This window comes from Miniopterus natalensis, chromosome 8, assembly GCF_054644295.1.
Source record: "Miniopterus natalensis isolate mMinNat1 chromosome 8, mMinNat1.hap1, whole genome shotgun sequence".
NCBI classification, from domain to species: domain Eukaryota; kingdom Metazoa; phylum Chordata; class Mammalia; order Chiroptera; family Miniopteridae; genus Miniopterus; species Miniopterus natalensis.
The window spans coordinates 6,594,507-6,716,105 of NC_142088.1; the positions used below are offsets into that span (position 1 = coordinate 6,594,507).

Sequence of the window (121,599 nt, forward strand, 5' to 3'; positions counted from 1 at the left end):
ATACATATTAAGAAGGAACAAATCTATCGGCTGAGTTTTTATTCAGTATTTAATTTAAAACAATAATATATGCACATGGTACAAAATACACAAGAACATAGAGAGAAAATAGTGTTCTACCAGATCTATCCTACGACCACTCAGGTCCCCACAGGCAACCTCTATTATCAATTTCTGTGCATCATTCTAGATGAGATACTCTTCCGAGACTTGTGTGGATGTGAAGCACAGTAAAAGCTTAAAATTAGAAATAACACTGAAAAGATGAATCTCAAAAGGATTATAGTCTTGGGACATAACAAACCGAAGTTCACAATAATAAACAAGGAACACAAATTGCTGGAACATTCTCTCTCTGAAGTGTGCTATTCTCCACACTCCATTTACTGCATTTCAGTCTTATTATCTTTCCACTAGGGCATCCCAGGGGTCTCGACATTCCATCCTATAGCAACATCTCACCTTACAAGAGCCTCTGAGTTTGTCAGGTGTCACAGGCTTAGATCATAAAGGTGGACATGGAAAAGACAACTTCTGGAAAAAGCCAAATTACTCCTGTAGCCAATCTGAGCTACTTAAATTAAAAGAGTAAGTGGAACTTTTCTACAAAGATTTAAAACACTGAACTGTCCCCCAATTACTAGGTTTCTGCTTAAGTAAAATAAATCACAATCTAATTTTCCCCCCTCCCTCATTAGACTATGTCATTTTTAAAAGATATTTTGGCAATAAATAAAATAAACCTCTCATGTGGAGTTAAGATATTAATCCTAGAAGTTTTCTCACTTAGAATCTACTAGGTAACCAGTACTGATATTCTAAGACTAAGGACACAAAATTCCTCTCAGAATCACAGATGATCTTAGATTACTTTCTAGGCCCAGTAGTTCCCAAATATCAGTAATTTACCAACTTCATGGCTTTACCCACATTACACAGTACATTTGCTCTTAGTTACACTTATTTTTTCTTTAATTCAACTTTTAAAAATCTTAAATAAATGTCCTTTAAAAGGAAATTTTACATCACTACCTTAAACCATGGTTTAAATGCACATAACAAAAACTATTACAAAAACCCTCAATTATACACCACCTAGAGTCAAGTCAGTTATGTCCCCCCCATGGAAAGTGTCCTAATTTTGGGACACGATGCTTCAAGTTTGACTTTCTCATTTTCTGTATCAGAACACTGGGATCCAGAGAAAAAGCCTGGCTCCAGAGTGACAGAAACAACTTGCGTCAAACTGATTGTGGTTGCAAAGATTTATATAATTCCCCAATTACAAAAAAAAAAAAAAAAAAAGTCTGGTTCTCCAGCACCCATTGTGTGGATCTAGTTCAAGGTTTTTATCTAGGCCACCTGTTTCCGTTCTCTTTCCAAGTAACTATACTTAAAAAAAGAATGTGTGTTTTAGAAAGTCAGGGTGTAGCAACCCAGGATTAATTTTAGCTTAAGAAAAGTCACTGAAAACTTGGAAAATATAAACTATCGAGTTTTAAAGTGTGGTTATGAATCCACAGAAAACAAGTCTGACCACCAGGAGGGAGGACGGGGCAGCCCAACTTCGTAATCTCAAAACGAGGCAGCCCTATCAGCCCTATCGCGCAGGAAGGAACAGAACACAGCTTCCTTCTCGAAGACAGAGCAAAGCCAACTCGCAAGCGTTTGAAACAAAAAAGACAGCAGCATCCCCCCAAACACACGCACACAATTTAACTACATGGAAAAAGACTAAGTACAACTAAACGGTTATCATTCTTCCCAAACCCATTTTCCTACGGGATTTTTCCTTGGGGATCTCCTTCGCTAGCGAAACGGCCACGCGAAGGGAGAGAAAACACCCAAGGTCTCGGAGCTCAAAGCCCCCCCGCAGGTGAGAGGCCTGGATACAACAGGTTCTGCACCTGGGAACAGACGGCAAGGGCCCGGGCTTCTCCTCCCGTCTGGGATGAAGGCGCCGCGCTTCGGAGACGGTGCTCCTGCGGGGAGAAGGCGCCCGGCCCGCGCCGCGGCGGGCTCGGCCCGCAGACCCAGGTGCGGGGCGCGGCGGCCCCGGGCCCGGGCCCGCTCCCGCTCGGGGTCCCGCTCCGGCGAGGGAATCGACCCGAGGCGCGTCCCCGGCCCCCACCCCTGCGAGCAGGGATGGTGCTCACGACCGGGGCCGACCCGCGCCCCTCGCGGCTGCCCCGGCTTCCAACAAGGCCTTTCGCTTCCAACTCGTAGCCTCCACGGGGTAAAAACAAAAACAGAACCACCACGAAACTACGTCTCAGGACGGCAGGTGTCTCGTTCAAGGTCATACTCCGGCGGCGGCCAGGGCCCGGGCCCGCGGAGCGGGAGGGCGACCGGCAGAGCGCCGCGGCCAGCCCAGGGCACCCCCGGTTCCCACGCCCCGCAAACCATTTTCCAGACGGAGAAAGCGCAGATGTGGCGACCAGGAGGCGGCGAGCGGGGAGGCGGGGAGGTCAGCGCCGGCGTCGGCAGGACAGCTCCCCGCAGGGCCGGAGCGGGCGGCGGGGGAAGGTCGGGGCGGCGGCGAGAGGCCCGGGGGTCACCAGGGAGCAGCCGCAGGATCTCGGCCTCGGCGCCGGGCCGCGGGCCGGGAAGACGTCGGTACTCACCCCTGGGCCCGCTGGAGGGTCCCCGGCCAGGGCCGCCGCCCGCCGGCTCCCGGGGCTCGGGTGGGCGCTCTGGAGCCGTTGGCCGAGCGCACGGAGGCGCCCGGGCGAAACACCGGCCGAGCGGCCCGCTGCGGGCCGGAGCGACGAGAACGGCCGGGCTGGGCCCTCCGGGGACCCGTAGCGGGGGCGGGGCCGCGGGCACGTGACGCGGGCGGCGCCGGGCGACGCACGCTCGGGATCCCTTCCGGGGCACCGACCCCGGGCGGCGGCCTTTCGGGGGGCGCGCTCGGCTGGCGCCCGTGCTGTTTGGGGGTGTGGTCCTGGAGGCCCAGTGTTTGCAGGGAGCCGCTCGGCGGCCGGGTAAAGGGGGCTTCTCGGGGCTGCGCGCGTCAGACTCCGCTGTGGGGCCGGGGAGCCTGCCCGCGTCGCCGGCTCTGCAGGTGGTTTTCTTCCCGGGTTAAACTCGCTGGGGTGTCGTCGGTTGATGAAATTACACGGGTTTCAGGGGTACGGGCCTGGGCCTTGCACGCCCGTGACCCCTCCTTCCGCTCAGCGCCGCCCCGACCGTTGAGCGCCGTGAGCCCGAGGCCGCCTCAGGCTCCGTCCGGCCGCCGCCCGTCTGCGCAGCGCCCCGGCTCCGACGGGCTCCCCGACCCCTCGGGAGGCCGCCCCGGGGACGCCTCCGCCGGCCGCAGCCCTGCTCGTTCCGCTCCCCGAGCCCTCTGCGGATCTACCCACCGGGCTCCCCGCGGGAAGCACCCGCACCTCGCCCGCCGACGGCGGGACGGACGGGAGCCGAAGGGCGGGAGGCTGCGGGCACCCGGCTCCGCCAGCCGCCCGCAGAGGCCGCCACCCCCGGGCGCAGCGGTGCCGAGGACGCGGCCGGGGAGTCGGAGGCCGTCCCGGCAGAGCGCGGCTCCGTGAGGGCGGGCTCGTTTCGGGTCGATTGGACGCTCCCAGCCTGAGTGGTTGGTTGGTTGGTTGGTTGGTTTTGGGGGATGGAGACCAAGCAGGGTGAGCCATCCGCGACCAGCATCTTCAGCAGTGAGGTCCCGCCGTTCCCACCAGCACCCTCCCCTTTCCGTGACTCGCGGTTGAGTGTCGGCTCCTGCCCCTCCCCCAGGAAAAGCAAACTCGGCCCCCCTTTCAGAGCCTTTTCCCAGAACCCCGACGACGCTTAATCTTCCCGAACCATTTGATTCTGTTAGAGAGACAGGCTTTGGTATGTGAGGGCATCCGACTCCGGTGGTAGAATCTCAGAAACAAAACAAACAAAAGCGCGCTTTTCTCTTTCCTGCCTGGAGACTGTCCCCGGGGTGTTTTGAGGGCTTCCTGCCGGGCCTTCTCCCCATCCCCAGGCCTTCTCCCCATCCCCGGGCCTTCTCCCCATCCCCCGGGCCTCACCCCATCCCCGGGCCTTCTCCCCATCCCCGGGCCTTCTCCCCATCCCCCGGGCCTCACCCCGGGCCTTCTCCCCATCCCCGGGCCTTCTCCCATCCCCCCGGGCCTTCTCCCCATCCCCGGGCCTTCTCCCCATCCCCCGGGCCTTCTCCCCATCCCCAGGACTTCTCCCCATCCCCGGGCCTTCTCCCATCCCCCCGGGCCTTCTCCCCATCCCCGGGCCTTCTCCCCATCCCCCGGGCCTTCTCCCCATCCCCAGGACTTCTCCCATCCCCCCGGGCCTTCTCCCCATCCCCGGGCCTTCTCCCCATCCCCCGGGCCTCACCCAGGGCCTTCTCCCCATCCCCGGGCCTTCTCCCCATCCCCCGGGCCTCACCCCGGGACTTCTCCCCATCCCCGGGCCTTCTCCCCATCCCCGGGCCTTCTCCCCATCCCCAGGACTTCTCCCCATCCCCCGGGCCTCACCCCGGGACTTCTCCCCATCCCCGGGCCTTCTCCCCATCCCCCGGGCCTCACCCCGGGCCTTCTCCCCATCCCCGGGCCTTCTCCCATCCCCCCGGGCCTTCTCCCCATCCCCGGGCCTTCTCCCCAACCCCCCGGGCCTCACCCCGGGCCTTCTCCCCATCCCCGGGCCTTCTCCCCATCCCCCGGGCCTCACCCCGGGCCTTCTCCCATCCCCCCGGGCCTTCTCCCCATCCCCCCGGGCCTCACCCCGGGACTTCTCCCATCCCCCCCGGGCCTCCTGCCGGGCCTTCTCCCCATCCCCCGGGCAGGTAATACCAAGGTTATATTTTTAGTCACCAAGGTTCAAACTTCCAAAGTGACCTTTCACTGTCCCCCAAGTCCCCCTTCTTTCAAGGCCCCCACCTCAGTGTCCGCTGTCCCCTTGCTCTGTACCTTCTGCTTCTACAGCTACGCTACTGGCCTGTTCCCCTTTTGACTGGACTCCCCATTTTTAATCGTTTTCTTTCTCTCCTTCTTCCTAGACATTGGGTCCACAGAGAACTTTTTTTGTTGTTTTTAACAAATTGTGGTATGAAATATATACAACATGTCCATAATAAAATAAAGTGTCCATCAATTGCGGATTCATTGACTTCTGTAGTAAATCTGTGCAAATAATGATTAGTTCTTGTCTCTGGATATGAAAACGTGTCCACAGTGTGCTAATTCTATAGTCTATTGTTTTTACAGTTAATATATTTTTAAAATTAAAAAAGTAAATTTATTTCCATTGTGAAAAAATAAGACCAGATATAATTTTTTCAATTTTATTATTAGGTAACACAATAAAATTATATTTTAGCTATAATTACAGAAATATTAGTATATTACAATATTGTAATTTTGTCAAGATATATAAAATAATCAATATATTTTAAATATATTTTATTTGGTTATAGAGTAAGTATTACGTTTAGTAGTAGTAAGTTACATTTGATACATAGAAAAATCTTTGTAAGTTAAATTAGCAATAAAATTCAAATTTAGTATTATTGTAATACTTTTATAAATAAGTTACTTAATAATATGTATCTTGCAAAAAGAGAGACCTCTGAGCACACTGTGAAATTCCAAAGTGGAAGCCCCACATTTAAAAGAAGTTATTTACATTTTATCTGCAAAGTTAAATCTTCATAACTTTATAAACTACTCATAGATTATAAAGCTACTACTCTGGGAAGTAATGTACATGAGCTGTGTTTTAATGCTCAGCCTTAGAAGTATGACTGAGCAGCTTTTCATATGGCTTCATTGGAATTTAGCATCACTTGTCTTCCTCAGAAGTTAAACACTGATGAGAGGGCAGGAGACTAGGGGACAAGCAGAGGCCAGTCATTTGGCATTAGCACCAATCTAGGGCTTTTCCTTCGTAGTGTTTGACAACCTCAAGTTCATTTGTGATTTTGGACTTGAAAGGCACAGGTGGAACAGTTGTAGCCAGCTATTCCCGGTAACTGCCTGTAGAATTGTCCTTTGGGCGGTTTGTCTAGAGCAGTTTTTCTCAACCTTTAGCGTGCATTGGAAATTGCCTTAGCCCCACAGCTTCTGATTCTGGAGGTCTGGGGTTGGCCCTAGAATTTGCATTTGTGACAAGTTCCCAGATGCTGCTGGCCCAGGGACCACACTTTGAGAACCAGTGATCTGGAGAGGGTTTGTGGAGATCCGTCAGGCCTCTGTGCCATTACAGTACAATTGGGACAGTAGGATATTTTTGGAGCAAAAAGTCTTAGTATTAGGTGAGTCTAAATAAGTAATCTGAGTAGAAAGCGCTTCTTCGTGTAAATGTAAAAATGGCTTGACAGCAGTCACACAAGCAATGGAGGGTGCGGACCGTGTGTCCTCTGGGGCCACATCTTCACTTCCAAAGCAACTGAGATCAAAGCAATAAAACCCGAATTTAAATATCAGCACCACCAACTCCACCTAGGTGGATCAAGAAACTTCTTCAGAGCTTTTTCTTAGGATGCCTGACTTCTGAGACTCAGCAAATAGTAATACCATCAAGTGTAAATGGTTTTTAATGTTTTGCAGATCTTTGTTTGCATAACATTGTCCAGACCTTGGCTTCTGCCATGCCGAGGAAAAGCTAGCCTAGAGGAAGCTAGAAGTCCTGGGCTCTCCCTGGGCATAGGTTTTATTTCTAAACCTTTATTGAGGTTTGCTGAATTATCATGAAATATTAGGACAGAGGTAAACTCAGATATGTAGGATTCCTAATAGAAACAGTAAGTTACCTTTCCCGGGATATTAGATGAGAAACAAATCTCTTTTTTTTTCCTCTTAGTGTTTCTATAATTTAGCACTGTGCCTGAGTATGGCTTGAAGTAACCTTGGGAATGTATCAGCACACTGAAAAGCAAATTTTAAGACTCAGCTGCCAAGCCATACAAATTGTACATCAAGATTTTTACACAATAAACTTTCCCAATATAGTTTGAAAGAATATAAAAAACGTATTTTTACCAAAGAAGAATTAGAGAAGTAATAAGGGAATCTCTAATTATTCAAGTTAAATAGAATATTTAGAGCAAAGGAAAAATATGCCGAGCCCAATTAGCCAACAAATGCCTTACGTTCTTTCATGGGTTACTGAACTACTCTATTATATGCACCAACATTTACAGGGGTGGGGATAAAGCACACATCTAAATAAGTCGTTCTCTTGTTATTTGTGTGGGTGTACTGGTACCAGAAAAGCTAAAATTAGACACATTTCAGTGTAAGTATAAAAATATTCTATGAAAATTAATTCACTAAGGGTAAAAATCGTACCTACTTGGAACAAACAGGCCATATTCCTGCAGTGAAATGAATTCACTGGACAAACAAAAACACTTAAAGAATACAAAACAAAACCATACAATGTTTCCAAGGCTATCGTGATTCCATTCAGGGAACCTCCCTTTTGGCTTTAGTGCTGGGGATGCTTAAAAGTCCTAGACAGTCGCTGCACCTCAGTTGAACTCCGGTTCCCTCAAGCCTTAGGTCAGTTTACAGACCTGAAAGTCCGGCTGCATCAGCGATGCCTCAGACTCCACTCACCCCATCTCCTCTACTGAGAAGCCAGAGCCTTAGGAAGTAGGAGGTGGGGGATCTAAAGCTGACACGGCCCCCCTGAGTCTCAGGCGCTGGGGTCGAAGGGGGGCGAATCTTGGGGATTTAGTGGACCAAACAGGTCTGTACTTGTAGCATCGAACTTTGTACCAAGCGTCACAGAGTGATACTGTTCGGTCAGAGAAAAACACTTAAGCAGATGCATGCTCTGCACCATTACTGGGTTACTTAGGACGAAAATGAACAGTCCTGTTTGCTTTGCTTTCCTCAGCTTCTTTTCTTCATGCACACCCGGCAGCGACTTATTATCTGCTCTAACTCCCCAGCTTTCACAGTTGATGGAATAGGTTTTCTGAAAAAATAAAAATAAAAAATACCATCAATTTGTAGAAAAAAGGGAATGCTTACTGGGTTTGAGCTTTATTAATGCACATTGTAGCTCATCGAAACTTGATTAAAGGAGGTGTATTTCTGAAAAGGTATATATGTTGATATTTTATGATTTTAGTCATATTTCGGTAGCACTAAGGAAACATACAGATCATCTTTTTGTAATGAAAACTACCCCTATTTTTTAAAATAGTCTGTCTTAAAAGTCTTCCAATACAATAAATTGAGATTAGCAGGTTGTTTAATGGTTTCATTCAATAATTTACTATAAATTTATATCTACATATGAAATACACCTAGTGACGCCTCTGCTGGCGCGGTTGGTCCTTACGAGCTGGAAGTGCCGAGCTAAACAGGGTTTTATTGGCCTTCAAGGTTTCTAAAATATGAGCGTATCAACACACAGGCAACGAAGACCCACCAGCGGCAGCCTTTCAACCGCTCTGCAGCTGAGTCATAGGTTCAACTTGGCTTTGAGTAATTACCTGAACATTGTCTTTGGGTTTAGGGAGGCCAACCAGAAACTGTAGGAATTCGAGTAGTAGTTGCAGGTTCCTCTTCCGTGACATTCTATGAACGGGCTGGCTCGGAATTCCTCCAGGCAGGATCCGGGGGATGCCAGGGCTTGCCCGGCGCCCTCAGAGCCTGCGCTTGTGAACTAGCACAATAAAAATAGCTGAATGAGAATTCTGTGCATGGTGGCGATAGAAGGAAAAAAGAAAGAAAAAAAATTCATGAATTAAACTTCTTAGGCTTCTTAGCCCAGATGTGCTAACACCCCAGTTACTTTCCAAGTTGAGCTGCAGTCATCGCAAAGAAAATAAAGGCCGTCTTCTGCGTGGAATGCTCTTTTTCCCCACGTGTGACTTGCCGTTCGGGGATCTGCCTAAATAATAAAACTTCCAAAGGCTCTCTTTGACCCCACCCGTCACAGCCGCCCCCTTTACGCTGCCTTATGTCCTTCACAGTACCATTCACCATCTGCACTCATTCCTGCTGTTACTGTGCCTTCTCGATTATTGCCTCCCTTCCCCACCGGGGCAGAAGCTCCACGAGAGCAGGAGCTCTGGCTCGCTGCTGGGGTCCTTAGCGCCTGGGCCATTCCTGGCACATGGCAGGTGTTCAATAAGTACGTACAGAATTGACGACTGCAGGAATGGGCATCTGTGAGTGAAGGGGGGAGCAGTGTCTGAAATGGTGCTATACAGGGTAAGAGCCACCACTGCCTACGTGTGCGCCGCCCTGACCCACAGATGGCCGGTTCACAGGCTTCTTCGCTTAGCTCTTACATCCGGGGAATGTTTCTTCAAAAGGCTGTTTCTCTTAGCGCCCATCTTCATGGGAATGTCAAAGGAAACAGTATAAGGCGTGAAGATTTTGGAGCAGACAGATCTGGGTGCACATCCTAGACTTACCCCTTACCAGTTGTGAGACCGTGGGGAAATCACTCTTTTTTTTTTTTTTTTTTTTTGGCAAATCCGTAGATGATAGAAACCACCCTTGCAGGGTTTCCATAGGGTTAGGGAGGGTATATATAAAATATGTGCCACATGAAAAAAACAGACATTTTATTACCTATATTGTAGCTGCTATTCTGGAGCCTTATGTTAGCTCTAAATGTTTTATTTAGAATTTGCTGGTAATCTCCCGAGAAGTCCATTTTTTCAAATGCTCCGTTATTTACCCAAAACGGCTTATTGCTTTTAAAAAAGAGAGTATATTTTCAGATTTTCAAGCAAATGTTTGTGACATAGTGCATGTACTGATGACAGGCCCATCGTTTGGGGGGCGTTCAGGGTTCCACAGGCAGTCTTTACTATGAATTTGCTGTTTGTTTTTCCTTACCATGACGAAAGAAAATCCGGTCCAAAGGGAAATCCAGCCCTGGGGACACGCGGGAATGTCGGTGGTTTGGCTGTGCACGGCTATGGCAATCGCAGGGCCTTCGCAGACGCTGCATCTGCAACGTGAAACCGAGGACGCGGTGGCATCGCCACGCTCTGCGCTGTGATGTGCTGCCCGCGGTTCACCCGGTCCCCTCGCAGAGCTAAGGGATCGGGCTTTACCTGCTAACGTAAGGCTCCAGGGCCCTGCCGGTAAGTGGAGCCATGTCCGCGGGCATCGGAGCCGGTGTGGACAGCCAGTACGAATAATCATTCCGAGATGCGAAATTACATACATCGCCGACGTTACAGACTAAGAACGGCATCGTGGTAAATCGCTGCAGGCAGCTCCCAAGAGTTCCTAATAACACATCAGACGGGGATCACTCTCAGCAAGATAAAGTTATTTTGAATAGTGTTGCTCGGTAGAGGCTAATTAAAACATAACCTGTGTCGAGAACTGCAGAAAGAACACAAAAGAGTCATCGGCAAAACGTGCTCTGGGCGTTTTAGTGACGCTAGAAATCACAGACCCCAACGGGCAGACCCCCCTCCCCTGGCCCCTGCTTCTTCCTGCAGCACGTTCCGGTCAGTCTCGAGCTTGAGGGCTGGCAGGGGTCAGTTGGAAGCATGCTTTTGCTCAAAGTATTCCAGCTCTTGATACGTATATAATAGCTGATAGCCGGATAAAGCTTTAGAAAAGATGTCACTTTTAAGATGAAAAGCAGATAGGTGATTTAATTGAAAAATGTTTTTGTTGAACAGGACACGCTTTCTTGCCTTCAAGGGCAAGGCTCCTGGCTCCGAGCCTAAGATGGCAGAGTAGGGAGATCCTGAGCTCCCCTCCCCTCATGGACACCAAAGCTACAACTTCACACAGAACAGCCTCTCTGAGGATGACCTGGAGACTAGCAGAACAGATTTTCTACAACTACGGATATAAAGGAAAAGCCACATTGAAGCAGATAGGAGGGGCGGAGACCAAGTCTAGTCGGGATCCACCCTGTCCCCCACTCCCCATGCGGTGACCCGCAAGTGGGAGGGACATCATAGCCGCAGACAGAGGTCACCCCCGGAGAGCGAGGGATCCGAGCCCCGGCCTGGGGGCCCTGCATCAGGAAGAGGAGCCCCCATAAAACCAGCAGGGCTTATGCCTGGGGGAGCCCGAGGCCTGTAGGAAACCCAGGCTGCGCTCTGAGTCCCGGCACAGACGCAGCAGTTTGAAAAGCGCCTGGGTCGTATGTGAAGGTGATACGTCGACTAATTTTAGGGTGTGTGCTGGGGGGACAGGTCTGTTGGCACTTCCTCCTCTGTCAGAGGTGCTAGCAGGTGCCATTCCCCCCTTTCTTTAACCGAGCTGGTCTGACACTGGCAGGTGCCATTTCTGACAGGCCATTAATCTTGCTGACACTGTTCACCCCACCCTGGCGTTCCCGAGGACCCACCCAGGCTACACCCCTCCAAAGCGGCTCCCGCAGGCCCTGCCACGCCCAGGGGGCAGCCTCAGTCAGCACCCGCACGCAGCTGGAGAGTGGGCTTTTCGTGGCGGTCACTTTGTAAGGTGGATAGATGAAATCTCACTGTTATACCCCTGAAACTAATGATATTGAATGTCCTTTGATACTTTAATTACAAAGATCTTCATGTTTCAGAATAAAAATTAGGCTTGAGGCCAATGTTTTGTTTACTCTCTTAGAAAAGTACTGTAAGATACCAAGGTCCTTCCAAGAGAAGTACCCCAGACCATAAAAGTACAATCTGTATTTGGGACAGAGCGAGTGGGGACTGGGACTGTGACATTACCCAGGTCTTGTCCGTGAGCTTGTTCATTTCCTTGCACAAAAAGAAGAGAAAACCCGCTGTAGAGCGGCTCTGTTCCCTCCGGACACGGAGGAACTGCTGTGGTCTGACTATGCCGGGTGAAAATAAAGCCTCTCATCGCTGTCCTGTCCGCAGGTGGTCCGACGTCACCAGGTTTCCCCTTCACACCTGGGAGTCCATCAAATCCAGGTGGCCCTTGGAGAAACACATTGCACACGCTGTGACACAAACAGCCTCACGCCTGTTGTTCCAAAGGGCTGATTTAAATGCCCGTGTATGCCTGCTGAGCCCCAAATACAGAAAGGAGTCACAAGGGACAGTGGCTTATAAAATGTCCAAACAATATTATTAAATGCTGACTAAGGGCACACAGTGCCTGTTATAGGTATAAATGTATATCTTACGATGGATTTTTTGAGATCAGGTCTTTATTTGGTATTTCCCGGTGGCCTAGCACAGGGGTCTGCCTCTGGTAGGCCCTATGCACATATTTTATGCACAGATCAATGTACCCTACAGTGCAGGGAGCAAGAAATCAAATATCTATCATTTGAAAATCTATCCAGGGAGACATAAATTACACAGGCTTTCACAGCTTCAATGAACATGGAAAACACTGACGGTTCCTCTCAAAGGGGCAACCGTCAAGAATGTTTGGATCAATTAGTAAGGCAAATAAAAATAGAAGACTGTTTTTCTGTGATAAGAGTTTATATGAGTTAAAAAGCCAAAGTGCTTTTTTACTTTGTATTTCCTCTGCACTTGGAGCAGACTCATTAACACACATCCGTCACGACCCTTTTTCATCAGATATCCCGTTTATGGTACTGCCGGAGGCTGACCACCCCCCTCACCCCCACCCATTTCACTGCCACTGCGCCCTGACCCCCACCCTGGCCTGACTTGGGTGATGGTTCTTCATAGTTCTGAGGACAGGCAGAGACTTGGATATTTTGCCTATCGAGGCAAGGGAGGCGTTCTTCCCCTTAACCAACCATGCCACGCGGTCAGGCAGTGCCCGAGCTTAGTCCCAGTTATAAGTCAATACTTTTCATGAGGATTTGGAAAAGCCCCAGTATTATTATTATTATTTTTTAGTCTCCCCACCTATTCCTATCTTCTGGGTCCATGGCTCATTCTTTGAAATTAAAAATAGGCCACATCTAAATTCTTCCAAGTCGTCTTGCAAAGTCAGATTGCCATGTTTTAAATATATCAGACAGGGAAGGCATCTTCAGGGTCCCTAGTATGTGCCCACTTTCACGGAGGGCTACACCGGGCTCCAAGCAGAAGACCCCTTCAGGTCTCCGCACGGGAACTGAGAAGTGAGTAGCTAAGTGTGACGGAAGCCCAGGTGAGTGACTATGCAAATAAGCGTGATCCACGGGTAGTCTGCATTTCCAAGGGAGGCCAGGCGCTCAGGTTAGACCAACGCTGTTTCACTCTGAGATCTCCTTCTCATTCTTCTGAGGCCTTGGATAGCATTAGGACTATGTCTACTTACTAATTCTCAATATAGCACCTTTGCTCTCACTGCAGTCCCGTTCAGAAACACTGACTTGGTCAGTAACGTTTTTTAATTAATAGAATTATTAGTAAGACTTTTTTTTTTTTTACCACTTTGAAAAACTTTCACTCATGACAATACTAAATTATACATTATTATGAAATTAACATAATATTAACATTATATTTGAATTTTTAAAGATTCAAATCTCTGGACTTCGTAGTTTTATTATAGTAGATCTGGGCATATATCAGTAAGTTGGGAAATCACAGAAGTTTATGTTAACAGAGTCACCAATTCTAAAAAATAAGGTTGGGACATCTAGGTAGTTTCTAGGAGGTGCTTTCGAAAGTTCTGCAGAAGGTAGATTTGGATCCAGATGAACATATAGCTTATGTTCAGACTAAATATTTAAGAGGCTTTTTTCTCCAAGATACACAGGAATTGTTGGGTTGTAGTCAAGAATGACACCGTTAAAACACGGCTTTCCTACATATGGATATGGAGTTGCTCTCTATTTATGTCAAGACAATATTCTCTACTGTTACCACTCCTATAAGTAGATATTATTAACTAAGTACTCCTATAAATTAAAAACAGCACTGGCCTTTCTGAAAACAGAATCAGTGCTCCATGAGGTATAATTGTCCGCAGGCTAAAAATTGGGAGCACATCTGCCCAGTGAAGAGGTAGAAAGAAATGAGGCCTAGATTATCGCGGTAGCCACATATTCAAGCGAGACTCCTCCGTCTACTGAAACAGCGCTGGGGGGGGTGGGGCAAGCCAGCCGCTCACCTTGCCCTCCTTTAGAGCCCTTGTTGCCTTTTTCTCCAGGTGGTCCCGGCGTTCCTGGTTTTCCATCCTTGCCTGGCTTTCCTCTTGGCCCACAGGGTCCTACGCAAAAAAACACCAATAAAAACAAACCAAAAAGAGTCAGCGTCGTATTGAATAGTTCATATAGGATAAAAGGTAGGGCTGTCCCCTATCCCAGTTTTCCTGGGACCTCCCCAGTTTCAGCAATGAAATTTCTGCCAACTGAGCAGACTCTAAGCCTTGTGCAAACTGGGACAGTTGGTCATCCAAGTTGTTACACCCTAGTCCCCAGGGAAAAAGCCCCTTGAAAATGAACTACAAGTGTATGAAATACAGCATTTTACAATTGTGCTGCCATTTTGGTTTATGCTGTTCCAGAACTCACTATGCCCTTGTATTGATCAAAGTAATATGCCATCTCCCGGGTGATTCAAGCCAACTTAGAGCATAATTCCATTCAGAAGACTTACAATATGCTAAACCTGTATAAAGGGGTTAGTTCAATTTCCATACACTAATATTTTGAAAAGCTTTCATAAGATTAAGCATCCATTTGTATTTACTACTTTTCCAAGTGCTGTACAAAGTTAGAAAAGTATCAATACCCAGAAGTCAGATGTATTCAGGCAATCAATTAGAAATAGAGCTCTAAGATTAACGGTTGTCAGAGAAGACAGATATAATACTTTTACCTTAATGAAAAAAACCCTAAGTGCCCTTAAGTGTATTTGCTCAAATTTATACTATGCACGGCAGCTTTCGATAGATTCAAGGTCTCGTATTTGCTGGTCACGAGTAAAATGAGCTCAGTTCTGAAACTGATTGTAAAGAAACACTATAATGTGTAACATTTCCTGTGAAATATCTTTTGCTGGTTCCACCACTTCCTCATGATCCAAGTCAATGCTGCCAGTCCCGCACCTAGGATTCCCGGTGGCCCCGGTGGCCCAGGTTCTCCTTGCATCCCTGGCTCTCCCACTCGGCCGGGTGGCCCTGGGCTTCCTGGAAGGGAGATGATCTGCACTGTGCCAGGGTCTCCAGGTGGACCTGTTGACACGAACATAAGAAGATGACGGCTTTACTGATGAGCTAGCCTTTCCTCATGGAGGGCAATACTAAGGAGATAATATTTACCTGGGGGTCCTTTTGGCCCAGCTTTCCCTGGAGGTCCAATTGAGCCCGGAAATCCTGGATTACCCTTCTCTCCTTAAAAACAAGGCCGGGGGGGGGGGGGGGGGGGCGGGGGATGTGATTCTACTGAGAACAATAGGTCTCCTAGCTCTTCAGGTTGGTGATCGACTAAGGATAGAGGCTGGAAGTTATGACAAGGTTATACGCTCTGTGACAGCCGACAGCAATGATATTCACATGGGTTTTGGCATTTCATTTGGACCCAACCAGTCATGTTTAATATCTGTTGAAAATACATTCTAGAAGTAAGCATTAAGATTTTGTACTTTAGCATTGAAGGGGGAGAGTTTCTAAGAGTCCGCTATTTAAGTTCAGAAACCAATTCAATGTAATATTTAAGGTAAAGTATGAAGTGACATTGAAATCTATTCTAGCACTTCCTGGTAAATTATATTGGTTGTTGTAGTTATCTATTTTCTCAGCTTATTACTGGGGGTTTACTAAGATTCCAGAGTTAATTATGTTAGGAACTCTCAGGAGTATATAGAATATCTGTTTCGATAGAAACTGTCAAAGTGGTAAGATTTCTCTCCCAGTCTTTGACATGAATTAACGGTACCAAACCAAGAACCATTGATTTGGATAAATACTTTCATAAAAATCTTGACATGATGTAGATATTACACCTGGTTACTTAGAAAAGCTTTAATACTAACTATGAAATTCGTAGAAGAAATACAATAAAACAATTAGCAAAGGTTAACTGGCAACTGCACTATGAAGTATCCACTTGATACCAGAACTTGAGGGCGGTGTTAATATTTACTTATATACGCCAGAAGAAGCCTAAATATTTTTCCCTTTGAGAACTAAAAATTTCTAAATAAAAAAGTGCAAACTTCTTAGTGCCCGTTGCTAGATGGTCTTATTCTGAAATCTGAGAGTAACTGAACGTTTCATGGAACATACTTTAAGAGAACTGGATTTTATGAATCTCCCCTCTCAATACCTCTAAATATCTCACCAGAATGTTTCTTTCTTTAACAGTTTCTGTTTAGTTTTCCTATAGTTTCCACCTTTAAGGCATAGCTTTAATTGTTAAGTCCCCAGGGCTGGCTGCTGGTGGAATCTTCCTTCTTCTCTAGCACGGAGGGCTTATTTGTACCAACCCTAACTGTCTGGGGTGACCCTGGGAGTTCAGTAAACATGTGTGAGCCCTAAAATGTGAATCTCAGTCATTGTATTTGCGTCCAAAGGGCAGCACACAAAAACATTACCTTTCATGCCTGGAAATCCTGGGAATCCAGGGTGGCCTCTGGGCCCCGGCAGACCTGGAATACCTGGGCCTCCCTATATTTCAAATAAAAGTGGGAGCAGAACCACAGACAAATTTTAAAAATCACCACATTCACTGCAATTTTTTTTTTAAAGCAAACAGGATATAATATGTTGGGTAAGAGTGAGCTGAAGTTAAGAGGCATCATTTTAACCTTCCAATCCAGCGTTTCACCTCCTATAACTCCTCTGCCACCTAGACCTCATCTTAGGACTATCATTTTCAATAAAAAAGAAATAAAAAGTAACCTTAAGCCCAAAAGCAAACATAACTCCCGATACTTAAGAACGTTGTGTGAATATTGGATATAACCTTATAGGGAGAGCAAGCGCCAGATTGCCAGGATAAAATTCGTATTTGTCATTCTTGCAAAAATAAACTGTTGAATTGCAGCGCCACCATCCTTCTAACTAAGCCAGCTGAGCTATAATTACTCCTGGTCAGAGTGGTAGAAGAGGTAAAGCGTCCAGGGATGGGATCATGAGGGGTGGTCGGGGCAAGGAGGCAATGATGGGACTGGAGGGGACGCTCCCTCGGTATGAAGCTCACACGAACTGCTCCTGCAGCCAGGAGATGCCCAAGCAAAGGCATAGGCGGAGAGGGGAGGGGTAGGGCTTCCGAAAAGAGCCATATGTCAGAATGTATGTTAAATCTACTCTTACAGCATCCATGTGAATTGAGACAGGATGTTGCTACTGGAAAACAATGAACATGAAAAATGCCCAGAACAAGACTGCCCCTTGAGCCAGCTGTCGTTGGAGCAAGAAGACCAAACGAAGAAGGGGTCCTATCGCTTGGATAAGACGGTGTGAGGTTAAAAGAAGGAGAGAGAGCAAGTAGACCATCCGATCCAGGGCTCCCAGGCTTCTGAGGTCTGGCAGAGGTAACCAGGGAGGAGGCCTGGTGCCCAGCCAGCCCTCGGGTAGGGAGGGAGCTCTTCCATGCAAGGAGAGAGCTGGCGAAGGCACTCCGCCAGCTTAGACATCCGTTGAGAAGAATTCCCTTTCGAGTGCCAACGTAGAAGCCGAGACCTCGGAGCCCCCAGGAGATTTAAGAGCGATCACATTTCTAAACCAGACTTTCCACAGCCCAGTGTCCCTGGGAGAACTTTGATGTGATCACAGGGTCAGTGTTTGCCGCTTTCAAAGAATCGCGGAGAACATGAGAGATACCTAAGGCTGGAGAAGGGGAGATATCTAATTCTCCAAATAAAAAATTAAAAAAAAGGTTTCAAAAGGGTAGATTTTGGAAACCAAATACCAAGAGATCTTAAGAGAGCAACATGATTCCTGACCCAGAACTCCGATGCCCTCATCGGCTTCCAAGAATGCGATGTAAACAGAGGAATCAGAGAGCTGGGAAGATGCCGAGGCGCCGAGCGAGGGGCTGAGCTGGGAGAGATCAGTAGACCCGGAGCGTGAGCCTAACTGAACAAGATGACATCTAAGAAAGATAAAAGGGAAAGTCCCGCACTTAAGTCTCAAGTAAACAACAGACAGGGTAAGAGAACTTAGTAGCAGCTCCCGAGGAAAAGGCACATGGGCTTTCATTGACCGTAAGCTCAGTGGGCCCACACGATGGTGTCCTGGGGGCCGAGCAGCCCGCGTGGATTTTAGGTGGGATTATAAAGTGGCGATGTCAGGATAGTGAGGCTCCCCTTCTCCAGGCTCTCCACAGACCCCTGAGTTCTCACTCCTGGGTGCTTTTTGTCCAGGGTCTGCATTTCTAAGAGAGATATTGACAACCTAGGACATATTCAGAATAGAGTCAGGGTTGGTTGATGAAAGGTTAAATTGAATTTGGAAGAACACACAGGTATTTATTGGTGGAGAAAATATAGGGGTGGGCAAAAGTAGGTTTACAGAGTTTATTCTTGCGTCACTATTAATTAATTAGTTAGAGTATTTATTATTATTATTAACCTACTTTTGCTCACTCCTGTATTTGGAAGGGAATGGGAGGTATTTACAAACACTGGAAAGTATGTCATGGGGAGAGAATAGATAGACCTTTAGGGGACAGAGCACATAATTTCGAAAGCATTTTAGCAGAGAAAAATTATGTTGTCTTCTAGAATGATCCCAAGCTCCTAGGTGTTTTTTGAAGTTTCCATCACTGGAATTGCTTAAAATCAAAACAAGGAAAGGTCAGGAATGACACAAAGAAGGGTCCCACGTGGGCCACACTTTTAGAGGCCTCTTAGAGGCCAAATCCGTCCAACGCTTACGACTCTGATTCTTTGGACCTCTGGGCTCTGTCGTCTCTCGAGTGCTCGGCACAGAAGCACCACAGATGGGAAACTTTTATTGCCTCTTGTATGTGGGATCCTGGCAATCGATTTGGAAGAATATAAGAAGTCAGAATGATTTCCCACACTTACCGGAGGACCCGGTGGCCCGGGGTCTCCCACGGTTCCAGGTGGGCCTCTTGGGCCCGGCTCGCCAATAGATCCCTTGTCTCCCTTTATGCCTCTGACGTGACTCCCTGGCGGTCCGGGGGGACCAGGCTCACCTGAATTCACAAAGAGCCCGTCAGTGCTGCTCGTCAGGGAGCTTGGCGGGTCAGTGATTCTTTGAAGGAAGTGCAAACCCTGCACCAGACCGTTACCCAGAGCAGTCTCCCCTTTGGGAGTATGATGGGTGTGTGGCCAAGACAGAAGAAGACACCACCAGTGAGGCGCCTGGTGCAGGGTGAGAACCGTTTCTCCTCGACGAAGGTCTGTGCGAGCAGGACCGCGCCTGGCCCGGTACCTGACACAGAGCAGGAGCTCGTGGGTGGGCGGGTGCATCTCTCTCTATTAGGCTGATTAATTTGGCATTTACTAATCTGTCAGACAGGCCAGTCGGCCTCAACAATACCAACAGCTTTCGTGCGCTCTGTCTGGGAACCGGTGGGTGGGGGGAGACGGGGAAGACCGGAGGGCAAAGAAGCAACGAGGGCACACGAGGGGGAGGGCGAAAGCTCCTGATGTTAAACATCGTTTTCATTCTTTTAACGTATTTAAAAGTAGACCCTCTACCTGGGTCTCCTCTTGAGCCTGGTGGACCTCGGTTTCCTTTCTGGCCGTGGATGACTGCACCAGGGAAGCCTGGTGGCCCTGGGAATCCTGCCACTCCAGGGGGTCCTCGCGGCCCAACGTCGCCCACCATCCCTTTCCTGCCAGGGAAGCCGGGCAAGCCTGGGGCTCCTCTGTCTCCTTTTGCTCCTGCAAACAGAGAGGTTTTATAAGTTTTCCTAATGCCCCTACACTGGGAGTTAGAGTGTGTGGTTATCTCTAATAACGTAGACACTTTGCTTAAACATGTTAAGATTCACTATACATATATGATGCTGGTAAAAGAAATGTAGGTTTCGACTCAGTTCTGCCTCCGATTAGCCATTCGATCTTGACAGACCACTTCACCTTAACATTCTTATTTTGAAAATGAAGGTAGGACCTGACCTAGCTCAGTTCTTTAAGGATCCAGTGAGATAATAAATGGAAAAGCGAGATGGAAAAGCATGTGCCAGGTCTAACGCGCTGGTCTGACTCAGCAGAGCGCGCAAAGCTAAGCTTCCCGGCAATGACATGTGCATTCGAGGGGTCGCCCGGCTCAATCCAGACAAAGGGACAGCAAGGCTGTAATCCTGGCCCTGTCCTCTGGCTACTTCTCCCCCACATGGCAAGCCCTCCTCCGCGAGGCATGATGCGGCAGGAGGTTTGGATTCACCAAAGAAGACCCCCCACCACCCAAGGTCGCAACTGAAGAGAGAGATTTTTAATCGCAGAGAACCTTCAAGAACTTGTAATTTGACATTCGCGAAGGGAAGATGTTGTAGGAATGGAAAATAAACCTCCTCCTCTCTCCCATCTTTGTATGATTCTAGAAACAGCAAGTGGCAGGAAAGCAGGAGAGAGATCTGATGGAGACAAGGGGTGGGACCGGCTGGTGGCACAGGGGGAGGCCGGGAAGTTATGCGAGGGCAAGACCCAGAGAGCCGGTGGAAGTAAAATGGGCGGATGGCGGCTCTCTAGCCCTTCGTCTATCATGGTCTTTAGCTCTTCCATGCCCACAATTTATCTTTTAAGGTGTTTAGATGACTTCAGCTCACTCTGCGCTGTGAAATGCTGTATTTGCCCAACGGTCTGGCGATGGTCTGAGGCGCCAAGATGCTGTCTTGGGTTGTATACTCCAAGTCCTTTCAAATTCCTCCTTGTTTTACAATATGGTTTCTTTTTTAAGATTTGAGAGAATAAACTAATGAAAAGGATTCATACCTTCCAAGTCTCAACGAGCTCTTCTCCGTATTTAGTTATCCTGGAGGGACTGGAGGCGCATAATCATTTACTTAGAGAATTAGGCTATTTGTTATTTTTTGAGGCTTTTTTAAAATTTAAAGTGTGATCATCTTATATCAAATGTTATTTCCAATTAAATGCTAAGGATTTCCAAACAGTTAAACTGGGAACTTAGCCCAGGAAAATGAACAGAAATTCTCCTTTGGGCCATAATTCTAAAACTTGACTGGGAACTTGACTGGGAAAGCCTTTGTGTTCGTGTTCGTGGGGGAGGGTGTGAGAGACGTGGGGACATCAAGCTCCACCAAAAGGACTATCACACTATTCAGAAACAAACAGAAAAGGACAGCTTTTGTCTATGTTCACAGCTGAGCTGGTAGCAAGAGCAAGTTCCTGCCCCTCTGAATTTCTCAGAGCATCACGCTACTTCTTGCTGGTTCTTGTGAGTAGGATTTAGGCTAATCTTTGCTAATGAAATAGTGCTATCCACAGGCCCTATGGCTGAGAAGGGTCAATAAAAGGCACAAATAAGCTAATATTTCTTCTGGCAGGTTTCTCTACAAAATGAAAAAAGTCAAGCTGCTTATCTCATGAAACACTGGCACGAGGAAGTCAGAACGGCAGCCTGTCCGACAAAAACGCCTGTGTGCTTTGAACGACATGCTCAGTAAAATGTCAGGTCCGGGATGTTAAGAGAATTTACAAGCAGGAGCGTGAACCACAGGCTGGCTCTGGGGGTTAGAACCAGGCCTATGAAGATAACATAGTGGGCGTGACGACCACACCTCAGCAGAGCAGAGAGAGGTGTTCAGTGAGAAGCCACCCATCCCCACCTTCATCCTTTGAGGAAGTGACGGGTGCATTTAAGCCACAGCAACAACAGAGCAAATATATAAGAAGTCATTTTATTTTTAAAGACTTTCAGAGCAGGAAATCCCCAAATTGGATCAGTTTCTAATTCATTCACTTTGTTGTGATGATAATAATTAAGCGTTTTTATCTGAATACGAACAGTATAAATACCCTGTGTTACCACTGGTGCTTCTTTAATTCCATATGTTAAGTTTATTTTATATTTCAAGCACATAATGTTAGACTCTGTCCTTGACCATATCAAATCACCAGGGTCAGGAAGGAAGAACTGCTTACCTTGAGCACCGGGTTTCCCTTTTGGCCCTGGATGTGCCCCCAGAAAACCTGAAGGAGGTAATTTTGGCATATTAATATTTTATATGTGGTTAATTTTATTATACAGATATAATTTATTCTGCTTGGTCAGTTTCCCTTTGACAAGAAAAGGAATTTTAATTATCACACACCCAGAACACAATAAAGGCCATCCGTTCTGCCAGAGAAAAATCTCTAGAGCAGTGAAAAGTTACTAATTAATTATTAATTACTAATTATTTCATGCAAAATAAAACTAGTGAATCTAAGACAGTGAGCAAATCGTACCTGCTTCTCCCTTTTCTCCTGGGGGACCAGGAATCCCATCACATCCTTGGTCACCTCGCATACCCATGGGTCCAGGATTTCCTGGGAGTCCTGGAGGGCCTGGGGAAAAAATGCCATTCAAAGAGAGGCCTTCCTTCTGATCAATGGCCTCATGTGCCAGATGTAAGTAATTCTGGTACAGGTGTTTATTTTTCAGAACCGTGGTTATGTGAAGCTAACTTCACAAGGAACACTGTGAACAGACTGATACGATCACGAGGATGACCACTTGGGAATGGCTAGGTTGGCAGGTCTCTGAATTAGGTGTAAATACCGATGCATTTCTGCCTGAGGATGAGTAACTGGAAGCTGCCTTCTAAAGAGCGGTTGTGGCTCAGGGATACAGCTGAAGGGGGAGTTCAAACTCGGGGGAGACTACTTCCCTCAGGAAAGGGCAATAGACAAAGGAGAGAAAGGAAACCTGGAGGGCCTTTTGTTCCTGGGAATCCAGGGAAGCCTTTCATTCCTCTCAACCCCATTTCACCGTCAGGACCTGGCCTTCCTATGAATGGAGAGAGAGGGAAAGGAAAAAACACACCAAGAGATAAATGGTTACAATTGGCTGAAATGGTCGGTTGTCAGTCACCTGTGCTCGCGCTGGTGTTCAGTCACCTCAGGCTGTTGTGTTGGGTGCTATTTCCCTAGAGAGGCACAGCAAAGTGTGGAGTCACTTTCAAAGCTGTGCATACAGCAAGCATGTGGCCCACTTGATATCTGATTTATTGCTTTGCTTGGGGATTAGCAGCAAATCCAAGGGACCTTTTAGTGTTGAAAAGATAATTTAAAATAGTATCATTAGGTAAGACCTGAAGCTGCAACCCAGTCGCTTAGCAGTTGTTTTCAGTAAAGCAAAACAAAGTCTGAAACCTGAATTATAAGCAAAAAAGAAAGAAAGCCAAAATTCGACCTTGAGACATGCCAGAAAAAAATAAAATCACAACAGTGTTATGGGTTGAATTCAGTTGTTGCTAATTTATACGTTGGAGTCCTGACCCTCAGTACTTTAGAATATTAGTGTACTTGGAGGTAAGGTCATTAAAGAAGCAATTAAGTTAGATGAGGTCATTGGAGTGGGCTGTACTCCAATATGACTGGTGTCCTTATAAGAACAGGATATGTGGGCACAGGCACAGAGGACCGACGCAGGGGGAAGGTGGCCCTCTGTAAGTCAAGGAGAAAGGCCTCAGAAGGATTCAACCCTGCTGATACCTTGATCTCAGACTTCTAGCCTCCAGAATTGTGAGGAAATAAATTTCTGTCTTGTGTTTTTGTTACGGAAGCCTTAGAAGACTAATACAACCATCATAAGGTTGGGTAATGGACTAACATTTCATGTCTTTAGGTTGGACAACTTGAGGCAGCACCTCAGAAGTTTTGTTTACAGGAGCAGCTTTTTAGATCCTCAGTTCACCAAACTGGCTGATCAGTAAATAAGGCTCCTCCTGATTAAATTTGCTGTTTCTTAGTGTCTCAGAATTTGAAGATGAAAGTTGAATAAAAGCAATTATAGTACAAAAGCCTAAATTGCTTTCTGTCCACAGAGGCGATTCTAGGAGGTGAGAGCCATGCTAGGTGTCATGCCTCCAGCTCTGAGTTGTGAAGACGATGCTCACCTGGGTGGCCGGGACTTCCAGGATGTCCAGGGGCTCCGTCAGGCCCAGCAGGCCCTGAATATCCAGGTGGCCCAGGTGGCCCTCTTTCTCCTTTCTTTCCCATGACACCTGGCAATCCTGGTTCTCCCTTAAATTCAGTCAAACACCTTTAAAATTCTCATATAAGCAGGGTATGTTATCAGAATTAAGTAGAAACTATGTTTGTTTGCATTTATTTAATTATGATTATCATTTTTATTTAGCTGGTTAGGTGGCAATTCATAGTGAGTGTGTGCTAGGTGCCAACTCTGTAGAAGGTGCTGGGAACAGGACTGCTACATGTTTTGTGGGGCCCAGCCCAAAATGAATTGTATTCATTTTACATTCAGTTTTAGAAGATTAGCAGACTTCTTGGTGTCCCACAGACTTTAGGGATGCACGTGGAATCCAATGTTAAAACCCCTGCTTATGGAAATTTCTATTAATCATTCTCTATTGATCTAGCTCTGGCTTTTATTGTACATATACACAGGAAGGTTGGAAGGAAATAACCCTAAAAAAACCAGCTGAGCCCCATGGAAACATTTGGTTATTACTTGGTACAACACGCTAGCAAGGGCTTTGAAAATGCAACCTCTAGTTAATAGCACAAGCAAGGAGAACATTGAGACAAAATAAATTTCTGTAATTTCATTCTGTAATGGAATGAAAACAATTAAAGTTCTGAAATAATTAAGATAAATGTACGTATCTTAGGATTTTATTTGCTTTTTGATGATGCTTTAAAGTTATTTTATTTTATATCTTTTATCATAGTTTAATAAATCAAGTTTGTTTGATTACAAGGTTTGGAAATTTATTTTTTTAAGTCTGTGTGGGATGAATCCATAGCAGAGACTGGCTACTTTGTATCACAGGAAAAACAAACACTGCCCTGTCAGATTGCGTGAGCCTCTGATCACTGCCTCCTTCTGGCAGCACACTTAAATTGCAGGGACAATGATGAGAGTTTCTTGGGAGTTGAAACTGGTGGGAATAAATTAAGAAGTAGACAGCTCCTCAGTTGTGAAGATAGGATTAAAAAAAACACACAACTAACTAAAAATACAATAATATTTAAAATTTTCTCCGCCTACATTGAATCCATATACTAGTTGGTATTTAAAAGACTCACTCCGAAATGCAAATACTTCAGTGGCCTGTATACCTTAGGTCCTGGTGGTCCTGGCCTTGTACCTTCTGAATAACCTGGCTCTCCCTTATCTCCTTGGAGACCATCAATACCTGGGAGGCCTGGTCTTCCAGGGAGACCTGGGAGTCCCACAGTTCCCCTCTTTCCTTTGGATCCTGAAATTAGAAAAGAAATCAGATAAAGTAGGTAAACACAGGGATCTTGTAGTGCCCTTTCCACAAACCACCTTTCTTTTAGGAAGTTGACTCTTCAGTATCACTAATGTATCAGGTAGTCCTAATGGATGACTTTTACACAATATAAATATTTACTTTTTTCTCACTGGTGTTCTAGTTGCACATAGTACATTTGTTTGAAATAAACCTAGTTGTTTTACACCAACTTTCTAAGATGTGGAAAGTTAGAACAAATAATACAAGAAATCTAGAATTGGGACTCATAATGAGCTTGTTAGCTCTTAACAGGATCTTACACATTACCTGGCATCCCCATGTTCCCCATGCTTCCTGGCACTCCACTGGGGCCTGGTTCTCCAGGATGCCCATTGCTTCCAGGATCTCCTCTGGGGCCTTGAGAGCAAATAAACAGTCATACACCCTGCATAGTTTCTGGACACAGGTGCTCAGTAAATATTTGTTGCTTGTATGAATGCATGTGTCCAGAGCAGTCAGGCCAGCTAGCTAGCTGCCTTTTGCTTTCATATAAGGAGAAGGCTGAGGACCCAGAAATGTAAAATTAGATAAAGTTAGAATTAGTAGGCCTGGATTTTGAACACCAAGATCATCCTAGGACCAAGGCCAGCAGGAAAGAGTGGGCCCCCTGTGACCAGATAGAAATAAATTTCTGTACTGAAATTTTATTGCCATGTAATATACTTTGTTATTGATAGGATCACAGAGAATAAGGGGTTACTTTAATTGTTTAAAAATTACTTTGCCAACTCAATAACCTGTTTAAAATAGAAAGAGGCAAATTTGAAAACCTCTAAAAAGCATTATCTGATTTTCTTCTATGATTATAATATTGTGGTAAAGTTTACAATACATATTAACAGTTTCAAAATAAATTTTTTAGTACAAACATGAAACTTTGTGTATGTTAATATTTTTAGTTAATACAGGCTGACTACACACACCTTCATTTTGGTTTAATTTAGAAGCAGATTTCTGTGGGAAGACTACTGGAGTGGAATTTGTATTCATACCAGTAAGTCTAGAAACACATTTTTGTTCCATTTAGATCTAGGAAAACTTAAAACCTGTTATTTCCATTAGCAAATCCGCTATACCTGGTGGTCCTGGTGGCCCAGGTGGCCCTTTGAGTCCATCTAAACCCGGTAACCCTGGAATGCCTCTGTTTCCTTTCTCACCCGGCCGTCCTGCAAACCCTAAAGTTAAAACAATGTATTAAAAATACAGGTTAGAATCCTATCAGAATTATCTACATCTTAATTAAAATGGATGAAATATTATAATAGGATATTTGTTAAGAGAATGGGCAGGTGGGGACATATATCTTTTTAAAAAGGGGATTAATTGAGAAAATGTATAAAGCATTAGCACTGTGGCTGGCATGAGTTAGCTCTCAAAGAAACTAGCAAGTATCATAATGTTAACACTTCAGACAGACATTATAAGAATTAATGGCCTAAATATGGTTTCGTTTTGTTTTATCTTAGTAATGCCAGAAGACCATATTTTTGTCTAGATGATCCCATTCTCAGTCCATTTATTATAACTGTGGCGTATTAAGTAACCAGCGTATGACAGGTATTATTCTCAGTTCATGATCTTATTTAACCTGCAGGCAATCTCAGTCTGTCCTGGAGCCTTTCTGGATAGAGTGTAGAGATGAGGAAACTGGCCCTAAGAAGTCAATGGACTAAGCGAGAGTCACACCGCCATCAGGGGTAGTGTTGGGATCTGAGCCCCGCTCTGCAGGCTGGAGAGCTCCTACACTTCCACAGCACCATCCTGCTTTTGTAAAACATGGCTTTGATCACACTATTTTCCTGATCAAAAATATTCCGAATTGTCTTTTCATACATGCACCTAAGTCCCCCGCGCAGACTCCTTCAGGAGAGGACCACAGCCGTGCTTATCTGCACCCTCGCTATCTCATCCATTTGCGGAGGGTGTCTTTGAGTCAGAAATTAAGATAAAAGTGGGTTGTATTTAAGTTAGGGAGGCCTCGATGGCATGATCTTTCTCTTGTTCCACCTCTGCTCCTTGGTTTTGCATTTGAAAGGCCAGAAGAGAACACAGAGGACATTTTTTCATGCACATTGAACTCTGGGTGAGTAAAAGAGTTTTGTTAGAACCATGGAAATGGCACGTGTCCCTCTGCACCTTACAAAAGGAATTCTTTAATTACAGATTAGTATCCATTGTGAATTCATGATGTTAGAGCCAACCTTTAGCTTATGCAGGAGCTGATATGCTAGTCATACTCTTTTCAAAATGTTCCCAATACTTCTGAGATTATCTAGAATAACCCATTGACTTGGTGTCCATGTAGACAGTTTATGAGGACTGGGCCTTTGTGGCAGTATTTTTTTTTTTTCACACCTTGGCTTAGATCAGTTCTAGGAGATTTTTATAAAATTCATGTTACTTTCTAATTCATTGCAAAAAATGTAGTGCAATCTTCTGTTTGCCTCCAGGATGAAACTATGTCTTTGACACCAGATTACATAGTGACTACCCAAAAGGGCTTTACATCCTTTTTGGAAAAAACACCTTTCTATAAATTGATTTTTCTAATGATTATCCTTTTTTTTTTTTTTAAGTTGGCAAATTAGTTAGAATCAGTCATGTTCCAGACCCTGTGACGTCCTTCCTAATCCTGGGAAAGGCCACTAGTCTTTGTAGTGTACAGCACCCTGTGCAGGATTCATTAGCAAATCTTTACTTAGATTATACATCCTTATGTGCTACGCATAAAAATATTTGTTGAATACAATCTCACGTCTCAAAATATGTTACAAATTACTCAAAACTTAATTCAGTTTTGAGACTGAAAACACATATTTCTTTATTTTTCCCTGCTATGGAAGTTGGATCTGCAAATATAGCATTTTACTGAGAAATTCTCTGTTTTTCTAAAATTACTTGGGATTAAAATTGGTCAAGGAGACTATAAGGCAGGCTTTCTTAAAATTTGGTTTTACATTGGCTATATTGATCATATAGCAAAAACTGTCACAGAAAGTGCTCAGATAACTTGAAATAATTTGATTGTGTTTAAATTTTAGCCTAATAGCTACAGCTAACAATCAGCAACATTCTAAAGCATTAATTTTCAATTAAACACACTGTGGGGTTTTTTGTGTGTTTTTTTTAGTAATTAGTCTCCAAAGGATTTTGAGAGTGAGAAGCAGTTTTTGGATGCAATGAGAAAAATTGATCCTGATAGTTGATGGAATACAGTGGAATTTGGGATGGAGGTTTCTGTTTCTGCCAGGGAAGGTTTTATGTGGCACTTCCTAAGGGTTCAGTTTTCACCTTACTTAGCAAATAGGGGTTTTGAGGCTTATGATTTAAAAATTGACTAGTGAAAATTTAAAAGCGTCAGACCAAAATGCAGAATTGACTTAGAAATAAAAAGTTATGCATTTAAGAAGCAACCTATTATGGTGCAAGGCACATGAGACCCAGTTCTAATGCAGGCTTGAGCCACCAACTGGCTGCGGAACTGTGGACAGGACATTAAACACTGCCCCTCACTGTCCTCAGGGCCTGGATAATTCTTAGTCTCAGAATCAGCTCTGATGTTCTGGTTCCAAATGTAAGGCAGTCCATACCTTTGAGGCCTGGTTCTCCTTTGTCCCCCGGTGAGTGGGATATTTGAGAAGGCCCGGGGGAGCCTTTAGCTCCTTCTTCCCCTTTGGCTCCTGGGGGTCCTCTCTCACCCTTTGCTCCCGGAATTCCAAAGCTACCTGTAAGACAGGAGTAACCACAGCAGCTCCTTAATTCTCAAGTAGTTCATACAGATTCAAAAGTTAACAGTGCTTACCATAAAAACAAATAAGCCCAAACACTTAACAGTGCTGAGGCCTTCATAAATAGTTTCCCAAAACAGCCTGCAGGGGAAAAACATGATCCCATTCAAAGGGGAAAAGGTAACACAGGAAACAGCAAAATCAAATACATGGTTCTCTCAGACCTATTTTCCCCTCAAAGAACAAAATATAACTTATTTTGCTGTTCTTTCCTCCCTCACTTACCTTTCTGTCCTGGGGAGCCTGGGGTCCCAGGAGGCCCTGGAAGGCCAATGCTGCCAGGAAAGCCCATCATCCCAATTGTTCCTCTTTCCCCTGTAGAAACAAGTAACACAAAGCAGCACACACGTAGAATGAGAAAGCAAATACCCCATAAAATAAAATATATTTAGAAGGAATGTTTTCTGTAGATAGGAAAATAACCCTATTTGTCTAGGAGTCTCTGTTACGTCATGTGCATGAAAGTCATTGTAACAGACCACATTTGTGGGTAAGAATAGAATATGTTTAGGTTTTGGATCATTTCTCCTCCCATGACCAGTAAATTTCTGTTATATCCCCTTATTTTATTTCCTTCATAGCTGTTGTCTAGAGTTGAACTCGTAACGAATGTATTTGTGACTGTCTCTCCCCCTGTTGGAGGTGGCCTCTTGTCCACTGATGTGTCGCTAGGGCCGGGGACAGTGCTGGCGCATGGCAATAGCTCAGTCATATGAATGACAGAACACTGTGCAGATTAAGTTGTTAATCTGGGTTCTTCTCTGGAGGAAAGGTCAATGATGTCCTATGCCTCGAGAATATTGGAATATTCTTCCCAAATGTATAAACTTTCAAAATAGTGATGAAATAAAGTAAATTATAAGGGAATGCTATGGATAACTATATGCCAGCAAATTAGATAACCCAGAGAAAATGGACAAAGTCCTAGAGAGAAGCAGATTACCAAAACTGACTCAAGAGGAAACAGAATATCTGACTAGACCCATAACAAATGAAGAAATTAATTAGTAATTTAAAAAATTCCCCAAAGAAAAGCCTAGAACCAGATGACTTCACTGGCAAGTTCTACCAAATGTTTAAAAAATATTCGTTCTTCACAAACTCTCCTAGAAAACACAAGAGGAGGGGACACTTCCTCTCTTGTTCTATAAGACCAGCATTCCCCTGATACCAAAGCCAGGCAGAAACATCATTAGCAAAGAAAAAGACCAGTTTCCCTTATAAATATAGACGTAAACATTCTCAACAAAATACTAGCAAATATGTTTTAGTAGTAACATATAAAAGGGATCACACAGCAAAAATAGTCATAGCTTAGGCAACTGGGAAAGGTGATCATCCCACCACCACCATTTCCTTGCCCTCCAGCCCCTTAACAAATAATTCAGAAGGAAAAACGTACACTGACTGAAAGAGAAGTACAGAGATGAAAGCCTATGCCTATGCCCAGTTTATACAACCACCTTAAAAGGAACAGGCGAAAGAAAATGGTAGAAGAAAAATAAAAGCACAGATTCGTGGCTTCTTTCTACCGAGATGGCGCTGTGCCCACCTCCTCCCACAACTACATCAAAATTACAACTATACTGCAGAACAACCATCACTCAGAACTGCCTGACATCTAGCTGAACAGAAGTCCTACAACTAAGGATATGAAGAAGAAGCCACATCGAGACTGGTAGGAGGGGAGGAGACACAGAACAGGCTGGTCCCACACCCACACGTGGTGGCTAAAAATCAGGAGGGCTACCTTGGCTGCAGAGGTCCCCCCCGAGGAGCTAGGGGTCCCAGCCCCCACCAGGCCCCCCAGCCCCACACTAGGCCTCCCAGCCCAGAGGTCCAGTGCTGGGAAGAGAAGTCCCCATAACTTCTGGCTGTAAAAACCAGGGAGGATTGTGGCTGAGTGAGACGGAGGGTTGCAGGAGTCCCGGGTAGTCCTCTCACAGGGCCCACACATGGGGTTACTTGGACTCCCTCCCTGTGGGCTCCAGTGCTGAGGGAGCAGCTCAACAGGCGCCCAGGACATACGCAGAACAACTAAATTGCCTGGCTTCAGGGTGGGGGCTGGAGGGGTAGCTTTCTCACAGAAAGTACAGGATAGGGAATACAGCCAATAATATCATAATAACTATGTATGGTGTAACATGGGTTTTAGATTTATCGGGGTGATCACGTCATAAGATATATAAGTATCTAATCACTATGTGGTACACCTGAAACTAATACATATTATATTATATGTCAACTGTAATTGAAAAGTAAAAATAAATAAATAAAAGCACAAGAAAATACCTGGTGGCCCTAAAGATCCTGGATTTCCTGGATATCCTTTTTGACCAGGTGGTCCCATCTCGCCTTGATGACCTGGTATTCCTGGGGGTCCAGGTTCTCCAGGAAGTCCTGGCCTATCCAAGCCCGGAACCCCTGGGTCTCCCTTTAGTCCTGTTTCACCTTTTTTGCCTATATATGAATGAATGAATGAAATTAAGGAATAAACATGCAAGTGCTTCCCCCATCAACTCCAGAAATATTTCATGGCTGCAAATATTTAGCTTTGTGTTTTGGGGCTAAATAAACCACACACTTATCGGACTGATTAATTGATTGATTGGTTGGTTTATGTCCCCTCCTATAAAAATTTTAAGATCCCTTCTGGCTTTAGCATTGTCTGTTTCAATGACTCATGAAGTAATAAAATGTAGAATTAAGATCTATTTTCTAGTCCTGCAGGCAAATCCTGGGACTGCACTTAAGGACTGTGCCTCAGTCTTGAACTTGCAGAACACGTTCAGTGCCACTCCCCTTGAGTGAGTCCTCACTGCAACAAATCCATGACAACAAGGTTTATGTTTCATACCATTTCCCGCTGAGGAGTGGTCAGGACTTGCTGCTGGACAGTCCCCAAGTTAAACAGCAAAGCGCAGAGCAGGAGTCCCATGTCACTTGCCCATCTAGTGACTGGTTTTTTAAGGTCCTCCTCTTACCTTGGTGTCCTTTCAATCCATTTAAGCCTGGAAGTCCTTGGGGTCCCCTGGGACCCTCCATGCATCTTCCTGGGAGTCCTTTTTGTCCAGGTGGTCCAGGCCGCCCTGGATCCCCTGCAAAAAGAGTCCAAGTATATATTCAAGGGCCAAAACCCAAGGTCCTAGTATTGCTATCCCAATCATTCCCCTGTAACTCGCCCCCCTCCACTAACATGGACCAATAATTAATACCATTAATATGTCCTATATAGAGAACACTCATTAAGAAGGAAGGAAGAAGGAAAGAAGGAACAAAAAGTAGAACAACAATGTTGAATGAAAAATAATTAGGCCCCGTAGATTCTATTTATTCATCTAGAACTTAGAGACTTTTTCACCCCTACAGCACCTACACATTCAATTTGCTGCATTTTAGCTGAGCTCAGTGGAGAAAAGTAATCGCGCTTGCTATAGTACCTCGTGGTCCATCAAGCCCTCCAGTTCCTGGAATTCCAGGGTGACCTGGAAATCCAGGGAGTCCAACTTCTCCCTTTTCCCCAGAATCGCCTCTTTCTCCTGGGAAGCCTGGTGCTCCTGGTTCTCCAGGCATGGCTAGTCCGGGTTCTCCCTATAACACAGAAATTACATTAGTTTTATGATGTAATGTTTCTAAACCCTTATTAACTACTGGCTGGTCTTCGGGGCTATTTACTTGAAAATAACATCATTATGGAGGTTCTAAGTCCCTTTTTTCGCAGTCATCACCATTTCATCAACTCTCCTTTCTCAACTCTAGTTGCTGACTTTTCTATAAAATTATGTTATAATTCATTAGAGTCTCCGCTTTTTCAGAATACTGTGGGATTTTCCATAAACAGTCTAGATGTCTCTGCTCCTGAGTTTTTCTCGTAGCCATCCATGTTTCTTTCTAGAGTCCTCCCATTTTAGATATTATGAGTGTTTCTGAAGATTAAGGGAGAAATAGAAAAGCAAACCTGTCCTCTAACACCTTTCATTTTCCTTTCTAAAAGGGAGGGATGGTTCAAGAAACTTAAAAAAATTCACCATCTTGCCCAGCCAGGCATGGCTCAGCAGTTGAGCATTGACCTAGGATCCAGGAGATCGGGGTTCGATTCCCGGTCAGGGCACAAGCCCAGGTTGCGGCCTGCAGCCGATCAATGACTCTCTCATTATTGATGTTTCTGTCTCTCTCTCTCTCCCTCTTCCTTCCTCTCTCTGAAGTCAATAAAGATATATTTAAAAAAAAAATTCACCATCTTTATCATCTACCAGTATATTGACCATTTCTGCACACCAGCATCCTGACTGGCAGGAACATCCTAACTGATTAACTGTAATTGCTCCTTCTGTTCCCCATTTCAATCTGAATTTTAATTCTCAAAGACCTTGGCTCCTGGGTGGCCTGGATCTCCAGGTAACCCTGGCTTTCCCATTTCTCCAGGAAAACCTGGTGGTCCTTTAGGTCCTGGAAAACCTCGGTCTCCTACAGGGAAAAAAGTAATAAAGGTTGTACAATTAGTCTATGAGAAAGCCAACGGCTAAATTAGCAATTAAAAAATTCATTTCCAAATCAGATTACATTGGTTCCCAATTTTTAAAATTATCTTCTCCATTTTTGTTGTTTAGCACCACTACAATGTTGATTCAGTTTGTTTGTTTTTAAACCACTGACCTTGGTTGACCATTTGGCCAACTTTAAAAAAAAAGCATATTTTACATTCAGTGTACAACCGAATACACATTTACATGTGTGTGTATATATATTTTTACAAGCATGATACAGATCAAGATATAAAGCATTTCCAGTATCTGGCTAGCCTTTCTCACCATGGGTTGCTCAAGAAAATTATTTCCTAATGCCCTATAGCAGCCGCCGAATGTAGTGCGTTAACTCCTCTCTCGCATTTAGGATGGGAGAACTGAGAAGGAAGTCACACACTTCATTTTTTCTGTTCTGTGGTTCAGAAGAGGAAACCCTGGGGGATCACAGCTGCCTTCAGAGAGCTCCTCCGTGCCCCTCATTTTTAATTAACAGTTAGTTCATGGGATTCAGTAGGCTCAACAGGGAAATTCTGACCCTCCACTTTCCGGGAGCTCTTAGGCTATTCTAGTGCCCACAGTTTAGAGTCTCCTTCCAGAAGGTGACTGTAGGGGACACAGCGAGGATGCAATTTTCTTAGTGTAGGGTCCAAGAAGGATTAGGCAACAACATGGGCCAGGCTGGGTTACTCCAGAGATCACTGGCAAGAAACTCAAGAATGTACAGTCCAACCCATTCTTTGACCACATGAAAAGTCTGATTATGATTTTCATTTCAAATACTCATAAATCGAGATCAGTGCTCCCATGTTTGGGCAGAACCGATGTGTGATAAACACTGATGATACATTAACTTAAGAGGTGAAGCATCAAAACAGGATTAAACTTCGACAAACACTTTAAATAATATTGAAACAAACATGAAATTATTATAAAATCTGGAGTGTATGGAATGGCCCAGTGACTGAGGTTACTCATGTGTCGCCTGGGCAGGACTTGGGTGCACTTGTCAGTGGGTTATTTTTCAAGGTCTCGGCATCTGCATTTCTTTGGAAAGTTTCCCCTTTGATGGGAAACAACATTTTTTTTTTCTAAAAGTAAATAACTTCTGTAGTTTACTATGGAGTGTACAGGGAAATCAGCTCTGTGTGATTTAATGGTTCTTTTTTATTATAAAAGGAATGTTTAAAGTAGGCATCTCTTCAGAAGTAAAGAACGAATCCCTCATAATTGCACCATCAAGGAGACTCACTTTGGTAAATTCCCTTCTAGTTTTTTTATATGCATTTTTTAAAAAATGACTGAGACGAGATTGTATAAATCAATGTGAATTCTGGCTTTTTTCCTAAGGTTATTGCACGATATTTTTTCCCACTTAAGATTGAGGGAAAACATCATTTTATAGAATCTTATGGATATTTCCTATGTTAGTCATTACATATATTTATAGTTTATAAATATCCACAGTGAAACTTATGTTTAAATTTTTTTTAACTTACCTTTAGGTCCAGGAGGCCCAGGGAATCCAATTCCTGGACTTCCTGGGTCACCGTCAGGCCCAGGAATACCTGGATCACATTTTCCTGGGGGTCCAGGGAAACCTTGAAAACACACACACATCCACATCAGCAACTTTCCTTTATTTTGCCTTAAAACTGAATGTCTGTTTCTATGTCACCCCAGACGTTCTGGAAATTAAGAAATTATTTTACCATAACCCCGACTCCCTCCCCATTCCTATCCAATGGAACTGCAAATAATTTTGAAAATATAATTTAACTCCTAAAAAGACATTTTCTAGATATCTTGAACTATACGTCTCCCTCCATGCACGCAAAATCAAGTTTTAGGTCATATTGGCCAAAGAGTTAAGTTTCCAGTGGAAAAGCTGTGGGAACTATAGTGACCACTGGCAACATCCCTGGCTCCTCCATCCAAATCCATGAAGATTGTTCTGCTCGTGAATTCCTCTTAAGTAACTATATCAATTCCCTTTCGGAATCAGAAGCACCAATGGGAATAATCTGAATAACTTCTGAGGACAGCAGGAAATCCCCTGTCTGTTGGCTTGTCATCTGACAACAGTGGCCTGTGCTCTCTGCTCTCTTTGGGGGCCAATGAATATATTTTTTCCTTAAGGTGGGGACAGTGTTTTTCCAGGAAAGGTAGGGTGCCACCTGATGCCAGGCACCAGACTTAGCATAGGGGATACTCACCAGGCGGACCTCGGGGGCCAGCGTGCCCTGGAGCCCCTGGAGGTCCTGGGGGCCCTGGGACTGGTGTTGAAATACTGAACTCTCCCCTAGGACCTTAAGAAAATTTATGATCATGAGAACAGTGTGCATATTGAAGCTTTTCTTGGTTCAGAGGGAAAATACAACCTATGATATGATAATAAAGGGTTTACAGGCGTATTCCAAGGAATATGAAAAATAGTCTCTGCTTACATAGAGGTCAAAACTGGCTTAAAGATGACTTAGTCCACAGAAACTTTCTTAGTCATTTGACAAATATTTATAAGCATCTATTATTGTCTAAGTCTTGTTTTAATCAATAGCCCAACATGCTGGTCTTTTGGAAGAGAGCCTATTCTAAAAAGAATTGATAACATGAATTCTGCTTAAATACTGGGGAATACTGGTAGGATACTTATATTGGGGAACTAGTTTTCACAGGAAGGAAGTACAGTATATTGCACAAACCACAAAGTGGGGCTGATCTGGGCTTGAGTCTTGGCCTTGCTCTCTGTAAGGTCTATTTCTTAACCTCTCTGATGAGTTCCTCTTGTGTCATTGTGGAAATAATGCTACCCAGTTGGTAAAGTCTTGAGATAATGTTCTGACCACAATGGCGAATATGAAAAACATGTTAGTGATTAGTATTGTCCAAATATTTATATTTTAGCTGAACTGCTCAGTAACAGGAAAAAATAGAGTTTTCGCTAATATTAGTCCTATATGTCCTTTCCCATTGTCTATGAGTTGACAAATTCTACTTATTAGTAACAAGTTCCTATACATCCACTGGTCTTGAGGCAGTTTCACTGACCCTAGGAACCATCAACCTCACTCCACAGGAAAACAGTACTGGAAAGAAAACTAACCAACCGGCTTCTCCAGGTGGTCCAGGGGCTCCAGGAACTCCTTGGGTGCCCTTTGGACCAGGCTCTCCCTGCGGTCCATAGCCTGGTGGTCCAGCTGGTCCTGGGGGTCCTGGGGACCCAGGGATGCCAGGATCCCCTGGAGGACCTCGGTCCCCCTTCTCCCCGCTGAGGGCCTGTGACAATAGGAATAGGTTTGGATAGTGCTTCGTCCCAGTATTTCCTTACACAGGTTAATACGACCGTGAATGTGAATGCCGCAGTCCTGGAGAGGTCTTGAATTAAAGAGCAGTTGGCATTTGAAGGGAATCATTACTAACATGGCATTGCATTAACTTGGAACTCTGAGTCCCACCTGAGGTTCCGACAGTGGGATGTCCCCATGTGCTAACAGCCCCTCAAACCTAGCTCACGTTGGCCGGCGGCCCAAATGGAAGCAACAGTCACGTTAATGGTACATTTCTAAAATCCAACCAGTACGGCCTAAAACCTTTATTTGTTTGGTTTTCACCAGGTATTTCCATTACAAAGGAGCTATTCCATTAATTTTTTTCTTATAAAATGTCTTTAAAAATATTTTATAGGTTGTAACATTGACCGTAGATTGTATGTTTTAAAGAAGCTGATACCAACCGGTTCGCCTTTAGGTCCTGGTAATCCTTTCATTCCGGGGATCCCAGGAACTCCATCCAGGCCGCTTCTTCCAGGCAGCCCTCTGGGCCCCGGTTCCCCCGGGGCACCCACCTCACCCTCTGGATGAGCTGCTTCGCCTTTTTCTCCTTTCTGTCCTGGATCACCCTGAGCTCCTGGGAATCCCTAGGGTGGGATAGAAATGAGACTGCTTTCCTTTTGGGTAGAGTTGTTTTTGTGTCAATCTCAAAAGAAAAAATGTCAACAAGAACTTTTCACTTTTAATGGAACATGTAATTTTTAGATATTTCTTTGGCCCACAAATATAATTTTAATCTTTTTGGGGTTTTTTGTTTGTAGCTAGACAGTACAATGCAATGCAATATATACTATATTATAATTCAATATGATATAATAATCATCATAGTTCAGATTATGTTAAAATATTGGTAAATTTTAACATGCCTCTCTGGATAATTTGATTTAAATATATTTATCCACATATAACTTTCACTATGATAATAAAAATTTAAATTTTTAACAATTTTATTGAGGTATAATTTACATACCATAAAATATATCCTTTGTAAGAACACAATTCAATGATTTTAAAAATAAATGTAGACATTTATGCTACAATCACTACAATCCAGTGTTAAAATATTTTTATCACTCCTCCAAATACCCTCAAGCCCATTTGCAGTCCATTCCTGCTCCCAACCTCAGCCCCAGGCAACCACTGGTCTGCTTTCTGTCTCAGACCCCGTTTTAAATGATTACAAATTCACTTACTGATTTGTTTACACGCCATTAATTAATTAATTAATTAATTAATTCATTCATTCATTCATTCATTCATTCATTCACACCTATCTGTTAAGTTCCTGTGCTTTGCCTGGCACCAAACTGATAACCTGTGTGTGGTGCAACTCTATTTCCACCCAGAGTGCTCCATCTTCCAAATCAAAATTAAAGCTTTAAAACCATGAAATCTTACTGGGAATCCTGGGTGACCCACACTTCCTGGGGACCCTGGGCTTCCTTTCATGCCAGCTGCCCCTTGTCCTCCTGCAAAGCAGTGAATTGGTAAATATTCATGAACACCAATCCTGAGGGTAAGGCAGTGTGCTAATAAAATGAGGTGTTTTCTTCTGAACAAAGAAAAACAATTTCTAGCTTAAAACATGCAAAAAGAGAATGGGAGTAAATCATGAGAATAAGAGAAAATGTAGAAAAACACGAAGTCAAAGATTTTGGCTTCCTACAATTCCTGTCTTAATAGTTTTAAAGAGACACATTTTTTATGATGATAAAAGTAATATCTGCTTATTGTAAAAAAAATTGAACAGAAGTAAGAGAATGAATATCACCCATAAATTTACCACCAGAAGACGGTATTTGCTAAAATTTTCATGTATATGACTCATAAAATTTTATATCCATAAATGCATAGGACTTACACACATAAATAAATGTAGCTGTATAGCTTCACTTTCAATGGGTGCACAGTGGCCTGTTCTGTGGGTGGACCATCATTTATTCAGCTAAGTGCTGTTTTGAGACATTTAGACTCTTTTTTTAACTTTAGCTGTTGTAAACAATGCTATGATAAATATCTGTGGATATTTAGCTCTCCGAATTTATCCAATTATTTTCTTTACAGTAAATTCCTAAAAGTTGAACTGCAGGACCAATGGGCTCAGACTTTTCTGAGCTTTGGATATCTGCTGCCAAGTTGCAAGTTGCTGTACAATTTTATACTTCCCGTAGGGATTTAAGTATCTCTGTAGAGATGATTTCTTTAGAGAACCTTTTGAATAAATCTCAGGTCAGTTTATTAATAAGTGTTTATTCAGATTTTATTTTTTGCAAGATCTGAGCCAAGATATATTTTTGGACGGCAACCCAAATGGTTTTACTGCTTCTATATATTCTTTGAGTGGTACTGGTCATGTGCCAATGTAGAAAAACCAAGGAAAACACAACAGTGTGAGCAGTTGGTCAGCAACAGTGGGCTGCCCACCTGCATGCCAGCCTTGGGCCAGAGGTCACTCGGGGAATGCAGGGAAATAATGATTGCTTTCCTTTCATTTTTTCCCTCCCTCTCTTCTTCCCTCCCTCCCTTTTAGTTTTTGTTTTAATAGGACATTGCCCCAGAGGCTTGGGCACTGAACAGTGGCTGTCTGAGGAACAGTCCCCACCCTGCCCTTGGCCCCTCCTTCCCACTCAGGCCTGTCTCAGGGAGCCAGAGGGCAGCGATTACCAAGTAACCAAGGCGTTTGCAAAGAAGCGGGTGGTATTCGAGAGTGACAACAGGTCCCCGATTGAATGCGTGTCCTCTACCGGCTGCCGACGGTGTCCACAGCTGCCACCGTTAGCCTGTGTTCTTTGGGCTGAGCACCAGCCTCCTCAAAGAGCCCTCGCCATCAAAAATGTCTCCTGGGTGGTGGTAACATATAATCACTCCCTTACGTATGTTGGCAGGTAGCCCCTGGCATTAGCTCGCCTTAAGGGGCGGCCCCGATGCAGCAACGAAGGGGTGCAGTGTAGAGGGAAAGGCAGGCCTCCGGAGGAGGTTGGCTGGACTGGAGTGCAGGCTCCTAGCACTTATTAGCCAGGTCACCTTATGGCTCAGCTTTGTCCCTGTCAAATGGGTTATGATGGCCCTTCCCTCTAGGGTTGATGAGAGGAACACAGTGTGGTGGCGCCTAACACACCCAGACACCTAAAACGGTGGCTGGAACGCAGGCCAAGGACACCGCGACCTGAGCTCTTACTGCTCAATGAGACAGAATTTGATGAGAGTGTCTAAGGTGCTAATGGTGGGACCAAGAGCTTCCGTGGTACCACGTGAGAAGCCCTGGGTGGCCAGGGGAGTGGAAAAAGGGGCAGAGGAACCCAACTAATAAACAGAGACGACTTTTTCAACTTCAAGGCGTTGTCCACGGCCAGCAGAGCGGTGACAGCCTGGCGCAGCAGTGCTGGGTGGAGAGTCCTGGTTTGGCAGAGGTTGGCCAATAAAGTGGCATATGCTTTATTTAGTCCCCAGAATCCTGGCCTCTGGAATATTTTCTCTCTTCAAAAATTGATGGTTAATGTTTTTAAAATAAACATGAGGTTTTTAGATCAAAATCCTAATTTCTTTCTTTTTATGAAAAATTGGAAGACTTATTAACAAATCAACAGTAGGCTGGAGTTGAGTGCCTGCTGGCCCCTTTCAGTGTCCCCTCCAGTTTACCGCAGGTCCCACCACTCTAGGGTCCCCTGCCCTGAGGCCAAGGCGTTCAATTAGTCCTTACGTAACATCATTGACAGGTCCTTGGGACTGCAGTGAATGATGTAGGCTATTTGATAAAAATTTTACCATAGATATAAACAAAAGTTAAGTTCCTACAGCATCTCATCAGTGTTATAATGAAACAACATTGAATGAAATGGCATTATTTGAGGACCTGCTGTACTTTTTATTGCACTTGCATCCTTAAGAAGAACATGAAATTGTGCATATACCCTTAATGCTATCAAAAGTAGGGATATGAAGAAATGGACTAAGAAGGGTGGTGTCTTTCAATAACAAAATAGGAAAGAGCTTATTTGTTTATGGAAGAAAAAGCAGCGTGCTTAGCAGGGCTGCCTCACTCCTCCAAGCACCTGCTGGTCTCCTGGAGGATTCGGAGTTTACGAGTCCTGGATAACGCAAGAGTCTGCTAGAGTTTAGCAACTAAAATGGAACAGGGGAAAATGCCAGCTTTTACGTGATTTTGTCTTACTTCATATTAACAGAGTATATTTTTGAAAATCTCCCTCGGAGTTCATGTAAACTACATCACTACATCCAGTAGACCGAGACCCTTTTCCATCACCCAGGGAGCCGACCCTTTCGTACTTGCAAACACTTGTCTGCGAATTATCTGTACCTGGGATTCCTTTTACGCCATCGAATCCCGGCAGTCCTGGGAGGCCCGGGGGCCCTGGCACACAAGGACAGTCTGTGCACACGAGGCCTGGCTCCCCTGCAATGAGAGGATGCTTGTGTTACTCATACACCCACACCAAGTCTGCAGAAAAGACAGATAGTTTCCGGCTGCACAATTATTTCTTACAGTGAAAGTTTTTCCGTGTAGTGAAAATCATGTAGGACATTTCTCATATTAATAAAAAAATTTTCATCAATTATATCTGCTTCCTTTATGCATCTGAGCTCTCAGGTGTTCTTAGAAACTCCTGAGTTCAGAGTAAAATAGCTTCTATTTCAGTGTTTTTCTCTTTGAGTGCAACATAAAACTCACATTCTAGGAACAGCCAAAGGTCCACCTCATGGATGCTAAACAAATGAATGATTACAGATAAATGAATACTCTTAGCTAATTCTTTTGGAAAAGAAGCCAACTCTGACTGCCTGCTGTTTGGATCATTGTGGCCTCAGGGAGAAAATGACAGTGACAGTGATAACGATAGTGATGGGCATGGCACTGATCGAACCAACCTTTGAGCCCATCGACACCTGGGATTCCTGGAGGCCCCGTGTGGCCTGGACGGCCACTTTCTCCAGGTGGACCTTTGCGAAAAACGATGCCACCTACAAAAGGACAACACCAAAGCTAGTTTTTAAGAAGTTCTTTAGCACACCTTTGACCCGTGAGAAATAGGAGCCGGTGGATCTCTTCTTGCCTCTTTCTCCCCTGGGACAGATTATCCTGAGACAAAGTTACACAGCTTCTTGGAAGACAGTCTCTTGGGGCTGAACAAGCAGTTGCCCTTGGCCTAGGCCAACTTGATAATCGCCACTCCTTCCCTGCCCCAGGACTCTTGTCCCTGCCTCCCACTCTGCCGTCTGTGGGATCAGGTAAGGCTTTGCTGCGTTTGCACAGTAGTCAGCCACCATAGTTGCTTTCACAGGTAGCGGAGAAAATGAAACACCGGTGGAAAGACAACTCCTGAGATCCGCACAGGCTGATGGCCAAGCTCCAAGTGAGGCCCACTGCCTCTGATCTGCACACACCTGTCACTGGGTAGTGTACACAACATAGGCCCTTTCGGCATCTTTACCTGGTGGTCCTGGAGGTCCTGGCGGCCCTGGAGAGCCTGGTGAACCAGGACAACCCGGGGCCCCGGGAGGCCCCACTGCATTCTTTCCTGGGGGTCCTCGCTCCCCTTTACTTCCTTTCACGCCTGGTGGTCCAGGGGGTCCTCTGAGGCCAGGCCTCGATGGCCCTTGGAGAAAAATAATCATTTTATTATATTTTAAATTTTTCCCCAATTCATATATGATTATTCTTCAGTTGCAAAATGTGATGTATTCTGATTTATAAAAGTTGCGCCATCAAAAGACAGTGAAGCATACAAAATAAAAAGAGGATCTCTTCCTTTCTTCATCTGTGACCTTGTTAAATTTCAGAGTACAGCAGAGCTCAGAACTCTTCATGCCCCCGAGATAATTTATGTCACTTATTACGAGAGACTGAAACAGAGTTTGGGGTGCCCGGGGGACCTTTTACTAAAAAGGACTTGGTGAGAAATTCTTCAGTATATGCTAATTTGTAGATTTTTAAATTAGAGGCTATAAGATGCCTACTTTGTAGTGTCCCAAAGAAGAGATAAAGTTGGACTTTATTCCTGCCAACTGTCTTAGATAGAGAAGCGTGTGGTGGGGGAGAAGCCAGGCCCAGGGAACAAAGCCCATTTCATCTGACTCTCCTAAGACAGTAAGGAAAGCAGTTTAACTGTTAAGAAGAGAGACCTCACCACCAAGGGGCTGAGAAACCAGCAAGGGTAGCACCCGATTATTTCTGATTATGAGCAGGAGGATTCGGGCAGAAGGGTAAATGCCTCCGGTGGACACCGTTCCGGAGCTTTGTAATTTTCACCGCCGGCTTCTTGAAGGAGCCTGCTTATTACTGAGGGCCTGGCAGGGACGAAGGAGTCTTCCGTAACCTTCTACAGACCTCTACAATGTCCTTTTGCCCCATTGTAACTTCAAGAGACACCCACTGTTTACAGCTTGATGTCTATTTTTTCATTCATACGCAAGTACCCGTAATATTTATCCATTCACCTATTTTTACGACGTACGTCTGCAATCTGCTTAATTATAATCCATTTTCCAAAGGACGAAATAGTTTAAATATACAACATGGTGTAAGGAAAAATAACGGATGGCAAGGATTCTCAGATGCTTGCCAGTTTTTCTGTTTCCTCCCTTTACACGAAGACACGTGCCAAGGTTACAGTTATAACCACGGCCCTTGGTTCTGCACCCTTGGCTCCACCCTTCCTTCTCAAGGGGCAGCCACGCTGACGACCCCGGGTGCTTCTGCTCCGTAGACAGTATGCGGTAAACCTTAAAAGGTCACATAAAAAGCATTATCTACGAATTCTTCCGCAGCCTGAACACTGTCCTTCTGAACCGCCCTGACGACCGTCACAGGCCGGTTTTCTTCCCCTGCGCCTCCCGAGCTGCCAGGCCGCTGCTCACACGCCCAGCTGCTCTTACGCTCGGTTAAAACCGCTGAGGAGCGAGAAGGAGCATTTCTGTAAAGCTCTGCGTCAGTTCTCACTCCCTTTTCCACAAGCAAGAATTTGCAGACAAATTAATGACAGATTTGTCTAATGTAAATAATGCAAACTTGCTCAGAGCCGTGTATTTTACTCTTCAATGGCATTTCTGTTGACGCCCCGAGAAACATGTACTTACCAGGCTTTCCAGGGCCTCCGGGGGGTCCGCTGGGACCTAGGAATACAGAACAGTGATTAATTGCTTTCAGAGAAATAAATTCTCCCCTCTCCCCATTTTTGAAATCTTGGATGACAATATAATAGTAATTAATAATAAATACTGTTCATTCTTTTCTCCACGCTCATATAGATAAATATCAGAAAACTTTACTTATTTAGACAAACGGCCGAGAAGAAACTAACCTCAGAAGTCATTTTCAAATAATTGGACACGAACTCACTAAAAACCTGCTCTGTGTTTGTACTTTGCTGGGATGGTTCGGATACAAGAAACTCAAACAGGGAAGTGGTCAGGGATCCGCAGTTCGTAGGGGTGCCCCACCTCAGGCTGCTCCTGGCTCTAACGCGGCCTGAAAACAAAAGTCTGGATCTATGTCTATATGCGTACGCCCGTTTATTTAACTACACTGGGAATTCTTCCTCCAAGCAAAATTCTCCTTTGAAATCTTGTTTAAGTCCGTAATTGGCTCTCAGTCCACTTGGACTAATCTGAGGCGCTTTCAGATTCTGCTAGGGCCCAGTGGTCTCTTCCTGACAGTTAAACCAGAATCACAGGGTGGGACCCTGATGTGGCAGCCAGGGATGAGCGAGCTCATGGCCTAGACCTTTCCAATCTATCAAACGGGGTAGAATATGCCCAGCCGGGCATGGCTCGGAGATTAAGCATCGAACTAGGATCCAGGAGATCGCGGTTCAATTCCCGGTTAGGGCACATGCCCGGGTTGCAGGCTGGATGCCCAGTTGGGGGCATGCAGGAGGCAATGACTCTCTCATCAGTGGTGATTCTCTCTCTCTCCCCCTCTCCCTTCCTCTCCCTGAAATCAATAAAGATATATATATATATTATTATTTTTTTTTAAAGGGTAGAATACAATAAGTGTGTCTTTAATTCATTGTGCTAGGAGCCAGGGAACCGGGTTGCAGTCACCCCTTGGCACTATTTGTGTGGATTTGCCCAAATTCCAGCTATTCAGGTCTCCATTTTCATATCTGTAACCCCTCCAGCCAGCCAGGTCTCCATTTTCACATCTGTAATCCCACTGAAATTACAGATTTCTTCACACTCCCTTATCCTGCCCTCGGACGTGTTAGTGTCTGCTTGCCAGACTTGATCTCCATGATTTTCAGCATAAAGATTATTTAATTACTTTCCATGGTATTTTCATACAAACCTTTCACATGAAATTTTCAAGTGATGAAAATAGGAAATTTCATGTGAGGTTTTGTATGAAAATTAGGAGACATCAAAAAATACCACCACTGTGAAAATGAGGAGCCCCCCCCCCTCAAGTCCTAGGTCGGTCGGCAGAAATTGACTCTCACCCTGCGGGCCACGCGCTCCTTTGGGCCCCGGTGGGCCTGGGATTCCCTCATCGCCCTTTACCTCGTACGCATCGTAATATTCTGGCTTTAAGGGAAAAGAAACGAAGAAAGAGAAAGAATAGCTATTTATGGACATTCACCAAATGCAATTACTTTAATTTCTTTTTTTGGCCAAAATGATACTTTCCTTATTTTCTTTAACTCAGAGGCGCATGTCTTGGTGGAAATACAGTAGTCGTGCATATAGGATGGATACATTTAAAGATAAAAGTCGATGTTTCTGGTACGGCATCACATATTTTATGGGCTTTCAGTGAGAAATACAGTTTATGGTGTGACTCAGCTCACACACATTTATATATACACACACAGACAGGCAGGCAGGGCCATGTACGTGTGACTATGTACACGGAAACGAAAGCTTCACAGAATGGTGACTTGCCTTAGGACATATGATCAACTCTGCTATTTTTTTATTCTGTTCTATTTCACGTTTTAAAAAAGCTTGTTCTTCAATGCATTGAATTTATTTTAGAGGTGCTAGGACCTACACATCAAAAGATACTCTACTGACTGTTTCCTTAAATTTCAGGACACCACTGACCTACAGCAACCGAGGGCTGCTGTTTCTCACATGTCTGTGGACCCACGTCTGGTCTCTGCAACCATCTGCTTCCTAAGCAGAACTGTCTCGGAAGTTAGTAGATGCTCAGGGTTATAGATTGTTGAGCACAAAAAACAAACAGTGAGCTAAGAGTGCTTCGACTTGCCCTAAAGTGCAACTGGAAAAGCAGATTTCACTTAGAACTCAACGCATTTATCTTGAGGAGAAGGAGATGAAAATATAATAGTTTTTTTTTTTAAAAAAAACCTCTGTTTTGTTTTTTTCATATTTTGCATGGGGCTAATTCTTGGCTGACTTGTTTAAAGATGAGGTAATCAGGGTTTTGTGGTTAAGCAATAAGTATAAAATCACGGAAATGAATTCATAATAATAACAATAATAATAATGTAATGATGGCCTTCATGACATCGGCAACAGCCTTTATGCACCTGCCGAGTGCTGGCTAAGAGCTTTTGGAAAATAGCCCAGGCCGTCTTCCCGGCGACTCCGTAACAGTGTTTTGGGCCCGTTTGCACTTGTATCACTTGCTTACAGGGTAAAGATGCAGGTGTCCAGGGCCCTCCTCCAGTTACTGAGTTAAATTACTTGGCCTGAGGGGTGTGGGGGTACACTTGTAACAGGACATACGCCCTTCCCCATGACTATCTTACGACCACAGACTGTCTGTCAAACCTACACAATCAAGACGTGGCGGCCCTGCTCGGCACACTGTGAGCGTGCGAGGACAGCTGACTTTTCAGATAGGAGAGGAACAGACACCGGGACTCAGAGCCGGGGCCCCTTTTATTTCTCTCCTTAAGCTGCAGAGTCACAGCACGTAGACTGTGGCCGCCCTGCAGCCAGGGGCTGACAGCCATCACATGCATGTCCTCGCTGCAGAGGGAGATGGCTGCTGAGATGGAGCTCGGGCTGGGCACTGGTGTTCGCTGGCCCTGCATTAATCCCATGGTTGAGCTTCTGTTGCCTGAAGGTGCAGTTGGGAAAACCAGCTGGATGGGGTGGAGCTGGCTCCCTCACCCCTGGGTGGCCGCTATCCTCCTACTCTACTCAGGGCGCAGGATCCCCTTGGGCCAGGTCTGATTAGGCAAAGGTTTCCTTCCCCTCCACAGCCCAGGATGGGCATGACTAGTGCATTCCAAAGACCAAAGAGGGCCAAGGAGAAATATCTGTCCATGTCAAATGAACAAATAATGACAAGAGCTATTTTTGCCCTGGTTTAATAAAAAGGTAACTACTATAATCTCCATCATAACCCTTAACGAGAGACCCTGATTCAAAACGTCCTTGATATTTTGAAGGACTTCATCAAACGTGACACTGACATTGTCTTTAATTACACTTACTGGACCACGAAATCCTGGAGGGCCAATGTCCCCTTTCCATCCCTATGGTGAAAGACAGTTACAAATTATGAGTACATTTGTCACAAGTATTTACGTTTTTGGTATACTTAAAAAGCAAAATGCACAGCTAAACAATAAATCAATGCTAAAAGTAATGTTATTTCTATGTAATGCACAAACCAAGTTATAGTGAGAGAGACGTTGACTTTAGATTATTTTCCTGGGGGGGCCGTATCTGGGTCAAAATCCTATGAACAAGGTCCTGAAGAGGCGGTTGCTGTTCTGGTGGCTCTCCAGGCATCTTCCATGCCCCTACCTTCAAAGGATGTCCACATGCACTGCACACTCCCGGGCTCTCACCCAGATTAGAGGACAGGACCACCAGGTTACAGGTTGTATGTGGTCCTCTGAGTCCCAGCTGTACCCAACCCCCTTTCTTATCTACTGAAGGGGGCATTTCAGAATTCTACAGGAAGTGGTATTATTATAGGATAAACCTTGAATTTGCACATATGCCTACATATGAAAATTACTTGAGTATGTCTGTAACATGTTGTCAGAAAGAAGCAACGTGGACTACACGTAACAGCTTATTGATGACGGTCTTTCAGTGTATAGTGACCCAGCTTGAGACTCATAGGGCCACCCAGCCTATGCTTGACCTCCAGTGACACAAAACTTCCTACAATCGCAGGCCTTCACCAACTCCTTCCTCGTGGGGGCTGAAACATCACCGGTCCTGAGTCAGCCAGTTTCTGCTACATAGAACAGGTTTAATATCTTTCCCACTAGACAGCCCCTCAAGGGTTTAAGTAAAGTTGCCACATCTCTCGTTTCTTCTCAAATATACTATTTTAATGAACTCTGATTGCAACTTCTTGTACCTACTTCCAGGGTGTCGGGGGAAAGAGTAGGCAAAACCCAACCAGTTGAAAAAGGCTGAGGACAGAACAGGGCAGGAGGAAGGGGATATCCCTACCTTAATGCCATCTTCGCCCCTTAGCCCAGGGAAGCCCCTGATGCCTTTCGCTCCCTAAAGAACAGAGCGAAGAGAATGGATCAGAAGACACACGAACCAATTTCTTCCTTGGAAGCAGAACAGTTTGAACTTATTAAAAAACAAACAAACAAAAAAATCCTGCTCAGTTGATCTCTCTTCACAGTGAAAAACTATGATTCTCAAATATAATTTTTAGAAACTGCACACTGCTTTTGGTTAGTTTATAACTACTCAGTGACTCTCAAAACATGCTTCTGCGTCTAATAGGACTGACATTTTCACTATACCAACAGGTGAACCATGCCTTTACCTGAGTGCCAGGGAACCCAGGGGCCCCGTCTTTTCCAGATTTCCCCTAAAACAAAAACAAAACAAAAACATGTAACCTAATAAATATGGACAACTTTAATAAACATGGGCAGCTTAAATGATGTCATCATCTCCTCTCGACCTTGGGCAAGGAAGCCCAACTGAGGCTTCCCACCCATTATAAGAAAGACACCAATTATTAATCACAGAACATGCAAAGATCTCCTCTTGCAGGGAAGGCAGAGCCAGTGGGGATGGAGAGTCAGGGAGGGGCAGAGGAACAGAGAGGATATTAAGAGCTAAGCTTAAGCTGATATGGTCCATCCAAGTTTGGAAGGAAAATCAAGGAAGCACTGGGCCGAGAAGTGGACAAGAAAACCCAAGAACAGGAAGGTTTCACAGTCCACTCATTTATTTGAAATGTTCGCGATTCCATGACCTCTAGATGGGCCTGTGTTTAAATATATGTATAACAAGTGTGTTGCAGTGTCCACACAGGCAGGGCTTCTGGATGAACTATTACGGTATTTACTTTCCATGATAAAATTTAAAATCATGTTGGTTGAATATTTTTTCTCAGAAGAATATACTTTCCCAATATATAATTTTTAGAGTTTTAAAACAATACATGGGTTTAAATCTTTCCAAAATAGAGCTGGGTGGGAGAGAAGGCCCCTGTTGCTCTGTCTTCCCCACATCTCACTTCCCATCCCAGCGCGTCCCTTTGGGGAGTTGTCCTCCCCTCTCTGTGTGGTTTTGATGGGGCTGCCAGTCACGGGAGCTCCCTGCCCCACTGGCCTGGCCGATCAAGGTACCTTTTCCTCTTGGACACAGGCACTTTTCCAGAGTGAAACACATGGCTCAAGCTGAGCTGATCATAGTGATTCTGTGGGATTTTATATATGGACACAGGGAGACACACTCTCTCTCCTCGGATGCTGTGAACCTGAGCTTGTCTGTTGCTACATCTCAGCTTTCTCCCCCCATCACCCCTACATGGAAGATGCTTGGGCAAAGGACAGAATGAAGCCAACACACAGACAGGGGCAGAAGAGAAATGGAGAGAGAGGCCTGCCCATTTTGTTCCAGGCTCTGAAGGCCACGAAGCCTGTTTTAGCCTTGAACTTATCGCATACCTGAACAAATAAATTCCACTTCCCAAACATCTAAAAAAAGCTAAGCTAGTTTGGGTTGGCCGTCTGATATTGGCCACCTAAGGAGTCCTAAATGCTGCCCAATATAGGTGGAATAAGACACTGAATTTCCCGGTTTACCTGTGGGCCAGGCTCTCCAGGGGCACCTTTTTCTGATCCATAAGAGTCTCCAGGTGGTCCCTGCATTAATGAGACTTCTGTCAAGTTTTACGAATTATTAATTTTTGACTTACATTGATTTTTATTCTGATTGTTCTAATTTTTCCTTCTGATTATTCTGCTCTATTTAAAAATGTTGAAATGATGGGTCATCTAGAAGGGAAATCTTATTTATGAGTATTAATTCATTAAAAACCAGATGCTAAAAAAGCAGATGCTGAAGATGAATTCTAAGAGGGGTGACATTAGGTGCATGTGAAACAGTGTGAGGATTTCAGCTAGAAGTGGCCATAAAATAATTCTAGTGTGTTCATGACCTCTGCGGTAAATACTGTTGATCTTTAGCTCATCTTAAGATCTGAAGGTAGATCACACATCAAAATGCTCACTAAGCTTTTACTTTGTGTTTCAAAGGAACAGCATGACTCTAAGTGACTTACTGAGGGTCCAGGAGGTCCGGCTTGACCCATGGCACCCTTGTCTCCTTTCTCCCCCTTGAGGTCCTGCCACAAAAACAATGGAAGGTCGTTACAAACAGATCAAAGGAGATCCCACCAAATGTACTTGGAAAGTCCTCTATCTGTTCCATACACTGGATTTACAGACTGCTTATTTACCTCCCATCAACACGGTACCTTATCACTTCTCACATTTTGAATTTGCTACCTGTGAACTCACTGAAACAATATGTTACCTTCAAGAATCTTGGAAGTTGCTTGCTTCAGATTTCACACTTTCTGGTTCATGAGTCGAAAATAGGGAAGCAAGGGTTGGGGGCTGGGCGTGGGCGACAGAACTTATAAAAAGGTAGGGGAAATGGGAAGACACAGCCCTAATAATAAAACTGGGGAGTCACTGCCCAGCCGGCGTGGCTCAGCGGCTGAGCATCGACCTGGGATCCAGGAGACTGAGGTTCGATTCCCGGTCAGGGCACAGGCCCGGGCTGCGGGCTCGATCCCCAGTCAGGGGCGTGCAGGAGGCAGCCGATCAATGACTCTCATCATTGATGTTTCTATCTCTCTCCCTCTCTCTTCCTCTCTCTGAAATCAATAAAAATTATTTAAAAACCAACAATAAAAACTGGGGAGTTACCGTTTTGTTATCTGGGCCGATCTGCGTCACAATAACAGTTCCCGGTAGTCCAGGGGGTCCTGTTAATCCTTTCATACCCTAGAGATAAATACACTCAAGAATTAAAAACTAAACGGCACCTTTACTATACTCGAGAGACCTACTTTCCCCCTTTAGTGCTTATGTAAGAAAATAGAGCAAATGAAAGTTTGGGATGCAGCGAATGCATTCATTTCAGCGTGACTCACTGGACAAAATGTACAGGCTAATTGCTATGAACTTCAAATATCTTGTCCACAAATAAACCACAGTATTCAAATTACCTGCTCTCCTTTCTGTCCAACCATGTTATCACCCATGTGACCCTGTAAGAAATACAAAACCAAGTTATTTCTTAAAAAGGAATGAGAATAAATTGTCTAAACCTTTTAAAGTTTCAATATTAGTAATGAACATTTATATTTTAATCTACCCCTCCTCCTCCGGCTCACAATTGCTATTTCATTTCATCCTGGAATAACAGTCTTTTTAAAAAAAAATTAAGTATAGTTGATATAGAATATTATATGTTTTAGGTGTACAACATAGTGGTTCTACAGTTACATACTTTACAAAGCAATGACCGCAATAAGCCTAGAACCGTCTGGCACCATATAAAACACTTATGTTACCGACTCCGTTCCCTGTGCTGTACCTTGTATCCCTGTATCCTACCTATTTTCCAACGGGCAGTTTGTACCTCATATTCCCCTTTACGGTCTTCACCCCCGCCCGCCCCTCTGGCAGGCATCAGTTTGTTCTCTGTGTCTATGAGTCTGTTTTCGCTTTGTTTTGTTAGTTCATTTGTTTTGTTTGTTAGATTCTGCATAGACGTGAAATCATACAGCATTTGTCTTTCTCTGTCTGACTTATTTCACACCGCATGAAACCCTCCAGGTCCATTCGTGTTGTTGCAAATGAAAAGATTCCACTCTTTTTTACTGGTGAATAATATTCCACTTCCCATTTTCTCTCTTCTTTATCCACTTACCTATCCGGGGACCCCAAGCTGCTTCCATACCTTGGCTATTGTAAATAAGGCTGCAGTGAACCAGGGGTGCATGTATTTTTTGATTTAGTATTTTTGTTCTCTTTGGATAAGTGCCCAGAGCTGGAACTGCTGAATCACAAGGTAGTTCTATTTTTTATTTTTTGAGGAACCTCCACTGTGCTTTCCACAGTGGCTGCACCAATTTACAATCCCGTCAACAGTGTACAAGAGTCCCCCCGTCCACATCCTTACCAACACTTATTTGTTGATTTTTTTTTTTTTTATAACAGCCATTCTGACAGGCATGGGGTGATAATTTGCTGGGATTTTTATTTTCATTTCCCTGATGATTAGTGATATCGAGCATCTTTTCCTATGTCTGTTTCCCATCTGCACTAATTTCCTGGTGGGGTTCGGCCTGGCTTGACATTTTCTTACACTAATGAGGATCAGAATATTCCCCCCTGAAATATACCACTTTGGCACAGGATTATTTTGAGTTGAAGGCAATTTAAGAATAGCAAATGCAGAAAGAGTCCTCTCCCCTCCCCTCCTGCCTAAAGACTATAAACTTCCCTTTGTGAGGGTGTCACCTCTTCCCTCTCTGGTACCAAGTAGAGGAGACAACTCTTATCAGTGGAGACAGCACTGACTTAACAAACCTGCCTAAACAAACCTTACTGAAATAACCCTCAGCTTCTATTAGTTTCTCCCATCTATTTACTTTCCCACAATTTCCCGCCCTTAGAAGCTCATACCCCTTTCCTTCCCTCCATCATTTCTCTACAAATTTATCGCCCTTCATTAAAATGCTACACAAGCTCTTTGGAATTTTCATTTCTGTGAGGCCACTATATGCATGTGAAATAACCCTTTTTCTCTTGTTAATCTGTCTTTGTCAGTTTAATTTGCAGGGCCCCAGTCACTGAACCCGACAGAGTAGAGGAAAAACATTTTTCTTCCCCGACACCAACAATTGGCCTTTTTCATAGAAACACATGCAGTACCCCGCTTAAGGGCGCATGAATAGCCATCTTTTATTTTCTGGCATAAGATCAGGTTGGTTTCAGAAATCAGCCCACTATAAAAATGTATGGGGCAAATGTTGGGTGATCAGGAGGATGAGCAGAAATGAGAACCCTATGGACTAGCAGTCCTTGCCCTTTGTCTGATAAGGAGCCCCTCGTGACTGAAGTAAGACTGCGGATCAGGGGTCATGTAGCTGAAGTGCAGGGAGAGGAGAGGTAAGAGGTACAGAGGTGCCAGCCACGCTCCCCTCCCTGCTGGGAACCCTTGTGAGCTCCCAAGACGAGCCCGGTAGTGACCTATGTGTGGATTCAGACCGGGTTTGGCTTTTACATTGATTAGGATGTTCTGGCTGATATGACATGAGAACTGTAATTTACCTTAAGTCCTGGAGGCCCCATGGCTCCTGGCAAGCCCTAAAAAAGTCCACAAATTACAATGACAGCAGGAATGCACCAAGCCAGAAAACTGTTTAAAAGTTTCAGCTATAACTATTTCATTAGCTTATGGTATCTCCATCAATGATGGCTTTGTACTCACAAAGAATCCCGGAGGGCCGGGTGGGCCGACAGGTCCGGGGAAACCGGGAAGGCCTGGCAAACCCTTTAAAGTAAGAGAAGGGTAAGGGTAAATGGACTTCTCACTGAAGAGCAATGTCCACTTGTCAAGTGCATGAAAATCTTTTAATAAGACCTGAGGAGCATCACGCCTTCCATTTATGGCTGCAGTTTAAGTAAAGCCCAGTTATCTACTATCATGCAAATGTTACAGCAGAGCTGGTACTTGACATTACAGTTTTCAATTGTGTTCCATGTATGATACAAGCCTACCCTTGAGTTTAACAAACACAAAGTAAGTGGAAGCTAACTCTTCCCGAGAGATTCCACCTTAGACGTGGGAAAGCTCAGGACACTGAGGCTGAAGAAGAGATGGAAAGACACGTGTCCAAGTCATCTTTTTACATCCGTTTCATGTCATTTCTTATCATAAGGTAAAGGTTTTGGAGTGAAACGAGGTGCATCGGTAAATAGAAGAAAAACGGATGCATATTAAAAATATTCTTAGGAAAGTGAGAAAGAGATATAGGGGGGAGAGAGAGGACACACACACGCACGCACACACACACACACAACGGAGAGACAGAGACAGACAGAGAAGAGAGCGGGGGGCGGGACCGAGGGTGGCAGGGCTGTTCCCTGAAGTGCTTGTACCTGGAGTCCTGGAGCCCCCGGCAGCCCGGGGTCCCCTTTGCCATCCAGGTCTATGTCTTCTCCTTCAGCAGGAGCCCCCTTGAAAACGAAGTTCATGGAACACAATCAGTGTTACAGCTTCAAACCCCCTTCGCGTGCTTATTCAAGGTCATGTCGCCTCGAGGGTAAAAGTGCTTCCAGTGTGAGCGAGAAAGTGGCCACATCATACACCCGACAGGGTCAGGGGGCCACGCGGTGACCTGACGAGCTCGGTGACCACAGGGCACCACAGGGATGGTCTGCTCACAAATTCCGAACGGGGCAGGTCACGGTGCGGAGTCACCTCCCAGGCCCACAGCTTCCTTGGCAAAGGTCAGTCTTTACCTTAAGCGGGCCCCGTCCCCTGTCCCTATGCATCTAAGGTAATATACCTGTGAAATGTCAGAGTCATTTTTTTTCTGGACCCCCGAAGGCACAACTGCTGGCACCAGGGCACGAGGCCCCAGAACCCCTCAATGTTATCCCCACATACCATCTCTGTGCCATGGATATTAACTGCCCCGTACCCACCAATGTGAAAGAAGTATGTGTCTCTGTTTTGCTTTTCATTCAGTCCTAGAGACTCCTTTGCTTTGCTTTCTCCCACCCCTGATCTACCACCGATGGGTTTCACGGGCCCTCCTTATGTCTCCCGCTTTGATTCTAAATCCATGAAAGGAACTGCAAAGCTGCCTTCTCTGCAGCATTTTCTCAATCCTTCGAGAGCTTGCCCTGGGCATGTCCTCAAAATTTTTGCTCAAATAAACTCTCACAAAACTTTTCTAGAGGTTTGGATGTTCTTCTGTTGATACCAGAATATATACTTAGAGAAATGGTTTAGGATTATATATTTATCCCGTTTTGAAGAATTCAGAGCATTTTCATATATATTTTTTTTTAATTAAGAATTTACTGTGGAAGGACGGAAGCAAGACATGGGGTGATACAGCATTTCCCAAGATGCCAGCCTTGGTGGTAATTCCTCGTCTGGAGGGTGGGGCCCTGGCCGGGCGCCAGTTCTTTTCTCCTCGACTCTATTTCCTCAAAGGCTGGAACAAAACTTGTATTTTTAAAGGCATACGTATGACAGAGATAGAAGAAGTTGTTTAACAGAAATAAACATCATGTCCCAATTATTATGGATTCTGGGTTAATGACGAAACCTCATTTGTAATTTTTCATATCTCATTATTTCATAGATGTCCCTTTCATATGTCCAACGAGAGGTTTTCGATCACAACACGCCACAAACGACTTACCTTTTCTCCTTTTAAACCAGCGGCACCCTAGGAGAGGAAGTGGCATGTTAACCACGGGCCACAGTCAGACAGACGACGTCCGCCGGTCCTACCCCGCGCCCGGGTCACTGTCATCGCACTGTCCTCCCGGAACCTGCCCCCCCGCAGGACAGCCCCGTCCCTTCTCCACGTCACCTGCACCCTCCCTGCTCTGGACACCTCCCGCCCGTTCTTCAGTCCACACCTGCACCGCCTCTCTGCATCATGGAAGTGTCCCTGGCTAGGGCCCCCCGCGGCTCAAGCCAGCGACATGACGTCAGTCCCCGTCTTACTGGACGGCTCAGCAGCACCGGCAGCCGCCTGCCGCTGGCCTCTGCGGAAACGCCGGCCGTCCCCTACCGCCAGGGCCACTCCTCCTTGGCCTAGACGGTCGGGCGGGGGCCCTTCCAGTCCCGGGCCTGAGCCCCTCCTCCACACCGTCCCTCCTCGGGTCACCCCTCCCCGTCCGTCCTCTGCCTAGGGCAGCTCCACCCTGCGCCTTTAAAGCAAGCGGAGTCTCCAAGTGCAAACCTGAGCTCATCAGTCACCGGTTCACTCAGTCCCCGGCCGGCAGCTTAGTGTTTACTAAGAGCGACCCAGGCATCCCCATGATGCCATTCTGGAGTAAACTACTTACATTTTATTTTATGTTTTTGATGGGGCTTTAGAAATGCAAACCTACCGGAGCCCCTGGGTAGCCTGGTGTCCCTGGGAATCCTGGAAACCCTCGCTCACCCTGGAAGAAAGAACGCACAAAGCTTGTCATTCTTCTTAGTTGTTCTAAAACAGCCTGTGAGCTATCTTCCCGCTTTCTCTCTTCCAGCCCCGGAGTGGGAAATCCAGACAAAGCAACCTAAATTCCCTACGGCCACTAAGTCAGGAGGCTGAAGGCCAGAAAACCATTATGTGGATTAGAATCTACTGTTTCTCAAATTGTGCATAAATGGCAAAAGTCTAATTGCGCCGAGAACTTTTAAATTGCTGTTTCCGTGAAACATCAGCGATTGGTTCTCTCTCGGCCACCACTCCGGGGCACAGGAAACAAAGGGGGCAAATGAAATCGAAAAGCTCAGCCTTCTCCAAAGGCATATTTGGCATGCCAAGCTCGAGTTTCCGTTTTAGATACGCGCACAACCTCAGATGAAAACACCAAGTAATCTTCCTGTGGGAAAACATGAGAGAGCTTCCTCAAAAGACAATCAGAAACCGAGGTGCAGGAAGGAAGAAAACGGGCAGGTTCCTGGTTCGAACACCACATTTCTGCCCTGAAGACGCGTACCGTCGGTTCTGGCTGAAAGAATGTCTCGGGGAAAGTGGAACCCATCTCATTGCTACTTCATCTCCACGGACACCTTCAGCAAAACACTTACTGGTCATCCCCTGGTGAGAGTACATACCTTAGAACCATTGCAGCCTGGTAAACCAGCAAGACCCAAAGGGCCGGGGTGGCCTGGGCGGCCCTGGAAACAGAGCAAGTTTCAAAAAGGAGACAAACCAACCAGGCCCTGGGGCCAGGCGGAAAGAGTGAGGAAACCAAGGGGAGGGAAAAGAGGGGCTAATTTAGATAGTTATTTAAATATAAATGGTTATTGAAATAATTAAGTTGTAAATGTAGTCATTTTAGAAAATAATTTAAACAAAAACCATAGCAACTAAAATGGGTTAATTAAAACAATGAGTTATCAAGTGAGATACAGATAATTTAAGTAAAACAAAAGGCCTTTCTATATAACATGAAATCCTTTAACATGCTGGGGGAAAGGTAAAAAGTGAATGTGCGCAGAGGGAACCGCTTTATGATTATATGTTATTAAACAGTATTTCTATTCTATTCTCCTATCCTATCCTAATCTATTCTATTCTTTCACTCTACTCTATTCTAGTTTTTCAGGAAATACAGTTTCATTTGAATGACCTACCAATCCACTAACATATTGTGCTAGTCTACTGTGCCATTTTCATCATGTCGCGAATCCATCAATACCTATTTCTTTGTGCTATTGATTTAGCATCTTTATTAAAATGAATTTACTATTTATTTTTTCAGTTACACGTTTTTCCCCCCATTACTTACTGGAAGTCCAGGAGGACCTGAAAATCCTGGTAATCCAGTTATTCCCTAAAGGCATAGAAGAAGGAAAGAGTGGCAAGAAAAAAAACCTTTAAAATATTCAACTTAGAAACAAAAAATTATTTACCATTCCCAAAACCCCATCCTGCAACTATAATTGGGAACAGCTAAAAACTCTTTGAAACACACAAAAAAGTTTTGACAAACTTTGTAAATCTTACATTTATGTTGATTTTAAAAAGACGTGATTAAGATTGTTTTAGGCCTTTTGGGGTGGACTTCAAAGGTATAATTTGATTATAGCACAGTGCTCCATCTTCCACGAACACCAATACGTGCACTTGTACACATTGGTGTGATCCCCGCCCTATCCCGACACAGAACATCACTCCAGATGGTTCCCTGGTGCCTTTTCCATCAGTTGATACCAACCCCACAGAGTCACCACTATTTTGACTCCTACCATTATAGGTTAATTTTACCTGTTCTTGAACTTTGTTTAAAAAAATAATTCATCAAACAGGATGGATGGATTGGACTACTAACCCTTACACCTTTGGGACCAGTGAGTCCTGGAAGTCCTGGAGAACCCTAGATCCAAGTGGAAAACAAAAGTAAACACCAAGAAAATCATTTGACACCAAAAAAAAAAAACATAAATAAAAGGTCCCAGTTTTATTGACACGCCAAACAGTTTTGCTTTTGTGATTATTTCACTATTAACATGGTTCAGTTACCTGCTAGTTTCATTGGAGCTCAAATATTTATCAGTAAGGGCAAAGGAAGTTTCATTCAAACCCTTGCTACTCAAAGTAAGGGTGTAACATTCGCATCATCTGGAAGCTGGTCAGAAAAGCAGAATCTCAGGACCCCCACTTCCCAGACCTAAGGATTCAGAATCTACATTCCAACAAGATGCACTGATGATTCCTGTTCCCACTAATGTCTGAAAAGTTCTGCTGTAAAACTCCCCCTGTAGCCAGACAGCTGTGAGGGTCTGATTGATACGAGTGAGTGACAGTTCCGATGCTGGCTGAGCAGGGCAGCCAATAATTCTGTGCGTAAGAAACACTTTACTAACAACCTGTACCTCACTTGCACAGATAAATACACAGCGGAGTAAGGACTGCCCGAGCCAGAGATACACTTTCTTTGGGCACACAATGAACACAGTTTTGAGGCCCTGTTTCTCAGAGGGTAATAACCTCAAATGGATACTATTGAACTGGGCCATTGGGGGGGGGGGGGGTTCCATTTCCAAAAGCTGTTTTCATCATTTCTGATAGTTTCAGTATTTTTGGTTATTCCAGAAAAGGGTTGTTCCAGAGCCTTCTGAGATTGGACTGTCAAGGTGGAAGTTGGCCTTTCCTGGCTGAGGTGAAGTTTCTGGATGCAGGACCATGTCCCCTTCTCTGTAGGATGCTACCTGTGTTTGCACAAGAGGGGCTGGCAAGTTTTACTTCCCCAGTGTAAATATCCTCGTGCAAAAAAAATATTTAAAAGTAAGATAGGAAATTTATAAATTTGAAAAATCTTTTGGTCAGGTTTTGCATTCTTTGTCTGCCATGGATCAAATGATCTTGTGTGGCCACATCTGCAAGCTGCGCTTTAAAATATGAATTCCATACCTATATGGTCCTATTAACCAATGTCACCCCAATAAATTTAATTTAAAAAATAAAATAAAATATGAACTCCCTGGCAACGTGGCTCATGGGTTTTCTGGGTTAGCTTTATGGAATTCCTACACATCCTTGAACTTGGCACATGAGATCACAGCTTTTATTTAAATTTATTGATGGCATCGCTAAAGAAATGCTGAAGGGAACAAGTGGAGTGGGCTGCAGAGAACAAAACAACCAAACAGAAAGGAAGGCGCTGGCATTCGGCTGATCTGATGCACATGCCTGAGGGGGCAAAGTCATGCTAACAGCGAGACGGGAGCTCGCGCCCGGGCGGGAGGCCCCGGCATGTGTCCAGAATCCAAATGATTTCTCCAAAATGGGGATCACAAGAAGGAGAAATGGAGACAGATTATTTTATTTTTGTATCACAGACTTCAGGATAAAAATTCGTGACGAGTGTGAAGGGCGGTAGGCTCTGGTCAGAACCTTAGGGTCCCCGATGTCTAAGGGATCAGCTGAGAAGGAGGAACCCAAGAAAGACAGGCAGGGCAGGAACCAAGAAGAGAGCCAGAAAAAGAAGGATTCCAGGAGCCAAGACTGGGTTTCAAGAAGAGCGTGGTCCCCTCCGAGGTCTCTGGATCAAAGCAGAGGGCCCTGCTCGGGTCAGACAAAGACGCAAAAGTATGTATGGGCCCTGGCCACTTGGAGGTCCAGGTGGGCTCTGCAGGAGTGCTGTCGGGAGAGAGGGGGCGGAGGGCAACTGTCCACCTGCCGAGGAGTGACTGGGAGAGGAGCTATAGCCAGCAGAGTTGGGTATTTTTTAAAGAAGTCTGACAGAGAAAGGAAAGGATGGCAATCCTTTGGTTACAGGGCCCGAAAGGCCTAGAGGAAGTTTTATATTAATATGGGGAAACAGTGGCTATGCTTAAGGACTGAAAGGAAAGTTAGAACTCCCAAGACAAAGGAGATGCCTCTAGGAGCAAGGCGATGCTTGCCCTCCCGCTGAGCAGGATGCGGGGGGTGGGGTGGGGTGGGGGTGGGGGTGGGGGGGATTGGTCCTGAGCAGCAGGGAAGAGAACTCCCCCTTCCGAGGGAGAGAGAAGGTGGGGCCGCAGGTGGAGAAGCCGAGGGGGTTGGGAAGGAGGAAGCTGAGAGGGGACGTGAGGATGACAGTGGTCATCGCTGACGGGCTCGGCCTAGGATGCAGCCGTGAGGCCCAGCCGGGCTTCGCCAGGCGCCCTGCACTCGGCTAAGATGTGGGTTTCTCTCTCTGTGCCCCGCAGCCCAGGGGAAGCACAAACAAGGGCAGGGGGACCGAGGGTTCCTCAGCCCCGCAGGCTGACGTACCTTGGGTCCCTGTGGTCCAGGCAAGCCTTCAGGGCCCGGGAATCCCTTCTGGCCAGGAGAACCTGGGGGTCCAGGAAGCCCTTTCTCCCCCTGTCAAAACCAAAACAAGATGAGAAAGACACACGCAGAACAGAAACTCCTCAACAACATACACAGCCTTAACCATGGTTTTTTTTCTTTATGACTTGATCGCCTTTTGCATATTTTCCCCCTTAGATTAAACAAAATTGGCCCTGAGCTGTGAGTGTGTCAGTGACTGGAAAGCTGCCAGCAGGTAGCATTTGCCCACAGGATTAGAGGTGCTGGCCTTGGTCTGTAAGGACTTTCCCCCAAATGGCAGAGCTAACAGAGCAGGGAGAGGCAGGAAGAAATCGAGACGGCAGGGGAAGCCCAGTTAGAAAGAGCGAGGTCAGTGGAGTGTTTTTTGGGAGGTGAAGGTGAGGGTGAGGCACAGGAATGTGTCTGGGAGGGAGCATGACTGCCCTGTAGCTTGACAAGAACAACATGCAGGCTTAGTAATTCAATCTGATATTTGTGTAGGAGATGCAGAAGAGATATCAAGGGTGGCAAAGTATCCAGTGTGAGCTAAATAGTTTTTTTAGAAAGTCAGATGATAATTATGGGAAAGCCCCTAGGAATGAGTGGGTGAAAGTAATTTAGGCCCAAAGTGTGAGACATAGTTCTCTGCCAATAAAGGCCACCAGTTGATTTGGGCAATTTAGTTATACAATTAGCAAATTAAATTTTAAAAGAGAGATCAAGCCAGCATACACACACCCAATAAAAAGAGAAATAAAAGAATTTGCTGGACTGCTCTCAGTACTCAAGTACCTTCACACATCTTACAATAGCATCTTGCACATAGTAGGGACTCAACAGTGCTTCTCGAATGCGAGAATGAGTCACAGCTTTCCAACACGGATCTGAATATACTATATGAATAGCTTCTGGAAAAAATCCTAAATCAAACTGCACATGAATTTTAGAATAATTTAAAATAAATATAATAACAGCTATCATAGTCAGCATATCAATTATATGTAAATTATTTTATCCGAAGAGCTTAAAATATGTTCTTTTAAAAATCCTTTCAGTTGCCTTTCAATATTAAGTAAAACATTAGTGTCTCTGAGGAAAGGGTTTTGTAAACAAACACAAAACTTCAATTCTGCCTCTGTCTTGATTATCACAAATTGCAGGTTAATGGAGCGAATTAATGAGAGTCCACCACATTTCTTTTTTCCCTTGAATTCTGCAAAGCAGCCGCTTGCTCCGCTCCTCTTGCCTCACTAGCGCGCTGCAGCACCCGCCCACCAGGGGGCGCGCCCGCACCAACGCTGCAGGACGCCCAGGCCCAGCGCTTGCATGTTTATTCTCTGTCAAAGTGAGCGAATCAAGTTATTTCCAGGGCCCCCCTCGTGCTTAGCGACATTGTAAATAGGGTACACGTAAGCTTTCTTTCTCGCTAACTTGCTGTTTCTTCTTTACAGGTCAAGAGAGGTAAAATAACTGCCAGCATTTACACCAGTCACCCGGCGCTTCCTCGAAGGCCTTTCTGTCCAGGTTAATGTTTATGTAGAATTACTCTAACACTAGATCTGGGGATTGGAGCAACACACGGCTGACCTTTCGGCTCCTAATGAAAGAGGAGTGTGAGCTCCTGGAGGAGCTCCACAGAGAAAAGAAGGAGATTAAGGTTGGTTGTACCTTCTCCCCTTTGGTCCCGCCGCAGAAGCACTGGCCTTTGTCCGCACAGACACAGCCCTAGGAGGGAAGGAGAAAGGCTTCGTGTAAAAACAGCTTAGCAAGTCCCAACCGACCCGGCAAAAGCAGGTTTTCAGTCCTTGGAGCGTTGAACACTAATCATTAGGAGCGACGAGATACTGTACCAATAGAAATAGATATTTTAAATATTATCTCAGCCACACGTAATGAAACAGCAGCTTTTCTATTAATTTTATTTTATCAATTCTTCAGACCCGCTTTCACAGAAACGCATGTCGTTTTACCCGTTTGTATTTAACTAATTTGTTCGTCGCTGCCCACGGGACACCCCGAGGCTTCTCCCTGTTCACGTCTGTCCCACTGGTGGAGCTTTAGGATTGCCAAGGGCCAGTCAGTTCTCCCAGGGGCACTTATTAGTTTACAGAACCACAGCCAGGGCCGCTCTCTGGCAGTTGCTCCATTGCTGCCCTGGAAGCCGGCGCAGCACGTGTGATGCTGAAGAGCTGAGAGCAGGACCAGCACAGTCTGTGCGATGCTACAGGGAGATGGGTGCGGGACCTGTTTTCCTAAAATACAATTTTAAACTTATAAACATGCTTTAATAATTTAGTAATTTAAATAGATTATTTAGCCAAAAGATACAGCAGCTATATAATGTATGTATATACATGTGTGTGTGCGTGTATATATAATCCTTACTCAAGGATACGCTTTTTACTGATTTTAGAGAGGAAGGAAGAGGGAGAGAGAGAGAGAAACATCAACATCAGCGTGAGAGAGAAACACTGACCAGTAGACTCCTGCATGTGCCCCCACCGGGGATAGAACCCACAACCTGGGTAACGTGCCCTGACCGGAAATCAAACTGGCAACCTTTCAGCTCCAGCCAACTGAGCCACACCAGCCAGGGCACAGTGGCCATATTTTTATTCTCATTAATTTGGATTCACTTTTTTAGACCCATTTTTGAAGCACCATGAATATATTAATGGACTAGAATCCATTAATTACTATGCAAGTGCTAAATCCATTAAAAACCAGTCTGGCCAAACGGCACTATTAAGAAGGCATAACCAATGAACATTTCTTAAGCAACATTTTTATGATTTTTCCTCTTCAAACAATAAAGTACTTCTCAGTTTCCATGTTCCTTCATGAGTCAGAAGTCATTTGCCCTGAACAGAAAGCCCTTAATAATGCTTTTAGGTGCTAATTATTAACACATCAGGAAGTGACCAGAGAGTATGGTGACGCCTTAGCACTTTTGCATGTTAATCAACTAAACTTGTGAAATCATTCTTTTAACAGTCACATTTATTTTTTACAACGACCTCGCTTACAATGCAAAATAAATTTTGATAGTAGGGAATTTTATAAGGTTTAAAACTTGTTTTGAGCTGCAGGCAATTCAGAAGTGGTAGATGCAGAAAACGGTCCTCCTGTTCTGCCGAAAGGCGGGAAATAAATTCTCCTTTCACTGGAGGCAGACTCAGCCCAGAGATGGTACCAGAGGGATCTGCCCACAACTTGGTGGACGCACCCTTTTCTTCCTAGTTATGTCCTTACGGTTACCACGCCGGCCCAAGCCCTCTGTCTTGTCAGTTCTTCACAAATTTATTGCCTTTGTCCAAAGGACCTCAAAGCCCACTGTGGTCACTTCTAGGGGGTCTTTGTTCTCTTGCAAAGGCTCTCACACACGTGTAAAGATTTAATAAAATGTGCGTGCTTTTCTCCTGTTGACCTGCCTCTGTCGTTTTAATTTTCAGGCCAGCCAGGGACCCTAAGAGGGTCGTGGAAAACTCTTTCCTTCCCCACAGCTGTTCCTGTGGGCTCCCAAGAATGTGGGCTGTTACTAACTTATTAACTGAATATCGCTGCTTAAATGCTCATGAGTTGTGGGTTTATTATGTTTACTAGACTGCAGGTAGGAGCTGTGTCGGGCAGGCAGTAAAAAATTGCCGTTTTATTCCCCAAACTAATAAAGGACCTAATTATGCGCTCACATGCCTTATTGTTTATGAATAGGCCAGGAAGTAATTTCCGAATAATTTTAGATATTTCTTCTTTCTACTCTCAAAACAGCCTGTGCCCTGATTTCCTGTATTCTCTTGCCCTCTGTCCAGTCTCCCAGCCCAGCCCAGCCCAGCCCAGCCCAGCCCAGCCCAGCCCAGCCCAGCCCAGCCCAGCCGGGTCAGCATAAGGGGAAGTTGGCAGCATTCAAAGCTGGTTAACACTCTACTGAGCAGCTCTGTTGATTTTGCAATATAATTATTGACCCTCGCCCAGCCAATAGCCGGAGGCGAAAGTTTTTGTATGTGAAAAGAAGAGCTGACCGGGTGCAGGCAGGTGTGCCAGGCAGACTCCATGGGCTGGCCTTTGCAGGGCCCTTCCACCCATTTCTGCCTTAAGCAACTGCCCCTGAGCCTTGACAACACGCCCTCCGGGAAAGGAGGTGCCACCGTGCGCTGCTTTCTCGGTGGCCTCTTCTTCCCCACCCCGAGCCACTGTCCCCACACTTGGGTATCAGAGAAATTTCACTGCAGCTGTCACTTCCTATCTTTCAGCTCCTGTCCAGAGACATCCCCAGTCTAGACATCCAAACCAGCCACCCGTCTGATTTTCTGGGCCGCAGCAAGCATGCAGGTCACTGGCGCTGACAAGATGGTACAATCAGAGGTCCCTGCGACATCTGGGAGTGAGCAATATGTTAAGGAGGTTTTGCCCATCTTATGGGATGCAGTGAGAGGTATTTATATCTAGAATCGTGAACTCCGGTTCTTATTTATTTATTCGTTTGCCCTAAGGGTTTTGAGTACAAGAGGACTAAAAGGCCTTCACCACTCATGTGAGATTAATAGACTCTTCAGGATCACATGATCAGGAGGCTGTAGAGTAAGTTCACTTGATAACAATCCTGGGGGGTGGGTACTGTTATTAGCCCCATTTTACAGAGAGGAAAACTGGGATCGCAAGAGGCTTGAGGTTGGAGGAAAATTTTTAAAAATTAAAAAATGGAGACAAGCATGGAATTGTTCTATTTATATTTTGCTGTGTAAAGGGCAATGACCAGTCCAAACACATCAACCCACAGTGAATCTATCATTTACTGTCATCATTATTGTTGTAAGAAAAAAAAAATTAAGGTATTATAATGAAAGCAAGTAAATGCTCACGAAACACAAGATGCTCCTTTAAAATGGGAACAAGTAGCTTTAACTTCATACACAATGTCTACACTGTTTTTACCTTTCTCATTTGCCTTGGTCTGGTGGAGTCTACACTGGCTGACACAGGCATGATTTTGAGAAGCACTAAACTAACCACAACTGCCCTTCTCTTCGGCCCCCATCCCTTCTGGTCCGATACCATCGGCTTATGACCTGCTGCTGCACAGTTTTCTCTTCGAGAGGTGCCAGCAAGCTAGTCTCGCAGTGTAATCAATTATTTTTTAAAAATATGTTCTGTAATGACACATTTTTCAGGAACCAATGCCCCTTAAGACACACACACACACACACACACACACACACACACCTGCCACAATGGTAGAAAATTCAAACTCCAGACAGACAGGTAGAGACACATGTTGGGGCAGTGGGGGCCCCTTAGGTTGCGTGCCTGGTGCGCCCATGTGTAGGACCAGATCTTTCAGAAATTATCTTTGACAATGTTATTTTAAAAACAAAATGTGGGCTTGTATACAAAGCTCACTTCTCTCTTTTTCTCTGACAGTCAGTGAAGAAGCACTGGAGGGGATTCTACCTGTTAACTGATAATCACACCAGGCGCTCCAGGGTTCCCCCCGGTCTCTCCCGAGCTACTTCAGCTGGGGGTGAACCTCCCCGGAGAAGCCCCCCAAGGCCCTGTGCACACGGAGGATGGCCCCAGCCTCCCTCCACTTCCACGAGCTGCTGCGCGGCTCCCTCCACCCACGGCCAACAGCAAATCTAGAGTGAACTGAAAAGTTTTACATTTTCCAGCTTTGGGTGCCCAGGGAGTTGCTAGCAGTTTTTAGAAACCTATAGTCAACACAGGAATGTAAGACTTCAAGGAAAAATCCGTTTTTCTCTGTGAACCTAAAAGTAGGCAAAACGGAATGTAAGTCGCTGAGGGTCACCCACAAGACAAGGCCACTTTTTCGAAAGGAAGCCTCCTTTGGACCTAGAAAAGACTGTGATCTGAACATATAATCGCTGCTTGAGCAGCATTATTATTCTGAATATTAAGCCTAATAAACATGTTCTCTTATGTATGTAAGAGCTAACCCAGAAAGAGGTTGATTAAATACCTTTATTTGTGTCCGCTCCTTTTGAAAACCAGAATAAGAGGATGAATCAAAAATAAAATAAAGAATAAAAAAAGTATCAACCCCAAGAGAAGGAAACCAGGTAAGGAGCTAAATCAGGCAGCTCGCACCAATTAGGTTTTGGAAGCTGGACGGTGAGTGGAAGCTTCGGGTCGAGCAGAACCGTGATTGCTCTGGCACATGTCCTCTGTTCCAGTAAAAGATAAGATATAAAAAGGGAAACTAGAAAGGAAATAGACTAAAAAACAAGGTAAATGTTTCTGGGGAGCAATGGAACAGAAGGCGGTGGAGCGGCTGATGCCCAAGGCGGCTGGACTAAGTCTAGACGCTGGCTGTGACACCTGGGGTTTGGCTACGGGACACACGGGGGGCATGAGCCAGACACCCCATTTACCACGACAGCTGACCCTTAATGTGGGTGTAGGGGGACGACCCCTGAGCATTCGAAGATCTGAATAGAACTTTGACTCCCCCCAAACTGAACTACGATGGTCTGCTGCTGACCAGAAGCCTTACTGGTAACATGGACAGTCGTATTAACACATGTGTTGTATGTTATATGTATTACATACTGTATTCTCACAATAAATTAAGCTAGAGAAGAGAAAATGTTATTAAGAAAATCACAAAGAAGAGAAAATACATTTACTCTATTTATTGGGGGGAAAATCCATGTCTAAATGAACCATTAAACTCATGTTGTTCAAGGGTCAACTGTATTTAGATTGGGGTCATGGAGGCTTCCCAGTCAAGGCAGCTCCAAAAAGGGGGGCCCAGGCAGAGGAGAAAGGCAAAGGAAACAACAGAAGTTAGAATACAGAGCTATAGGAGCCAGCCTCTGAGATGGCCCCCGATGATCCCCGGTCCTGAGATCCATGCCTTTGTGAAGTCCCCTCCCACACTGGCCCCAGGTTGGCCTGTATGACCAATAGAATAGGGCACTGGTGATGCTATGTCACTTCTGAGACTAAGTCATAAAAAGACACTGTGGTGTCCACGCTCTCTTGGATTACTTGCTCTGGGGAAGGTAGTTGCATGTCAAGTCAAGGCCTTAGGATGAGGCCAACGTATTGAGGAACTGAGGCCCCCGACAACAATCCTGTGAATGAGCTATCTCGCAAGCTAACCTTTCAACCTTATTAAGCCTTAGGTGCCTACCCCCAACCTACACCTTGACTATGCAACCCCTAGAGAGACCTTGAGACAGTACTGCCCTGCTGAGCTGCTCCCAGATCCCTGACCCTCAGAAAATGTATGAAATAATAAATGTTTGCTGCTTTCAACAGCCATGTTTTGGGATAATTTGTTAGGCAGCAATAAACAATACAGGGGCCCACCTAAAATTAAAAGTTTGATGAAAACGATGAAAGAGAAATTCGGGAAATTTCCCCAGAAAATAGGACAGAAGGAAAAAAGATAAACAATCAGGAAGAAAAGCCAAGAAGGTTTGAGGATCAATCCAGGATGTCGTGTGTGACCAGTAGGCAGGCGTTCAGTCAACATAGAGAAGATGAGAGCAGAACATTATCAAAGAAATAATACAAGAAACAATTTTCTAAGGTAAAAAAGTCAACTCTTCAGATGCACAGGGCCCATTAAATGTCCTTCTTTCACAAACACACGCATCTGAGGTGTAGTATCATGACATTCCAGAAGCCTGGGGACAAAGATCCTAGAAGTAAGCAACAAGAGCCACTTACAAAGGTCTTAAAATTAAATTGGCCTTGGATGTGTCAGCTGTAATACCACAGGGAAATGTGTCAGGAGGCCTTTAGGATTCTAAGGGAAATGGATCTTCAGCCCAGACTTTATACTCCCCAGCCGATACCATAAGCGTGAGGAAATATAGACATTTTTAGATATGTAATGCATGAAGATATTACCTCACAGGCACCTATTCACAGAAAGCTACTAATTCCACCAAAAAGGGAATTAGTCCAAGAAAGGGAAGGACATGATGTCCAAGACAGACTCTAACTTGGGATGACTGTCTCACGAGGACATGGTGCAGCCGACCCTGATCAGAGCCACGGCATGGGGGCCACCCCTGAGGACACCAAGGAAACAAGAAAATTGTCTGACGAATGTGGCAGTAGAAGATTTTAAACTTCAGGAAAAATGTAAGTTTGTCCAAGAAACTCTACAAGCGTGAAAAGTAGTGGCTCAGCGGGGAACCCATTTCCATAATCATACACTAATGATTTAACAGAAGTTAGGATATAAGCAAATTGGCAAGGTCTGAGAAAAAGGAGAAGTCCTCACCTACCAAAGTGCAAGTCAGTCAATAATGTTAAATTGGCAAATTGGGAAAAACCTTTAAAAGCCTGTTTTTTTAGAAATATGGAGGCCAGTAATGGAAGGAAAAGCTACCGGAGTTGAAAGCAGTGACTCCGTGGAGGGGAAGTTGGCAGGGGTGAGGCCAGGAGGGGACTTTGTTTCAAGTCTTTAATAGTACAAGTATTTTATTATTTTTAGTATTTTATAGTACTCTATTTTTATTTTTTACTGTTTACTTCACTAAAAATGAACAGCAAAAAAAATTCACCTCAAAAGCAGAAAATTTCCTTTTACTTTACATCTAAAGTCCTACGGTTTATTATTTTCTCAAACTAAGTTCATTTGAAGTGAGGTTTTCCTCCAATTTGGAAAACTACCAATTCAGTGTTGACTTCCTGGTAGAAAAAATACAGTAAGAATAAACATAGGAAAATTTTAAAGAAAAATGATTCAGGCAGCTGCTGAAAAAAACCTCATGCTCACAGTTCTTTGCAGACAAAGGTAAATTGGGAGGTTGCCTGAGCTCCCACTTGCTACGTGCCCCTCCGCTGTCATAAATCAGAGAGTAGGAAGACTGCAGGAGGCCTGAGGGCTCATCGGCCTTCTAGTGGTTCTGAGGTGGGTGGAGGTTTTGTGTGGAGCCCAGAGCCTCTCATTTCCCTGGGGCAGACGAGCTGCCTGCAGTTTTGGGAGACTGTGGGGATCTAAAGGCACAGAGGCTGCGCTGCGTGTCAGCTCTCCTCCCCAGAGTCCCCCCAGGTGGGACAGCCAGGGCCCCATGACCTGGGAGCTTTGTCTCTAGGGCGAGCACCTTAGAGAAGAGTAATATTTACAGCTGAATTGGGCTCTGGCTCAATTCCTGGCTGGGGCTGGTCACCCTAGAAGTGGGGGACAGTAGAAGTCGTCTAACTCACGCTGATTGGGGCTGGAACATAAGCCAGTAAATCATAAATATAAATCATAAATATAACTCAGTATATAGAGTAAGAAGGCAATCTGATATACTGACTTTGCTTTGTAAAATGTATGATATAGCCTGGCCAGCATGGCTCAGTGGTTGAGCGTTGACCTATGAACCAGGAGGTCACGGTTTGATTCCGCGTCAGGGCACATGCCCAGGGTGCCGGGTTGATCCCCAGTAGGAGGCATGCAGGAGGCAGCCGATCAATGACTCTCTCTCATCGTTGATGTTTCTCTCTCTCTCTCTCTCTCTCTCTCTCCCTTCCTTTCTCTTAAATCAATAAAAACATATAAAAAATTTTTTTAAATGTATGATATAAATGTTTGGGATGTTTTTGTTGCATTTCTTTTGATTAACACACTTCTTTGACGACACCAGTTCAAATCAAATTGTGATGAAGAAAAATCTCCCTCCTTAGTTTCATGGCATTCCAGTAGAAACTTAGGTTTTCCTTTTTCGTATCCATTCATTACGTGGAGCCCCTAGTAATCTTATTTTTTCCAGGAGCCTATGCCCAGAGAGTAGGTCTGAGGGCCCGAAATCTCCTTTGCATATCAAGCATATTAATCAGGGACTAAGACTCCCCTAGAAAACTATTATACTAACCTCTGCGGTATTTATGAAATAAGAAAACAGAATTTACTTTAAAATTAGAGGCTAGCTGGGATTAACTATCAACCCTAAATAAATTTCCCATTATGCCACTTCCCTGATTAAAATCATGTCTTCATTCTCTGTGGCCAGCAGTGTCAAGTCTAAACTCATTGGCATGATGTACGAGGCTTTCTGTATTCTGGTCCCCACTATTTATGCAGCCTCAGAGGCCATGGCCACCCCGAACTCTTTCACATTCCTGTGCTTTTCCACATGGCCCTTCTTTGGCCTGAATGCCCACTTCTCATTCCCCTGGCTCAGGTTGGCCAAGTCCTGCTCGACCTGGAGAAGTTAAAAGGTTACCTCTTTCTGGAAGACCACTTTCCCAGTCCTTCAGGGAGTTAGTTGCTTTCTCATCTGTGTTGTGCATAAGTGCTCTGACAACACATATCTAATTATTCATTTACATGCAATTTTCTCCAACGCCTGATGAAGGACAGTTCATGGAGCCAGGGATGGGAGGAGCAGTTCTCCCGGGGGAAACTGTTCCCTTAGCTGTGTCACATGACTTAATGGGCCTTCGGGGGTGGGGGGTCCATAGACATGGAAAAAAGTAATAGTACAAATATCCCTTCATTTATCACCCAGGGTGGGAAATAGCACATTACAAATACAGCGGAAGTCCCTGATGTTGTCTCTGAATCTTCGGTTAAATTTGTCCTATAAAACTGCCTTATTCTGGCCCTAGCTGATGTGGCTCAGTTGGTTGGGCATTGTCTGTGCACCCAAAGGTTGCCTGCTCGATTCCTGGGCAGGGCACATGACCGGGTTGTGGGCTTGATCCCTGGTGGGAGGAGGCATGCGGGAAGGCAGCTGATCTATGTTATGCTCTCGCATCAATGTTTCTCTCTCTCTCCCTCTCCCTTTCTCTCTCTCTCAAATGTGTGTGTGTGTGTGTGTGTGTGTGTGTGTGTGTGTGTGTTAAAGGAAAACCCCCACCTTATTCTGGGGAAACTGAACAAGCTGCACTCTGTTCTTCTCTGGTCCATGCAGGGAAGAGTACTTGTGGACATGGAAATGTTGGTGAGATTCAGTCTTCAGCAAGTACAGGAAATCAGGAGAAACTAAGAAAACACAGGCCTCAGGGAATCTACAGAAATCATGAGCAGAAGTTGGACTTCCCATGGACTTGAGACGGCATCCAAAGAATTCCAAGTAGTATAATCCTCAAAAGAGAGGACACTTCCAGATAGCACAGGGGCTACAATTACAAAAAGTAGATGCTCAGTGCATGTTAACTGTGTGAAAAGATAGATCACATGGTGCTAAATGCATAAAGTTGGTGGAAGGTGCAATTTATACAACTATGTAGAACATACGGCTGTTATTAAAGCAGCAGCAGGTTAGAACTGAAACTGGGCGAATGTCAAGTACAAGGCAATGCTTCATGGCTCTGAAAACAGATTACAGAGAGACATAAATATAATGATAGGGGGAGCAAAATGTCATAGAAAAATAAATAGGAAAATGTAAGCAATGTCTCTGGGAAAACAAGCATTTGGATACTTTAGACATTTTGATGAATTTTTCTTCTCATTCAGGTGACTGATAGCAAGTAAATAATATCTTAGGAGCAGGTAAACGAGAAAGCCATGGGTGAATTCACCAGCGTCCTTAGGCTTAGCGGTGGGGGGAAAAATCCAGTAGCTGGCAGAGCGTGTTATAAATGGGAAGCACACGAAGAGAAGAGCTAATGCATGAGCCAGAGAGCAGAGGAAGCGGCAAAGATGAGAGAGAAACAATGGGTCACACACAGCTTTCATCCTGAGCTGTTTCCTTTCGGATCGGAAGACGTGAAAGTCTGCTCAATGCTGACAGGTTTTGTAAGAATACAACAGGATATGAGAAATGGAATTTTTATTAATTTTGCATTTTAGAATCCAAGATACAAGTAGGCCAAAATAACCCAATTTAGAATGCAAAGAAATTGACATTCAGGCCTAAGTTCTCGGCATCTCTTGTAGCTCCCCGAGATGATGGTATCTGCACACTTTCCTAATCTTTGCTTTGCTTCTCTCGTGATATTAAAAATATCTTTTAGTTGCTGCTAAATAGAGTTTCATTATTCAGCTCAGATCAACAGATAGGGCACCTAGATAGCTTGCCTCACTGTTAGTTTTGGAAGGAAGGTACACAAAGAACAAAGGCACATTTAAGCTAGTTTTCTCAAGACAGTGATGTCATATCCTAATTTTAATAAATTCAATGTCTTTACGTGACATCTTTTCAAATGTGCAATTGCATTTAGAAACCCCAAAAGGGGGTTTATCTATCCTGGCAAGTTCAAATTCAAAATAATTCTATCATCTATCTATCTATCTATCATCTATCTATCTATCTATCTATCTATCTATCTATCTATCTATCATCTATCTATCATCTATCTATCTATCTATCTATCTATCTATCTATCTATCTACCTACCATCTATCTATCTACCATCTATCTATCTATCTATCTATCTATCTATCTATCTATCTATCTATCTATCTATCATCTATCTATCTATAGATATACATAAGGCAGTCCTTTAATAAGACTGGCAGTCAGGACTAACGAGAACAGCAGTGTTGTGGGCTGTGTTACAGTCTTTATACAACGTTGATATTCTGTCAAGTTCAGGTATTTTTTTTAAAAAATATATCTTTATTGATTTCAGAGAGAGGAAGGGAGAGGGAGAGAGAAACATCAATGATGAGAGAGTCATTGATCGGCTGCCTCCTGCACGCCCCCAACTGGGGATGGAGCCCGCAACCCAGGCATGTGCCCTGACCGGGAATCCAACCCTGATCGCCTGGATCCTAGGTTGATGCTCAACCGCTGAGCCACGCCCAGCTGGGCAAGTTCGGGTATTTTAGGACACTAAGTCCGGGAGTCGCTTGTGTGTTTTAATGGCGAATGTGACTATTACAGCAGTGCCGAGACTATCCTCAGCCCTCCAGCAAGCACGGTCTTGTTTGCACAAACATTCTGCACAGTGGAACCAGCAAAGCCAGAAATGCCCAAAATAATGTTTAACTTTCCGGACTCCACAGTTGAATACTTTATCTCCAAAGAAAAATACTAAGGTCTCAGCAGAGATGACGGTGCTCAGGGCTCCATATGAGCACATTTTTCTGCACAGTTATCTCTCCTATTGAATTCAGTTGCTGGAACTACAAATTTCATTTCCGAATCTTAGCATGGTAAATAAACTAGTGGGAGACACATGGATAATTCTCACCATGTACAGCTTCCTTGGAGAAGTGGAGGAAGACTCCCATGTTAACAGTCATGCAGTGATGATACGTCCAAGCATTATTATTTTTCTGTCTGATATCAGCTTTTTCTATAGCCCAAACCTGTGACCTGGCTATGAGCACAAACACCCAAATAAAACTGGATTATAGCTAAGAAAGCATCATGGTTAAAATCAAGACAAGCTGTTGCAAATGTTCAAAACCAGCAAACATGCCTTCAGATGCCCCCCCTGTGGCTCGGTGGTGAACGCCCTGCAAGCTGCTTGCTTAGAGGAGCAAAGTGGCTGATGTGAGCGTAGGCAGGAGTCACCTCACTGCACATGATTATCAAGAGGAGTCGCGACTGGACCCAGGGTTGTCGGGAAACATGAAATATTCTATGATGTAAAATTTCTAGATAATTGAAGTTGAAGCCTAAACACGTCCAAACTTTGCTCCTCTGTCATTATGTTTCCCGCTCTCTGCCTTTGTGAATAGGTTGTGAGTGACATAATCCCCCTTTCTAAACGCTGTTGCTCTCACTGTCAACACTTCTGTGTCCTAATGGATTCTTGGCACATAACTGACGATCAAGAAATATTTGCTGAGTGATGCTATTGCGTGTATAGAGATATCTGCATCTATCACATTTGATTGCAGGATGGTATATGATTTTAATAGTTAAATATGCTGTTTTTTGAGGGAGGCTTTTTTGTGGTATTGCTGTACCACCCTTCCTTCTTTCTACTGTTGGTTTCCCGCCTGTAGCTGTCCGTATGTCTTCCCACATTTCTGTTTCATATATGCTATTGATTAAGAAATCAGGTAACTAAAGTTGGGTAGAATTGCTTGTAAATTCAAAATGAAGACATTCTGGGTAAGTTCTGAAGGCCTCAACTATAATTGCAGATCAAGAGCTTTGTAGCATTGCTTTTTGATTATTGAGATTGCAAGGTATGGGGCTGTTCATATAACTAATAAATAAATATTATAATAAATTATAAACAGTCATATCTTAAACACCATCGTATTAAAAAAGAACTTCTAGTTGTGGTAAAATATACATAACATAAAATTTACAATCTTAACCATTTTTAAGTGTACAGTTCAGTGGTGTTAAGTACATTCACACTGAGTTATTTTCATCTTGCAAAATTGAGACTCTGTACCCATTAAACAACTCCCCATCTCCCCTCCTCCCAGCCCCTGACAACCACCATTCTTTCTGTCTTTATGAATTTGACGACTCTTGGTGTCCCATATAAGTGGACTCACATACTAATTGTCTTTTGTGACTGACTTATTTCACTTAGCATGATGTCCTCAAGGTTCATCTATGCTGTCACATGCAAACACCCTCTTTTTTTTTTTTTCTGATTAAAACTTTAATATCAAGAGTAATGCAAACATCTATCATTGAAATTCAAGGTCATGAAATACATACCTATATATACGATGCTAGGAAAACTGAGGGAGTACAAATCTGACCATAAAACAAACAAGATTTCATAAGGGGTTGGCTACATACATTCTGGCATCTCAATACAGCCTTGTGCCCTATTGGGAGAGAAGATATGACACTAAGTGAAGAGAAAAGCTGGCTAAACAGTGTGGTCATATTTTTTTAACTGTAACATACATGTATATGCATAGATTCAGGAAGTATACACACAGAATGGTTAAAATGGTTATCTCTGGGATTGAGATTATGGTTCCTTTCATATCTGACTTTTTACTTTCTTAAATTGTTTTAAAATTTTGCAAGCACATTACTTCATAATCAGGCAAAAACAAGAATAATTTTATTTTTTTAAATAAAAGGAAATAATGATGATGAGGATAGGCTGTTAACCTATCTACAAAAAATGAAAAATAAAAATTCATTGCTGAGAAATTCTCTGTTTCAGGTTAGGTTTATGTTGGTTTCTCATTTCAGTCCTACATTCTAATCCAATCAAACCAACAAAAATTCTAATATAAGTCTCAGGCATTCAAGAATGAATCAGTCTGAAAACAAATATTTTCAGGTACACTTTTCATTTTTGTGGACTAGCCCTTAGGTAAGGATGTGATAAGAAAGTTCTTGAGGCAGACACCCAGACTATGGAGCACCATGAGCTTATAAGAAGGCTCTTCAGAAACGGGCACTAAATACATGAGAAGCAGGCGAACAGCCCCCGTGACCACGTTTCGAAGGACTCGGCAGTGAGCCTCAAGTTCTCCACACACAAATCTTTGAAAAGTTTCTCACTTTACGAGCCAGTGCCTATAAAATTCATATGAACTGGTATGTGAAAAACGGGAAGCCAGTTGTGCATCCAGAGATAGCCCTGGGACTACAAAGTGTTTTTATAGGCTCATTTTTTAAAAATGAAAAAAAGTCAGAACTCTAGATGCACTCTATAGCAATCTGGACTTAGAGCAAGAAACAGAGAGAAGATTATGATGCTGAGCGGTCATGAAGATTCCACTTTCTTCAAAATGTGTAAGACACAAACAACAGATGTCTAAATCAGAGAAGATACAGATGACAAAATCCCCATCCTAGAAGACTTCTCTGGTAGAACATTGGGAAGATTAATGGCATGTCTGATACCTTCAGAGTTTTAATATACTTGAGTGTGAAGAGGCTCTAGAAACAACCCAACACAACCTTTTAATTTTTAGATGGAGAAAAAGTATTAATTATATAAAGTGTATATTAATAACCCTGCTTTTCCAGTGTGCATATTTAAGGGATTATAATACACGAAGGTTGTGTTTTACTAGATTATAAAGAATTTTCACATCAATTACCGTTCCTAACTTTGTGGTTTGTGACCTAAAGAGTCCCTGGGGCATATAGATTTTGCAATACATGGATGATAAAATGAACTAGACTCCAATTTACTTGAACTATCTTCAGAACTGATTCTCCAGTGATCTATATGATATAGATAATTAACTCTGGTTAGTTTCTGTCTAGAAACATCTTCAGCTGCTTCTAAAATGCAATCAGGATCTTTGTGACATTGGGGCTCTAACTCCATTGTCATCTGCTTCTTATCACACGAAAGGCAGGAGGAAGAATTTACATCTCCTAGGTGTGGTTCAGAGCAGGGATAGAAATACAGCTGGAGGGCAAATCTGCTCCTCCGCCTGTTTTTGTCTGACTCTTGAGCTAAGAATGGTTTTGCGTCTTTAGATGGAAAGATACCATCAGCCTTTCCAGTTGTTCAAATTGTTGAAGACCTTGCCTCTTGACTCATAAAGCCTGAAGTATTTACTTTCTGACTCTTCAGAAAAAGTTTGCTAACCCTTGGTACGGAGAAGACAGATAGCAGAAGTCGAGTTGTTTTTCAGACTGTGTGATCTCGGGCTGTTTAAGGACACTGTCTGTGTCTCCACAGTCTTATACCCTATGAGACCTCTTAACTTCATTCTAGTTTGTGTTTGTGCTACACTCTAGCTATTTAAGACATCCTTAAGGAGCCTAATTTGCACAGCACCCGGAGACTAGCACTGTAGTCTCTTGCTGTGGAGGGAGGACAGCTGGGTCAGGATGAAAGGAAGTAATTACGGTGTTTACAAACTTCTAAATGTCAAAACAAAAAGTTTGACCAGAACAAGTTTGTTTATGAATGGACAGGGCTATTCTGATTGAGTTGAGGACCCTCTCTAGAGCAAGGGTCTTGAATTTCACTTCAAATGGGCTCATAGTCTCCAAACACATAAGGGCAATGTTGTTCTCAACTCTGAAACCTCTCAACTACTTTCACCAGGAACCTACAAATCACAGATGTTCACCCCACTCTATGGCCTGACGTTCGAGGCCCCAGAGTAAGAGCTGAGAGTGTTGTTTCAGCATTAAGGCAAGAGCGGTATGCACTGGGGATGACCAAGAGCCACAAAAACTGAGAAGCGTCCTTCTAACACGTATACGGAAGTCTGATAGGCCCATAATAGACAAAACAGATCCAAATAAAAGAAGCAGGGAGGGAAGGGAAGGTGCCATTCTAGATTTCAAGACATTATATAAAGCTATAGTAATGAAGACGCTGTGGTGTGGGTGTAGAGATGGACAAACAGACTAATGGAACAACACAGAGAACCTAGAAATAGACCTGCCATATATGGAAACTTTATATACAATGGGGTGAGTGCAGGACAGCCCTGGGGAAAGATACACTGCTCAGTAAGTGGTCCTTAGTCCACCGATTATCCACAGAGAAAACAACGCAAAGCTTCTCCAGCTCATACCTCCAAAGATCAGTGCCAAATGGACTGAGGACTCAAATGCAAAAGATGAAATTTTTAAACTTTCAAAAGAAAATTTAAGTGTGTATCTTTATGGCCTTGGGGTAGGGAGGGACATCTTAAACAAGATGCAAAAGCATAGATTAGAAATGAAAAGATTGATCAATTCTACCGTATTGAAATAAAATACCCCTCCCCCCCTGTGCTTCTCAAAGGAGACCATGAAGAGAATGAAGAGCTAAGTCATAAACTGATATGACACAGGCAACACATACAGACAACAAAGAAGGATGAGCACCTAAGAGCAAAAGACGAAAGATGGGCAACGGGTATGACCGGCGGGGCCACAGAGGGGTGAACGCGCTCAGCGCTCAGGAGTCAGGTGGGACTTTCTGCACACCATATTGGCAAAAACTAAGAGTGGGTCCCAGATGGCAAACATTAAGTTGGACAGCACCAAATGTGGGTGGAGATGAAGAGACACCGAAACCCTCGCATCCTGCGGGAGAGGCTGTAGGCTGGTTTCTCACGGGAGTGTGACATGTCCTCACTAAGGGAAGTGTGTGCACACCTCCCGCAGCAGCTCGACACCTAGTGTATTCCCTACGGAAACCCCGGCATCCCCACCAGGACAGGCGTGCAAACACGTTCACAACAGTTATGCTTGTAATAGTAAGACTGAAAATCCCCACATACTCCTCAAGGCGGAATGGGAAGATAAATTCTGTTACAGTCACAGAATGGGATACTATATAGAAGTGAAATGAAGAGACTACAGCTTTATAATTAACAAGGGTCACTTTAAAATTTAAACACGTGTAGAGTGAAAAAATAGCACGTCACAGCAAATGCAAGCAGTGTGATTCCATTTACATTGAGTTCAAAAATAGGCTCGGTTAGACGCAACCTAGACCATGCACCCTTGGGGAATCTCCCAGGATCATCCTGGGATAACCTTCCAAGGACCCCAGCGTGGGACAGGAATTAGCACTGTGACTTATGATGTTGGTGGCATATGACCACTTCTACCCTGGTTCTGTTTGGAAAAGTAAATAAGAAGTGCAGAGAGACAGAAATACTTGGAAGAGATGTTTATTTTCATGTTATATTAAAATGCATGTCATGTTAGCTTGTGCTTGATCTTGAAGCCTGGGTGACTAAGGCATTCCACTTGCATGATGTTATCTTTTTTGATTCTTGCCTAGAACTTTTCCCCTAAGGCACCGAGACGCTCTTCTAATTTAGGAAGCTGGGGTGAAAGGCAAGAGATGACAAGAATGGACAGGGTCAGGTGTATAACCTTTCACCTCTGGGCTTTGGAATGGGGTCCTTGCCCTTTCCCAGGACTTAGGCTTCCACTTGGAAATATCTCAAAGTCTCACCCTCCTTCTGTCCTCTGGACCCCCTTCAGATCACAGAAGTGGGGACAGAGGTGGAGTTAAGAGCTTAGGGTTTGAGCCCCTGCTCCACTACTCTAGCTGAGCAGACTACCTAACCTTCCTGAGCTTCAGGCTCTTCACTGGGAGAAGAGTGATGATAAAGAATATTTCCTTGTGGGTTGGTAGGAGGCTTAGCTGAGGTGATAACGTAAGATTACACACTGGTGTATAAATGTCAGTGAGGTGATTTTGCTACCCTGTGATCTTGCTGAGCTTCTCAGATCTTAAGGTGCCTACAAATCACCTGGGGGGGGGGTCTTATTAAAATGCAGATTCTGATTCAGTAAATCTGGGTGGGGCCTGACAGTCTGCATTTCTAACAAGTTCCAGGAGAGACCTACGGTGCGAGTCCATGGGCCACACTTTGGGTAGAAGGACCCAGTCAACTACTTCTACTCTTTCTGCTGTTCCCACAATGACTCACTTGCGTTGCCTTCTGGTTTTCTTCAATCTGCTCTCTCACCCTCTCCCTAGTCTCATCACAACCTGTCAAAATCTCGCTCATCCTTCAGAACCAGACTCTAATTGATTGCACAATAGAGTTACCTCGGGAACTCTTAAAACCCTCTGAAGTCCTAGCTATACAGCAGTGGAATTAGAATGCCTGGAGGCTGAGCTCAACCATTAGTATTTTTTAAAGCTGTGCAAATGATTTCCATGGAGAGCCCAAGGTGAGAATATCTGCCCTAAAGCCTCGGCTGAGCTGCCCTGATCCCCCTAAATATATGAGTTGACTCTCCAAGACACTTCTCTTGTGACATTTGGCATCCTGCTGCTTTCTTTAGTTACAAGGATCCTTGACTTATGCTATCCAATCAAGGATAGTTCCTTGAAAGTGGAGACTCTGACTTCATTATTTAAAGCTTGTGAAACTCTTAAGAGAGCATTTTGAACTTAGTAAGATTTCAAAAAATATATTTGTTGTATTAAGGTGTATATTAGCATGAGTTTCAATCATTATGAGACAGAATAGTGTTATCATTGATAAATATTTTTGAAGCAATTTATTTGCTTCCATGTTATTTTTAATTGACAATAATTTGAGCTATACATAATATTCTCAAGAAAATGTACACATCTCTGAGATTATTTATGACTCTAAAAATAATTTCCAATATAAAATATCCATTCTGTGACCATGGGGTATAATAAAAACATTGTATGTCCAGAGGCATTGAAAACAAATTCTCCTATGTGAGAAAGGAATATTATAATGTTTGTGCTACTGCAGAGACTGCCGAACTAGAGCAATAGAATTTTGTTATGGGGTTTTAGCTTTAATATATAGATAAAATGTTTAAAACTGTGAAATAAAAGAAAATACACTAGTCCTCTAAATTTCAAGATAACATGTAGACATGTTACACAATTTTTGTAAAGTAATCAAATTTACATTTCTGCCTAAAGAAATTTGTTTCTTATTTGACGTATAATTGAATGTTTCCATGATTTTCATTTACACATTTTAAAAGGTGGGCCAAGAGGACAAATGAACCCAGTTTGCCGTCACTGCTGTGGCACCTGTGTGCCTCTCTGTGCACTGTGGACCCTGCATTCGACCAGTCATTAGCCAAATATACTGGGAATACTGAAAACCGGCTTGATTTTGTGTTTATGTGTGCAAGTACATTCACAAACACACTTGACATCACAAGTTTTTGTCCTGAGGATTCAGACACACAGTGAGGAAATATTTAAGTTCCTTCATTAAACATTTCCCTGATTAAACAAGGGCGCTACGTCTAAACAACTTCGACAAAGTGCAACTGAAACAAGTCTGGGGATAAAATTTGAAAATCCCTGGATTCTTGGTCCTGTGTCCAGCTAGGCAACTGTTGGGTAACAGGATTAAGCAAAGAAAGAAGCATTCAGGAGGAAAATACAAAGAAGGAATTCTGTTAGCCTGTCTCTAAACGCTCACAATTTCTGTATTTTTGAGGCATCTATTTGCATGGGCTCCTTCACATGCGGTGGATTAAAAAGTGTTGGGTTTTTTTAGTATGTTTTTTTCCTCCCTAGCAGGAATTTAGTAAAGGAGAGGGGGAAAGGGGAAAGAAAGAAGAGGGGGAAAGTGAGTAGAAATAAAGACTGAGGGAGAAAAGAGACAGAAGCAAGAGAAGAAAAGGTCGAATGAAGGTCATACTGGATGGTCCATAAAGTAATAACTTGGATTTAGTGAACATTTGCATGGCAGGTGTTGTTCAAATTATGTTATTTCTATTAACTCATTTAATCCTTACAATATATTACAGGTGAAAACAAACAAACAAACAAACAAAAACACCACCTGAGGCACAGAGGGATTTAGTAATTTTGCCAAGGTCACCCAGCTAGTAAACGATGGAACTTGGACTTGAATTCAGGTAGCCGAGATCCATGTGCTATCAAGATGCCACCCGGTGATATTCCTGCTGTAAATTACTGTTCGCATCAAGAATGTCGGCTCCACACTGACAAGGGTCTTGCCATTTTTTTTTACTACCACACCCCAGGTTCTCTGTAAGGCTGAATGTGAGTCGATGAGCATTTATTAAGCTCTTACGACATCCCTGCCTCTGGTCCAGGTGCTGAAGACCCAGCAGTGAACATCCCACGCTCGGGGAGCTCATATCCTAGAGGAAGGTGCTTGATGTGTGGTGAATATTTGTGGAATACTGTTGCTGAAAATAAAATGAACTAGGACATAAAAATGGACTTTGCTCCTGTGGCATATGGCTTTTTTTTTTTTTTAAATACCAGCATCACCAGTCCAATACACATAAGAAATTCTGCGGCCAAAGAAAGTCAGCCATAGTTATAGAAGTTAGGGCTTCAAGCAATGCCTCCAGTAAAAATGGTAACATTTTATAGGAAAGACAATGAAGCATAAAAAACACACACACATGGGAATAACCCCACGGAAATACAGACAAGTATGAGTTACGCAGCTGTCCAGGCGCAGGTGAAGGACGCACTGCAGGGGACAAGAACTCGGGTCGCCCTGACGCTGACGCCTTCGCGTCACAGCGCGCTGGGCCCGCAGGCTCCCGCGGGTCCTTATGTAATCGCACATCGTAATGCGACAATTCTACAAGGCCTCCTGCGCCCGGGTTCTCATCCTGCTAACCAACCTTGAAACCAAACTGCTAAATAAGCCTTAATGCACTGGCAGATCTTGATGTCTTTTTTTTTTTTAAACCAGATTCCAGGTTAATGGTTAAGGGTTGGCATGGAAAGCGTACTCCAGTTTCCTCTCAGTGCTTGAGTTAATCATACATCATCCTGGGTGTCTGAGGAACCTGTCAAAACAAGCAATGGCAGACTGGGCTCATGTCTCACGTGGGATCAGGGGCCGCTTGGGACAACAGGGCCCTGGCTACCTGCTTCCAGCAGACGGGCCAGGCGGGGAAACGCGCTCTGGAGCGCTCGGGGCCCATAGACGGTTTTAAATCCCCCGTCCATTCAGGACCCCTTCTCTTTCCCAGTTGTTTTCGACTGCGCTCCATAGTCACATCAGGCATTTCTAGGTTTTTAGAATGAACTATTTGTTTCTTTAAACACACGACCCCACACCTTGGGTTTCACAGCCTATTGAAATCAAGGTCAACTGGAAACAAATACCCTCGTCTCTTCCTTTTTGTGCGTTTCGGCTTTAACTGAAACCACTGACGGAGAAGATAACCTCACATACAGCGCGAGTCTGGGATGCGACAGATTTGCTTTTCCAGCCCTGATATGTTGGGTATTCTTCCTTTCTTTTCTTTCATTTTGCTTTTTGATACCAGTCAACTCTATTGCTCCTATTAAACTGTTGTTAAGATTTTACCAACAGGAAAAATAATTTTCCTCTCAGTGGAAAAGTTTTACGTCTTAAAATTACTCATGGACTTGTAAACAGAGGATCCGCTCCCCAGCCCCCCAGAAAATATTCCCTTGCTCTTTACACAGATATTGTTCAAATTCTTTTTTCTTGGAGCCGATTGGCTCCAGGCTAACTGGCAGAGATAAATCAGGGTAACGTCTCAATCTAATTAAAATAAATGTATGTGTTCAGGCAAAACCATTTTAAAGAGCACTCAAGACATTTCATGATTTCTAAATTAAAATTAAACGTGAAAATACAATTTATAACCTGAATTTAAGTAAATTTAAGAGAAAAAAATTCTTTCAAATTTTTTGAATGTTTCAAAATTGCTATAATAAAATTTTAGGGGGGAAAAATGCAAACTAAAACCAAATGAACATAAGCAGAGATCTGACACTTGTAGTTGACCATTAAAACCATAACCTTTATTGTGAAGGCCAAACTATGCTCATGCCTACAGAATGTGGAACCTTCAAGGCTGTGAGTAAACATGCACTATAATTTACAAATTCACATATAAAATATAAAGTTAAGGACTTGCCTCAATCTCTGTATTCTCTTAAAATCATGGAAGGTATGACCCATCCTTCATGCTAGTTTTGCAACATTTTATACGCACAGGAATTACCCGGGGACCATGGCCAACGCATAAGCCCTTCTGAGTTTCTGTCCCCTACAACCAGCCCTCATTCTGATTCAGAAAGTCTGGGCTGGGCCCAGGAATTTGTTCGTTCCAGAAGCTGCCCCAGGTGACCCTGATGCCACGGGTCCTGGCGGGCCGTTGTCCTGAGCTGTGGGTAACAATGCAGGAACACTGAAGCAGGGATTAAGCCTGGCCCTGAGTCACTTCTCCAGCTGAGCGCTCCAAGGACCTTAAGGGGAGTTTCAAACCAATCTCTTTGGAATGCTTCAGATTAGAGATAAATCTCTTAGATCTGTTTTGATCCAGTCACAGTTGTAGGCTGAGCCAAAATGAACTACAACGGGGCATTGATCACCTGGTTACAGTTCAATCTCTAAGTGACTTCTTTTCTAGAATGATGGGGTGTGTCAGGGGCACGAATTTCCAGGGGCAAACATTTCCAAGTGGTACCAGCGATAGAAACAACCCAGCCAGAGAGGGGGGTAGGTGGATAGACAAGGAAGCTGGTAGCTAACTCTGTTATAAAACCACCGAGTTTGCAGTTACTGAGGTAAATCTTCCAGAGGTATGTGGAATTTTTCTGATGTTTATTTTGAGATGCCCCATTGCCGTGCTTACCAGTTTTTATTAATGTGCTTCTTTGTGCCTAACCTAAAATTTTCATTCCTTAATTCATTTTTCTCTGTTCTGTCCTTAGTTAAGATTAAAAACAATGGGCACTGTCCACTGCAAAACAAACCAACGAACAGAAAACATTTTACATACGCAGAAAAGATTTAAATAGCCCTTCAGTTTAATCCTGTTTCCAACTGTTGCGAGCACTATTTGGAATTTTCTGTGATCATTCCTAGACTTTTAGAGGGGGAAGTCCCTTGTCTAAAAATCACACCCGCTGTGGCCCAACCTGCAATGACAGGATGGTAGGGCAGGAGGCCCCCGCCCCTCGATTCTGCGAGGCCGTCCCAGTTCCTACTGTTTCTCGACGTTCAGTTCTCTTTTCAGCTACCCTTCAGATCGACTTCAGAGCGTCTCTAAAATGTAGATCTATGTTGATTCCCTGCTAAAACCTTACACTGCCTTCAATATAAAGTTGAAATGCTTTTAAATTTAAAAAAAAGAGGAAGGGGCTTATATAAATAGGGACTATTTCTCCCTCTCCCTCCACCTCCCTGTGAGAATCCTGACCTCCAGCCAGGCTGCTAGAGGCTCGTCTCTCCCACCTTTCAGTAGTTACCTCGCTATAGGAATTTTACAAGTGGTTTGGAAACTTTTCTGTCTACCATGATGGAAATTCCTGGAGGTGAGGGATTGTTTTTCTCATTCATCTTTGTGTCCCCAGCACTAGCATTGACCTGAAGCGTTTGTTAGATGCATACGTAAAAAACAACAAAGGAATGAACACGTTATTTGACTGTTCCAAAAACGATGTCTCTATCTCCCGAGCTCCATTTGAAGTAATAGCATAAATATTTGTAACAGTGTATTTGATTTTATTTGGTTCACTTGAAAAATACAGGGTGTCCCAAAAAATGTATACACACTTTAACAGCTCAATTTTGAGAATGAAATGTGTTTTAATAAATACTGCTTTTACAGTTATTCAAAGTGTGTGTATACACTTGTTCGTGACACCCTACAGTTTAGTGCTTTATTGACAATGGCTTATGTTCTTAATAAATGATACATTGCATTTGAATTTTTAAACAGGCACTGTGATAATTTTAAGAAATCGACACTTGGGGCTAAGCACCTACCTGCAGTCGGGTTCGGATGCCCATTCACAGATCCAAGTTTGCTTCATTAAACGTCGATACAGGAAACACACATCTCGGCTCCAGGCTTTGGTTTCAGGGGCATGAATGGTTGCAAAATGAAGATAGCTGCCCCGCTATCGCTTACAGCAGATGACCCACATAGATAGCAAAGCACCCAATTAAATCTATTCTGACCAAGAGAAAAATGTGGCAATCCTCAGAGCAGCCAGCCAACAAGCTGGGCCTCACTGATACTCAGGTAAGAGTCAGACAGGGGCTATTTCCATGGGATTTAGCATCCTCACTGTCCCTCACCGGGGCATAAATACGATTTCCACAGGTAACCGAGGGCATGGGAAAAGCAAAATACTGGAGTGGTCACCACCACAGCTTTGGAGCCGGACTGCTGGGCTAACATCCCAGCTGCACCACTCACCAACCTCAGGACCCTTGCCCACGACTTCCCCTCCTGCCATTTCCTATTTATTAATTTATTTTTTGGCACTCCTTTTTATGTTTTTACTTAATTACCCCCTTCTGATTAAGTTTCTGTATTTGCAGTTTTTAAGCGACATTTTGAGTTGATTGCTTACTATATCAGTCTCCTTGATTTTGTTAAGAATGTGCCTTAGAGCGGAGGCAGGGAACTTCCAGGCCTCCCTCCAGACCTGCCCCCTGTCCCGCGAGGGGCTCACACAACAAGGGGTTCCTGAGGTGCCAGGCTCTGGCCAGAGATGGAGGGAGGGGGAGAGCAGATAGGGTCGGGGTCTTTATTCCGGCTCCCTCCCTGCAGCGTTGCCTTCAGCTTCTGGATCTCTCTGCCTGTGGTACCTGCACCCTTCAATGCAGCGGCCAACTCAGCACCCCTGTATTTCCGAGTCCCCGGGAAAGAGGCAGAGATGGAAACAGTCGGCTACTGTACTGTCTCTGAAGTTTCCCTGAACAGCACTCAATAAACAGTGTCTCCATAAATAAACTGCTCAAATTACCTGGTTTTGAACGTGCCACACGGGGCGCTGACTGACACAACGGCTACGCATTTTCCTAGGAAGACGCTTTTGAACACATCCCCTATGGTTTCACTCCTTGTCTTCTCATTACCAATGTTTATTTAAGTACCCTGCCGCAGGGGTCTTGACTTTCTTAAGCTAGGAGTTATTAAGGAGGAAGGTTTAAAATGGATAGATAGGCTCTTTGTTTCTATTTGTTCCTAATTGTATTTGCTGGTAATTTTGTTGCATTGTAAACATATTTTGATTCTTGCTTTATTTGTGGAGCTTGTGGGATTCCTTCAACTTCTCTTTGTGGTCAAATTATTATAAATAATTTTTACAAACATCCTATGAGCACGGGTAAAGATGTATGTTTGTACGCAGGAAATAGAGTTGGACATACCAGGATATTATTAAAGGTAGTATTCAGATTCTCTAAATCCAGCGATTTAAAGCTTGGGTCTTCGTTTCTTACCTGTCCAGAACTTGAGAGTAAGCAGTTAGAGATCTTAGAGCAATTTGGCAGAGCAAACAACGCTGGTTGAATCTAAAATAAAATACCCAGGCTTATATTATCTGTCTTTTTTATTCTACTTTCTTAGAATTCATTTTTATTGTATTTTACAATGGTAGTGGTTCATAATTGAATGGAAAGTAAAAAACAAAACAAAACTGTTCCTTCACCACAGACAGTTTAAGAAACACGGCTCTAAATTCTTGCTTATTTGGGTCAAGGATATCCATCTATCGAGGATCTTCCATTCACTCCACACTCACCACCCAGAGGACACATCGGACCTCTCTCCCTGCCTTTAGGCCACTTTTTCACCCACCCTCCTTCCTAACACACACACACACACACACACTGACCAAAGTCCTAGGAAAAGGGGCACTTTGCGAGAGTGAGGATTTGGGGCAGAGGGCTGTGGGGCAGCCTCTCTCTCCAGTGACCTCTGCCGTTACTTTTGAAGACTTTCACAGGCCACTGCCAAGCCCGTTCCAAGAGGATCAGGTCATATCGGCCGCATCGTCTGATCCCACAAAGAGCCAAGATGTAACCAGGGTGGGTTAGAAAACTCCAGCCTGGGGCTGGCATTCACCCTGCTCTTCTGACGCTGTTACTCCCTCGTCAGGCCAGGTTCCGGGGAAACGGAATGAACGAGCCGTAGGCGACAGTGAGCGCCAAGCTGCACTTACCCGAACGCCACAAACGAACAGGGAAAACAAAAAACCAAAACAGGCAAACGAAAACTCCTGGACACAGACAACAGTGTGGCGGTTGCCAGAGGGAAGGGGGTGGGGGGCCGTGAAGGGTAAAGGGGGCCAAATGCATGGCGACGGAAGGAGGCCCGACTTTGGGTGGTGGGCCCACAACGCGATATACAGAGGGTGTGTCGAAGAACTGTACACGGAAACCTACATAATCTTACGAATCGATGTCACCCTGATAAATTTAATTAAAACAAATAAATAAATTTATGGAAACTGAAAAAAAAACCCCACCACCATTTAACATAAAAAATTCAATGAAAGGATGGGGGAGATAAAAGCCAGACGCAAGCTCAGCTCTCTTCACAACCCCGTAACTAAGTCCGGACAAGCTGTTCAAGGTGAAATAGGTTGTCGGCGCCTGGACAATGCCGGTTCGGGATTAATTCACCATCTCTTTTCCAAATACATTTTGCCTCTGAATGGTATAATGTATTTTAACTTTTATATTTTCTGCTAAAAGCATGTCTTGCTTTTCTTTCTATAACCTGAGAGAAACAAATACTTGAATTTAAAGCAGACTAATTCTTTTCAATGGTGTGCTTTAAAGAATGAAGAAATTAATGGTTACGCATTCACATTAGAGAAATTTAAGCAAATATAATTTTTTTGTCTTTCCTTCAATGGTTTCTTTCCTACACTCTCCATGACTCTCATTAGCTTGTTCTTGACAGTGCCCTTATCAAATAAATTATCAAACTTATTCCAAGGTCTTTGTGCTTTTTAAAAACATTAGTGATATTCTAAATTCTTACCCTCGTTAGTGTTTCAGAAATGAATTATGTAAAAAAAGTCTTTACTTTTAGCCTTTGCAATGACTAACCTAAGAAAGTGGTTTCCATTGAAAACTAGGTGAGATTTTGCAGTTGGTTTTTATTAGAATGACATTGAAATTTCTTGAAGTTGAAGGCAGTCATGTAGAATTTTAGGCACATCTGTCTCTAAGATGAGTTATGGGCTGACTTTGAAACCTGATAACTGTTCTGCTGAGTCACTGTGATCCAGTGCGGCCCTTGGCGTGTTTTACTCTGAGTCCTTGATATGGGCCTGGCCGCCAGGGGTGCTCCACAAACGCCTCTTGGATGGTTCCGGTCAACATTTTTAAATTGCGGATGCAGAGCGATTCTGTGGACTGCTTTCAAAACACTTCTATAAATTGATTATATTTCCTGCCTTCTCACTCACTTTTTTTTTTTTTGCGTAAAGTCTGAATTTAAAAACTGGTTCTTTTGCAGACTGAGGGATCTCAGTGGGGAGGGGTGGGGAGAGATTAATCAAAGAACTTATATAAACACTTATATGCATAACCTACGGACACAGACATTGGTATGGGGAAGACCTGGGAGTGGAGTGGACGCAGGGTGGAGGGGATCAATGGCAGAAAAAGGGGACATCTGTAATACTTTCAACAATAAAGATACATTTTTAAAAAAATGGTTCCTTTGTATATGTCAAGAATCTTAAACTTTCGCATCCTTTGACATAGGAATTTCATTTCTGTAAATTTATACAGATAATATAGTCCTAAATCTAAAGCAGGGTGTCATATTGAAACATGATTATAGCAGCACTACTTACAGTAATAAAACACTGGAAATGTCCTAAATGTCCACTAAGAGAGAAGTAGTTGAGAAAGCTTGGCTATTAAAAAGTGTTTGCAAGACCATATAAATATTATTTATGGAGTCTATTTTTTAATAAGAGGGAAAAAAGCCATAGAATTGAATATATAATCTAGATTTTTTTTTAAATCCCATATATAGTAAAAATGCTAGAGGAAAATACTAAAAACATTAATGATGCTGTCTTTAAGTAGAGAAACTATGATTTTTTTCCTTGAAATTTGCCCATTTTCTTTCATTAACACACATTATGTTTTTATTCATAATTAGTTATTATACTTCTTAACATTATTACAGAGAGTACACAAAGCCACTCATCCATTAAACACCTGGATCTGAAATAATAAAACTATGTCTGTCTCTAGGTAACATATAAAATACATTTATCTATGTGTTTATTTGGTTTGTATTTGTTCTATTTTTTTCCGTAGTAACTTGAATGCCTGAAGTTTTATCGTAGTGAATTTACATATATGTCTTTAAGAAATCTGAAAAGTGACTTTGTGTTTCCCTAATATTTTAGGGCAAAGTTAGCCGACTTTCTTCACTTTATCAATTGTTCTCAAAGATGAATCTGTCATCCTGATTCACGAGAGGGTGATATAGTCATTCAACATAGAGCCTTGGACTTGATATTCAACATTGACATAGGATATAATAATACAAGTACATACCAAGTAAATTTTGAGTTGCGCCCACCCAGAGCCACTGAATGACAAGGTTTCCCACTGGAACTCTGAGTTAATTCCTACTTGATGAAAGGAATGCATATGAATATAGTAAAACTGGCAAACTCTTTACCGACACTAGTTTGTAGAATGAATGAAGCACAATTCCTTCGTGTGATGCTGACCTTGGGTAGGTGCAGAGCCATCCGTCTATATCATCAAGTGATACTGATTAGGCCTAAACGACTCCCAGATCTGCTTGCTTCCCTCCATCTTCCTGACCCTTGTTTTCCTTCAGGCACCTCCACCTCACACCTGGACCACTACCATGCCTCCAGTCCATTCCCCGTACCACAGCCAGGGTGCCTTTTCCAAAGCATAACCCTAATCCTATCTCTGTCCTGCTCAAGACCATCCTGTGCTCTCCATTACTCTTAGGACCAAGTTCAGACCCCTTCACATGACCCGCTGTGATGGAGCCCCACACATCCTGCACCTCCCCGCCTCTCTACACTCAGCCACGTGGGCCTCTCTCTGGCCCACAGACAGGAGGCCTCAGTGCAGGATGGACTGGGAGAGTCTTCCCTCCCATCCTTCCTGGCTGGCTTTTCCCTCGTCTTTCAGGTCTCAGCGTACATATCACTTTCCTTGGGAAGCCTTTTCGGGTGCTCCTCTATGGGCTTCTTTGGCAGACACCCTCTATCGCTGCCTCGCGGAGTCCTATCAAATGACATTGCAATGGCCTAACTCCTACCAGATGGAAGCTTGGTGAGGGCAGGTCCACCCCTCTCACTCTCGTGGCCCAGCTGTAACACAGCCCACGATTATTGTTCTGTAAGTACTTATTGTCCAATGAGTTAATTCATTAGAAAATTATTCATTTGGTAAACCCAATGCATAATGCCACATAACGCAAAAAATTACATGCCACACATATAGATGCATGTCTAATCCAGGAAGTTATTTCTTTGGAATCGTAGTACATTTAAGGGAAAATGGTTCCAGGTTAAACAAGTTACAAACATTTCATTTGTGTTTTCATTTCATGAATCACAGAACCTGTGCCAATTTCCTAAGCAAACTGCTGTAACTCTGTTACGTGAGATGGTGTGGGGGAGACGGCTTTAAAAATAGCTGACCGGATATCCCTCTCAGCGGCTTGGGTTATGTAAAAGTATTCTGTGCTAAGCCAGTGTCTCACAATGGATTGCTGAGCTTTGAAAGGCTATTTGGAATCCGTTTTTCAGTGTTAAATATCTGCATATAAACAGAATCGGACAGAAACTCCTAGAGAAAAGGGTACAATGTCCAAACAGTTATCACTTTCTAGCTTCAGGTGCCTCAAAAACACCCGGTGTTAATGCTGAAATTTATTTTTTGAAGTCCTTTAATAAAGAACGTTTGTTAGATTTGGGCCTAAAGTACTTTTCTATTGGAGAGCAATCAGATAATATCTGGTATTATAACATTTACTTTATTTTTTAAAAAGAAATATAGGGGGACATTTTCCCCATAAGACTCCATAAAGGCAAAATAATAGGGATTGTTGTTCGAGAGGTTACGATGGACCACAGCCTTGGGCACAGCCTTGGGCACAGCAAGTCCACTGTCTTGTGGACCAATCAGATCCTCTCTGGAGCGGGACTTGGGTGCCTGGTGGTGGAAGCAGAAGCCCAGGCCATCAGGGAGATGCCACAGAGACACGTGGGCAACGTGGATGAGCGGACCCCCGAGGGTGTGGGAGCTGAGCAGCTGACACCACGAGACAGGGCCTACCCGGGGTGGAGGGCGAGGCGGTGGTTGGCTGGGGGAGAAATGGCAGAAGCAGAAACTTCTACTGAGTTTCTACAATTCCTGCTGTTGAAGGGACATGGAGGAACCTTGGTCACTAAACCTGCATATTCCTAAAATAACTTCCATTATCCATGAGGCCTACCTAGAGATTTAGATTCCTGTTTCTCTTATTGCTAACTATATATCCTTATGAGAAACTTGATTTCTTGAGATACTGGGAGAATTTCTGTTCCTCATCAACAATGCCTCATGCAAGCATAGATGTTAAACCAGCGTGCAGACTCTTTTGGGTAGTTCACAGCTCTTCTTTGCTGCCACACTTTGCCCTTGCCATGGCCACACCATTCAAAGCCCACGTTTGCAAAAGCATTGTTGGATTCCCAGTCTCATCCTGGGTAAGCCTGATTTAGAGCAGAGTAATCACCATCATTCCCTCACCCTCACACTCATCCTCTCTCCAATTTTCTCAATTTGCAGAAGAATCCATTCAGCAACTCAGCAAGTCAATATCTGAAAGGTCCCTGATTCACAGAGATGTCCAATTACTCTCTTATCCTGAGGAAGGTGCTCTGACCTTTTAAAGGCAATATGTCACCTTGACGACAAAAATAGATGAAATTTATTGCTATGCATCTGCAATTTCACCATTTGTACTGAAAATATCTGGAAAATGTCTGATAAGTGAGCAGAGTGTCAATCAATGAGACGGGGTGGTTTCAAGTATTTCAAACTCATTATTCCAGGTAATGTTTTCTGTGTCATTGACAAGCATCTAAGTTTATGATATTGTCAAGAACCAAGTTTTCTTTTTCTTTACATTTCAACTCAATATTGTTCACATTGATGTATTACTTGTTTTCCGTTAAGTGTGTTTAAGATACAGTAAATACTTAAATATACAGTTGATTCTTAAATATTTATTTCTTGATGGGTTTGACATTTCTTTAGAAGTTCTAAGTTAATACTATAGCTTGTTTTTTGAACACATATTTGCCTGGAGCTTTTTCTAGGATGCATCTGTTGTGTACAGTGAATTATAGTTACATTGATCACCAAACACCAGCTTCTGTGCCCAACTAAATTAATTGCATTTTTCTTTAACTCTCACAAAAATGAAGTCTAATTATCATAACTTATTATTATATAGATTCATATATGTATTTCACATTGTCCAACACTAATAATTCCCATAAATATGTGGCACCGTGAATGTATAAGGTAAGTATTTATATGATTCTTACAAATTGAGTTATGAAGGAGAATTAAAAAGGGAATCTTTCATATTCTTCACTTGTGTCCTGAAACAAGGACATTTCATCTTACAGTATACCTCAAAAATGGATGGTCTACGCCCTCCCTCATGGCATACCTGTCCTAGTAGCATCTACAAAGAGGGAGTCTCCTTGCCCCCTTAATAAAACTAACTCAGGATCCTTCTAGGTTGACAACAGAAAAAGAGCCTCCTTGTGAGAAGTGGCTGGATTTTGTAGCTTTGACTTGGGTCAACCAAGCTCAAATCCCCCTTGGGAGGTTTCTCACCCTTGGCTGCTACGTATGCCAGCCTGGTCTCAGGAGAGCAGGTGCACTGATGCTGCCATTCACACTGGCCCTGGGAGAGACGGGTTGGTGCTACATTCTCCCCTTAATTCCCAGTAGGGCACCCGAGACAACGGTGTCATCATAATGATAACTGACCACACTCATCACCCACCAACCTCCCCTTCAAGGCGCTAACACCGTTTGGCTTCTCACTATGGAGTGTGCCTTACCTATGTCAATTCTCATACCAGCACTGTGATGGAGGCACAGTAGAGATGTGGATATACAGTAAAAATCACATTAAGTAATTCCTTTCTCCCCTCCCTTCAAAAATCTTTGCTAAAGGCTTAGAAACAGAAGGCGTAACTAACACACAGCCTGCCATTTTGGCTTACAACACACGGTCAGCTCCTGTTTTTCCAGAGCCCTCTCTGCCCAATGCTGGGCAGACTCCCTGGGGGAAGGGCTGGCTTGGCTAACATCTGGGATCTCTCCAGGGGCCCCGGGTCTGGAACTCCAGGCCCAGAGGGCGAGGCCCAGGGCGGGCAGGCCGAGCTCCCTCTGCTCCCTCTGAAGCCGTGTTTCTACAAGACAGCTCCAAGGCCCACTCACATCAGCAACACCTGACCAGTGCAGATTCCTAGGCCACGCCATGAGGGTTTGGCCAAGAAATCTGCATTTTAAAGGAAACTCCACAAAGGACTGTTTTGCAGACTGAAGTCTGAGAGCCACTGGCCTTAGGCTTTCCTTCCCAGTTACAGTTCTCTTTCTACACCTTCCTGTCTACTGGTGGGGAATATTCACCCTGCTCTGTGGGGACCACAGTTAGCCATGGTGTAGGGCCTCACTTCCCCATCTCAACAGAGCCAAATAAGAGATTCAAACAGCAACATAGTGGTGGGAGTGGGAAAAACTGGCACACCGTATAACAAATAAAATAAAATGCATATCCCTTTTACTTAAAGATGAATCCACTACCTTAAACCGACATTTTGCATTGCTTTTCCATTACTCATGACAGATTTACCTTATATCCAAGAACAAGAACAACTTGGAATATTATCTTTTTTCTCACACAGCTAAAAGCTAACCAGTGCCTACGGAGATTTTTCTGATCTTTGTGTACCTACTGGTAGTACCATGCACTGTCTACCCAGGGTGATGGCAGAGAGCCTGCGGCAGTTCACCGGAGGCTGCCCATTCTTCATTTAATCAGTAATAAACTAATCTTGCACTTGGCCAGAAGCTCTTTATTTTTTTACAATTTGGTTGACTGAATTCACTCCTAAAAAAAAAAATTCAACCTAATGTTAAAAGTCCAATGAGGGAGCTATGCAAAGTAAGGGTCAAGAATGTGTACACAAGTTTAGAGGGAATTTTTCCAAAATGTGCATAATGAAAAAGAAATTAGACTTTTTGTATACTTAAAATGCTCGCCTTGGTTTGTTCGATTCTGGGTATGAAGTTTAAACATGCTCAAATTAAGTTATTTAGAGCAGTTAAGAAATTATTGCTGGTGAAGAAGAAAGGGCAGACCTTACAAAGTAAAAGGGCATATTTAATGAAAACAGACTTGGAATGAATACCAAAATATAGCAGTAGAGCAAAGCATGAGACCAGGCCCTTCTCAGTGCAGACGCAAGGACCGTCACTTCTCAAGGGGCATGGATGAGCAAGGCAGAGGACTGAAATCAAGCTGGCAAGCAAGGATACCTCCGTGAACGTCTAAGTCAAGTAGCTATTCCAAGTTCCATCTTTTGAGCAGAGATAATATTTCAATAGTTATCATTTCTTTTACGGATTGATTGAGTCAATCTTGATTTTACCTGTGCTGGCACTCGCACTAGATATATATAAAGCACAAAATGCCTCATAATTTGGTAATAAGCAATGATTAATCAGTAATTCAGTTCTTTCAAGTTCATCTTGGGTAACTTCCAGATCAGTTTCCTAGCAAAAGTGCACCCATGTGCACTTTGTGGGCCCAAATTGTTGCTCCTGAGGGTAACTCTCTCCTCACATGTTAATATCAGAGACTCCTTCACTGGGGTAGAAGGTTGCTGACCCTTCTGCTGGCCAGACTGTTGTCTGGATTCCTGAAACCTTGCCAGGGTTCTTTGGTGGCAAGCAACAGAAATTACTTAGGCCAGCTGAATGATAAAAGAGGAATTTGTTGGAATGACATAGGGCAGCACACAGAAGTCGAAGAAAAGTTAAATAAACAGACCTCAAAAGAGTTCAGCCTCAGGGCCCTTGTGAGGATCAAGGTACAAAAACTAACGGAGAGTGTTCCCGGCATGCTGTCAGGATGAGTAAGATCTTTGCCCTTTCAGCCTAAGATTCAAATTCCTGGAGAGGGCACTTGACTGGCTCAGTGTAGGTTATGTGCCCAACCCTTTGGCTAAGGGACTGACAAACAGTGAGGGGAGGATAATTTCCTCAAGTAAAATCAACATGTAACACCAGAGAAGAAAAAAAGAGAGGTCAGGAGAAAAGAGCAGACGTCCACTGCCCTGTCTTCTGGCGTCACCTGGTTTCCATCTGTCTGCCTATTGACCTTGAACATATTGTCTTCTCTTACTTTGAGTCCTTCTGGCCAAGTTTGATAATCACCAAGTTTGAATAAATTTTCTGCTTGGTTTGGCCTAATGTCCGAAGTCAAATACATTTCCAACGAGCCCTCTGATCTGTGTTCCCCTTATTGTCACTTACTAGTTGCTCTGGTCTCTGGTTGGAACAGTCAGATGTTCCTGGGCCACCAGTTTCTCAGAAATTCTCCAGATTCATCCTGTTCTTATGCCGGTTACAGTTATTCTAGGCTCTTTTGCCCAAAATGCTTATTTTTACCCGAACCATTCAATATGTTTATCTATATACTTCCAATTTTTGCAAAATGGCACAACAAGTAATCAAACAAACAGATCCACTCCACTGTCTGCGGAAATGCATAACCTTTAAGAACCTGTCTGCTTAGAAACTACTTCCTGTATGTTCCAAAATCAAATCTTTCAAAAATCCAGTGTCAGTGATTGCAATATCAGTAGGAACAATTCTAACTTAACCCATGTGTATTTTGGTGATAAATTGAAATGAAAAATTAAAACAACTACTTTGTGAAATCATTAGAAGCTCATTTTTAGAAATAAGTAGCTCAACTGCTCTCTCAGTCTGCAACAAAAATTGCAAAGTAAACGGAAAGACTTCTGACCACTGAGTTTTAATAGGTAAAAACCAAATGATGAGTTGGTTGAGTACTGCCGAGTATCACTGCTCACCACCATGAACACTTAGTGAGCTCCTAATGTTCCAGGCAAAGTTTCAAGAATTTATAGACATTACCATATTTCATCATCATCATGTATATAAACCTGTAGGTTCACATTATTGTCCCCATTTTACAGAGAAGGAAAACAAAGCTCAATCACTTAGCTAGGGCCACATAGCTAGTTCTCAGTAAAGTGAGTTATATAATGATTGACTTTCTAGCATCTCAAACAAGTTTGGGTCTGTTAAAAAATTTTACATGAAAAAAACAGATGAGCAATAATGGATTCAGAATTCAGGAAGATAATATGATTGGAATCAGCGGTCCCTTAACTTTATTTGAATGGGTAGCTACGCACATTTGTACTTCCCCAGATGGCCCCAGAGATTGCTGACCTTTTGGGGGTCTTGGTTCACTGTGGTGGTTTTGATGTACATGACCATCTTCAGTTCACTTATAGAGTTAGGAACTACCACTCTAATTTTAGAAACAAAAAGCACATCCTTCTTCATGATGAATAAACAGGCAGATTCTAGGTCAAGAAAACTTACAACAACGACAACGAAGAACCCACGTGATTTAGACCAATTCAGTGATTTATCCAAATGACAAGCACAGCAGTTTCACATGTAAAAACAAGTCTGGCTTCATGAGGTTTTTCTGACTGGTACTTCTGAAGGTGAACTTTATTAAAATAGATTCCCAGGTAAATCATTTACAGCATGTTACTGGGTGGATGTTCAGTGTAACTGGCATTAGTCTTCTGTTTTTACTTCAGAAAATGTTAAACACGTTGCATTCATGTTCACTTGCTTAAGTGAAAAGTATTTGAATCTTATGTGTGATGGCTCAAGAGGGGTCTGATGAATATTTTGTTTCAACTGGTGCAGGTCAAAAATTCCCAATATTTTCCTCCTTTACAAAGTCATGGGTCTCAAAGTCTCTTTTCTTTATTTCAATTGTTTCTTTTTCTGCACTCCATTTGCCTCAGATTATAAAGCAGCCGTTCTATAATCTACTGAGATTACAATGCATGATAGTGCTTATCAAGTTAATGCTCTACTTCATATAAATTAAATCAATTTAATTTTAATTTAGATGCATGGTTTAAGCCAGATCAGCCTTCAGGAAACCTAGAAAAAGTCTAAGAGATCCGAGGCCCCAATGTCACTTGCTGGGAGGTCATAAAAATGGATGAGAAAGCATGAGGAGGCAGGGTGGATGCAGAGGGGTTGGGAGAGAAAGATGTTGCTCTTTGGCACATTGATTGGAAATGGGCCATTTGCTCCAGATACTTGGAATGGTCTAAAACCACTCAGATGTCCCATGGTGATGGCTGAAGGTGTCTTTAGACATCTCATTCCTGAGCGATAGCTGAGGGCTGGAGAGGTGCTGGGAAATGGTGGGCTGGTTAGGGTGGGAGTCTTTATAACTGTCTACTGCTAGGTTGACTCCAGGTCTATAACAAGGGAAATAACTGCTAAATCCAATACTTATTTGAAGCCATTAGCTGTGCATCTCACCATCAGCTCTGCGTTCTCAGAAAATTCTGGTTCGATTTAAGATACTCTTTTGGGCTCAGCTGGGTATGACTCAGTGGTTGAGCATTGACCTAGGATCCAGGAGATCACAGTTCAATTCCTGGTCAGGTCACATGCCCTGGTTGGGGGTTCGATCTGCAGTTGAGAGTCGTGCAGGAGGCAGCCGATCAATGACTCTCTCATCATTGATCTTTCTGGCCCTCTCTCTCCCTCTCCCTTCCTCTCTCTGAAATTAATAAAGATATATTTATAAATAAATAAATAAATAAATAAACAGATAAATAAATTCTTTTGGTTCACTTTTGGGCAGAGCTGAGATCACCAGAAGTCAACGGGGGAATGGTAGGTTATTATAGAAATAATGTTGGGGAAATTGGCTAGTTTGAAGACATTTAAAAAATTTAGGTCCCTGGCTCAAATCATACTTACACCAAATCATATTTTGAATCAAAATTTTTTTAAAAAGAAGATAGTATATAAAAATATTAACTCTAGTTATATTTACATGATAGAATGTGGCATAATTTTGTTTTCTTTTTGCTAATCAGTATTAAAACTGTATCTAAGTAGAACTTGTTGTATAAAAAAATTATACCAGTTGATCTAATTAATAATACTATTACTATGGGAGTCTTACAAAAAGATATGTGGGCAAGAATTCATTGTAGCTTTGTTAATAATATCAAAATTTTAGGTTAAATAAACCTAAAGATGGTATATAAACATGATGAAACAGTATGCATTTGTTTTTAAAAGGTGTTTAATTTTATGTGATAAAAAGGATACAAAATTCCATGTGATCTCATTTTTATACAAATATAACAACATATTAACATTGCCTATTCTAGGTTCTTACATTAGTAGTACTTTTCAAAATACTTATCTATAGGTTTCCAGTGTTCACAAATGGGCATATATTACTTTTATTGCTAGAAAAATAATCAACATAGAAAAAATATTTTTGCTCAATCTGATAATTAGACCCAGACACTTCATCTTGAAACTTCCCAAGCCCAGCCTCTGTTTAAAGGCTATTCCAAGAGTCTCCTCAGCCCGGTGTGCTGCACTCCAGGGGCTCAGTGAATGGGCACCAAATGAATTTACACTCTCTACCCTGTGGCTGCTGATTGCATATTAATGGAATTTAAGGAGGGCTGTGTGCCAAAGCTGGTTACATGGCTTCTCTTCTAAGTACCTGCCCAAAAGTCTATATTTCTAAGATAAAAAAAGAAATAATTTATTATCATTAAATGTTACCCAGGATTATCTCTGTAATTAACAGTTATTTTCGTTGAAGTGTTTGGAAAGGAACCATAAAAGTGATGAAATCATTGGGTGAGTCGTAGCATCATTATTCACATGGGATGGAGCAAGGTAAATAACACGGTTCATCTTTTTAATGGGGACAGTGTTGAGGGAGGATGGCATTTCTGCTGATGTTTCTAAATAATGTTATTAGAAAATACCAGCAGCAAAGAATGCACTGAATAATATTTTTGAAAATAAAAATACTCCTTAATACATTCCAGGAAGTTGATACTAGGTCACAAAATAACAGGCGAGTTAAGTGAGTATGAGAAACACATCCAGGCTATTGCTTTCCCGTTAGTGAAACTCATCCTTGTCTCAGTACGACTTGGCATGTGTAGGACGCTCTCCTGTGTGCAAAGCGTGTTCAGTTGCATTGTTTCTGGAGATAAGAGGGGTAGTTTTTATCAACCACATCTTATGACAGAGGAAATAGAGAGTCTTGGGATTCAAGCGACCTGCCCCCAACTGTCACAACACCGTCTTTTTTTCCTGCACAGGATGAGGCGCCTTGCTAATGCCATGCGCTGCGTCTGCTGGCTGGCAGGGTGCCTCCGGTGTCCTCGCCCGCCCGCCCTCCTGGGGAGTGAGGATGCTGCTTGTTCAGGTCACATGAGGTCTGAATGCTCCATCTCTGCAAGGTCTGAGCGGGTCCCAGTGAGTACGGTCTCTGACGAGCTTCGAGGGCACAGCCCCGGCCCACGCGGCGTGGGACCGTCCCCTCTCAGTCCCCCTCCCCGCTAGTCCACAGCAGCTAGCCCGGGTGTCTGTGCAGGCACACAGGCTGCCTTCTCATCGGCGGGGGCCGCATCTTACGCGATTTCACACACTGTACCGCTCTTAGTTTTCAGCACTCTGTGGAAGGGCTCGTGGAATCTGCAAAATGAGAATCCAGCCCGGCTATGCAAAGCGGACCCGGGCTCCAGCCGGGCAGAGGCTGGAAGAAGGTAAAAGCGCCATCAGCAGCTCTGCAAGCTGCTTTCCGCACCCATCCCAACATTTTTAAGTCCTTTAAAGATAAACTGTGTTTTTAAGCTCCTGAAATCTTACTACTTTCCGACTCCATTACCCTTACACATTTGCTTCGTCTGAAGCCTGCATGTTCATCGTTCCTACTGAGCTTTGTTCTTTCTTCTCAATTCCACTTCAGTGTTGCTTTTCCACTTTTACCCGGTCCTAGCATGTGTAATTTCATTGGTATTGTCTGTGTACTCATCTGAACCCCCAGTGGGTGGCATACTCTGTGATGGCAAGAGGGACCATGCTGGTTTTATCTACCTTTGTCCCAGCAGCTGGCTGAATTAATAAATAAAGCCTTCGATATTTCATCTGAAAAATAATGTCTTCTTTTTAGTCTTATGCCAAAAGATTCAAGAATCTATTCATTCTTCATTGAATTTTAGTTTATTGGACCAATAAAATGTTGGTCCAGTTCCACAAACATTCACTGAGGACCAGTAGTAACAGTGTGATGCCAAGAGCTGGACCCACAAGGATGGGCAAGCATGACACCCAGCGTCAAGGGGAGCAGGAGGAGAAGCACCATGGAAATAGGTTACACTTTTTCTAGATTGCAGAAACAAATACTACTTCAGTAAATCAAAGCATTTCATCAATGTGTTGATTGTAAAAGGAAAATGGTGTCTAGAATCATTCTTTCTCGATAACCAAAGCATTTTTAAAATCAATCTTATCTCAAATTCTGCTAAGTTAGTTTAATGATGAATAAAGTGGCATCTGACACTCCTTTTAGATTATCTGGGGAGTTTTTGGTAGGAAAGAACCCTAATAACCAGAACTCCCTATTCCAAACCCCATTCTTACACTAACCTGATAAATACCCTTGGGTCAGACCCTCGTCTATAAGTCAAGAATGCTATGACCTTGTCATTGTATCAGGAATGCACAAAATCAGATAGTTGATAAATCATCTACATATAAAATTATTTAAAATATGATTTTGTGAATGTTTATCTTCAAATAGTCCCATGGTAGCCTCAATTCTGAATAACTGAAAATAACCATAATATTCAATAGAAGGGCATTAAATCAGTTATGTTACAAACCTACCATGAAGTATACTCGGTAGACATTTAGAAATGTCTACATAGTTATCTGACATAGTTAATAACTCAAAGATTTCACCAGTCTTTTATCAGGTGAAAACAAGTAGGATTAAAAAAAAAAGTCTCGAAGGGGATACACCAAAATATTACCAGTAAACATCTATGAGTGTCATGATTATAGACAGTTTTAATTTTTATATTTCTTTTTGTACTTTCAGACATTTTCTAAACTTTGCACAACACATAAAACTTGTTTAAAAGCCAGCATGCAAACTCCTCAGCTTTCCCAATATCACACATAAATAAACAGCATAAACCCATCCTATCATGTGGTCAAACTAAAATTGGAAATCAGCCTTGTTGCCTTGGGTCTTTCCAGACCTGCTTTGTCATTTGATTCAAAGGGAAAATACTGAGGCTTTCTCAACTTTCCACTTGGAGAACTTTTTCCTTGAGAAGTTCATGTAACAACAAAATATCCCAGTGGGGGGAAAAATCCAGTGACCTGACTGTTTTGTCTACATGATGACAAATCTCCCACGGTTTCTAAATACACTTGAACTCATTTTTAAACACTGGGATCACTGCTCTGAGACCGATCTGGAGAGACAATCTAATGAACAAACACTGATCTTAAAGATTAAAGACGGAAAATTCCTAACTTACCCCAAAACTACTGTCAGAAAATTAAAAGATGTGATATGGTTATGTTTTAAATCCAAGGAGTTCAGGGGAGAGGAAACAGGATGGCTGCGCAGGTAACAGCTGCACCCGCCGCCTCCCCCAGCCACATCAACATCACAACTAAGACACAGAACCGCCGTCACTCAGAGCCCCCTGGGATCCGGCTGCACAGAAGCCCCGCAGCCAGGGAGCTGGAGACGCACCGAGAGCGGGAGGAGGGGCGGAGACGTGAGGGGGTCGGGGCTGGATCTGAGACAAGGCCGCGGGCCCACACCCGGTGCCTCGGGGTAAACCCGGGAGGGAATCTCGGCGGTGGGGGTTTCCCAGAGGAGGGAGGGGTCCCAGCCCCACAGCAGCCCCCAGCCCAGGGCTCAGGGCCGGGAAGAGACATCCCCACAGCTTCGGGCTGTGAAACCAGCGGGGACTGTCCCTGAAGGTCGCGGAGGCTGCGGGAGCCCCAGCAGCTCCCCTTAAAGGGCCCGGCACGGACTCACTCGGACGCTCCCTCTGAGCCCAGCGCCGGGAGCAGCCTGAAGGGACCCGGGACACTCGGGGAGGAACTAACCTGCCTGAAGTCGGGGCGAGAGGCCGAGGGGCGGCTTCCTCCCGGGCAGAGGGGCTGGTGGAGGCCGTTGCTCTTTGGCCGAACCCTCCTCGCACACAGCCCGCAGGCAGGCGCCATATTTGAGTTGCCAGCACCTGACTCGCACCTTTGGCCCCGCCCCGTGATTCCCAGAGGCCCCGCCCCCCCCACCTGCAGGCTCATACGGGCCATTTCCAGGGGCTTTTCTGTGCAAGTGACCTCTCCAGCCTCATGCTTAGGACTTTCCTAAAATCTCTCCAACAAGCAGCAGCTGCCCCATACGGCTTGATAAGCAGCCCCAGGCCTGGCACTGGCGGCAGCTGCACTGGCTCATAGCTTGGCCTCTTCTGGGCACCACCAAGCCCAGCACAAGTAGCAGCCAGCTACGGTTTGCTGTGCAGCTCATGCTGGGTGGCCCTGGGCAAGGCACTGGCAGAGGCTGACTTTGCACCTCCCGGGAGGCCCCAGAGACAGTGCACCTGGTGGTCAGACTCAACCATGCTGGATTACAACCCTGCCACACCCACGAGTGACACACTCAAGGGGCGCACTTGGTGAGCACCAAAGCCCCATTGAAGTAAATCCTGCTCCATAGAGGTGTCTCCAGCACAGCAGCTCTTTGGCTGTAGTTGCAGCTGGTCCTACAGCCGATTGGCCTGGGGGTCAATTCCTCCCAGTGACGCCAACAGCAACCAAGGCTCAACTACAACAGGACAGTGCACACAGCCCACACAGGGGGGCACCTAGAAGGCCCAGCTCAGGTGACTGGGGAGACTGAGCCACTGGACCCTACCGGACACCTACTACACAAAGCCACTCTACAAATGCCAGGAGACATAGCAGCTCTACCCAATACATAGAAACAAACACCTGGAAGCAGCCAAAGAGTGGAGGCAAAGAAACATGTCACAAAGGAAAGAACAGAAGAAATCCCTAGAAGAGGAACTAAATGAAATAGAACTAAGCAAGCTAACAGATACAGAGTTCAGAATTTTGTTTATAAGGATGCTCAAGGATATTAGTAAGAGTATGATGAAAATAATTGAGAAAATCGATGACATAATAAAGTACCAATTTGAAATGAAGGCTACAGGAACTGAAATGAAGAATAATTTACAGGGAATCAACAGTAGAGTAGAGGACGCTGAGAATCAAATCAGCATTTTGGAACGTGAGGAAACAAAAAACACCCAACCAGAAGAGCAAAAAGAAAAAGGAATCCAGAAATATGAAGATAGTATAAGGAGCCTCTGGGACAACTTCAAGAGGCCAACATTTGTATTATTGGAGTGCCAGAAGGGAAGGAAAGAGAGCAAGAAATTGAAAACCTATTTGAAAAAATAATGACAGAAAACTTCCCCTACCTAGGGAAAGAAATAGACTTACAAGTCCAGGAAGCACAGAGGGTCCCAAACAAGAGGAACCCAAAGAGGCCCACAGCAAGACACATCAGAATTAAAATGCCAAAGGTTAAAGACAGAGAGAGAATCTTAAAAGCAGCAAGAGAAAAGCAATTAGTTACCTACAAGGGAGCACCCATACGACTGTCAGCTGATTTCTCAACAGAAACCTTGCAGGCCAGAGGGGAGTGGCAAGAAATATTCAAAGTGATAAAAAACATGGAACTACAACCAAGATTGCTCTACCCAGCAAAGCTATCATTTAGAACTGAAGGTCAGATAAAGAGCTTCACAGATAAGAAAAAGCTAAAGGAGTTCATCACCACCAGACCAGCACTACAGGAAATGTTGAAGGGTCTTCTTTAAGAAGAAGCTAATGAACAAAACAATCTGACGAACTAAGTAGATCCAGAGGTATTGACTCATGCAACAGACGATCATATTTCAGAGGGAAGGGGGGTGGAGGGTGGGAAGAGGTTAACCAAAGAAGTTATATGCATACATGCATAACCCATGGACAGAGTCGATAACGGGGTGAAGGCCTGGGGAGGGGATGGAAGGAGGTGGAGGGGAAAAATGGGACATCTGTAATACTTTCAACAATAAAGATAAATTAAAAAAAATAGATCCAAGAATTACACTTTTTAAAACCATTAAGTCATCGCAATAATTAACACTAAAATGTTGAGAATATCAAATGCTTTTTAAATTATGTATATGTATTTATAGGACACATATCTTAGCGTTAGGTGTGTACATATATATCGGACCATGAACTGGATTTCTAACCCCTGTGTGTACATGAAGAATTATCAAATTAAGTGCACTGACTCAATTAACGGACAGGTTGAGCAACTGCTATGTTGATCTAGACTGGTTCCCCACCCATCCTGTTTCTGACTTGCAAGCCATAGCCAAAGAGAAACCAACAGGACTTGTCCCCTGCTTTGTCACTTGTCCTTTACGTGGGTTGAGTTCCCAAGGAGAAGACAAATCTTTAAAGCGGGAGTCATGTCTCAGTCCTGAAACACTCCATCGCCATCCTACTGAAGGACCCTCCAGACTGCTTATGGAGGTCGGTACAGTTCTCAGACAAGAGTGCCCACAAAGGCCCATGGAGCTGGTTAAAATGCCAATTCCCACTGGGGAGGGCCTTGATGACCAGCACGGGCTGGCTGGGGGTGGAGCTGGTGTTGCTGGTTCTTTGAGTGAGGGGTTCTTCACCTCCTTCCAGAAAGTCCTTAACTGGGTCTCACCCCTCCCTGGCTTAGAGGCCTCTCAGGCCCAGGCCTATTGGGCTGGGACAAGGGCCCTCCAGGCCCAGCGTCAGCTTCCTGCCCCGGGCCTCACAGCCACGTTCAGCAGATTCAGACCCGTCTCAATGAGGCTGAGGAGAGAATGACAGAGTGTCGACAGGAATGAAAGCAGCAGCCTTCACCGCACCACTCGAGACGCGGGCCCGTCACCAAGTCTCGGTGTGAATTCATTGCTCACCCATTACTCATGTCTCGTGAAGAGCGTATGTACACCATGCTGTCTCTTTATGTTACAATATTAATTTGTCCAGCGCAAACATTAAGATTATGGGGCGACCGGCCACCTGCAGTCTTGCGGCCTCACTCCACAGTATCCAGGGAGCAATTCCCCATCCTCGGGGAGCACAGCCCCCTGCCCCTGCCTCGGGCACCCTGCCTGCCTGCGTCCCCCCCACCCCGCCTCCAGCAAAGTACCTGGCATGGCCATTCCCTTCGTGGTGAGTAAATTAACTCAGCCTTTTCTCTTTCTTTTTACAAACAGGCTTCCGTTAGCCTTAGTTTTAGTCTTTGAGAACCCAGGAGCCATAAAATGGGCAGTGTGTGGCCTCTGTCCACCTCGGAGGGGCCCTGGCCCGGCCGCATTCCTCACCCTTCCCAAGGCTGCCTCCACGTGAGGCCTCCGCCTGCGAGCCGGTTACTTAGAACGTGTTCCCCAGCCACCTCCAGCCAAGGTCAGGCCTCTCTCCATCACCACGTCCCACTCTGTCGCAGCAGGCTTTGCTGGGCTGTCTCTCCGCCCCGCTCCCCTAGACGCCCCCCCCCACCACGGCCAGGGACGCACACGGTCTGGGTTTTCATGAACCCCCAGCGCCTGGCCACTGCCCGAGTCTCCGTCCTAGTCTCTCCTTCCTGCTTTTCATAGTAAAAATCAAATAATTGTAGCTAGAATATAAAAACTGGGAGCTTACTTTGTACCAGGCATTGTACTGAGTACTTTTTCCGCAATAGACACATATCACCGTTTTCAGACAACAAAAACAGGCATCTTTTGGGAGGTAATTGGCTTAAGGTAACACTGAATCTGTCACCTGGCTGAACTCCAGTGATACTAGCTTATAGTTGAAGAGGTAAGGTGAGGGGTGGCATGTCGGTTTTTAATAGAGCTCTCCTTAGCTCCATTCATTTTTTCCAAGAATTTGCTGTTTTGGTGATGTTTCTTCAATTCTTCATATACATAACTTCCTCAGATTTTCATAATGGGGCAATGTAATTGAAATTATTCAGATGGCAATTTTCATAGCTTTCAGCATTGCAACCAAGGCCAACCACCTTAGTTTTTTGGAGAAAAAGTTGCAGATATTTAGGCACAACCCACGCTGATTTATTGTCTTTAATTAAAGCTGTCATTTTGACACGTGTTTATTTATTATGCAAATATCAAACAATATGTGTTGTATCCAGAGATCTGACGTTGGATACTGCATCCCCTCTCTTATCTGGGTGTCATTTACATAGCTCTGCACTGTCCACGATGGTGGCCACATGTGGCTGTAGACACTTGAAATGTGGCTAGTTCTAGAAGTGCAAAGTACACACTAGATTTTGAAAACAATGTGAAAAAAGATTATAAGATATCTACTAATGATTTTAGTAGTGATTACATGTTGAAATGATAGAATTATGGATGCATTTTGATAAAATATATTAAAGTTAATTTCACCCATTTATTTTTATTTTTTAATGTGACTACTGGAAAATTTAAAATTACATATGTGGTTCATAGTTACGGCTCAGATTATGTTTATTTATATGAATTTTGAAACCATGTAAAGTGGAAAATTACAGAGCCAATATTGTTTAACTCAGTCTTGGCTAGAAAATGTATCTGAAGCCAGGGGCCTTAACTGGCAGTTACATGAGGAAATCCAGGAGGAATGGAAAGACTGATATGGGTGCTTCAAAAGACAAGAACCAGCGTTTTTATCTAGTGAGATTAACGCAGAGTTTGGAGTAAGAAGCTTTCTTATCAGATTTTTAGAGATGACAACTCAGACATATTAGGTAGCTGTTCTAGGCCAGGATGGTAGGGCTGACATGGACAATGAGTATTCTGTTAAGAAGTTGATAGAATCCCGGTCTCCTTATTTTCTCAAACAGAAAACAGAGGTGAAATAAATGACCTACAGTGAAAGCCTATTATGATTAAAATGTTTAGGGTGAGGCCAGATGTAAACTTTGTAGAACAAAAATGCTCTGAGCAGCCGTGTGTTTCTACTGATCTTAGAAAATCTTTTGGTCTGTGGTGGATGGATGCATTTTGGCTGACGGCCACAGCATGAATCTGGTCAAATCCACACGGATGAAGGACCACAGGGCATTTGCAAACCAGACAGCTCTTCTGCTGGAACAATACACTGGCAGGTTTGAGGGTTTTAATCAATTGCAATATTTAACAAAGTCAACCTTCCTTATAGTGAACACCAGGTAGTATTACTGTCCCCTGGTGAAATAAAAAGACAAATTTCATTTAATTCACAGTTTTTCCCATGATCATGTCTGAAAACAAACCAGCTACTGTAAACCCAGAGAAACACCTAAGGAGGAAGCCCCTTAGTCTGGTTAGAGAGAGAAGGCTGGTGGCTGTACTGGTGTTGGCCATGATCCCCACATCATCACATAGAAGTTCAGTATGTTTGATGGAAGTGGGCAGTGGGAGGAGAGGGAAGAGGGTGACCCTGAGAACATGAAAGGAAACGTGTTTGGTCCCTCTTTCCCCTACACCATTACTAATACGTCCATCCTAACCGGCGAAAATTCCCTGGAAGCCACAGAACTACTTTGCTCTTTTTTTCTCCCAGGGTAGGACAGCTCCAGTCTGTGGGCAATGAGGCCAAATGGATGAGGGGGCGGGCACTGAGGGATGAAGGAAAAGGAATCTCGACTTCACATCGTCTCCCATGGGTGATCATTAATAGACGGAAGAAACAAGACAGACTCCCAGACCTTGAGATCATAGGAAAAGTATCAGAAAGATAATATAAAATAAGTATGTGTAAAATGATTAAAAGCATAAAAAATTTGAAAAAAGAAAATCCTACAAAAACAGGCAAAAAACAAACAAAGCCAGCCTGGCTGGTGTGGCTCAGTGGCTGAGCATAGATCTATGAACCAGGAGGTAAAAGGGCACAAGCCTGCATTTTAGGCTCAATCCCCAGTAGGGGGTGTGCAGGAGGCAGCTGATCAATGGATGATTCTCTCTCATCATTGATGTTTCTCTCCCTCTCCCTCTCCATCTCTCTGAAATTAAAAAAAAAAACATATATTTTTTAAAAAAACAGATAAATTTAAACTCCCAAAAGAACTTCTAGTAATAAGAATAGTCATTGCTATTAAAATCTAATGAAATTAAAACAATCATTGTTAGCATTTACTGAATGATTACTATGCTGTGGTCAAGTCTGGATACTATGCAACAGCTATACACGCATATGTATAGAAATAAGTCACTTCTATGTTTGTCAACATGGATAAAAGGGACCCTTCAAAAACATAATACTGAATTTTATGCAAGCTCCAATAAGTATGTATAATGTGAAACCATTTTTTACATTTGAAAGGCCACAAAACAGTACTTTTTCTTTTTTTTAATGCAGTCTAACAGGCATACACAGCGTATAAATAAAAAGCCATGCACTGGGAATGATACATAGTTGACTATTGAATAATATGGGTGGGGAGTAAGGGCGCCCTCCCTTGCACCCCTGCATAATCAAAAATCCTGGGGTAACTTTGGACTCTACATTTGGCTCTTTGCACTGGTGGAGTCAACCACCGTCTGCTAGAAAACAGGGCTTTTGATATGTGGTTAGAAATGAGGAAATACTCTTTTTGATCCGAGGTTGGTTGAATCCACTGATAGGAAACCCAAGGATGTGAAACCCTGGGATAGGAAGGGCCACCATCACATTTATTAAAAAAAAATTAGTGGACTCACAATTCAAACCCGTGGTGTTCAAGGGTCGGCTATGCGCAAACCTCGCGGGGTGGGAGGCGAGCCAAGGCTGTGTGACTTTCTCTATATCTACATTGTTTTTCCTAAAGGGAGAAACGTGAGAGCAGCCAGGTCAAAGCTTCCTCATACTTGCTTACTCTCCGGGACAGATACATTGGTGTCTGCTACATCATTTCTTGTTGATTTGATATGTTTCCTAATTCATGTTACATTTTTAAATTTATAAACAAAATCATTGAAAAGCATCCTCCCTAACTGCCACTGTTATTCAGCTCCTGGTATTTGCTTCCCATATTTCTGCCCACTCTGGAATTTTAGGGCCAAAAGAGGAAGGATAAACGTTGTTATTTCAAAACATGGACCTCACCCTCTCTGGGTATCAGAAGAGTGCTCTCTAGCTCCCCTCCCAGGCCCACTATCTGTGGCTGCAGCAAAGTGCCTCCGGCTTTCAAGTTGCTGAGCAGCTGGGTGTGGGAACAGCTATGAACCTAGGGATGTGCTGAACCACAGGCCTGGGGCTGGATGCCTGCAGAAAGGGATCTCCCTCAGAGTGTTTCAGATCAAACTGTGGGGGTGAACCGGTCCACCCTGTCTTGGCTGGGCATGTGGGGTCAACACCACTACCATCGCCCCGTTTGGAGAAATGCTAAAGTAAAATTGCAGCATCTTGGAGCAAAATATGTCGTTAACTAGTGCAGCACAAACTTGATAACTGTCATGGTCCAAAAGCTAAGGTTAGCTCTCTCACTTATAAAGCTGGGCCCTGCATTCTTTCGTCCTTTACAAAAAAACAATGTGTTTTGTTAGGTTTTGACTTATCTGCTAACATCTAGAATTTGAGAGATTTCTAATGGAAACTGAGATCCTAGCTTCTCTCCTGAAAAAGCGGGGATTCTGGTGTTCCTGAGCCAGAATTCTAGAATGCCAAGAACTGGTCAATACCCCATGGCCTCACTCATGATCTCACCTGCTGGCCCCACTAGGGGTTTCAACTCCCTAATTTTACAGATGATAAAACTGAGGCTCAGTGAGGTCAAGTGCCTTGGTTGATGTGAGAGTTACCCTGTGGAGGGAGCCATGCTGCCACCTGGTTGACCAGGTGTCAGTTACCTTGTGATTCCTTTTTTCTGTATGATGAAGACCCATTTCTAATGACATTGTCTGTAATTCAGCAAGTGCACTGGAAATGATAACTTATAAGTTTTAACGAAGACTGACTTCAAGTGATGATAAAATACAAGCAGATTAATTATAATACAAGCCAGAAGTCGCCAAGATCTGGCCAAAGGCAAGACAGAAAATTTTACATGTAAAAAAATAATATGGGAAGATGGCAATATAAGTGAAAACTGGTATAATTAGAGGTCACACAACCACAGAGAATCACCCATTCTGGCCGATGCTTATATGCATCTAATTCATTCTCTCTCTCTCCACCCCTCTCGAGCCTCCCCTCCTTTTTTTGGAGTCTAGAAAGAAGAGCGCTGGAGCTCTTCCCCAAGCCTTCCCCCAGCAGATAGCTCCTTCAGGTGTTTAGCTTGTAGGGTTTATTTACTCCTCGGCTAAAGCTGGTTGACAACATACACTGACTTGGATGAGTTTCATCCATTATCCCCAGAAGCACTGAGCTACCTGGGTGGCACATGCCTAGTCTTTGGTTAGAACCAGCTCCGTGAAGAGATTACATGGATTACAAAACCCTTTAGAATGTAAAACACTAAAGAGCCTAAGTGTAAGTCAATAGGAGAAAGGCCCAATAACTTTGGCATTTTCACATGTGGAAAACCATGCAAGGGGGCAAAAAAGAGAGACAGGTCTGTCTTAAATGCTGACATGGACAGATTTGCAGGTTGCAAAAGGGTATTTATATATAATATATAAAATATATATACATATAAAATCAATCATATCACTTATGTTAAAAAACAAACAGAAACATATTGTTTGTGGCCGACATATGTGCATGCACATGCGTAGAAAATGTCTGGAAAGAAAAAGGTGGTGAGAGTGGGCACCTTGTTTAGACAGAGGAGAGGAGAGGTAGGGGGGTGATCAAAGGGTCTGTTAGCTTCATCTGTCATGTCTTAATTTAAATTTTAATTCGCATGGAAAATACGTGGATGACATGTGGCCAAGGATTCCGAAAATCTTTTCACGGAACATACATGCCTGTGACTCTGAATTTCCCATCACAGTCTCAGTTATGAAACTCACAAAACACCTGGCTCCTCCTTGGAAATGAAACTTAACTGTGTTATCACCCCCAATTATTAGTTTTTTCCAAATTAAATTTTTAAGTGTAGAAGTCACAGAAAGAATCTGCAAAGTCGAACTTCATTTTCATAAGTTAAAATCAAGGAACTCGGCTCTAGGCGTCATCACCACCTTGAGGACGCCCGGTTTATCTTTCACTGCAAAGAGCAAGGAGTGTGGGTTGGATTTAAAGGAAGAGACAGGCGGCTTCGCTGATGCCAACGTGAGCTCTGTTTCTAGGGTGCTGCTCACTCTGGGTGGTGGCTTTCCCGGGAGGAGGCGGAGGCCTGGAGAGGTCAGAGTTCAGCAGGGTGAGGGCGGCCGGCTCGGGCGGGTGTCCAGGCCAGCCTCAGCCCGCGCTCTCCGCCCGACGCGCGGCCTCTGGGGTCCACCCGGGGTCCACCGCGGTCCCGACCCCGGTCCTGTGGGGACTCACCCCTGGCGCGTGTCCCCGCCCCGCGCACCTGTCCCCGCGCCCCCGCGCTGCCGGCCCGGGACCTCCGCGGAGCGCGCCGCCGCCCGCCGCCGGGCACGGTGCCCAGGCCGACGCCCGCGGAGGGCAGGAGGGCTCCAGGTGCGCACTCACCTTGCCCGCGACGGGCGCGGCCACCAGCAGCAGCAGCAGCAGCGGCAGCACCTGCGGCGGCCTCGGCGCGGCCCCCGCGCGCATGGTGCGGCCCGCCCCGCGTCCCCGCGCGTCCCGGCCCCGCGGGCTCTCGGGCCCCCGCGCGCCTGGCGCGGCTCGGGGAGGGGAGTCGGGCCGCGAGGCTGCCCTCGCCAGGCGCCCGGGCTCAGCGCGCTGCCCGTCCCTCCCCACCCCGGCTTTTGACTGCGGCTCCAAGGGAGGGAAGAAGTGGCGCAGGTCCCGCCCTCGTCCCCCCCGCCCCTCGACTCACCAGGCACTGTCCCTCCGACCTGGGCGTCGTGCCCGGGAGCGAGGCACGGCCGCGCCTGCGGGGCAGGGGGCGAGCACGCAGGGCCCGGGGCGAAGAGGCGATGCTCCCGAGGTCCGGGCGCCCGGCGGAGCGGGGGTGCGGGTCGGAGCGGGGAGCGTGGGGGCGCGCGATGGGCGGCGGCCGGGCAGCGGAGGGAGTGGCCAGCGGCCGTGCCCAGATTAAGTGGGAGGCGCGCGGGGAGTCGGCACTCGGGAGGCCCTGCTGGCTCCGGCTCCCGGCGGTGCCATCTCCCGCTTCCCGTCTCCCACCGCCGCCGCCTGAAGCGCCAGCCCAGTCGCGCCTGGGTCGGGGCGCGCGGGGCCGGGGTGCGCGCAGCGCCCGCTGGAGATGACGCGGCCCCCGGCGCCCGGGGCGGCCCCCAGAGGTAAGGCCCCCGGGACCCAGGCTGGGCGACCGCCGCCCTGGGGCCCGGGCACCTGCGGGGGGCAGCGGAGGCAGCCTGGCACCCCAGGTGGGGCGCGCGGGGCGGCGGGCGGGGCTGGGGACCTGGGGCCTGGGGGTGACCAGAGGAGAAAGCGTCTGGCTCCCGGGCTTGTCTGCCTGGGTTTGAACCGGGCGCTGTGTGTTTTGATTAATTTGGAGGCTCAGGTTACCACCAGCCTGGCAGTCGGGGCACTGCCAAGTGCCAAGAGCAAAAGGCAGCCGAGGCGAAAGAGACGCCCATCCCATTCTCCGCCGGGTGGAACTGGGTTTTCAGGCTAAACCTTATCTGCGGAAATGCGAGGGACGCCGAGAGCCAACTTCGTCCCTCCGGAGAATGCGCTTGGTGCAGGCGGCCTGGGAGGCGACCCTGCGGTTACCTGGCTGCTCAGGGCACATGCTCCAAAGCAGGGCTGCTGCTCTTCTGTGCCACTGGCCACACTGGCTCCGGTGATGCACTTAGACCCGGCTCAGAATAATGCTACTAAATACATAAATACAGTTAAGTCCGAATCGGCTTTATTGGAACACGATCAAAGCATCGCAGCCGTGACACAGCAACAGACGGGCATCATTAGTACTGAACGACATAGCTAGCTCTAATAACGGGTCTATTAAAATACCTTCAATCTCAAAGGCGTGAGGACTGCAACGCTGAAAGGTGACATGAAAATACCTGTGGCTGCAAACTCTCAGGAGCTGCAAGCTCTCTCCTGTGACACCCATCATCTGTGTTATTGTCAGAGGGCCACTAAAACTGCACGTTGTATAAGAAAGGTTAGGTTACTTTGGGGCAGTTACAAACAATCTCCAAATTTCAGAGTCTTACGGTAACAGGACACCTTTTCTCCATTTACAATAAGTACTCACCGCAGGGTGCAGGGAGGTGGGAAGGTGGAGGGGTTCTGCTTATCACAGCTCTCGGGAGCCTCTTGGGATTTTCCACTCAGCGTGTTCTTCTCCGGTCACCTCAGAAGGGGAGGGGAAGAGAGTGGCCAAGTCAGAGACTGCTCTGAAGGCTTCCACGTGGGTGTGACACATCCTACTTCTGCTCACATTCCGTTGGCCAAAGCGGGCATGTGGCCACACTGCGTTTTGTAAAGTGGCGGGGAACGTGAAATGTACCACGTGCCTGGACAGAGAGCTGGCAATATGTGGTGACAGTTAGTAATGCCCGTGATGTACATCATGCCACTTGGTTCTTTCAAAGCTTGCGGGAGCTCTTCTTTGCCTTTACAGCGATTTTTGACATTTCCTAGAATACAGTGGCCCAAAATCAACTTTTAGAAGATCTCTTGTGTTGCTCATGCTTTTTGGTTCCAGTTGCTCCATGTATTTGCGGCCCATTCTTTTGGTATTGTCAGTCTTTTAAATTTTAGCTATCCTGCCCGGCCGGGCGTGGCTCAGCGGTTAAGCGTCGACCTAGGATCCAGGCGATCGGGGTTCGATTCCCAGTCAGGGCACATGCCCGGGTTGCGGGTTCGATCAATGACTCTCTCATCATTGATGTTTCTATCTCTCTCTTTCCCTCTCCTTTTCTCTCTGAAATCAATAAAGATATATTAAAAAATAAATAAATAAGTAAATAAATAAATTTTAGCTATCCTAGTGCCTACACTGTGCTGTGCCAGTGTGCTCTCACTCCCCTGACCACTAGTCATGTTGAGCACCTTTCCATGAAATTAATCATTTATAGAACTTCTGTGAAATGTCTATTCAAATTTTAAAAAATTGTCTGTTTCTTTTCCTATTGTTGCGTTATAATAGTTATTTATGTATTCTGGATACAAGATCCATGTCAGATATACTTATTATGAATATTTCTCCCATTCTGTGGTTTGTGATTTCCTTATTGGTGTCTTTTGAAAAACAAATGTTTTTAATTTTGATAAAGTCCTTCCAATTTTTCTTTTCTAAGGTTTCTGCTTTTCCTTGTAATCTGAGAAACCTTCATCCAGGCTAAAGTTGCAAAGCTTGCTTCTGTGTTTTCTTCTTTTACAGTATTTTTACATTCAGGTCAATGAGCCATTTTGAGTTCATGTGGAGGTATGATGTGAGGTTTCTTTTCTCTGCAGATATGCAGTTGTTTGTGCACCTTTTGTTGAAAAGACTTTCTGTCTTCATTAAATTTCTTTGCCACCTTCGTGGAAAATCAATTGATCGCCTGGGTTTGGGTCTTTGTGTCCCATTGATACACATTTCCCTTCTGTCATCAATACCACATTGTCCTTACTACTGAAACTTTAGAGCAAGTCTTGAATCCGGTTGTTTTAAGTCCTCCGGCTTTGTTGCTCTTTTAAAAAATAGCTTATGCTATCCAAAGTCTTTTGAATTTACACAGGTATGAGTTTGATTTGCTAATATTGTGTTAAGGAGAGTTGTGTCTATTTTCTTTACTATTTGACTTTCCTATATCCTAGTTGGAAATGGTGACTTGAAGATCTCCACCTGCCCTATAGGAGTTTCTAAGTTTGAAATTCCAACCATAGAGGCCTTTCCATGAGAACTCGGATTTTCTGGGATTCCCAGGAAACAGAATGCCTTTGGATCAGAGTGTACCATTGCATTTATGATTGACTCTTCCTGCTACTACTATATTGAAGGCTAATGTTGTGCTTCCAGACATGATTTCCTTGAAAGTCACTCATGAATTTCCATGAATGTTGAAACTGTGTAGTGTAGTGGTTAATAAAGCAGCTTTGGAGATTGAATCCTGGAAATTTCACTTACTAACCATGTAATCTATTTGTTAAAAAAGTAATTATAGCCTTGCTGGGCATGGCTCAGCAGTTGAGAATCGATTTAGGATCCAGGCAATCAGGGTTTGATTCCCGCTCCGTGCATATGCCTGGGTTGGGGGCTCGATCCCCAGTCAGGGGGCGTGCGGGAGGCAGCCGATCAATGACTCTCTCATCACTGATGTTTCGCTCTCTCTCCCTCTCCCTTCTTTTCTCTGAAATTAATAAAGATATATATGTTTAAAAAATAATTATATTGCTTACTTCAGGGCTATTTTGAAGACTGTAGATCTATTTTAAGCCCTCAGGGTAATGTTTAGCACATAGGGAACCCCCTGAAAAGGCTGCTCATTATAATTCCCTATGGCAGGGTGATGGTGATGATGGTGACTGAGGATGGTGATGGTGACTCGGATGGTGGTGGGGAAGAAAAGGAAAGAGAGGGGGAGCAGAAGGAGCCAGCTTTCTGGTTGATTAAACCAAGTGCCAACCTTGTCCGAGTGTCCTCTCAGAGCCAGCTAAGGCTAATCCTGATTCTCACTAGAACTGTTCTTCTCGTGCCTTCTTCTGGACTAATGGAAGATGTATCCCTCTCGCTAGTTTCTCTCTCCTGGTGTTTGAATAGGACTGTTCTAGTTTATTCCTCCTTTGCATCCCCCTGCCTTTCTTTCCATATCAAGTCTTGTCCCTTCCTCAGCTCTGCCCAGGCTTGCCCCATTCCCCAACTTTTTACCCCTTCTCAAATTTACTGGGAGCTCTTTTTGCCTCTATGATGAATTAGAAAGGAAGGAAAGAAACATTTATTGAGCTGTTCCCACAGGGCAAGCAGGGTGCTAGGTAATAGAATTACATGAGAATTAGACTCATGTAAGTCTCTCGGGTATTAATTTTACATACTGAGAAATCAAGAGCCGGAGGACTTATGAACTTGTTCAAAGGTACACCGCTAAGTGATCAAGATCTTAACACAAACCTTTCTAACTCTAGAGCCCTGCCTCCATCCCTAACCATGAGAGCACAAGGCACCAGGAGAGGAAGGCAGCCAGTCTGTACAGAGGAGAGAAGTCATCTAAGACGAATGCTAACCTCACATTGCGGTGGGGGATGGGCCTTGTCTGGTTGGATCACAGGGTATTACTGCCAGAGCTCACCCCAAAGGCAGTTCCCAGAGGTCTGAAACGTCCAAAGACTTGAGAGAGAGTCACTCTAATCCTGCCCAGAGAGGAAAGTCACAGACCAAGAGAAACCTAGGAGATTAGTGTTTTTGGCAAGAGACGTGCAGCATTCTGAGTCAAGAATATCATTCTTAAATTGGAGGTAAAGGGCCCTCTGGTTTTGAAAATTAGTTGTATATTTTTGGAGCATTTATCACTTTCATGTCTTTCCCATGTGGTAACATTATTATGATGTCAAATTCTCTGTTGATATTGGGCTGACAAAATGATAAGAAAAGCCAATATTGGAAGAGTGGTAGATTAACTCTTCCAATAAGATTGGCCCTAGATTAGCACACTCAACTCCAAGGTCATTTGGGAACTCTGTAGCACTCTCGAACTGTTAAACTGAGCCAGGAGGGAAGGAGAGGTGGGGGTGGTCTTGGCAGTAATCCAGCAACATTCTAGTCAAGTTGGAACTCAGAGTCATTCTCAAGAATTTACTTGAGTAGTTCTCAAGTTTGTCCCTGTTGCTTAGAGAATATGAAGCTCCAGCCACATTCCAGTGTCCATGGACCACACAGATTCATGACCCACTTTAAAAACCTTCTGATGTTTGATGAGATTGATGAGATTGACTGTTTTTGCTAAAAAGCTCAAACTAACCTGAAGTCTTTGAAAGACTGCAGATAGAGTCAACTGGAAGATGGAGGAATTTCAGAAAAAGTAAAACCAAGCAACCAGCTTGCGTGTCGGGGGAAGGTTAGATGATTGCTCTCTCTTTTTTGAAAATTTTTATCTTCACCCAAGGAAATGTTTTTATTGATTTTTTGAGAGAGAGAGAAACATTGAAGTGAGAGAGAAATGTCGACCAGTTGCCTCCCATACCTGCCCCATCCAGGCGTTGAACCTGAACCTAGGTATGTGCCCTGACTTGGAATTGAACCCACAACCCTTTTTGGTGTACGGGACAGCACTCCAACCAACTGAGCAAGCATCAGGACCAGATAACCTCTTAACAAGGGAAGTGTAAATCTTGAAAGATGTCTGCCTCCAAGGTAGACAGGGTGTGCCATTCTTTATCTGGGAGCATTTTTTTCTAAATTTTCATGCCCTTTGCTTATTTCTTTGCAAAATCTGAGCCTTTAGGAATTCTATTTTGGAAAGATAAAAGTATATACAAGTAGGTGTTCAAACCATTAGAAAAATTTAGCCTTACAGAGTCTTCAGATAGTTCAGGGTCAGAAGGTTGAAAGAAAAGAACATGTAGTAACCGAGTTAACAGGAAGTTATTTCTCTGAAAGAACAAAAAACATTATTATGAAAAGAACTCAAAGACTTAATGTTACTTGGGAAAAGAGAAGATGTTATACTTCCGCTACCATCTGTGAATAAAAGATTCTGCTGCTCAGTCTCCTGTTTATCTGGCCCCCCAATCTTGGCCTTTGCCCACCCCCATCCTCCAGTGAAAACCCCAGCAGAGTGCACTTCTTTTCAAGGTTGGATTGCAGAGAAAGCACATTCCCCATGGTAGAGATAGTGATTGGAAGAGCTCAGAGCTTGTTCCCAGACCTAGCATTTGGAAAACATTGGGCAGAGACTCATAAGGAGTCCCAGAGGAGTTGGAATCCAGGATGTTCATAAGGAGCAAAGGGAAAAAATGGCCAGAGGGAGCTGGAAGAAGACAGTGCTGTTTACTGAATATACGTGTTGGAAAACACTGGTGTAAATACACACTGGGAAATCACGGTGGACCTCACTTGGGTTGGTGAGCGAGGGGGATGTGAAAGGCCCAGGGCACTTAACTTCACCTTCCCTCTGTTGGGGACCTCCAGGCGAGCTCCCTGATGTGTGACAGCCTTTGTTTTCCCTGTACATGGAAATAATACCTTTCTTACTAAACTGTGGCAAAAACTAAGTGATTTGATGAGAGCAACACTTAGCAAAGAGCCTTACATACAATCAGTAAGTGTCAGCTTCTCTCCGCCTCCCCCAAGGCTGTCAGGGCTCCTCCCCACCCTTCCCACTCTGCCTCCCTCCCTCAGTATATGCAGAATCAGTCTCACCTTAGTTCCCTGTTACATACACTTGAGTCACATTCTGAAGGTCCCAAAGTATCTTCCATAACTTCACCCATCCAACAAAAATAAATGGAGCACTTACTCCATTCCAGGCATTTTTACGGCCCTGGGGATAAATCCGTGAATAAAAAAAGCTGAAATCCCTATGGTCTTGGAGCGTATCCGATACCTTAGGGCGTGGTGATGAGAGTGCATTGGGCACTCCCCACACAGCTGTGTCTGCTCACTTTCAGTCAGTGTCCTTTTCTATCGGACAGTCCACTGACTAAAGGGAGACCAGTTAGGTTTCTGCAGATTGGCCCATCTGTTCATCTGTCCATCTATCCAGCCACCTGGCAATTCAATTAAAATGTACTAAGAAACTCCTAGGTGTCAGGACCATAATCTATGATAAGACACTCTTACTCTGAAAGGGGACCATAGCAACTCTCTATTTTAATAAAATCCCCCTTTGTGCACCTTTTATCACAGTTATGGGTACAGAATAATTGCATCATTTTGGGGTCAAAATGCAAATATCTCTGGTTTTCTTTAATTTGGGACTGTGTTTCCTACTTGTTTAAGGTATCAAGTACATTTTATTTTTAAAAAATATATCTTTATTGATTTCAGAGAGAGGAAAGAAGAGGGAGAGAGAGAGATAGAAACATCAATGATGTGAGAGGCATTGATCGAACCCGCAACCCGGGCATGTGCCCTGACTGGGAATCGAACCCCGATTGCCTGGATCCTAGGTCGATGCTCAACCGCTGAGCCACGCCCGGCCGGGCATATCAAGTACATTTTAAATGACTCAAACCAATTTGTATTCCTTCTAAAACAATAATTTATCTTATTGAGACTGGCTTCTAGAATGAAATAAAAAAATAAGTATTTATTTTTTAATCTTCACTCTAGGATATTTTTTTCCATTGCTTTTCAGAGAGAGTGGAAGGGAGAGAGAGAGAGAAAGAAACATCGATTGGTTGCCTCCCACAAGTGCCTCAACCAAGGCCAGGGATCGAGCCTGCAACCAAGGTACATGCCTTTGGCCAGAATCGAACCTGGGACCCTTTAGTCAGCCGGCTGACCCTCTAACCACTGAGCCAAACCCACCAGGGCAGAAGTATTTATTTTAAATGATGGATTTAGAGATGGGAAAATATTTGGGCACTCAAAGTGATTCTGTTTCTATTGATTTTGAGACTGTATCACGGAATGTAGTTTTACTACTTACTTAGAAAACTAGTCTCTCATAAATACAGCATCAAGTTAGTTTATCCAGATTTTATCCAGAAATTTAAAAATAGCTTTTAATATTCAACACTCCTAGTTTTCTTCTCTCTACCCCATTCTCATAGGTACTGGTGTTCAGAGGAGCCAAAGTTTTTAAGATAAGAAATTTCAATTCTTGGAGCCAAAAAGTGTCAAAGTATAAAGGTCTCTGAGTCAAAATAGTTTTTCCTATTTTATTGAGATGAAGTTCACAAAATAAAAATCACCACTTTGACTCTCTTAAAGTTGATAATTCAGTAGTTTTTAGTATACTCGTAATGTTGTGCAACCATTCCCACTATCTAATTCCAGAACATTTCCATCACCCCGAAGAAATCCTGTACCTCCCAGTTCTCCCCTTTGCCAACCTCTGATAATTACTAATCTATTTTCTGTCTCTATGGATTTGTGTGTTTTGCATACTCCCCATACATGGAATCATAGAGTATGTGACTCCTTTCACTTAGCATGGTGGTTTCAAGGTTCATGCGTGTTGTAGAGTGTGTCAGTTCTTCATTTCATTTTATGGCCAAATGCATTGCATGAATATAGCACATTTTGCTTATCCAGTCATCAGTTGGTGGACATTTGGGTTGTTTTTGCTTTGGGGCTACTATGAATAATGCTGCTATGAATATTCATGTACAAGCCTATGTGTGAACGTGTATTGTCAATTCGCTTGGTTATATACCTGGGAATGGGAACTGCTGGGTCAGATGATAACTCCTATGTTTAACTTTTGGACAACTTACCAAAATGTTTCCACAATAGTTATATATTTGCTGTATGTGTGTAAAATAGGTATTTCTATACTAGAGGGTTCCTTTCCTACCTTCAAAAGGTAAAAAGAGCACTCGAGTGAATTTTAATTTGGATTTGAAAGAAAAAAAAGATTAAATAGAGGAAAATTCCTCTTAGAGAAATGAAGCAATACTTTTTATGCAAGCATTTTGTGTATATATGTATAGGTAGATACATCTTTTTACTTCTCAAAAATGTATTTGACATGTAGAATTTGAGAAGATTTTATTTCTAAGAATAAAGATTGATATTTATTCAGTTTAACCACCACTAAAGATTGTTTTAAAA

General features: G+C 44.2%; 1 protein-coding gene across 1 annotated transcript; it reads right to left on the minus strand.

Moving 5' to 3' along the window:
- Window positions 1-7,850: 7,850 nt before the first annotated feature.
- COL4A3 (collagen type IV alpha 3 chain) lies at window positions 7,851-112,577 on the minus strand. The gene is made up of 52 exons (XM_087819969.1): window positions 112,494-112,577; window positions 62,306-62,362; window positions 60,599-60,688; window positions 58,173-58,217; window positions 57,630-57,674; window positions 56,953-57,015; window positions 56,238-56,291; window positions 55,538-55,564; window positions 54,261-54,338; window positions 53,590-53,652; window positions 53,430-53,465; window positions 51,317-51,358; window positions 51,015-51,092; window positions 50,363-50,425; window positions 49,884-49,943; window positions 48,611-48,655; window positions 48,280-48,333; window positions 47,301-47,342; window positions 45,333-45,417; window positions 43,969-44,004; window positions 42,324-42,488; window positions 41,761-41,853; window positions 41,192-41,287; window positions 38,272-38,342; window positions 37,278-37,460; window positions 36,652-36,820; window positions 35,761-35,853; window positions 35,044-35,145; window positions 33,391-33,488; window positions 32,462-32,612; window positions 32,006-32,119; window positions 31,314-31,481; window positions 29,247-29,336; window positions 28,824-28,958; window positions 26,310-26,408; window positions 25,501-25,590; window positions 25,037-25,176; window positions 23,851-23,977; window positions 22,659-22,739; window positions 22,199-22,297; window positions 21,893-21,940; window positions 19,484-19,669; window positions 18,845-18,975; window positions 16,406-16,478; window positions 15,132-15,203; window positions 14,919-15,044; window positions 13,980-14,078; window positions 11,660-11,872; window positions 10,040-10,217; window positions 9,819-9,933; window positions 8,459-8,631; window positions 7,851-7,935 (listed from the first exon to the last, which is right to left on the minus strand). Exons 1-52 carry the CDS (start codon window positions 112,575-112,577, stop codon window positions 7,851-7,853), a joined length of 5,010 nt encoding a protein of 1,669 aa, XP_087676095.1.
- Between the last annotated feature and the right edge of the window lie 9,022 nt (window positions 112,578-121,599).

Bases quoted from the DNA above. Each gene is read 5' to 3' on its own strand.
- COL4A3 (XM_087819969.1), bottom strand. From the start codon at position 112,577: ATGCGCGCGGGGGCCGCGCCGAGGCCGCCGCAGGTGCTGCCGCTGCTG. The intron at 56,292-56,952 runs GTATGTACTCTC...TCTTTCTTCCAG, and splicing joins CAGGCTGCAATGGTTCTAAG to GGTGAGCGAGGGTTTCCAGG. The intron at 48,334-48,610 runs GTAAAGGCATGG...TCTGTTCTTTAG, and splicing joins CTGGGTTCCCTGGCACTCAG to GGAGCGAAAGGCATCAGGGG.